A 144,179-nucleotide genomic window follows, 5' to 3' on the forward strand; every position below is an offset into this window, starting at 1 on the left:
CACACGAGCTATTTGAAATACATGAAACATTGCGAATTGTATATGATATGTTAGCAGATTTTCCAAATATGCACTTATCTTCATCCGTCCAAATCTTTTCAATATGAATGTGATCATGTTCCTTACAGTGTAATCGACCAGTTTCATTCTTCCCAGCAGTTGCACATTTACTTTCTGCATAAACAAATATATAATGTGTTAATTGATTTATCCTGATTGATTTTGAAATTTTCAAAATCTTGTTCTAAAGTAAATTTTGATGATACGTATACATACAAGCGTTGAACCATAGGCTGTGACAATATTATTTCTAGCAACATTTAATTAAAGAAACGGATTTAGAAAGTCTAACCATGACCAGAATTGTTCATTGCTTGACATACATTAAACACAAAAGCTCGTTTCTTCTGAGTTGAGTTTCCATTAGTTTGTGTTTTCAACCTTTAAGTATTTTCTTAATCGATAATTCGATTTGAACATCGTGAAATACCCATGTATATGAACTCGAAATTTTTTAGACAATTGTACATGTGTTTTAAGTCATTAATGATTTACGGACCACTCAGAGCATTGACAGCAAAGACACAATGGAATTTAAACCCCTATGACACATTTTCTTGTGAGCATGTTGCGTTTTAACTATGGAATTGCATAGATAACTTATTTGTTTACACTACTGATATTTAAAAATACACGAACAGCGATATGTTGGTCGTACCATCTTTAGCAAGTGTTCTACCTACATTTGAGTAAACATATATTTTTATGCCCCACCTACGATAGTAGAGGGGCATTATGTTTTCTGGTCTGTGCGTCCGTTCGTCCATCCGTTCGTTCGTTTGTCCGTCCAGTTTCAGGTTAAAGTTTTTGGTCGAGGTAGTTTTTGATGAAGTTAAAGTCCAATCAACATGAAACTTAGTATATATGTTCCTTATGATATGATCTTTCTAATTTTAATGTCAAATTAGAGTTCTGACCCCAATTCCACGGTCCACTGAACATACAAATAATAGTGCGAGTGGAGCATCCGTGTACTGGGGACACATTCTTGTTTTGTATTATTTTATTTTTCTTCATACACTTCAAATTAATGTCTATAAAAACGCCGTTTTTTATGTTCTGCATTGATATTAGATTGACATGTCGTTTATTATAATACTTATAAAGTTACTTTGTGGCGTAGAAATTATAACATTTGACATTAAGAATTAGGGATGAATAGTTACAATATAATTATCAAAACATTTATATATTATAATATTTGTGATATCTTTAAGTTTGTCTATGTCTTGTGCGTTTATAATGAACAGTTGTATGCAAATATAGTCTACCTAATGACATCTTAGATTATACTGATATTTGTACTTTGATAATCCATACGTTTATGTGTAAGTGGTTTGTTTAATTTTAATTATTATTATTTGTTATTTTTTTTTATTTTAAAAGCAATAATTTAATAATCTCAACAAGAACCGAATTTCCGTTTTTTTAAAGGATAATTGTTTAATATTCAGTGTTGTGTATGGCGAATTGTTTCCTTTATCTGTCTTCCTGGTCCCGTGCTATCAGTATTATCGTTTCTACTCTGACTTGGCATGTCTTAAATTAGTTTGTCATCATTCATTGCATGAATTTCTTATTTGTTTTTATCGTATATCTCAAGTTTTTATTTACATAGTGTTAAGTTGACTTGCTTATCATTTCGTAATTTTGTGCCATTTTGTTATCAAGTTTGCTTCGACTGATGGAGTTTTAATGTTCCCTTGGTATCTTCAATATCTTGTTTAAATTGACGAACATATGTTAACTTTAGCCTGTTGTTTTTGCTTCTGTTAACAGTTAATGGTATAGTTTTTTCTTCTTGATACTGTAGCCTAATATAATTGTAATGGTATAATCAGAGAAAAGCTTGTTACATACAACTAGATTGGGTGTGATCTTTGAATTGACAGCTGATAACAAGGTTCATATTTACCAAGTGCAAAGCAAATATGGAAGGATTACAGTATGTCTTCAACATGAACTTAAATTTGTGATAAAAGGACATTACACACAATCTTGGTTTTAGATACCAAAGATCTACAATATAACATGAAACCGGATGAATCTTCGTTTCGAGCTTTAAGACCTTAACAAAAGATTTTCAAAAATAATTGAAAAAATATACAAACCATTATAAACATTCGAATATCCATTCAATTCTCCGAATATGAAACAAACTACAGCGATGAGCAAAACTATTTTGTACATTTTTATGACACAAGTCATATATCCTATGTATATATTTTGGGAAATATTCGATAATCCTATAAACGACACTTAGATATAGACAATCTAAAAGTTCAAATAATTTTGCTGCAAATACCAAAAATTCGTTTATTTCTTATCAATAAAGTAACGTTAAAGGAAGTATGAACAGTTAGATACGGAAACTATTAGATTTACTCCCAATGTGTTTTTGTCGACCGGCAAGTTTTATCACAACTTCCCCTTTTAAGGATACAATACCATTTGAAATTAAAGAAATCGTAAGGTATAGGTCGATATCATGCTGACAGCATCATATATTAGTAAGAAATAAAGCGATGCTGGGATGCAGAATACGTCTACTGTTTCAAAGTGGAGGATAAAGTGCAAATCATCACCTTATGTTCATTATGGTATAGCCAGGCTTCGTAAGCAGTTGCATTAAGTCATATCTAAATTATTGTGTACAATACAAACAAAATCAACAGCCCGACATCGCTAGAGTTGATTGTCATAAATTTATCCAAGGTTTCTTTTTTATTTGTGTGTCATTTTGTTGTGGAGTTTCACAGCGGATTCTTATATATAGTTGAAAACCAAATATTTACCCCAATATGTCGCTTTACTTATTTGTGTATTGAATATGTCTAATTAGACGATACTTCCAATTCTGATTTTATTCATATTGTCACATGGTATATATATTAATAAAAGTAAGTAGAAAAACCAGTGCAATGAAAGGAATTATAACAGCTGTTAGAGTTACGAGATTGTATGTGCACAATTAATTATAGTCCAAGCACGAAAATTGTTATGCTTTGTTAAACTCCGTAGACTTCACGGGGTAATAACGATTCTGAATAATTATCAAAGCAAACAATAACTTTAATATGATACATTTGATTATCACATATTTTGTACTGATATGTACGTTTTTGCATGGCCAATAATAGCCGGAAGTCAAGGTTGGTTATCAGCCCTCGGGGCCGATATCGATATCAGCCCTCGAAATCCATATCAAGCCCCCGAGTTAAACTGTCAATCAAAGACTATTTGTAAACAAGTTGAACACAATGAAAAGAAATTTAGAAAGTTACGAATCTGCTGTAGAAGAAAAAAGTAGAAATCAACAGTGAAAATCACAAAAGTTCCCGTAAAATTTTGACGTCATAAAGAATTTATAAAATATATGACGCCACACTGGAATGAGTAGCGATACAGGATTCTTCTTAAGCATTTTTAACATTTGTAATGTAACATTTTAAAGTCGTTTAATATTTGCAATTCTTAGAATTAATATATTTATTGTTAATCATTTCTGAAACTTTTCACAAAACGTTGTTTACCTACTGTGATACGAACTTTTTAAAACTCACAGTGATACATTTTTTATTTTATTTTCGTTAAATATCTTTTTGATTTTTGATGAAATATCAAACATAATTTGGTGTAAGCTATTTGTTTTCTCTTGCTTAAAAATATGTGATAAATAGATTATTACATGTCATTTTTCATATGGTCCCTGGTATCAGCCCACGACCCATATCAAGACCTCGGGCTAAAGCCCTCTGGCTTGATATGGGAGTCTAGGGCTGATACCAGGGCAATATGAAAAATGACATGTAATAATCTATTTATCACATATTTTTAAGCAAGAGAAAACAAATAGCTTACACCAAATTATGTTTGATATTTCATCAAAAATCAAAAAGATATTTAACGAAAATAAAATAAAAAATGTATCACTGTGAGTTTTAAAAAGTTCGTATCACAGTAGGTAAACAACGTTTTGTGAAAAGGCACAACTGCATTATAAATTTTATTATTTTTCATACAATAAACAAACACTCCAAATAAAACTTTTTTTGTAGCGTTTAATAAGTAAATTTATTATATACTTATTGGTAAATACAGATAAATTGTATGTGTAATACACACAATGGCAACCGTGCTGTATCAGCCACCCGTGATGATATCGATATCAGCACGGTTGCAAAAGCTTTATCACACCTTTAATATCTATGACGTCACGTCATCGATTGCAGTCACTGTTGCAAAGGCATTATCAAATCCCTAATCTGTATGACGTCATGTTAAACCTATAATCTGTATGACGTCATTTTAAACCTCCTTATCTGTATGATGTCATGTCACATAAAAAATATCTACTTGAGGTATATGTATATAATAAAGTGTATATGATATGGCTTTTTCAATATCACACACCGTATCAACCCTCAACCAATATAATCCCTCGAGCGGAGCTCTTGGGATTATATTGGTGTATCGGGCTGATACGGATGCGATATTGAAAAAGCCATATGATATTCTCTATATACCCGGTCCCCCAGGAAGTTTTATATACTTGATCGGTATTACTTTTACTGTAATTAAAAGAAAAAAATATAAGTAATATGTATTATTCATTATCATGTTTGTGATCATTTTAATATCATACAGGGACATTCTTTTCTTATGTATGTAATGTATGTCACATCTCACTTATAGAATATTTAGACATTTTGGCGATTTGACATAGCTGATTGGATATTGAAAATGTCAGGTTTGAAAATATTTCCCTATAATAATTGTGATGGTAACAATTTTCTGAAGATTGAATACATGTCTTAGATACAGCTGGAATGCTTAATGATTGGTTCAGTTCAAAGATCTAAATAATTTGGAATAGCAATTTTACCGCTATAATGTTTTATACAAAAATGCTCGTTGATACATATTTTAAGTATGTTGTCAATCTTTAAAGCATTAATTATACATTGAATCTGTATTTTTCACTTGAGATTGATTAAAGTTCCCAGATACATCATAGTCGTCATCAGTCAATATTCCATGAGAAACGTCGTAATCACCTTCACAATTATCTCGGATACCATCACGAAGTGTATGATCATAAATGACGTCCGAAACAGGTACTATGCCTTTCAAATGTGAATATACATCCATTTCCATCGTTTTAGTTTGCTGATTTCTCATGCCTTCTCTGTTTTGTATGTGATCGTAGGTAGAAGAATTCCTTGTATATGTGTAGTTTGTATCCTTTCCATTTGAATAAATTTTCCCTTTATCCTCTTTGTTTTGTAAATAATCATAGTTATCCGTACTATATACAGTTGTATTACATGGCGAAGTGGCTGTATATGTACGTTGACGGTTGATTTCTTGGTCTAATTGTAATTGATTAGAATCGTTCATTTTCTTTTCACTACGAGCGTGAGAGTCTTGGTAGTTTTTGCTTCGGCATCGTCTACAAATAGTAATAAACGAATATATTCTGCATCTATATAAATAATACACATTCGACATATTCTGTGAAGATAAACTTGCGATCATTCAGTTCTGTATTTTTGTTGGATGTTGTGGATTAGTTTCTATATGTTAGATAAAAAAGAATTACTTTTATTGATGACAATTAGGCCTTGAATCAATCAAACGACCTAGTTAAAACAATTGTAAGATATTGTAATTGACTCAATATACTCCGTATGAGAAGGTGAAACAAATTGGGATAAATGTACTGAAGAAGGTTAGTAAAGTTTTGTTGTTTTCACTGATTCAGTGATTGGAGAGATTGGGAGGAGTAGACACACAGTGAGTGTATCACATATATTGTTTATATATGGTTACAAAAAACGCCAATGTCAGTCAAGCTAAAGATATGCTGTTGGATTAAATTGCACAAAGAGAGAACAATTGCGGCAATTAAGTCATTTGTACTCTTCTATCAAAATGTTCATATGTATTTATAGTTAACGTGAATAGTGAAAAAAAATATACATTTTTTATGAAATACCTGATCATATAAACACCAATCAGAAGAAATACAATTGCGATAATTGTTACACCGCCTGCAACAGCACCACCTATAAAATATATTTAAAGTCACATAAAGCATCTGGTTTTCTGTTGTAGAATTCCTGACAATTTACAACGAAAAGTGTTGAATAAAAGCCTTTAAGGTATAAAACCGCTAGTTCATAGCCCCATTGTTCTTTATGATACATTCTTCAATTTGAAGCATTAACGGTAACTTAATGTATTGAGTTAAAATGCAGTTACAGTCATTTCAGGTCAAAACTATATCTTATCCTGACTTTTACTGAAAATTCCACTTATCTTAAATTGCATATTAGAGCTTACTAGTTCCCGGAAGTTTGAAATACAAAAAAAACCAAAAAACAGACACTTCTGATCTGTACAGTAGGGCAAATGCGCCCTCCTTTTGTCTATATTTTATTATTCAAAAGAAATTTTTGACACGGGTTTTAAATTGATTCTTAATCCCCAAGTTTTCATTTGAAACCAAAATTATCCAAATATTTTACCTAGTGACAAAGAAACAGCTATGCGTAGGACACGTTTTAAAAAAATATATATTACTTTCTTGTATGTTCTGATTATGTTTTCACAGTAGATCCAGTTGACAGTGTTTTGATATAAACCTGATGTATATGGCGCATTTTCATTATAAATTTTCAGGTTATAGCCTAGGTAGTTTAGTTAAGACAACACATATGTCATCTTTGGCCTCTGATACATTATCTGTGTGTGGTATGCTCTTAATTGGTTTCAGTTTATAACAATAGTTTGTGTACAAATGTTTTATTCTTATTTGTAACCAAGAACTTCACTTACCAATTACCTGCTTGTTACTGCTCTTTTCCATGTGTTTCGATGAATGACGTTCATCTGAAACAATTACACATAAAACTAACTTTTTTAAAATCAAATGTAAAGCTAGAAACTATATAAAGTGTTAAATAATTTTATCAATGAAATGCCAGTTGATAAAAAACCTATTGAAATAATAAACATGTTTGTATTAATTAACAGTAAATTGTATATTGATTGTGTGTATGTGTCGAATGAGGAAAAAATGAAAACAAAATTACGTTGGAAGAAAACAAGGTTAAAAACTTTGAAAAATTAAACAAGCAAGATTACAGCATGAGCCACAAAATGCAAAGTACTAGTATAACCAAATCCAAACAAACATTCACATATATAGTTTCCCGTACATTCTTCAACAGTTCTCCTATAATACACGTGAAAGGTTTAGCTAGCTACAAACCATGTTTAATCCACCATTATTTTATTACAGAAACTTTCCGTACCAAGTAAAGAATTTGACTGCCGTTTAATTAGGGACTTTTCGTTTTCAATTTTCATCGAAATTCAGTATTTTTATGACTTTAGTTTATTTTTTGTATACTCAGTGTGCCAGACTATTGTCATTTAAGTGCTAAATGTTAACTTACCATTGCAGGAGTAAAGTATATTTAAAACTCCAACGACATGTGATTGAAAATATACACTGCAATTAGAATGTCCACTACAAAGACTAGACAGATCATGGGTCCTAAAAATCACATTTCTAGCGATGAATCTTATGTCATTGCAATCAGATTTGTCAACCCATGCCATGGATATATTAATTCTTTGATCATTGCTGCACGTTATACTATTTTCTGTATCTTTTTGTACTGTCAGACACTTTTCCGCTGTCGAACAAACTGAGCAAGGATTTTTCATTGTCTGGAAAACTAAAAAATAGAACAATATGTTTGACTAAAAAGAACGTGAAGTTGTAAAAATTGCACCAGTTTTATTTTTAATCAAATTGCTATATATACTATTTGACTTTGAAACTGTCCACTTAGTGTCAACACAGTTGACTGGAAAAGAGATGTATTAAAAAAAAATCTGAATTTTATATATTTTATACCGAAACATTTTTGTTAAATTAAAATAACATTCGAATTGGTTGAAAAATGGCACATAAATCCATTCTAACTCTGACGGTTAGTTCTCATTGGCAATCATACCACATCTCCTGATTTTTATATAAATTTAACATGTATGACTGACTTCTACTGCAATACTAAACGTATGACCTTGATTAAAACTTTTGTAATCTAGACTTCACTTGATCGCTGGCTATATTTTGATGTACAATGTATGATTTCGATACGGAGAACAGATGACTGATTTCGAAATCCGCCAACGCTATCACCTTCAGAGGGTTATTTCGGCTGACCAATTTTGGTATGATTTGTGTGACTTTATTTACCACTATTATATTCTGTTGTATGATGTTTATAACGACAATCATTATCTGACGTTTGAATTCATTACTACTATCATTACCTGTTGTATAAGTTCCATTACCACTTTCATGATATGGAGTATAGTTTCGATTACCACTGTCATTTTCTGGAGTATGAGTTTGATTACCCCGATCATTTTTTGAAGTATGAGTTCGATTACCAGTCTCTGTTTCTGAAGTATGAGTTTGATTATCACTATCACGATCTGAAGTATAAAACTAAACTATATTGTAAAAGTACAGAACTCACAGGAAAATTAAAAACGGAAAAACCCTTCTCAAATAGCAAAATCAAAAGTTCAAACACATCAAATGATTGAAAGCAAGTATCTTATTTTTGACTTGATACAGGGATGGTGATGTAGAAAATGATAGATAAAACCAGGTTACTCTTATTAGTATTACAGTCGTATAAAATTCCATTATATTGCTAACAATGTGTGAAAAAAACCAAACGGATATAAATATGTAAAAATTTCAAAATCACTATAAAAACAAACAATTATGTCAACAAAGAAGAACAAAATGGCATATTGACAAAGCACACAAAAGTCAAGAAAACAGAAGAGAACCAACACAATAAGATACTGGCAAGCTTTATAAGTTCAATGCAACGCAAACAGGATACTACTAAAGATAGACTATACAATAAAGATGACTAAATTACAAACGTTAGACATATAAAAGAACACTATACACGTAATTACGACGAAAATCAACGTCAGTACCTAGAATCTTTACTTCAAGACTATCATGTATTATTTGTTGATACGGAACAATTATCTGAGTTTTCTGCTCACATATTGGTGATTTGTCATAAAAATGATAAGAAGATGTGATACGCGTGCCAATTAGACCACTCACCTCTTAAGTCACAATTTATTAAACTTTAACAATTATATGTCCAATTCCAGCCTTCAACAGGGTGACTGGGCTGTACCAAACAGCAAGCTATAAAAAGGCATCAAAATGACTAGTGTAACAACATTCGAACAGGACAACCAACGGTATTATACGGAGAAATGCCTATAAACCACACTAATAAACGACAAACACTGAACAGGATTTAGACTTAGGACAAGTGCATAAAAATGCAGCTGGTTTTTATATGTTTTAACATGTGAAAATCATCACCCAAACATTAAGTAGTATAACATTACAACAACAACAACAACAATGCTCACTCGATAATATCAATATCAATATCAATTGAAATGGCTTAACTCGAACTGTTGTCAGGTTATTGAAAATGGACATTTTGTAATTTATACTGATTCAGTAATAGGGTCTTCGCATTGAAAATAAAGACAATCATTATAAAACTAGTTGTTGGCATGATACGGGTTATGTTCGTCTCGATTATTTTATGATGGCATGATACTAAACCCCTAACGGGAGGGAATGTGGTTGATTTTCATATAATGAAAACATAACTTTTAAATCTGTTTAGTTGAGGTCTGGAGCTGACATGTCAGTAACTGCTAGTATTCTTTTCTTAATTATGTATCATTGTCATTTTACTTTGTTTCGTCTGTTACCTCTTCTGAACTGAGTTTTACTGTGCGTATTGCTGTGTGTTCTATATTGACTAGAGGTATAGGAGTAGGATTAAGACATGTTTAACTCCGCCGCATTTTTGCGCCTGTCCCTAGTCAGAAGTCTCTGACCTTTGCTAGTCTTGTATGTTTTTTTTTTTTTTAAATTTTCGTTCATTTATATGATTTAGAGTGTGATGTCTTATTTTCAATGAAATAGTAAACATTTTAGTTTACGGCCCGCTGAAATTGCCTGGTGATGCCTAATTTTTTTCGCTGCATTGAAGACCAATTGGTGGCCTTTGGCTGGTTACTGTTCTTAGGTCGAATGGTTTTCTCTTTGACACATTGTCCATTTCCATTCTCAATTTCATTTAATTTTAATTTCGTAAGCATGACTGAAACACTTTTAAGTTAGCTATACGCAACAATAAATAATATTGGACACTTTTACACATTATTTTTCAAACAGCAATAAAGACCTTATTTCATCTTTCCAATAATATGTAAATTTGTAATTCAAGTATACACAATGGAACTCTAGCATATAGTTAATACTTACTTTTACAGTGGAAACCTATATTAAGGAAGTTGTATCGTCTGTCGTAAAAGGGCAATGTACATGTAAACCTGTTGATACATGTAATATTGGTGAGAAGGCGAATGTTCTTCAGGTTTAGAAAACCATCTGGTGAACAATTCTTATTTGCTAAACCCATTCGTTTGATGACAATGCTTTTGTCGTCTGGACACTGTAGTTTCCCTGTGGTATTATTTTTAACAGCATGGCACTTTTCCACTGTAAATATAAACATACAAACCATTAATACGTCTACTTCAAAGACCAGACAGGAATCATTTTATTGATTAATTTATAAGGCTGTGTGCATTTTGATATAAGATAAATGGTTGGTACAATAACGCTATATAGGTACATTGCGTACATTCATTGTTCGGGACTTTCAGTTTATCTTAAAAGTAATTCATGATACTAGCTATTGTATGAATATGTGTGGTCTACGAGTTAAGCAAAATAAGAGTCAATGTAACCTTCTGTAACAAATCCCCACTTCCGTTTTAACATGCGTCTGATCATTTGGATTATTCAAATTCATATCGGCAGGCCTTCATCAACAGTATTCACTGCTGAATTTAATGGCAATATACAGTATTTAATTAATTTCAAAATATCTCAATGACTAAGGTTGCTAGCCAATGATATCGAAATATGATCAACTAGCTGCTATTCTCCAATCCGACAGCAAATCACACGTCAACTAAGGCTCAGGGAGGTTCATATTGAACCATGATTGGGACATTAAATCTTATGCGGGGTGTAGAAAGAATTTCATACTCTCTGAACGCAAAAAAGTACCCCATTATGGTAAATGGATTCCCTCATTTATATTTGGCAATTATATGAGCCTGACCTTCATATGGGTCGACCAACGTAGAGATTCTCCTTATCAAACATTTACTTCAAATGCATGACTAGTGCACTAGAAATATGAACCTAAGTTGGATATGAATAATACTAATGTGCACTAAAATAAAATGGGGAAAATGACAATTGTAAGTTGCTAAACATATCAGGAAAAAAAACATTAACACCATATGTGACAGAATATATACCTTTTAAATTACAGTATGAAACACTGGTTTAAAAAAAATAATACTCTTTTTGTAATGGCACCAGCGATAGCACAGGCACCAGCGATAGCACAGGCACCAGCGATAGCACAGACATAACAAAAGCGACCCACATTTTTTTTACATGTTTGGGTTGGTACAAGAAAATAAATATGGATTGTAGTGTCTCCTTCCGCAAAGAAATACTTTACATTGTAAAAATGTTATGTTTTTCAAGGTATTCATTGTCTTAAATATTTTTCTTATGATCCCTATCAAATTTCAGTTGTTACACATCTAATACTTAAATACATTGGGATATTTGAATATTGAAGCAACACCTTTTCGGTATATCACAATGTGAATTATTCAAGGCATTTAGTTTGGTAGTTGTTATTCAATGTACGTTTTTGTAGGTTTTCAACTGATTTGTTTTTAAACATGTTAAAAATAATTATCTTTTTAAGCTCCTTACTTTACTAACTTAGTATTTATAGATAACTAAATAATATCTATCCAGATATATTTTTTTTTATGTCATTAAACAATGTAATATTATTAGTTACATAATGTGCTAGTAAACCCCTATATACCACACTACGTCACTAGAACACTATGTAACGAATTTATTTTCCCGATTACATGTATCTTAACGTGTGAAATTTTGACTAGAGACCTATCAAAATCAGCAAGTCTTCAATACTGTTAGCAGTAAGAAACTACTTCCATTGATTCTACAAAATCAGATGCCAACAATAACAATGTGTTAGTATTGAATGTGTTTTATGAATTTATTTCTATCTTAATCATCAATTTCTTCGTCTGTTGAAACCTTTAAGATTTTTTTCTCAGTACCATTTTGTTTTTATAAAGAGACGTAACACCACTGCTTATAGTATATGAAATAAGCCCCGCTCCATTCTTAACTTACATGGTATATATAAAGGGACGTAACACCGCTACTAACCGTGTATGAAATAATCCCGCCTCCTTTTTAACCTTTATGAAATATACACGGATTCCACGAGGACACTTTTAACCAATCATATTCCTAGAAATGTATAGGAGGTAAGATAAATGCATATGCCTAATACTTACCTTTACATTGGAAACCTATATTAAGGAAGTGAGTTCTCTTATCGCTAAAGGGAAGTGTACATGTAGACATGTTGTTACATGTAATATTGGTGAGAAGGCGAATGTTCTGACTGTTCTGAAAAGCATCTGATGAACAATTATCACTTGCAAAACCAATTCGTTTGATGACAATACTTTTGTTGTCTGGACATTGCAGTTGTCCTATGGTGTTATTTTTTATAGCATGGCACATTTCCTCTGAAAAAATATACACAATATTGAGTAAGTCTGCTTCAAAGGCCATGAAGGAAATTGTTGTATTATTTCTTGTATTTATCCTGGTATTTCCTCATTGTAAAAGACCTGCATACAACGCTATCAATGGTAAAGAGGTTATAAAAAAAATGAATTATACTTCAATTGTATCTCAAGAACTCATTCATGATACTGACGATTGTACGAGTATTATGTACAGCAAGATCATTGTTAAAATCAGAAGAATATGAAGGGTCGTTCGAGTCATAATTAATTTTGACACACGTTCGTTATTGGAACGCGTAACAGATCGGTCACGTTCCCTAGAGTTACAAGTAAAACTGTGTTCACGTACTCTAGTGGTACCCGTAACAGTTTGTTCACGTTCATAGAGATGCGCGCAACAGTTTATTCACGTACCATGGAGGAACACGTAATTGTTTGTTCGTGCAGCTAACCAAAACAGAAAACATGTCAACCCTTTCCTGAATAATGCATTATCTGTCAACATCATTTCAATAGCCCCCAACTGAAACTACTTGCAACTGAAGAATACATATTTTGTTTCAGGAAAAGTATAAGTATTCACCAGCAAAACATCCTGAAAATAATGGAGATATTTATAATTATGACGGAAAGATATTAATCATATTCTATAAGGATGTGTATTAGATAAGGGAGAAAAACTGTAAAAGTTGCTTGAAATTCGGCAACAACTGTCAACTGAACGCAGATTACTGTTTTCGTTGTACACAATCTGTTGCCAAAATAAATGTTCAATATCAATCTGGTTTAAATGAATAATTTTAACCGAGTTTTAAAACTTTAAATCAAGTAAATGTAAAACAGGCTGGATATTTGCATTTTCCCGCAGACGAATTCATGCGTGAACACCAGCTACGTTTATCTCAAGATTAATTTAGCAAACAGTCATGCGTAACTTAATGGTGCGTGAACAAGGTGTTACGTGTACTTGCATGACCTGTTACAAAATGAAATAGGACCCGAATTGCCCTTCATAGAAAAAACCATTAAGCCTTTATACTTTGAAAGAGATGAACACCAGTGGCGAAAGATGAAAAGACAAACAACAGAATAGAAAACACAACATCGAAAACTAAATATCAAACATCACAAACATTACCAAAAAAGGTAATCTCAGTGTTCTGGAAGGGTAAACAGGATTATGGTTACGATGATTTGAACATTTGTTTACATTTGTTATTTCGAGGCCTCTAATAGCTAACTGTGTCCTATTTAACTGTTAATTCTATGTTATTAATTTGGTCTCTTAAGGACAGTTGTCTCATTGGCAATCAACCACCTATTGTTATTTGTATAATTTATATATATATTTGTCGTCATCTGTGAACAAGTATGCCATAACAGTATAACAACTCGTGATGACGTCTGTAAATCGACTTGACCTAAAATATAACTAAAGAAATCTTGTCGTCATGATCATCGCATTAGTTCTTAAGTCTCTATGGTATCTTTAACGGGTATTATTAATACAAATTTTATCTATATAAACCCGTGTTTGACTTCCTTAGTACAAAAGTAAATACTTGAGAAAATATAAATAGGTGGTTTTCTTTATGGTATCCAATTCTATTTCAAAAGAAACTGTCACATTTACGTATATTATACATTTCCTTTTAATCACAGAGCATAACACTAAAACTTCGAATAGTGTCAGAAATGTTGACAACGGTCTGTGAATCTTTCATCAAGGGTTTTATTAGAATTGTTTTGTTAGTTCACAATTTTTGTTTCAATCTTTATTCCTCCAACTCCATTTGGTTTTAAAAAATATAAACCTGTGATTAACTAGCATTTCTTTTTGCAGATACAAATGCATTTGGTTGAGAGTATAAATATTGTCCTCTTTTAAAAAAAACTGTGCTCATTATAATTGGCTAGGAATTAAAAAAAAAATGTTTATGACTTACAATATGCAAAATGTTATGACGCTTTAGTAGTTGTCAAAATTGACAAGACTATGAAATACGCTGCAAGTACTACAAATTATGAAATAATTAAGACACAAACCGTAATCAGGATAATCATTTTGACAAATAACTAATCCAAACAGCATTGAACTCAGAAGGGAAAGTTTACACATTTTGAAAATTCAACACTAAAAGCATAAAGGATTTGTAAACTTATCAAATCGTTCTATCGATTTTTATAAATATGTCAACAAATACTGATAACCTAAAACTGACACCATGATATGAACAAATAAAAATTATCAATCTATTTATACATTGTAACAATCCGGAAATTATTTTAGTATTTGTAAAATTATTTTCCTGTTACAAGTTTTTGAGATAAATCAAGAACCCTGACTTTGATATTATTTAAAATTGTTTATAACACAATTAGTTTAAATATAATGCATTTAGTCAGTTTTTTGAAAGATAATAGGAGTATTCCTCAAGTATTGCATATGATCTGCGATATGTTTTTTGTTGTTGAAATGGTAGTTACATTAATATATTGATACTATTTGTATCTTCTTCCTTTTGTTATGGTTTTACGATTGTAAAACGTCAATGCATGCGAAAGTAAGCGACCGATATTCAATATCCAACCGGCTCCTAATGAAATGGTCAAAAATCAATCTCGTTGAGATGATCAACGATAATCTATAAATATTGCATGTGAAACACTGGTTGGCAAACGGCTACAAACAACAAAAAGTCGTGAAATCAATGAGGATACGTGATGTTCATACAAGGTCATAATATATAGATAACACTTAGCTGAGAGGGCGATCGAGCACATTGTTACCCTCAGAAAATATTGTAAACCGAGGCGAAGATGTGAATTGTATGCCAGTAAGAAATAAATAAAAAAAAAAATCATATAGTTAATGACATTTATCAATTGTTTCGAATGCCGTATTGTTTTTACATAGTTACCCTTCTTAATTCATTGATCCAGATTAAATTTGTCTAGCTATTATCACATATTCATTTGATATATTGAATTATATTTACGGCAGAGTTATGAAAGTTTATGTTTAATTTACATACTAGTGACGGGAAAATGATTGGAATACCCTCCCGACGCACCACAGTTCATACCCGGTTTAAGTTAGATTCTTGATGCTTAGTTTTTAGTTTTCTGTGTAGTGTTTTGTGTACTGTTTGTCATATTTCATTTTTTGTCATGGCATTGTCTGTTTTTTTCGTATTATGCGATTGAATTAATTTTTGTATTTTAAGCCTTTTTTTTAAGATTTTGGATGTAAAGTTGACCATTGTTACAACCATTTTCTTATGTTGAACAATGTATGTTTTTTGCGTCAAAGGGTTGCTGTTCATCCATCTGCCATCTCATTTCCCTTTCTGCAAACCGCAAATAATGTTTTAATATAAATGCAATTACCCTTCAAGTAGACAGTTGTATCTCCTTGTTACCTGAACATCTAAAATTAATTTGATTTGATGTCGCGTCTCCTCTTATTATACATCAAGAAATCTGAGTGAAACCTAAAAAATACTAGGGATCAAAATATCAAAATGAAGACGTAGGATTAAACGTTTCCCTTGAGAATGTAATACTGTAAGTCTGAATGTGAACGTGTAAAGCCAGACCTCTTTCGCAAATAAAATATTCTGTTTAAAGTAAAGTGAATCAAATAAATTAATATGATAAAAAATATAATCGTTTAGAAAATACATGTAATATTTGTCACTGTACAAGCATCACATCAAAGGTTTTTTTTTATCATAAAACTTTTTCGGTTCTTCTATATCCTTGGCTTTCAAATAATCAGCTTTAGGGTACAACCGTTTAACTTAGAAAAAAGGGAGTTGAGTGTAATGTTTTTTTTTGCCTGAGTAAGAAAATGTTATCTCGCAAAGTGCGAACAGCGTTTTTCTATGCTTTCAATCAACTTATTTTTTTTTTTTAAATTTAACATAATAATGTTAGTGGAAATCTGCATTTACAATATATTTTTGTAATCTGCTAGACCACAAATTCTGCTTTCAGGAAATTGAGGGTTAAATATATTTTTGGATTAAGACCAAACAAAAACAACAGCCCCTCCACCCTGAAGGTCAATAGTTGTTCTATAAGTCGTTCCTGATGAAGACAACCAGAAAAGCGTTTGGGACGCATGCGAATTTTAAAGCGTCGTTTTGTTATCAACGAAACTTTCAGTTGGATGTATTCGTTTAAAATCAGTTATCATGCACTTGATGCAGACATTTGAAACAAAGGTGTGTCAATGATTTGGACTTTATCGTTGTATTATCGGTTGTTATCTTATTGTAATGCGTTTATCTATTGTACAGATATGAAAACATAATTGTCTTCACTTCCGGATTTATTAAATTATTAAGGTCAGTATTATATTATATAACGGCTTTGTTTTTTTTCTTTAATTATCTTCATCTGACTTGTTCATAATTTGCGCATTGTTTTGTGAGAACCTTGTTAGAATTTAAAACTAGAACAACTAGTCGCAAATCGTTTTAGTTTTTACAACCCCTTACATTGTCAAACACGATGAGAGTTTCTAATAGAATTACATTTTTATTTGACAAACGTATGTAGTGTATGGTCTTTGTATAATATTGAAATTAAAAGCGCTAACAATCTTTATATTAAAGATATGTGTTCATATTGTTTAATTTCAAATGCTTTAACTACAGCATAGGGGAGACAGAACATTAGCTTGATTATTCCCCTCGGGCGGTGGGGGTGGGATGTACCTCAATATCCTTTCGGGTATAACTGTGCCGACAGCACTTGCCAAATCATACCCTGTTCTAATCAGTAAACATTGAAATAAATACCCTGTTCTAAACAATAGTATAGAAAAACAAACCCTGATGTAACCAAAAATATAGAAAAAACATACCCTGTTCTATACAAGCAAATGTAAACCCTGTTGTAGACCATATGAAAAAGATGCAGTTCTAGGTCTAGATTCTAGACTGTAAAAAAAGTTAAATAAGCGATCCTGTCTTAGACACATACTTTGATTTATAGAAAAGACCATGTTCTCACCAGCAGGGCATGGAAAGGCGACCCTGTTTTAACCAGCATCACATAAAAAAGAGATACTGTTCTTACCAGCAGGGTATGACAAAGTGACCCTATTTTGCGGCACACTCATACCACTAAAAAATATAGGAAGTTACCCCCTAGAGATTACCCCCAATCACATCAAACACATAGCACATTTGGCCTGAAAATTAGTATTGAAAAGTCCGACGATCAACGAAATTTAAGTAAACAGTGCGACTATGTCGCTTATATGATTTAAAATTGTACCAAAATATTATGGTTGTTTTGATCTACTTACATCGCATTCTAGGTTGTGAGATCATACGATTTGTTTGTATTTATGCTATTGAGACTGGTATATATTCAAAAACTTTCTGCAGAAGTTACTAACATTCTTTGAGAATTCAGCACGATCCTTGAATATAATTGTCAAGACAAGGACTACGCTACAATAAAAGGTCCAATGATTAACGTATAATATAGTTTACTACATTTTTTTAAAATGGCAACAATAGTATCTAAATTCAGTTTTTTTTTCATTTTAGAATAAATGAGAGTATACATATTTTTGTAGGACATTCGCAAAACAGAATGACGTTACTCTATTCTCTGTGTTTATTCCTTATATTAAGACTTTGTAACTGTCAAGAAACTGATCCCCATTCAATACGTAAGTAACCTTATAAATACTTGCATGTGCATAATATTATTTTGCTTCATTTAAGTTAAAGACCGAATAAAAAATTGTTTTTTTTATTACATATAAATGCAAAGTATACATAAAAAAGGAAACGACACGTTTAATAATTTCATGCGTTCGAATCACTTTTCTGGATTTATCCTCATCAGGAACGCTCAAAGCCAAACATTTGAAATCCGAAGATATATAAGTACCGAAACCGTTGAAGAGCTTTATGTCAAAAATACCAAAAAAAAAAAAAAAAGCCAAACTCATCTAAAGCCAACTTTGCCTGAGGGAGTTGAAACCTTAGTTTCTTAATGATTTTAAAATTTATAAACGGACAATTTTAATAAAGTTTGTTAAATCATGTCATTACTTAAGTACTGACTACTGAGCTGAAGATACCCTCGGTGACTCGTAGACCACCAGCAAAGGTATCGACCCAGTGATATAAGAATGGAAACAACACGTTAAATAATTTCTTGCGTCCGAAGCGTTTTTCTGGATTTACAAGTGCAATTATAAAATTGAGAATGGAAATAGGGAACGTGAGACGAAAACATCAATTTGTCTACAACACATCGGGAACATCCTGCACCCGAAGGCTTGTTTGAGCTGACCCCTAAACACAAATATATACTAGTTTATTCATTTACACGAAAAAAGTATCGATAAAAACGACGTGATACTGCACCAATTTATTCTAATTTTGGTTGTATATATTAAGTGTTTCGATTAATTAAAATAATAATCTTAATGACGAAATTATATCGTATTTAAACGAGAAGACGTGAACACTCTGTCTTTTTACAATGATTTCTATATCAGTTAGAAAGCAGGTCACGGTTTGACCCCAAGTCTATCAGCAACAATAGTCACGTGACCGTGAAAATTCAGTAAAACTACGGATGAGACAAACCTCATTTTTACCCACTAAATACCACTGTTGTAATAAAAACTTTTTTATCCAAATAATCTTTAATATACATAGTGTTTACTCGTTAAAACTTGCACTTCAAATCAAAGTTCTTTATTCATTATTTTATCTTCAAACTTGGAGTTCGGGTGAAAAAATCTAAATATTTTCGAGTAAATTAAAATTGATGGACTGAATTTAAATTTAATAAAGCATCTCATCAAGACAAACACTTGATATGAATATCTAGCCAATTGAATTTTGGATACGCAAGCGTCAGGTTATTTTCGACATGATTTTGCCGATTTGTTCAAGAAGTTACCTCCCTTTGATATCACCAGTCAAAAATAAAACCCCAGCAAATTCAATAAAAAGGAGTTTACTTTACAAAAAAACGGAGAAAATAAAAATACTTCCCTGCTTTTCAGATAAGGATGAAATTAAAAGACAAAATATGAGTAAAATTAAGAATTGTTAACATATTTTATAACTTTGTTTTAATAGCTTTTTAATATAAATCAGCCCTGGCTAATGACATTTACATATCATTTTTTATAATCATGGTATACATGGGATCACTCCTTGTAGAATTTGTTTTAAAACACTTAAGTGACCTTAGTACATTTCCTTTTATCATATTTATTTCCTTAAGAAATTTTCGTTGCAATACATTTTCTATTGCTATTTTTTTGTGCTTTTGTCCATCCATAGCTAGGCTGCCATTAATTTGTCATATTGGTTTCCAGTAAAATAAAATTTTCGAAGACGTATAGGTTCAAACGCAATAAAGAAGAACTTTGTTTGTTTTTTCACTTTATATGCACATGACCCTGACATATATTTATTTTGTTAGCGTTATATAACGTTATGTTTAAAAAGTAAGCAATGTCACCGTCAATTTATGTAGGGGATCATAAAGGGTTTTAATTGATTAAAAAGGGAGTTATCGTAAAAAATTGTTAAAAACAACAATTTCGAATCACAATTTGATTAATATCTATAATAAAAATGGTATTTAACAGTATTTTGGAATCAGATACAATGATCTACAATGAACAGAAGTCTAACTTTTGCTGTTTGAAGTAGAAACGCAGCCAAAACCAGGTACATATTGCCATGACTGGTGGTCACTAAAATTGATATATAACAGTACAAAATGATAACTTCAAAATTGTGTCGAAACTTGAAATAGGTTTCTCGTTTTTTTTTTAAGTTTAGTACCGTTTTCTTTCGTATTTGGATACGCCAACATCAAGTTATGGGAAAGCGATGTTTTCGGCGAATGCAAGAGATGGCTGATTTATTTTGAACAAACTGGATAACGAAATAGCAATAACAATCTATTTTTGATAATGTTTGTATGTAGTATTGAGACTATATTGGTAGAAAAACCTACACATTTTAAAATTCAATTGCAATAATATCATCTTTTAACTGATTGATTTGGCGGACTTTTGCCGTTACGGACGACTGCTGTGCCACCTAATTAATTCCCCTTGCTATTTTTGCTGATAGAGCTTGAGACAACGGTCGTTTCCAAGGATTAGCTTTCCAACTGTATATGGTTTGATAGAAGAAACAAATTATCCACGTGGGATTTAAACACACAATTACTTGCTTTGGGTATGATATCGGTACAGGATAAATTGGAGTATGGGAATGGAGAATATTTCAAAGAGAGAACAATCCGACTAAAGAACAGAAAACAGCCGAAGGCCACCAATGGGTCTCCAACTTAGCCAGACAATCCGACACCAGAAGGCGGGTTTCAGCAGACTAATACAGAAAATGTGTACTAGTTCAGTGAATATTGACATGCCAATAAAAATAAACAAACTGAAATAAAAAAAATCCAACACAAGACTAACAAAGGCTACAGGCCCTGACTTGGGTCAGACGGTGATTTGCAACATGATCACACATGTTTTGTGGGATTTCATCCCTCCCTATACATGTAGAATAAACAATCAAACAGCATTACACAATAAAACACATTTAAAAGGAATGACTTTAAATGTATTGTCAATGGCAAAAACTACCCAGAACAGAAAAGACCTCAGAAGAATGGATGACAATCCTACAAGTCAAGAACTAAGATCTGTCCGACTAAGAGCAAATTAAAGTGGTTGTATTTGATGTTACTCAAACCCTCACTCAGAAAAGAGAAAGTTACAAATGCAAATGTTAATCATATTATGGACAATTAATAATAAAACAATTTAGAATAGTAACAATGAGTTGAAGGGACAACTTTTTATTCCATTTCACTTCTTTAATTGAAATTTTACCAAGACCGCAGAGTTTATGATCGCTATCTGATTATGCTTATGTTTTAAATTTCCTGTTATACACTACAGATTCTTGTGCGGTACTTATCAATTCCCTAAAAAGTAAATATGGCAACTATAACATTACAATAAGAAGCCCGGATGTGAATGTTACTTGTGTAAACGACACTACACTGGTCGGAAGCAGTAATGTTACGTGTAAAAAAACTGGTATGTGGCAACCAGATTTTCCTCATTGTTTAGTGAATTGTCCACCATTACCAGGAAAACCGACTATTATGACATCGAACACGATTTCTAATGTAGAGGTGAGATCATTACAACTTAAATAGATTTATAAAATCAACAACATGTAAAATGCAAGCAGCTTACACATTTAAGATATTCTCAACGACCCAATATTATAGAATTTAAAAATTGTTAATATTATAAAGTGAACTTATATGCTGTTACAATTCTTTTATGTCTTATAAATAAACATATAGGGAATTTATACGCTGTTACTATTCTTACATGTCTCAAAAATAAACAAAGAGAACTAAAACGCTGTTACTATGCTTTTGTGTATCATAAATATTTATCGTACGTTTCTATGGGATTTTAATTCAAATAACTTCATTAGAATACCGTGACTACGATTTTAATTATCAATAACACAAGTTTTATTACGTCTGCCGATCGAATGGAATAAAGTCTGAACATTTTGCAATTTTATTGAAATTAATGTAAATGGTTCTGACCGTATTTTTTATGCACCAATAATATTTTTTTATTAATCTTTATTGAAATTTATCATATAAAAGGCAGATATAAAAGTTTTACTTTGCATTTGCAAAGGATCAATGTATATGCTCCCGAATGAATAATCAGTGTCTGGACTAGTGAAGTAAGTTGTTAACTAGGTCAAATATATTGTTGAATAAAAACAGAATAATCAGTTTCTGCTCAATAATTGATACCCATCATGTTGCTCACGAAGAAATACCAATTCAGATATGTCATATATATATGAGAATAGAATTGAACAGCTGTACAATTCTCTAAAATGATGCAATGATATTTCAGTCAAAAGACAAAAATAGAGCAGCTGGTACGATGATTTCCCTTTCATGCGTTACTCCAGGGTATATTGTAGACGGCTCTTCTAGAATAACATGTCAATCAGATAGATCTTGGGAACCTAACATTCCAATATGCAGACGTGTGTATTTTATATCATGTTTTTTTTGTGATGTTTGACAATTTGTTCTAAACTTGTCCAGGGATAGTTTATCATATCTTCAACATTGCATTGACGAGCAAATATAGCGAATCTCATTATAGAATCGATCAGCAATAAATTAAAGGAATCTTCTTGAATCAAACTAATACAAATTAAAAAGATGAATTGAGAAAGGGTTACGTTATTTCAGATATATGATTATTTTAGATACCAGACTTTATCCCCATTCAAATATAATTAAGACTTGATGTCAACATATGTATAACACAACTACCTTTCAACTCATAAGTCCACACAGAACTGCGTTTTACGTCTTTATGATATGGTTGAATGGAGCGCTTAAAAATGCTTATAACTATAACTATATGAAATTATCATTCGCCTATACCAAAAAAAATAAAAAAATGCTGAGAATATTTGAAAACGCCAATGGTACATGATGAAACAGCCAAAATAAATCGTTATTGTATATTTTTCATTACTTTGCTGGTAAAGGCCGTAAGTTGAACATGTTTTCTTCTGATAGAACATTTTTTGATATAACATGTATAAATAGACAATAAAACGGGGAAAAATACACATGTAGATCGAGAAAAATATGTTACAATTTCAGATTTACAGAAATCAAGTCTTGAATATCAATAAAGGTACCAATTGCAAATTAACTGATTATCCCTTTTTATTTTCTACAGCTAAACAGTTTCCACCAGAAAGACTTTGGATGACAATACTAGCTATAGCCGGTCCGGCAGCTTTAGTATTGGTGGTATTTGTCATTGTTCTAGGAAAGGTATTGCTCAAACGGAGGTAATCATGATTTTAATCTAAATTGTCAATAGCAAAACGAACAAAACAAGATTTCTATGAATATTTTGCAATACCGGATAAATGAAAATCTGTTTTTGGGGTTTATTTTGCAAGTCACATCATAATACTATAAGTATAAACATTATATTATGGAGATGATTTTAATTATAATTTAAATTAGATGGAATAATCTCCCTTTGTACACAGTATTCCTTAATTAAAAAACACAAGTGTATAGGTTATTCTTGACTACAATAATAATTTGTTTTTAATTGTTATTAGATGTTTGAATTTACACTATGATCTCAAATTTTCTTTCTTTCTGGTTTCTTTTATTTCTATGTTTGTTTTTCATTTTGGCACAGTATTACTTATTGTACACAAATTATGGTGTATTTAGGATACAGCTGGAAGTTAATGCAGACAAGGAAGAGGAGGTGTTTCAACTCCTTTGCAACAAACAAAATAGGGGAAGCAATATTTTTATCAAACACTTTGAATACACGATACATAGGATAAACAAAGATGATCAAGGAAATCTGTTAGGAATTGATATTGAAGCTAAAGGAAATAAAATAACTTCGATAGGCTTATATGGTCCAAATAAAGATTCACCTGAATTTTATTCTAAAGTTAGTGTGATACAATAGAAGACTTGAACAACCACAAAGTTCTAATAAGTGGAGATTATAATTTAGTCCATAACCGAAATCTTGATACTTATATAATTACCAAAATGTTAATAACCCAAAAGCTAAAGAGAAAGTTTTAGATTTATTAGAAAATTATGATTTAACAGATCCCTATAGGCAGTTGTACCCTGAACTAAATAAATTACACGGAGAAAAAATAATCCAATTCAACAAGCAAGAATGGATTTCTTTATAATATCGCAAGGCCTTAATCAACATGTACACGATGTACACATTTTTAACAGTTATAGATCTGAGCACTCCCCAATAATGTTACATTTAAAGATGAATATCTTTATAATTTGGAAATTTAACAATTCACTCTTACATGACATTGAATATGCAGCTGCTGTTAAAGAGACTATAAATAAAGTTAAAGAAAAATATGCATCATAAGTATACAACAGAGAAACATAAGAGAAGATAATGACTTAGCAATTCAATTAACTATAAACGATCAACTCTTAGTCAATGAAAAAAGGTACACTATCAGTGAGATAAAATATTAAAAGAGGCAATCAATTATTACCAAAGGCTATATACTAAAACAGAAAGCTTGCATAATGTTAACCTTAATAATGAAATCCCTTATACTGATATTAAAAAAAACTAGAAAAATACCATAAAAGAATCTTTGGAGGGTGAAATTAACAACAGCTTTGCGAATATAGATTTATTTAGATATATGAAAATTTGTATATCGCTCTATTATTAATGGTTACGAAAAGGGAGAATTATCAGTTACTCAAAGACAAGGTATTATAAAATGTATACCAAAGGGAGATAAACCTAGACTGTTAATGAAAAACTGGCGACCAATAAGTTTACTAAATACCACATATAAATTAGCAGCAAGCTGCATAGCTGAGCGTATAAAATTAGTTCTCCTCAAATTAAAAACAGTGATCAGATTGGTTTTATACCTGGTAAATTTATAGGGGGAAATAATCGTCTTATTAACGATATATTATTTTATGCAGAACTTAATGATTTACCAGGACTGCTCCTTCTCATAGATTTTGGAAAAGCTTTCGATTCTGTATCATGGAATTTCATTGGAAACGTTTAAGACTTTTTCAACTTTGGCCCCTCTATAAAACACTGGGTAAGAACCTTTTACAAAAATATAGGTTCTGCAGTTTCTCAAAATTGTTTTTTTATATGAATTCTTTGAAATTCAAAGAGGTTGTCGAAGAGGTGATCTTTTATCACCTTGATATTTTTTTATGTGTAGAAATACTTGGAATATTAATTAGAAAAAAAAGAAATAGAAGGAATTGAAATAGATGATATTGAACATTTGATCTCTCAATATGCTGATGACCCGTCAATTATTCTTGACACCAGAGTCTCTTGACGCATCTCTTCGCCTATTACATAAATATGCTGAAATGTCTGGTCTCCGTATGAACTTAGACAAAACAAAGGTGGTGTGGATAGGGCAGAACACATATAGTCAAGACACCATGTGTGTAAAGTGGGCATTGGAATGGGGTTCCAGTAGGTTTACACTATTAGTAATAATTTTTTCGGTCCATTTGCAAGAAATGAAATCTTTGCACTTATATCCAAAAATAAAAAAAATGAAAATATCATCAATATTTGGTCTAAACAAACACTTACCCCAGATATCGAAGAATATGTTAAAGGGTTAAAATTAACGTGGGTCCGACGGTTGCTAAAAACAATAAAAAAACTAAAAAAGCTAATAGAAAAATATTAAAATTGAAAATCTAGTAATTCTAGGTCCACCAAACAAATGTAAAAACCTCTTTTTGAAAGAGGTTTTTAAAGCATGGACAGAAATGCAAAATAAACTTATATAGAAAAATGAAGAAGAATTTTTAACAGACTCACTTTATAATAATGGAAATATTAAAATAGGTAACACATCTGTTTTCTATAAAGACTGGGATTTTGTCTTTTGAGCAATGCAAAAGTATTTATGAAATTAAATCTAACTTTCTAGTTTATAATGGAGTTATATCAGCAATACAATCATATCAAATTTTTCTTAAACATGATATCTCTATAGAAAATCTTTATAAAGTTCATGGACCAATTCTTCAAAATGATATCAGAACATTTGTTTTATTAAATAAAGGGTCAAAAGATATGTATAATGTTTTCTTAGAAAAATGAGTACATTGCCTTGTTGTAAAGATAAATGGTCTCTAAAATTAAACAAAAAAAAATTGATTGGAAAAAAGTGCATAATATGTCTTTCTACACCACAACAAGCTCTAAACTTCATTGGTTCCAATGCAGAATAGTGCACAAAATCATAGGCACAAATGAATTGCCATATTTGATTCAAATGTTAGCTTAGGCAAAGGAGTATTTAAATGATTTTGTTTTATGTTCATGCTATTTATTGAAACTAATTACTATTGTTATCAATATTCATGTACTGTGTCTTCCGGATATAGAAACAGGGATTTCTAGTCATCCCGCTTGTCACGCCCTGTGGTCAAAATCTATTGTTGCTTGTAATAAATGATCTATTCAATTGACACTTGTTTCAGAAATAGAAAGTACGAAGTACTGAGGTAGACAACTACATGTTGTTATGGAGTTATGTTCTGCACTCGTCATGGCATACGCGTATTCTATCGATAAAACCATTTCTTAAGGTGAAATTAATCTGTCACTGTTATGATTGTCATTTTGATATACTTCTGAAACTTCGCTCTGTTCAGCACTGACGTCAGGTTCTGCACTATGTATGGCCTAATTAGGAGTATTCACCCGAAAAATCTAGTTCTATGCAAGTCGAATTTGAATTGCTGTTGTTCTGGTTTTCATGTTGAGCAATTGAGTCAGGTTCTGCACACAGTATGGCATAAGAATATTCAGTCGACGAAGCCGAATCATCATTCATCCTCAATTGAATTTTTGCATTACTTGCATATTATTATATGCTTTTATACCTTTTAAAATATCTTCCTGGTTTTTTTTCGATGCCGTTTGCATGGGCAACATTACTTATAAAAGTCCTTGTATATTATAAAAATGGATATATAGATCTTACGAGCAAGCTACCTAATGATATGAAAGGTGTTCCTATTTATCAGCATATTGTGTACAACTTTTATTTCGCTAATCAGGTATTTAAACTAAGGAATACTGTATTTGAATAGATGAAGCATTTTGAAGACCACATAATCAGTTCAACATTTGAAAGTTGCAAAATATTGGTTGATTTTGATTACTAAACCAAGAATTTGATAATCTCAGCAAGAAATGAAATTCCGTTTTTAGCGGTCTTTTTGTTTAATCTCCAGTGTAGTGTATAGTGAACGTTTTCTTATTTGTATTAAGGGACCTTGGACATGATTATTGTCTTCTCTCTACGGGATACTATAGTAACCGTCACTTAAAATTGGCACAATGATTTTTGTCAATTTTTTTTTAAATATCAGCCGCGTTTACTCGAGATTAATGTTTTCCAATTAGTGGAAGAAAAATCCACTCCAAATATCCACTACTGTTCTACCTTTTATTGTGTTTGCACTGTATAATCCTGACCTTCACATTTTTCAAGATTATTTAAACTGTAAGACGGCCATCTTGGTTTCTATGAGGATCCCTTATTTACATAACATTCGTTACTCTTCTGTCAATGATGCTACAATTTCCCGCGCTTTTTGCATAAAGATAAAGAAAAGCTCTGAGAAACACGAGAAAATAGACAGCAGGTGGAACTCAACGGCAGCACTTCCGGTAATAACAATGTCGGATTCCACCATACAAAACAATCTTGGATTATGTGAAGGTCAGGATTATACAGTGCAAACACAATAAAAGGTAGGCCAGTAGTTGATTTTCGGAATGATATATGATTCCGTTAATTGAAAAACGTCATCTTGAATGAATGTGGTTGTTATTTTAAAAATTTCAACACAAAACATGGTACCAATTTTTCGTGACGGCGACAATATGTCTTAAATTTGCTTGTCGTCATTTATGGATGAGATTTTGCGGTTGATTTCGTGTTGTTCGGTCTTTTTTTCTTACTTAGTGTTATGTTGATTTATCTATCTTTTCGTAATTTTTTGCCATGCCATTGTCAGGTTCCCATTGACTTATAAGTTTTGAATGTTTCCTTGGGATCTACAACCTCTAATCTTACAAGACGGTTTTCGTTATCCTTAGAACTACACAAAAATCGACAAGAATATGTTTAACTGTAGTATGTTATAGTGGTTAATTTATTAAATAAATATACTTCATCAGAGACCGCCCATTTAGGGGAGAGCTTTCTGTATAAAACTGAAGTCATGTGCTCTTCTGATTGGTGGATAATATTTGTAATGCATAATTTGTGAATGCTTAATTTACTAATTTTATTTTACTACAGAGGTGAAAGGTAATGGAGGCCAGTAACGGAATCTACAATATTTGTAAACATTGCAATGAGAAGCAAATTTGAAAAAGACGCAGCCTACTGTTACATTAATATCTTTAACGTGACCTAATGTGTATGATAAAGGACATTATCAATACCACAAAATCGACGCTTAAGATAACAAAGAAATATAATCTAGCCTGAAACGGAAATTGAATAGGGGAAATAATATTCAATTCTTACTTTAAGTGTTTGACGATTAAGACAATTAGATAAGCATTTAAACCATTATATACATTGGAAAATCCATTTACACCACTGAATATCAAACATACAACAGTGATTAGCAAAACTACTTTCAATATTCTTATGACTAGTCTTAGTCATATAACATGTATAAGCTGTCATAGATATTTTAGTAAATATTCGATTACCCACATATCAACAATAAGGTAACATATGTCAGATGATCAAAATACTTTGCTGCAAATAATATTGTTTCTTATGTTTAAAGTAATGTAAAAGGAAGCAGGATTAGTTTGACACGGAAATTATAATATTTACTCTAAAAGTGTTTTTATCAAACCTTAAGTTTTATCAAAACTTCCTCCCTAATCATTGCTAATGGATGTAATACTATTTGAAATAAAAGTAAGCAAATGTCGAAGTTGATAACAGCCTGACACCATCATATACATTATTAAGAAATTTAGGGATGCAGAATACGTCTACCACTTCAAAGAGGAGGGTGTCATATATCAGCAAATTGTCATCGCCATAATGTTCATTATGGTATAGTCGTGCTTCGTTAGTGGTTGCATTTAAATTATTGTATACATTACTAGTGTTGATTGTGATAAATTCAACCAAGATTTCTTCTTTATCTGTTGTCGTGTTGTTTTGGAATTCCGCAGCGGATTCTTATATATTGCTGAGTACCATATATTTACCACCAGATATTGTTTTGTTTAATTGTGCATTGAATATGTCTTATAGACGATACTTCCAATTATCAGTCTATTTACATCTTCACAGGGTATTTTTATAAAAGTTAGTAGAACTAGTGCAATGAAAGGAACTATAACAGCTGTTAGAGTTACGAGATTGTATGTGCATAATTAATTATAATTCGACAATTGTTATGTTTTGTTAAACTCCGTAGACTTCACGGCGTAATATATACAAATAGTAAATAATTATCACAGCATACACTAATTTAAGATAAGACATTTGATTATTTAATATGCTGCAAAAAGGTACAACTGCATTATAAATTTGATTATTGTTCATGCAATAAATAAACAACACAAATCAACTGGATTTCTTTTGTACTGTTTCATGAGATTTTGCTCAAACTAAAGTTACCCCATTAAAGATATCAAGAGTTAAGAAAAACATTCTTGGTATTATTTTTAACGAAAAGAAAAAATTCAATTAGTAACTTTAACTTTTATTTCCTGATATATATGTAAGGTGTGTCATATAGCAACTTACAGAGTATTTATAATTCAAAATCTCGTTGGTTGGAGTTAACTTATAAAGCATGAATATTGAAATTGTATACATTTCCGTAAACATGATGTTAGTAACCAACTTTTCTTGAAATTGAAAACCTGTTTAAGATGCAGGAATGCTTAATGGTTGTTTAATTTAAAAGATTTAATAATTTGAATTAGCAATTTTACCGCTATAAAGTTTTATACAAAAATGCTCGTTTATATACAGGAAGATGTGGTATGAGTGCCAATGAGACAACTTTCCATCCACGTAATAATTTATAAAAGTAAACCATTAACGGTAAAAGGACGGCCGTCAACACAGAGCATCGGCTCACACAGAACACCAAGCTATAAATGGCTCCAAATATTACTTGTGTAAAATCATTCAAACGGGATATATATTGTTGTCAATCATTTAAGCATTAGTCATACAACGAATCTGCGTTTTCCACTTCAGACCGAGTTAAGTTCCCGGATACATCATAGTCGTCATCAGTCATTATTCCATGGGAAACGTCGTAATCACCTTCATAAATATCTTGGATACCATCACGTAGTGTATGATCATAAATAGTCCGAAACAGCTACAGTGCCTTTCAAATGTGAATAGATATCTGTATCCGTCGTTTTAGTTTGTTGGTTTCCCATGACTTCTTTGCTTTGTATATGATCGTAGGTAGTAGAACCCCTTTATATGTGAAGTTTGTATCCGTCCCATTTGTATAAATGTTTCCTTTGTCCTCTTTGTTATGTTAATATTCATAGTTATTATCCATAATATATAATGCTGTATTTTGTTGCAAATTTTCTGAATATGTACGTTGATTTTTGATTACTTGCTCTACTTGTTTCATTTCGATCGTACATTGGGGTCGATTTGGTTTTATCCATTTTCTTGTCACTACTAGCGTACGCGTGTGTTTCATGGTAATTTTTACTTCGACATCGTCTACAAATAGAAATTAAAGGATGTCATTTTTTTAAAACATGAAACTTCACATTCGAATGGTTGTGTGAATTTATCATAGATGAACTGATATTCTCCAGTGTTGGGAAATTGGAGGATGTGATTTAGTTTTCTAGATCCTATATTCAACAAATACAGTTGTGAGCGGAATCAATCGAACTACATAGCCAATAGTTATCGAAGGTAACATCGTTACTATAGAATGATTTAATTGACTCGATATAATCATAACTTTATTCAAGTACGTTCGTATAGAGACTCGAAGATACAAAAATTTGAGCCAAATTTTAAACATTTATTTTTTAATTACAAAGCTCCAAATTATATCCCTTTAGCATGATTAGTAAAAAGTGCAATTTTTGTGTATTTTTAATTGAATTACTTTTTAACTCATCGATGACCCATATTCATTATTATTTTTTTCAAATAAGCTGTACATAAACTAAACAATTGTAAAATTTAAGCGATTTCTGTAATTATTTTTTTTTTATTTCGATATTACACCTATTTCACCTATTAGTTCAACAAAACAAAAGTACCTTAAAACAAGAATGTGTCCAATGTACACGGATGGTCCACTCGCACTATCTATTTCTATGTTAAGTGGACCGTGAAATTGGGGTCAAAACACTAATTTCGACTAAATTTCGAAAGATCATATCATAGGGCTCATGTGTACTGAGTTTCAAGTTGATTGGAATTCAACTTCATCAAAAACTACCTTGACCAAAAACTTTAACCTAAAGCGGGACGAACGGACGGACGGACGGAAGGACAGACAGACGGAAGAACGAACGGACGCACAGACCCGAAAACATAATGCCCCTCTACTATCGTAGGTGGAGCATAAAAATGTATGCTTCTTTTAAAGAAGATTGTGAGCTCAAATGAACGGCGACCCAGTTTGTTATTCCATTTTTCTATTAAGTATATGATAAAATAAATTTATAGGGAAAAAAATTAAAGCCTATATGAAAAAAAATAGATTGATACCCTCGAGCCCCCTTAAGTAACAACTTCAAGCACCGGAAGTGGAGGAACATTTATCATAAAAACATTTTTATTCTAAATAATATAAGACAATCTGGAAAGACATTGCAGTAGTCACGCATTTAGAGAAAGGACTCGCTTATGTAAAACTATTTGATTGTTGAATGTTTAACACTTTTATTGTCATTTACTGATATTATTTTGTGACAATTTTGTTGTCAGTTTATTTTCAATCTATGAGTTTGACTCGTTTTTGGTATCTGTCGTCCTATTTTTGTAAGACTGCGCATGTATGATGGACCGGCGTTTGATTTGCTTGAATTCCGGTATATATAACGACAATCAATTTAACGAAATCCCAATCGATTATCGACATCGCTGATCCCGACTTACAGATTTAAGACGTATCACGATCATTGGACTGCAACTAGAATGTATAATTAAGGCAATATGACTGAAAAGGCAAATAACGTTAAGTTGTTTTTATTGATTTGAAAACAGCAGACACAAAGTCAGTATATTGCAGATATAATTTGGTTAGAAATAACTCCAGTGTCAATCAAGATAATGAAATATTGGTTGCTTAGACTTATTGTACAACATGTACAAAGAGAGTTAATTTCGTCAAAAAAGAATAGATGTACGATAAAGGAAAATAAAACCAGAAAATTTGATTAAATAAGATGTCTTTTCCCTCTGTTTTTGATTCTCGAGATAACAAAAGGTATAATGGATTAACAAAACAAAACTTGAGTAAAAGTTAATCTAGTGCATAAATAAATGATATTAAATGATGATAACATTTGAGTTTCTAATATATCCGCATTGCACCACTTAATTAATCCTGAAAAAATACACGGGACCAACATATCTAAAAAAAAAAAAAAGAACACATGCAAGTATATGTACAGTAAAAAAAAATACTACTTGTGCTAACATGAATTTTCATTGATATGGTTATATCTATACATTAACTGTTTTACAAAATTTTGAATTTTTTTGAAATACTAAAGTTTTTCTACCTCAGGCATAGATTACCTTAGCTGTATTTGGCAGAACTTTTAGGAATTTTGGTCCTCAATGCTCTTCAACTTGTAACTTTATTTGGACTTTTTAACTTTTTTAGATTCGAGCGTCACTGATGAGTCTTTTGTGGACGAAATGCGCGTCTGGCGTATATACAAAATTTAGTCTTGTTATCTATCATGTCTATGATGAGTTTACTTAACTCGATTACTCCATTGTAGTATGAAAAGTATCAATCTAAAAGTTGGCGTCGTTTAGTCTTAGATGCATGATTTGTTTTCTTAGTTGTTAGAGGCTTTGAACTAGCTGTCAGTAACTGCCAGTTTTCTCAGATCTGTGACATAAAAGTACTCTGCCACGTCAACTTGCATTTGTAGTATTTGTCGTATTTGTATTTTTTTTAGTGTTGTCAACGGTTAACCGGTTAACCGTCGGAAGGACCGAATACCGAATACAAAAACCGCTACTGGATATTGTTGGTATGTATTACTTAGACCTACATCTGAATGTACAACCTCCATCGTGCAAGGCTTTGTAATACTTAAAACGAAATGCCAACTCATAAATTGGGAAATGCAAATCAGTTTTAGTATAGTTTAAATTAAGTGATAAAAAAATAAACAAAATCAATATTTATATCAATAAACATAAAGATCAAAGATCTTTTTACAGTGTTGAATTAGTAAACTTTTCGAATAAATCCCTAAATTCGATTCCTAAATTGCCCGAATCGTATATAAATTTAAGGACAGGTAAAGAATATCAGCTTGAAATACATTTTCTACAACATTGTACAAGTACAACCAAACTTGTACACCAAATATAATTAAATATGTTGGGTCAGTTGTGTTGCTTCAATTTTTTAATAGCGTTAAAATTAATATACTTAACGTTTTGTTTCACAATATTTAACTCGTTAACATGTGGCAGGATAACATTAGATTGAAGTTACTTTCAAACTTAAGACACCTAATTCAATAGATGTCGTTATCGTGGAATATCTTTATTTTTATTCATTCATCCGATGTCCTTTTCAAATCTACTGACTTTGCAAAAACGCATCTCATTCCAAGCATTTCTTTCATGGTCAGATTTCTTTTGTGGTTGCAAGATAATAAACAAAACTAGCGATATACCCATATTGTTCTATTTTCAGCCATGTCGGACACACTTTTCAAAAAAGATTCCCTAATGATAACTGTTCCAAATTATTAACTCCGTATCTACAAAGAAAATTTGTTTAAAAGACGGACGATAGACGCTAAGTGATAACAAAAGTTCATATGGCCTTCGGGGCAGGATGACAGAACATGAATCATAATAGATAGGCAATATAAATCTTGTAAATAAACAATAAAATGACAAAGAAAACATCCGCAATGAATGCCCATACATGCCATAAAATATGTTAAAGATAATACAAGAGTAGATTTCCTTTTAAAAACCACCTGTGGTAAACACTCACCGAAAAATAAATCTTTTTATAATATATGTGTCGTGACTTTTCAAATTCATTAAGATTAATTGTTTGTTTTATGAATCTTTGTGATTTAAAAAGTAAAAATACGTTAAAAATTCGTATATATTTGTATTCTTATTGCATGCTCAGTTTAATCTGATTGCAGACAGATAAAGTCTATAGTTTTTGAAATGCATGTTTGTCATCAGAAATTAATTGTTTATAAGCGTAACTAAGTTATTCAAATGTCTCTAAAACGATTAGAAGGATACAAATCAATTTAAATGAATCCAAAACGACAACATGCATTTTATATGTGAGTTGATTATGAATCGTCACTTGACATGCATACATCACAAGGCTTGTTAATTACTATTCCGACAAACAATCGCAAAAAGTAGTAAGACACAAAAGAGAATTACAGAACAGACACTTGTTTTCCTAAATATATTTTTTAAACCGCGGAGTTATGTCGCTAGTGTGTTATGCCATAGACAATTAATGTTATCCTGATTTAATTTTTTTGCTTCATAAATGTATTGGAGCAGTTTTTGTGTACGAAGAACAACCGTGTTAAGGTATTGGGGCCTTATAATGTGAACATGTAAGGACAAAAGGGCACTGTACTGATTTTCAACAAATATAAAACAAAAACACAAAAATGTCCTTGAAGGGCTAAACCGACTTTTGATAGTTTGAAATTTGAAATGTATCCAAGTTAGATAAGTAGAATAAATATAATAAATCAACATTAACATAAAAAAGACAAAACGCGAGCAGTAAATAAAAGATGTTAAAGGTAATAACAATTTGGATTACTTTTTTGAGATGACGCATTGTAAACACTTCCTGAATATATTTATTACTTCACAATATATCTGTCGTCATTTGTAAATTTAGAAAGATTTGTTTTGTTTAATGAATCTATATACTTTTGAAAGTAAAAGCAGTTCTATTGACAGACAAATAAAGCATTAGTTGTTTTTTTGTATGATGTACCGCCAGAAATTGATTGTGCATGTATTATAAAAAAGATATTCATATTGTCTATTTTAAAATTGACTAAGAAGATACATGTACTAATGTAAAAGAAATAGAAAAAATATAAAAAATCGCAAGAATGCGTTTCAGACGTGAGTCGATAGGGAAATCGTGAACTTGATATGCAATCATCACAAGTCTCGTAAATCATTACGGACAACAAAATGCATCAGGTTTTAGACGCAATACTGAATTACATATCAGACGACTTTTCCTCTATAACCGAAATAACTTTCAAGACCGTCAATGAGTTAACACAAGAACACATTATAATGTCAACCCAATGTTAGATTTATTTAATGATTTATGTCGTTATGCCTAAAATTATATCCGAGCAGTTTTACTGTATGAAACACACCCTTGTTAAGGTGATGGAATCATTATTGTGTTTACATATGTCGTATTGAATGAGATGATTGATGTAAAAGTTATACGATCGGATTGATTGTATGCTACTGCTTAGAAGTAGAAAGTTCAAAATTGTAATGGGAAAACATTGCGTTTTCATAGACTCTACATCCAAGTCGTCCGAATACTTAACAGACCTAATTGTTTTGGTAGTATACTTAACTTTATTGTTAACCAGATGTATGATATACAACATTACTCGATCTACATTAGTTTACCGTATGTCCAGTAAATGATAACGCAATTAAAAAAAGGCTATTCGACATTAGATTTTTTTTTCGGCCAAACGGGAGATTATCCAGTTAATATGATTTTCCAATTACCCTTCACATTAAAGTGTATGTCTTATAACAGCTAAGATGATTGATGATAAAGTGACATGCATTATAATTGATTGTGTTTGTATGGGGTTTTCTTACCTTTTGTATAAAAACATTGATTTTCGTATTGTCTTTTGTTATAGAAACAGAAGTATATACACTCATCATAGATATTGGTATACCGCTGTTATAACCGAATGTGTACTAACCATAGGCAAAATGACGGTTGTCCCTTTCGGATTGTTACTTGTAAAAACGCTCAATGTTTAAGTGTAGTGTCATCAGGGAATTACACGTCTTGTTTCCCTTAAACCTCTTTTGCCTCATATTTGCCCAATTATCACTGAGATCGACTTTATAATGTAGGTATGTAAATCTCGTGCTTCATTGTTTGCAATTTGCCTACTATGCCTCAATCCATGTCATAATAACACTATATTAGCTCAATTAATCCGGGTGGTAACATTTTGTCGCTTTTTGAAACAAGAGTGAGACGTGAACTAAAGCTGTGTCTTAATTTCGATACCATATCACAAGTACATGTAAACATGTAGAATGTCAATATGTAGTACGATAAAAAGGGACAATCGTAACAACTCCCGATATGAGCTTGTTTTAATTCCGACATTTTGAAATACAAATGCGAAATACGAGTCGATCATACAGATGAGAGCGGGCGTGAACATTTTTGCAGAGAGAATCCTTCAACATCATTGAAATTGTTTTGTCATGGATAAATCCTGACATCGTATATTTTATTATTTGGATTTATTTTTTTGGTTGAGGAAAGTTTCTGCAGATATTTTCAGGTTTGTTTGAGACATGTAGTCAGATGGGATCCATTAGTAGTTTCCATGTGGGAAACTATTAGACCAATTTATTTGATGTCTGAGGGATTTAGCTGTTCCCCTAATTGATCGGTAGTTTCTCTCTGAGATCCTTTATCGTAGGATTTCCGGTTTTCCTCTACAAGAAAAACAGCTGGGCATTTAGCGGTCTCGGTTTGGATTACAAGTATGTCCTCTCCGGTTTCCCGTTCGTTGTCTATGCATTTGTGCGGCATTCGGGGTGACCTTATCACTTATTTTGTATATAATGTGTTTTTATATTTTGCATTTTTAATTTTTTTGAGGATGAGCGAATTAGGTGAATGGGTGTGTTCGTATGTTTGATTACATTGTACTTATTATTTTTTTGGTAGTACGACCCTTCACGGTCAGGTTTGAAACTGGAAAGACAAATGCTCATATTAAATCTGTACCGATACAGTAGGTTAAATGTTTTCCTTTTTACACCATAACCTATGGTGGAGCTCCTATTAAAAGAGGAAGATACAGAACAGAAATACATACATTCGACAGTTTCATAGATATAATAAATGATAGTTCATACAGATACGATGTGCTTAATATCATTACACCATATGTTAATAATATCATACTAGTTATTTAATTTTATGACAAAATCATGAGGATATGAGACATTTAACACACTTGCGTATTTTATTTTCTTGAAGTCAGTTAAATAAATGTCTTCGAAGTTATCGACTTCCGGCAGGAAATTTCATTTTCGAACCAATCTTATTATATATCAAATTACACTTGAATTGAAATATATGAACAAAAATGCAATCCTTTGTTTCTATGCTAGGAATATACTACATTCATTGTATTTTTTTCTTGAACCAATTATATGTCGCGGATGTTTGTCAAAAATAAAATATAAGAACACCATGAATGAGGTTGTCGATATATGCCTTTTTGTGTTTCTTTGTTAAATATTTCGCCATTATGTTATTGTTTATGATATTTTTGTATTCTTCACTTTCATTTTTGCCAATGTGCTTTGTCTATATGCCTTTTTATGTTACTTCGATACATATAGCGTGGCTCTGTACTTATACATCTCGTTTTTGCTATTTGATTAGTTACTTTCCGTTTTGAATTTTCCTCAGAGTTCAGTTTTTTTGTGCTTTTCCTTTTTGATACTTTTTTTTTACTTGCGCTGGATGTCAGGCCGGACGTGTTTATACATTTTGAACTTTTGCTGTGCACATGTATATAACTGTCTTAGTCAATGAAATAAATGTACAGACATTGGAGTCCGTTTCTTTGTTATTTTTTTTTTCTTAAAAAAAAGATTTAAAGAAAAACGAATGATACAATCGAACATGTTTTGTTTAATTTGGTATTGGAATGTATATAACAGTGTAGGTAAAGAATTAGAAGATACAACAGTTGTTTACTTATTTATTCAAATCACATAGTAAAATGCAATAAATGTCAGTACATCGTGTATTAATTTTTTGCTCATAAATTAGTTATATTTATCAAAAAAATAAAATGATACAAGGGTTCTTCAATGCGTGTTATAAAATGTCGTTTGTTCAGTGGTTGGCTGATTTCAGCAGCCAATCAGCTAAACAATTCAAAATTTGATGACTATGTTGAACTCATCTATCCCATCGAACTAGAGATAAAGGATACTACAGATACAGTTAACTCGGTCTCATATCTTGACTTACATCTAGAAATGTGACAATGGGGGTCGGTTGAAATAAAACTTTACGACAAAAGAGATGATTTCAGCTTTCCAATTGTGAACTTGCACCTGCATACGGGGTATATATCTCCCAATTGATACGATATTCCCATGCTTGCATTTCTTATCATGATTTTCTTGATAGAGGGTTGCTGCTCACAAGGAAGCTATTAAACTAATAGTTCCAAATGGTAAAGATGAAATTATCCCTTCGTAAATTTTACCGACGCCATCACGAGTTGGTTGACCGTTATGGAATAACGTTTCACATATGATATCGGATATGTTCCTTACGTCGTAACTACAATCTCCTTCCCTTTCATGAATGTGACCTACCGAATTAGACTATTTACCGGATTTGTTATCACAGAAGCAACACGACGGGTGCCACATGTGGAGCAGGAGCACCTGAGATCACCCCTTGTTTTTTGTTGGGTTCGTGTTGCTTATTCTTGAGTTTTCTATGTCATGTGTACTATTGTTTATCTGTGTGTCTTTGTTTCATTTTTAGCCATGGCGTTGTCAGTTTATTTTTGATTTATGAGTTTGACTGTCCCTCTGGTATCTTTTGTCCCTCTTTTATCATCTAGGATTGGGTAAATTGATCCGCAAAAGCAGAACCCGATTAATTGGTTATGACTGTAAACTCTCGAGACATTAGGTAAGTACTTAATAAATCTAAATATTCAAACTTGCAAATTAAAGGGAGAAGTTTTTATGATAATATAACAAAAGTGCTTAACCCCTGTGCAACAAACCATTAATTCAAAAATCGTTGAGATGACTACACAATTAGACACAGAAAACGTGTGCTACCATAAAATTTAATGACGTTTGCTGATAAACTGTATTGATTTTTTGCTCATAAATTAGTTGTTTCTATTTAAAGAATTATGTAATACAAGTGTTCTTAACTGCGTCTTATAACATTTCGTTTGCTCAGTGGTCGCCTGATTTCAGTAGCCAATCAGCTGTCATCTAGGATTGAGTAAATAGATCACACAAAAGCAGAACCCGATCAATTGATTATGACTGTTACATCTCGAAACTTGGGTAAGTACTAAATAAATCTTAATATTAAGACTTGCATATTAAAGGGCGAAATTTTTATGATAATATAACAAAATGCCGAACCCCTGCACAACAAACCATTCATAAAAAAATCGTTGAGATGAGTACAAAATTAGACGCAGAAAACTCGTGCTACCATAAATTGTAATGATGTTTCGGATAAACTTCTTAAAAAATAAAAATTGATCACTTTCAATGTCGTGTTTTTAGAATATGAGCCAATATATATGTATTATTGATTTAATATGACGTTCGTTGGCAAACGAAATATGTATCTACCATCAAGCTACGATTCCCTGTATTTGAATTCTGTATTTGCCTCTCACTCTTTATAATTATATCCAAGTGAAATCAGAGAGCACGCATGGCAGGTAACAGGAAATGATCTTTTCTTTCTTGATATAACAAAAGATTAACAAATAAGTTTTAAGCCAGGGTTCTTGTATTACAATCTTAACAATATGTAATCCATATTACGTATCTCATAAGATAGATTTTTTGTGTCTTTCACATGATAATTGTTGTTATCGCTATTTTACGAAATATACATTTGATCTTACTGACGGATAGTTTCCTTTTCAGCATAGTCAGTGTTCTCCTTTTTGACTTACGTAAGGTGGGTGTTTTGAAAAAAAAACCATCAATTAGTTGCTTTTTTTCAACATTTTCAACCGTTTATTTTATGTGGGTGGGGGGTCACAAAAAGAAGGATTAGTATCGTATTCACATTAAATGGAATTGAACAGAAACAAATAAGTATTTAAAATAAAAACTGTAAAATATGCTTTTCATTTGACAAATTAGTTTTGTGCATCTCGGATAGCAGATAAATGGCCTATCGATCCAAGTCTGTCTTGCTCCTCGATTTAGTGCTGTTTTGTCTTTCCCAAATAAGCCATTTAAAGTTCTGTTCATAATTATCTTCGCTTGCCAGTTTCTATTGTTTTGATGGTTTTTTTTTCTCTAAATTTGACAATTTCAATTCAACTATCCGTTTAAGTTGACTTATTTTGCCTAGAATTTTCCTTATCACCATTGTCATCTGCCTTAGGACGCACGTGCCGTTGTCAGTGTAAACATCAACGTCGTCGTAGGCAAAATAGCGATAAACAGATTATCATTAGTCATCTCAACTTTATTGCTTTTTTCACTTTTGCCGTACCAGCTGAAGCGAGAAATCAATCTCGTTGAGATGACCAGCGAAAATCTATATATTCCATTTTAAACTCTTTGTTATATCGTTAGTTTAAAAGGACTTATTATTTGTAATGATGTGGTTTTTTTATATATATAAAAGAAACACCTTTAATCCACGCGTTCAAACATCAATCCGAATTCCGATAGCTAAAAATCGTATTTGGAGACTCCGTACTTAAACGAATTACAAAAGATTTAGAAAAGTGTTATCAGCTAACACAAATTATATATGTGCAATATCAAAGTCCTATAAATCAGGCGTAATAAGCTATGGGAAAACTGATTTCAAATCACGTAAAGCAAACTATTAACATGATTAATGTCATATACGTTACTTGACACAGATATTGCGTGAATTTGCACATTTCTGAACACATATGAAATTGGAAAAGTAAACTTTGCAAAAAGGGGCCTTGGTAACAATTCATTTTCCCATAGTTTTTTTTATATTTTACAACCCTGATCGGGATGGCGTTCATTCGTTATAAGTTATATTTCACCGTTGTTTTGATCGTTTAGGCATAATTGAAGTTACTTTTTTTTGGAATACCCTTTGAAACTGCCGAAAACACTATAAAGCATATAATATTCTGTGTGTTAGCAAATGTTCCTAAACATATATTTCAAAAGATATTCGGAATGTTATGGTAATATTTTTAGCAGCTATTTAATTTAATGGTTTTAAATTTTCGAACATCGAAATTAAAAAAAAAAATATTAGAATATTTTTTTTTTTTTATTTGTAATCACACCTTATAAAATTATATAAGAATGCCAGATTTTGATTGGTTGGTAGCCAGTGTATTTTTCGCATGTTCTAAAATTTTCCTCATTTCAAATGAATTTTCCTCTTTTTCACCATTGCTGGTGAATATGCCTCAAATTCGCCTCTTTGTCGTTGTATTTGCGATTTTTGGATATTCCTTTTTTAACCTCGCGAACTTCTTCCCGCAAAAAGGATACGGATATGACGTTACATTAACTATTGCGAATTAGTACATGTATAATTCCAACGGTTCTACTTATCCTCAAAATTATGATTCAACATGTTTATGAATTATGATACCAGCTTCTTAATAAAAAAAAAACCCAACATTTCGTTTCACCTATACAGAGAGTTCATAATGAAATATATTCGGTTAAATTAAACAGATATATCATGTTATTGAGGGGTACTTGCGAAAAGTACCAGTCTTGGGACCAAATATCCCTCGCAATGCAGCTCGGGATATTTCAGTCCATTGATTGGTAATCTTCGAAAATATCCTTCCGTAAAATTATATGTCTGTTCAAAAAAACAAAGACATACAGTAAAGTACAACATGTCGTTCAGCCTTGAAATATTGTGATTATATCTGCATGATTTATAAATTCGGATATGGTCCTTATGTCGTAACTACAGAACCTTTTTCTTTTCACGAATGTGACCTACCGAATTTGACTGTCCCGCTGGTATCTTTCGTCCTTCTTTTATGTAATGTTGTTGCTAGTATTAATAAGAAGGTATTTACATTAGAATACAATGGTATTACAACAAATTACTTCAAACCTTTACTAAATTCTTCTATAGATATAATGATTTTGTTTTGAAGTTTGGTTGTACCTGTAGGAAACTTATTTCAAACGGGATAACACATCCTCATTTTGACGGAAAAAGTGTTACATAAAAAAAGACCGTTAGTTTTCCCGTTTGATATGTTTAACATTGTCATTTCGGCGACTTCTGTGTCATTTTGGTCTCTTGTGGAGAGTTGTCTCATTTGCAATCGTACCACATCTTCTTTTTTTATATTTACCGTAAGCGGAAATTTACAAACGACCCTAGTAAACTTATCGATCCTTTAAATAAATATCTTTTAAAAGGTTACCAATTCAACACTGTAATAATATCATTGAATATTGTTTTCATTGGTATTAACTTTGATTTTGTTATCAGTAAATTAAAGGCAAACTAAATATTATTGTAATATTCATATACATTTTCATGGGTGTACAATCTGTCGATACCTTGCCATTGCACAAGGTAATGGTTTTGTCTGAATGTTTTTGACGTATTAAGACTAAATCCATTTGATGTTGGATGTGTACTGATTGATAATTTAGTCTTTAATGCATAATTTGTTTATTAGATGTTAGTGGTTTTGAACTAGGAACTGTTACTGCGAGTACTCTCAGGTCAGTACTTAGTATCGTTTTGTTGTTGGGATATACCCGGCCACGTCCACTCTGTGTTTTTGTTAGATGTATTTCTATTTGTATCATCTGATGAAGGGGGGGGGGGGGGGTATATCAAAATCCAAAGAATTTTAGCTCACCTGGCCGAAAGGGCCAATTGAGCTTTTCCCATCACTTTGCGTCCGTCGTCGTTAACTTTTACAAAAATATTCTCGTCTGAAATTACTGGGCCAAATTTAACCAAACTTGGCCACAATCATGATTGAGGTATCTAGTTTAAAAAATATGTGCGGTGACCCGGCCAACCAACCAAGATGGCCGACATGGCTAAAATTAGAACATAGGGTAAAATGTAGATTGTGGCTTATTACTCTGAAACCAAAGCATTTAGAGCAAATCTGAAATTGGATAAAATTGTTTATCAGGTCAAGATCTATCTGCCCTAAAATTTTCAGATGATTCGGACAACCGGTTGCTGGGTTGCTGCCCCTGAATTGGTAATTTTAAGGAAATTTTGCCGTTTTTGGTTATTATCTTGAATATTATTATAGATAGAGATAAACTGTAAACAGCAATAATGTTCAGCAAAGTAAGATCTACAAATAAATTAAATGACCAAAATGGTCAGTTGACCCCTTAGGAGTTATTGCCCTTTACAATCAGTTTTTTACCAATTTTTCGTAAATTTTTGTAATATTTTACAAAAATCTTCTCCTCTGAAACTACTGGGCCAAATTTAACCAAACTTAGCCACATTCATTATTTGGGTATCTAGTTTAAAAAAAGTGTGCGGTGACCCAAAACAACCAATCAAGATGGCCACCATAGCTAAAAATATAACATAGGGGTTAAATGTAGATTTTGGCTTATAACTCTGAAACCAAAGCATTTAGAGCAAATCTGGCAAGGGGTTAAACTGTTTATCAAGTCAATATCTCTCTGCCTCTCTTTCAGATGAATAGGACACCTGGTTGTTGGGTTGCTGCCCCCAATTGGTAATTTTTAAAGAAATTTTAAGTTTTTAGTTATTATCTTGAATACTATTATAGATAGAGAAAAACTGTAAACAGCAATAATGTTCAGCAAAGTAAGATCTAATAATAAAAAAACATGACCACAATGGTCAGTTGACTCCTTAGGGAGTTATTGCCCTTTATAGTAAATTTTTAACAATTTTCATTAATTTTGTAAATTTTTGAAATTTTTACAAAATATTTTCTTCTGTATCTAAAGGGCCAAGTCTATATAGATAGAACAAATTGTAAGTAGCAAAAATGTTCAGTAAAGTAAGATCTACAAACGCATCACCATTACCAAAACACAATTTTGTCATGAATCCATCTGTGTTCTTTGTTTAATAAGTACATAGACCAAGGTGAGCGACACAGGCTATTTAGAGCCTCTAGTTTAATGAGCTGTCAAAATGTACTTTAATCATGCTTTATTGTAAAATGTAATATAGAGTATGGGATACCTGTCTTAATTTTATGCTACGGGTTGTGCAAAATTGTCAGATTTTATATAGATCATTCATGGAAAACCCAGCTTTGTTTGATAAAAAGAAAAAGTACACCATTTAATTTAAAGATAAACTTTGAGAAGATAGCTTTTCTTATATTTGTGATATTTTCACATTTCTTTATTGCTTTTATATTCATTTCTACGCACTAGTGAAATATCTGTTCCCGGCAAATGATTAGTCGAAATTTAATAATGACGTTAACTTTTCTTGGTTTCTTCTGAATTTTCCTATTGTTAAGTTATGACAAAAGGCGACCATGGCTGATAACGTCACGTAAAAGAACGAAACTTTTTGCAAATCTTTGAAAAGGAAGGGTATAAATCCTAACAGAAACAGATTTTATTAGTAGAACTCGTATATAACGATTTTTATCCTCTCTCAAAAGTTACATTTTTATTAATCTAAAAGATCGGCAAACCTCGCGTTTAAAATATCAAAATTAAACTGACTCGAGTGCAGAAATATCGGAGCACACTTGTTGTAGTGGTGGAATTTATATGTGTGCTACTATAAAATTTAATGACGTTTGCTGATAAACTGTATTGATTTTCTGCTCATAAACTAGTTGTTTCTATTTAAAGAATTATGTAATACAAGTGTTCTTAACTGCGTCTTATAACATTTCGTTTGTTCAGTGGTCGCCTGATTTCAGTAGCCAATCAGCTATCATCTAGGATTGAGTAAATAGATCACACAAAAGCAGAACCCGATCAATTGATTATGACTGTCACATCTCGAAACTTGGGTAAGTACTAAATAAATCTTAATATTAAGACTTGCATATTAAAGGGCGAAATTTTTATGATAATATAACGAAATGCCGAACCCCTGCACAACAAACCATTCATAAAAAAAATCGTTAAGATGAATACAAATTTGACGCAGAAAACGCGTGCTACCATAAATTGTAATGATGTTTCGGACGATTCCCTGTATTTGAATTCTGTATTTGCCTCTCACTGTTTATAATTATATCCAACTGAAATCAGAGAGCACGCATGGCAGGAAACAGGAAATGATCTTTTCTTTCTTGATATAACAAAAGATTAACAAATAAGTTTTAAGCCAGGGTTCTTGTGTTACAATCTTAACAATATGTAATCCATATTACGTATCTCATAAGATAGATTTTTTGTGTCTTTCACATGATAATTGTTATTATCGCTATTTTACGAAATATATATTTGATCTTACTGACGGATAGTTTCCTTTTCAGCATAGTCAGTGTTCTCCTTTTTGACTTACGTAAGGTGGGTGTTTTGAAAAAAAAACCCAACAATTAGTTGCTTTTTTCAACATTTTCAACCGTTTATTTTATGTGGGTGGGGGGTCACAAAAAGAAGGATTAGTATCGTATTCACATTAAATGGAATTGAACAGAAACAAATAAGTATTTAAAATAAAAACTGTAAAATATGCTTTTCATTTGACAAATTAGTTTTGTGCATCTCGGATAGCAGATAAATGGCCTATCGATCCAAGTCTGTCTTGCTCCTCGATTTAGTGCTGTTTTGTTTTTCCCAAATAAGCCATTTAAAGTTCTGTTCATAATTATCTTCGCTTGCCAGTTTCTATTGTTTTCATGATTTATTTTTCTAAATTTGACAATTTCAATTCAACTATCAGTTTAAGTTGACTTATTTTGCCTAGAATTTTCCTTATCACCATTGTCATCTGCCTTAGGACGCACGTGCCGTTGTCAGTGTAAACATCAACGTCGTCGTAGGCAAAATAGCGATAAACAGATTATCATCTCAAATTTATTGCTTTTTTTTACTTTTGCCGTACCAGCTGAAGCGAGAAATCAATCTCGTTGAGAAGACCAGCGAAAATCTATATATTCAATTTTAAACTCTTTGTTATATCGATAGTTCAAAAAGACTTATTATTTGTAATGATGTGTTTTTTTATATATATATAAAAGAAACACCTTTAATCCACGCGTTCAATCATCAATCCGAATTCCGATAGCAAAAAATCGTATTGGGGAGACTCCGTATTTAAACGAATTAAAAAAGATTACACTATCAGCTAACACAAATTATATATGTGCAATATCAAAGTACTATAAATCCGGCGTAATAAGCTATGGGAAAACTGATTTTAAATCACGTAAAGCAAACTATTAACATGATTAATGTCATATACGTTACTTGACACAGATATTGCGTGATTTTGCACATTTCTGAACATATATGAAATTGGAAAAGTAAACTTTGCAAAAAGGGGCCTTGGTAACAATTCATTTTCCCATAGTTTTTTTATATTTTACAACCCTGATCGGGATGGCGTTCATTCGTCATGTTCGTTATAAGCGAAGTTATATTTCACCGTTATTTTGATCGTTTAGGCATAATCGAAGTTACTTTTTTTGGAATACCCTTTGAAACTGCCGAAAACACTATAAAGCATATAATATTCTGTGTGTTAGCAAATGTTCCCAAATTAAGAACACTAGCAACTGTAAAAATGAGTCGTAAACATATATTTCAAAAGATATTCGGAATGTTATGGTAATATTTATAGCAGCTATTTAATTTAATGGTTTTAAATTTTCGAACATCGAAATTAAAAGAAAATATTAGAATATTGCTTTTTTTTTATTTGTAATCACACCTTATAAAATTATATAAGAATGCCAGATTTTGATTGGTTGGTAGCCAGTGTATTTTTCGCATGTTCTAAAATTTTCCTCATTTCAAATGAATTTTCCTCTTTTTCACCATTGCTGGTGAATATGCCTCAAATTCGCCTCTTTGTCGTTGTATTTGCGATTTTTGGATATTCCTTTTTTAACCTCGCGAACTTCTTCCCGCAAAAGGAATACGGATATGACGTTACATTAACTATTGCGAATTAGTACATGTATAATTCTACCGGTTCTACTTATCCTCAAAATTATGATTCAATATGTTCATGAATTATGATACCAGCTTCTTAATAAAAAAAAACCTCCAACATTTCGTTTCACCTATACAGAGAGTTCATAATGAAATATATTCGGTTAAATTAAACATATATATCATGTTATTGAGGGGTACTTGCGAAAAGTACCAGTCTTGGGACCAAATATCCCTCGCAATGCAGCTCGGGAAATTTCAGTCCATTGATTGGTAATCTTCGAAAATATCCTTCCGTAAAATTATATATCTGTTCAAAAAAACAAAGACATACAGTAAAGTACAACATGTCGTTCAGCCTTGAAATATTGTGATTATATCTGCATGATTTATAAATTCGGATATTGTCCTTATGTCGTAACTACAAAACCTTTTTCTTTTCACGAATGTGACCTACCGAATTTGACTGTCCCGCTGGTATCTTTCGTCCTTCTTTTATGTAATGTTGTTGCTAGTATTAATAAGAAGGTATTTACATCAGAATACAATGGTATTACAACAAATTACTTCAAACCTTTACTAAATTCTTCTATAGATATAATGATTTTGTTTTGAAGTTTGGTTGTACCTGTAGGAAACTTATTTCAAACGGGATAGCACATCCTCATTTTGACGAAAATAGTGTTACATAAAAAAGACCGTTAGTTGTCCCGTTTGATATGTTTAACATTATCCTTTCGGAGACTTCTGTGTCATTTTGGTCTCTTGTGGAGAGTTGTATCATTTGCAATCATACCACATCTTCTTTTTTTTTTATATTTACCGTACCCGGAAATTTACAAACGACCCTAGTAAACTTATCGATCCTTTAAATAAATTTCTTTTAAAAGGTTACCAATTCAACACTGTAATAATATCATTGAATATTGTTTTTATTGGTATTAACTTTGATTTTGTTATCAGTAAATTAAAGGCAAACTAAATATTATTGTAATATTCATATACATTTTCATGGGTGTACAATCTGTCGATACCTTGCCATTGTGTAATAGGTGGTTTTCAATGCCAAGAAATACACCAACAAGAGCTTAGGGTTCTGATGCTTTATTGTACCAGTAGATAAAACAAGTCTGAAATAGCAATACAACATATATAAATAACAAGCTATTTCATATAACATAAATATATATACTTTACGAATATCACAGGTTATATAATATAGAAATATAATAAATAATACCTTTAACTGTTATTAACTAAATAGCAAGTAAAATGTATTGCAAGTAACAATTTAAACTAAATATCCAATATTCAAAGTATGTAATTAAGCTTTAATAATAAATAAGTAATTAAATAGATGATTTTTACAATATATAAAATTATCATAAAAATCAGTCTGCTACATTTGCACAAGGTAATGGTTTTGTCTGAATGTTTTTGACGTATTAAGACTAAATCCATTTGATGTTGGATGTGTACTGATTGATAATTTAGTCTTTAATGCATGATTTGTTTATTAGATGTTAGTGGCTTTGAACTAGCAACTGTTACTGCGAGTACTCTCAGGTCAGTACTTAGTATCGTTTTGTTGTTGGGATATACCCGGCCACGTCCACTCTGTGTTTTTGTTAGATGTATTTCTATTTGTATCATCTGATGACGGGGGGGGGGGGGGGGGCTATATCAAAATCCAAAGAATTTTTAGCTCACCTGGCCCAAAGGGCCAATTGAGCTTTTCTCATATTTTTGCGTCCGTCGTCGTTAACTTTTACAAAAATCATCTCCTCTGAAACTACTGGGCCAAATTTAACCAAACTTGGCCACAATCATGATTGGGGTATCTAGTTTAAAAAATATGTGCGGTGACCCGGCCAACCAACCACGATGGCCGACATGGTCTTGGGGTGAGCTAAAAATTCTTTGGATTTTGATATAGCCCCCCCTTCATCAGATGATACAAATAGAAATACATCTAACAAAAACACAGAGTGGACGTGGCCGGGTATATCCCAACAACAAAACGATACTAAATACTGACCTGAGCGTACTCGCAGTAAAAAATAGAACATAGGGTAAAATGTAGATTTTGGCTTATTACTCTGAAACCAAAGCATTTAGAGCAAATCTGAAATTGGGTAAAATTGTTTATCAGGTCAAGATCTATCTGCCCTAAAATTTTCAGATGATTCGGACAACCGGTTGCTGGGTTGCTGCCCCTGAATTGGTAATTTTAAGGAAATTTTGCCGGTTTTGGTTATTATCTTGAATATTATTATAGATAGAGATAAACTGTAAACAGCAATAATGTTCAGCAAAGTAAGATCTACAGATAAATTAAATGACCAAAATGTTCAGTTGACCCCTTAGGAGTTATTGCCCTTGATAGTAATTTTTTTACCAATTTTTTGTAAATTTTTGTTATCTTTTACAAAAATCTTCTCTTCTGAAACTACTGGGCCAAATTTAACCAAACTTAGCCACATTCATTATTTGGGTATCTAGTTTAAAAAAGTGTGCGGTGACCCAAACAACCAAGCAAGATGGCAACCATGGCTAAAGATAGAACATAAAATGTAGATTTTGGCTTATAACTCTGAAACCAAAGCATTTAGAGCAAATCTGGCAAGGGGTTAAACTGTTTATCAAGTCAATATCTCTCTGCCTCTCTTTCAGATGAATAGGACACCTGGTTGTTGGGTTGCTGCCCCCTAATTTTTTTTTAAAGAAATTTTGCGGTTTTTAGTTATTATCTTGAATACTATTATAGATAGAGAAAAACTGTAAACAGCAATAATGTTCAGCAAAGTAAGATCTAATAATAAAAAAACATGACCACAATGGTCAGTTGACTCCTTAGGGAGTTATTGCCCTTTATAGTAAATTTTTAACAATTTTCATTAATTTTGTAAATTTTTGAAAATTTTTACAAAATATTTTCCTCTGTATCTAAAGGGCCAAGTCTATATAGATAGAACAAATTGTAAGTAGCAAAAATGTTCAGTAAAGTAAGATCTACAAACACATCACCACCACCAAAACACAATTTTGTCATGAATCCATCTATGTCCTTTGTTTAATATGTACATAGACCAAGGTGAGCGACACAGGCTATTTAGAGCCTCTAGTTTAATGAGCTGTCAAAATGTACTTTAATCATGCTTTATTGTAAAATGTAATATAAAGTATGGGATACCTGTCTTAATTTTATGCTACGGGTTGTGCAAATTGTCAGATTTTATATAGATCATTCATGGAAAACCCAGCTTTGTTTGATTAAAAGAAAAACTACACCATTTAATTTAAAGATAAACTTTGAGAAGATAGCTTTTCTTATATTTGTGATATTTGTGATATTTTTACATTTCTTTATTGCTTTTATATTTATTTCTACGCACTAGTGAAATATCTGTTCCCGGCAAATGATTAGTCGAAATTTAATAATGACGTTAACTTTTCTTGGTTTCTTCTGAATTTTCCTATTGTTAAGTTATGACAAAAGGCGACCATGGCTGATAACGTCACGTAAAAGAACGAAACTTTTTGCAAATCTTTGAAAAGGAAGGGTATAAATCCTAACAGAAACAGATTTTATTAGTAGAACTCGTATATAACGATTTTTATCCTCTCTCAAAAGTTACATTTTTATTAATCTAAAAGATCGGCAAACCTCGCGTTTAAAATATCAAAATTAAACTGACTCGAGTGCAGAAATATCGGAGCACATTTGTTGTAGTGGTGGAATTTATATTTAAATAATATGGCTGCTTCCAAATAGACATGATCTACACCGATTGTTATTTGCTTTTTCAATATTCAAGATGGAGGAGGACACCCTAACCACCTTTAAGCCGTTTCGTAAAAGATTGCTTCCATTTTTAATGAAAACAATTAAAAGTCATTTGATTGTTTAGTTTGATTCTCTATGGAAATTTTCAACAAAACTCTTCTCGTGAAACAACACTGTGTAGCATTTATGGCAGTCGTAAAATGAACAAGCTATTCCTTTATTCGTCATGTATGGTAGAGCATGACATACGGACCAATACATTTGATATATGTTGTTTTTTTACACGAACAGGTAGATATTTCCTCTTTGAGGATTGAGCAAGCTGATGTGTCAAAGTAGCATACGATTACTTGGTTATGTTTATAATTTCAAGATATAGGAAGATGTGGTGTGAGTACCTATGAGACAACTCTCCATTCAAATAACAATTTATAAAAGCAAACCATTATAGGTCAATGTACGGCCTTCAATACGGAGCCTTGACTCATGCCGAACAACAAACTATAAAGGGCTCCAAAATTACTAGACTATGTGTTAAACCATTCAAACGGGAAAACCAACGGTCTAATCTATATAAAAAACGAGAAACGAGAAACACGTATAAGTTACATAAACAAACGACAACTATTGTACATCAGATTCCTGACTTAGGACAGGTGCAAACATATGCAGCTGAATTAAACGTTTTAATGGTACCATACCTTCTCCCTTTTCTGAAACAATAGCATAACATCACAACATAGAAAAACACACACATTTCGTAAGTACAAAATGTACTTGATGAATTTACATATTGAAGCTTGCACATGAAAGGTAGGATGTTGATAAAAAGATAACAAAATACTGAACCATAGACAAACAAATAATGAAGACGATTATCGATGAGAAAGAGAGAGTACCTATGGGCAATTGCATAGTCTTTATTTACAGAAATCGTAAACTGGGCGTTGTCCTGTTAGACATGTTAAATTGTTTCACTACATAAGCGTGGACATGTTTGATCTATCCAAATATACATATGACGGTGTCGATGCAATTAATAAGATATGGCAAACAATTATTAATAAATGCACGATGCATTTTGTAAAATGTTTGTGTTATGTTTAAACTTTGTGTATTTGTTTGATATAAACCAGGAAGACATTTAAAAACCCGGAATTTATTAAGATTTAAAAAAAAAAATCAATATATCACTCAAAACATACATTTCGTTTGACATTTTGATGAATACTTGTACAAAAATCGCTTGAATGGTTTTGGGATGAAAGCAATATGAAGATAAATGCAACTTTTATAACACAATACAATAAAGGGCTGATGATATTCTTTTAATACAAATCACCAATTACAAAAATGTACTTTGTATGATCTTGTATATAAGTTTGACCATATTACTGTAAGAAAATCTTTTTATATTTACATTTTATATGATTAAAATTTGGTAGACAATACGCTAGTGTCGTGTCAGAAAAAGGCATTTATTAGTTTAAATAATGCATAGTTCTAATATATGGGCTAACATTGTGCTTTTAGACTAAAAAAAACCAGTTATATTTGTCTGGAAGGATGAGTACCACTGTGGAGAAAGCCATTCCGATCAAGTATGTAAAACAATATGTGAAATAATGTACGAAATAACAAAACATCAATGCGACATATTAATGAACAGGATAAGCATCTTAAAATTGAACTATTGTCAGATTTTGGAATTTAAAAATCTATATAATAGATTATATAAGAAAATTTGGTATAATTGCTAATGAGACAACTCTTCACAATACAAATTTAAAAGGGCATATTTACTATAGTGGAGTGACCATGTAAACATTTTTACAACTTTAATGGACAACTGTAGGCTAAATTATGATTTTTTGTTTAGAGAAATATTTAACCTGGTCACAAAACCGTAAAATGATGCAAATTTGTAACATTTGGTGAAAAATATAATCCAATACATTTCCATAATAAGGTCGGTGGCATGTTCAATGAAAACTTTCAATCTAAAAAATGCTTCAAATAATGGAGACATGAGTGCATCATAGAGCATATTTCTGGAACACTACGATTAAGAATACGCCTTCTGTATTTCGAGCATAAACCCCAGTGTCATCACATAAGTCATCGAGCCCAGCTGAAGTTAATTACTTACTAGAATTACTATAAAAGAAAGTAACTTAACTCCCATGATATTAAGTTATTATTATGATGTGGAACAAGGTTTCCCTATGTCAGTTTTCTATTTTTCTACCTTTTTCACCAACACAGTACATTTTTCGCCACTTTTAATCTTTATTACCACCAATCAACTAACATACACATATATGTCCCTTCTTTCTAACGACAAAAATCAGTTTTCCCCATTCATGCCATTGGTGTCTATGATAATTTAATATTTTTATTTAATCTTCATTGTTATGAATGAACGCTGAACAAATACTTTTCAAAACATACTGTTAAATTGAAATATAGATAATGAGTTTGTGACTTCAGGGTACATGGTAGTCCACATTTTCCCATCTAGTTGAAGGATAAAGACTAAAGTCAAAGATTTGTCTTACAATTGAATTTATTTTTTCGTAGCAACAGTTTTTTTTTCTTCTGGATCATCGTATTATGTATTAAACGATAATATGCGAGAACAAATAATTTCAAGTTTAACGACACTTGCAAATTGCAACACTATTAACTTCATACACTTAAAAAAAAATACAATAAACAAATAAGATAAAAAAAAAAGATAGAAAAAAGAAATAAAAAAGGAAGACAAAAAAGATCAATGAAAACAAAAATAAAAACGAATCAAAACGGAAAAAAATAAGGAATGGTTAGATATACATTTTGCTAGAATTTAATCTGTTTTCCTTTATTTTAGGAGTGGCGCTTTCGATATCAATCTAACAAGTCCCGACATTTACAAAGTAAGTCGGGGTAAAAGAGGTTATGCAGTTCTCATCAATAATTTCAAGTTTGTTGACAAAAAACACAATCTAGTTGGTGGTGACAGAGACAGTCGCAGACTCACAGACACGTTCAGAGGCTTAGGTTTTAAAGTTGATTTGAATGAAAATCTCTCTGGTAGCGAGATACAATCTCTGTTGATAAATTGTAAGTTTAATCTTTATTTCATAGTTTCATCAACATTTTATAGCATAGTTCGTTCGTATAAAACACCTGCTGTGTATAACGATATATTTATATACGGTAGTTAACTTTGGATATAATCAAAGTTCAAAACATTATTAAGATGAATGGTTTCAATGCCTTGGTTTACGGAATATAAAATGATTGTAAGTAGTTCCTTATTGTACAGAACATTTCTCATAGTATGTCCAATACTAGCCCAAATTGTGTTCTGACATGGACCAATTTAAAAAGAAATGCTAGGAAAATATATCTTATTACGAGTATAAAATAGACTCCACAGTCAGTCATGTTGGAAAAATACTACGATGAATACCTAGACAAGCAACTACGGTCCAATATGATCTATAACATAAAGTTGTCAATATTTATACTGAATCACAGTTATTTATGCTTATAGCTGTTATAAATTATGACAAACTGGATCAAAACTGATAATACAATACAAATTGTGCATACATTGGAGTCACACCTTCTTATTTAAAATGTGATGTGCCAAACAGAAAAAAACGAAAAACAAAAACGAACACGTATGTATTGAACATTGCATATCAATAATTTCGAATAGTAAGGTCAACTATGACTTATACCAGTTTTTCAAAGAATAGAACAAACCGCAATATTTCGAATAACTTAACAATAATCTAAACTATAAATTTCGATACAAACATTTAACAGATCGGTACCAGCATACGTTTTACGACTGTGGGAATATGCATAAAAATATCCGTTTGATTGATGCATTACTAGTTTACCGATGTTCAAATATCGTGCATATATTTAGATAAATGAATCAAGATAAAAACAAAAACTCAAAGATACATATTTGTAACATAAATGAAGCACAGGTAGATACGATCATGTGTAACATGCAGATACGTGGTTTGTTACTTACGATTGTCCTTCCCAAACAGTTTAAATTGTACATAACTATTGCTCTCAATTCGCCCCTCTAGTGAACATAATATTGCTGAAATAGTCAAACACAATATGTTCATTAAACAAGGACTGACTATTGCACTAGAGTTAAAAATATGCTCTTAACAACTAATTAAATTAAAATACTAGAGATAATGAATTTAAGCAATATATTGGTTTGGTGCTTTAAGCATGTTTGTCCTAAAATTATCACTGTATTCATGGTAATCAAGAATTATTTAAGTAATTCAATGTATTTTAGACAGTCACAAAGATCATTCAGACTATGGCTGTTTTGTTTGTGTAATTTCCAGTCACGGGGCATATGACAGGATATTTGGTTCAGACGAAGAAGAAGTTCATCTCCCAAACGTTATTCAGCACATATTCAACTGCAAGTCCCTTAAAGGAAAACCAAAACTTTTTTTCATTGATGTAAGTGATAGAAACATTTCTATGTTATTTTATATGTTTTTATATGAAAAAAGTGGACCCAGAAAGATTATGTTAAACATATAAACATAACATAATAACAGACAACAATTACAAATCCTTTCACAGGAAACTAAAGATACAATCACGCTATTTCCATATTTAACCGTTGATAGCTGCATGTGCTTCGGAGACACACAGTATCAGCTGCACTAGGGAAACCAGTAGTTTATGTGTCGCTTATTCAAATTGCACAAAATATATATAAATTAAGATAGGAAGGTCCTGAACTAGACGATTGGCAGGATATATTGAAATTGAACTTGATAATGAGGATTTGATGGATAGAAATATATATATTTGATATTGCACCAGCTACGCACGAGCTCAGCAGAAAGTATTTGCAGGGATTTTCAACGTACAGTGAGAGTCACATTTCAAAAGAAGGCATCGATTAAACCTCATAATTATTACGGTACATGGTTCCGAATTTGTACATTATCAAAGTCAAACGAACGCTTAACTATAGCAAGGGTTATAACACCGAGGAAGACAAAGAATTCAATGGAGATGGTTACCCTTCTTAATTACCAAAAACAAAAACATGTAAACACACGAAAAGAATTATAAAATTTTGCTTTAGATAGGCTATAACGATTTTGTTTCTCGAATGCTTATCCACCTCTGTGTAAAAGGAATCTTCATGTTGAGTTATAACAGATATTATACATTACATTTTCATATACTAAGTATTTCACGTACTTTGAACTGTTTGCTTTATTTACCAGTTTTAGTGATGATATTAACAAATATAAGTTGGTGGTATCTTGGGAACACCCATATTTCTCTCTCTTTCAATCATCTGTATATTTATACCATTGATTGATATGTAACTCAAATTTTACATTTGTGGTGAACTAACTATGGCTTGTTTTGTTGTACCTTTAAAATGGTCGAAACATATATATATATATATATATTACTGTGTTATTTTGACAATATCCTGAAATGAAATATCAATGTTTGTTAAAATTTTAATATCTCATTAACGATTTATTTTTTCCATGCACTAACTTCTTTCCTAAACGATGCTCAGTTACGTAACATAAAACGTTTTTTAAGGAAACAAACATGATTTGGGTTGGAATTTGAGAAGGTTTATTATCATCGTTTATGTTCCCTATCGTAAGTTGATGCTCTTGTGCATTGTTTTGTCATTTATGTACCTATTGATAAATTCCCTAACAGATATAAGTTTCGTGACATAGTTAACGATTGCAGTTAGTCAGAGGATGTGCATATACCTATGCAATGAATAAATGGTAACCAAATATTAACCCGGAAATTACTACTCTTTCGTTGCACATGTGAAAACCAAAGTATTTTTGTTGGATTTTATATTCCAACCTTTAGATGTTAAATTAAACATGCTAAATGGTTGTTGACTGTCATTTTTGTGTAATCATGTTTGATTGACTGTTTAAAAATCAGTTTATGCTTTTTGATTGCAAAATTTGAGTTAATCTTAAATTAAAAAAATGGAACACCATAATGATTTCATGAAATGTCCTAAGCATATAGTTAAACACAAAAATGTTAATATAAAAACGAAGATGTGGTATGATTGCCAATGAGACAATTGTCCACAAGAGTCCAAAAAAAAAATGACACGTACAAACATTTACAAATATAGGTCACCGTACGGCCTTCAACAATGAGCAAAGCCCATACCGCATAGTCAGCTATAAAAGGCCCAATAAGACAATGTAAAACAATTCAAACGAGAAAACTTACGGCCTTATTTATATAAATAAAATAAACGAAAAAAAATATGTAACACATAAACAACCGACAACTACTGAATTACAGGCTTCTGACTTGGGACAGGCACATACATAAATAATGTGGCGGGGTTAAACGTGTTAGCGGGATCCCAACCCTCCCCCTGACCTAGGACAGTGGTATAACAGTACAACATAAGAACGAACTATAAAAATCAGTTGAAAAAGGCTTAACTCATCAGATGGACAAAAATACCAGTGGACGTGGCCGGGTACTTGTACATCCCGACACAAAAAGACACAATGAACAGATCTGAGAGTACTCGCAGTTATCTGACAGCTAGTTCAAAGCCACTAACAACTCATACAAAAAATCATGCATCTATGACTAAACTATCACTTCGTACACATCCAACATTCAATGGTGTTAGTGTAAAAACGTCATAAACAACCAGAGAAAAACATGACCTTGTGCAATGCCAAGTTACAGGTATCGACAGATTGTAGATCCATGAATGTGTATATATATATATATAACATACTAGTAAGATTTGTTTTTATTAACACATTCTTTATTACACTAGTTATCCCTGTATGTGAAGGCTTATAGTGTAAACTGTAAGAACTCGTTATTTTCCTTAATATTTATTCCCGTGTAACATAAAGACAATATAAGCGCACACCTTTTTTAAATTGTAAAATTCATTATTTGCCATGCGTTCAACATGAACACTGAAACATAAAACTTATCATCATAAAGATAATTAATAAATACACGGTGCCTTCGAACTACAGTATCTTCATTTTATAGTTTTTTATGATTTGCCACCGTTTGTGTTACTTTTTCCTACGAGAAGGTAACACCTCCCGAAAGGAAAGCTTGTTACATATAAGCCATAGTTAGAGGAGGGGATACGGTGTCCGTGCAATGCTAGTGTATGTTGTCGTATACGTTAGAAACAAAACGTACAGGTTCCAGTACCGCTCGGTGAGGAAGTTACGAATCAGATCTACTCTAACATCGTTAGGGTTATTTTCTAGGCACTTATAAATTTAAAGACGAATTGACTTTTTCAGGCTTGCAGAAAAATGGGTGAAATTTTCAGTCTGAAAATACCATACACTTATCCAGATTATATGATTTGCTATTCGGCTCTTCCTGGTAATTAACATAAGAAATAAACGAATGGATACAATCACGTTAAGCGAGAGAGTATATGTGTGATATATCCTATTTGCGATTAAATTGAACGATTCGAGTTCTTTAGTACATTGATTTAAATTTTGATTAAAAATTTAAATTATATTGCTTTTTTTCACTGCCGATATAGTAGAGTAGGATTTTGGTTTAAATCAGTAGTTAATACTCAAGTATTGTATAACATTAAATTAAGCCATCAACACTGAACAAGGCCATTTTTGAAACTGAGTAACTCAATAATTGCCGTACATTTTTTGTACAAACAAAGTGTAAGTGTGTGTGTGTGTGTGTGAGTTTGCAGTTATGAGGTATTTCGAAAATGTCGTCAGTTGATACGAAAAAAGAAGTGTAGTTGGAGTATTGTCTCTTAAAAATATAATTTCCAATTCTCTTTTATTGTTAATAAAATAAAACCCAACACATTTCTATCATACGGTCGGTGGCATGTTCAATGAAAACTTTGAAAAGTATTGAGCTTATTTGAAAGATGCTTTTAATATTTCACTTCTGTGTTATCTCTTTAGAAGAGATCAAATGTAAATTATAGCAATTTAAATTACTGTGACTTCTTATTACTATGCTTTTAGGAACAGCAGCATATATGATGGGTTGTGAAGAACAATTGAAAGGATCTAGATTCATTAAATCGATGTGTGATGTATTTCGACAATATGGAGAAGACGAGCAACTGGACCAGTTGCTGACTAGGCTGAAAAAGGCAGTGAATGGCGGAAGCAAAAAATCACAAAACGTAGAAATAACAGAAAGTCTTACAAAAATGTTCTTTTTTAAACGCGGCAAGTAAGTATATACAGTTATATGTGTAAGGCTTTTTCCAATACTGCAGTAATTGTAATAGGAATTGTTTCCTTCACTTTGGACAGTTGAGTGTTCAAAATCGAAACATGAGACTTGCTATATTTTGGAACTATAATTCATAACAAAATATTCTGAAGTGGAATATGCATCTCTCACAACTTTAAAACAATACATTGTGTATGTTCGCAAACTTTATTTGTTTCTTTCAATGATACGCAAAAGGAAGTTTTTGCTATGTGGCATCAATCACTCTTCCTGGTGGTACAGTTACCAATTTAGTAAAAGGAAGAATATTGGATGACATATTCGAATTTTGACCTAAAATAACAGAGATAAAACGTACTACATGTTGATTATAAAAAAAGCAGATTAGGAGCAAAGTGTTAAATGACTTGTTATAATAGAAAGATAATTAACATGACACCGGTTATATACATTGCAAGACTAGTACACCCTCACTTATGCAGAATGATATCCTATTCGATAAGAAAGTTAAACATTCAATTAACCGAAAAATCGAATAGTAACTTAAGAAACAGATGTTAAGATATATTTTTAAATTACTTATTTACTGGCAAATTTCGACCATGGGCTAATACGGTTTTTGTCCGTATTGAACTGTGCTGCACGATGTTTTATCCCTAGCATTGCATATTAAATTATATTATATCAATAAATGAATTATATGTAAATTCATTTTCTCAAAGGACAATTAAGAATTTCGTTCATTTAATGCAAGCCAAACATAATGTGTGTTGTCTTGCAAATTCCGAAAGTGTTTACCGTTCAAATACTTAATATGCATGCACAAAACTAATGGTTTCTATTAATTCAAATATTTAAAAGAAGACAATATACGAAAGGTAAAAGTATTAAATCAATTTATGGTTGAACGTTGTATAAACATGTTATCATATATTCTCAGTACCATTCCAAAAAAATTATATGATTTAAAATCAGTCCGAAGTTATTACATTTTTTTAAAGATTCAACAAACCTATCATAATTTCATTATGTCCATTTCTGGAAAGAACATTTTTATTAATTGTTCAAATAAACTCATCATAGATACCAGGACTAAATTTTGTATATACGCCAGACGCGCGTTTCGTCTACAAAAGACTCATCAGTGACGCTCGAATCCAAAAAAGTTAAAAAGGCCAAATAAAGTACGAAGTTGAAGAGCAATGAGGACCACAATTCCTAAAAGTTTTGCCAAATCCGCAGCATAGCGCATGTACACTTACATCTAAAACGTATTTTAAAATGTTACAGTGTAATATAGATAATCAGTTAAAGGCAACGGTACGGCCTGCAACAATGAGAATACCAATGAAATCCCGACATGACAATCATGTATTCAATTCAGAAAACAAATATATGAACTATCGACAACCACTAAACTACAGCCTATGACTAGGAAGAGGGCCATATTTGACTTGGAAAGTCTGAATGAAAGCGCCATCACTCCCCTAACCGGGGACTGTAGTGTTACATTAAAAAATAATCATAAACTGCATCAATCAGAAGAGGTTAACTCATTAGATCGATGAGAAACAGTAAAACATCCAACAAATACACAGAACGGACGAGGCAGTGTATTTTAACATCCATCACTCACAACAAATAGCACAAACAGTACAAATCGGAGAGTACCCGTAGTTACTGACAGCTACTAGTAGTTCAAAGTCAAATGTCCATTCAGAGATAAATAAGAGGACAAACTACATTCGTATGTAGGGAAAACATATAACAACAATAAAGAAATCTTAGTTGAATTCAAAAAGTCCAAAAAGATAACAACATAAAAAAAATGATAAAATATTACAGCAGACAACACTAGGACATAAAAGTACCCTTTTTCTTATTTTCAAAGCTCTACCTAAACATGTGTACGGAGAATTTATTTCATAAAAGGGACTTCCTCATAACCTTAGATGTGGGCAATTAATTGTATGTCTTAATTCCTTAATTATGTACCTCTTTTTTACAGGTTACCATCTTAAATATTATGTATACGTTATATAGTGTTTATGTTTGTCTAACATATTATAAAACTGATTGAAAAGTTTTTAAATTACCACCATATGAAGACTACACACAGTTCTTCGACCTTAAATAGATGAGAGAATTTATCACAGGACATGGACTGTTCAAAATCCATTTCTCAGTCATATGTTTTATGTATGAAAAACTATCTAACTCCTAAATTCAGCATTTTTCCTGCCTTGGTTATTTAAATGCAACTTCTGTTATTGCATGTTCTTTTTATCACAGATGGATTTGTGAAGCTTGTGATACATGGAATGACTCAGTTATTTGTATAAAATGTACACATAAAGCCACCACTCCACCCTCTGAAGGTAAGAGATAGAGATTAACAATACAATGCCATTGTTTGACCACAACAATCTATCTAAACGTATCGCGGTCTATTATATTTAAGCAAGAGGGTGAGTGGCATAGACCATTTGAATTGTGTGCTTGTTTAAAATGCATCCTCTGTTAAAAAGATAAACAAAGAAAAAAGAAACTCGATCTACAATTCAAATCCTTATATATTTTGTTTTTGTTAATTCTTAGTTTTGTTGACGGGAGTAATTAATCATTTTACCAGTTATCAAAAAGTAAAATCACATGCACGAGCAGTAATTGTTTAATTCACTAAAACTACTTAATCGAATTTAAGTTTGAAAAATAAAAATATTGAAATCTTCAGCGATATGATATGTTTTTATTTTCAAGTTAAAAACAGGAGTCCCAAAAGAAGAAGACTTATTTTAACCATTGTTCTATAATTTAGCTCAATGATGCTTTTGTCAGACTGCGTATACAAAATGTACATCTGTCTGATATTACACTATCATCTTTCCGTAGAAATGTATTAAAATGGAATACAAGAAGATGCTTCTTTAAGAATAAATCAAAATTTTACATTTACCTTATAATCAGTTTTTTTTTGTTTTTTTTTATATATAAATGGTATATATGAAGAGTTTGTATGTATCATTCGCGTGTTTATAATATGAACTCATCATTCAGTTTGAAATTGTGTACCCTAGACGCGTATTTTGTCTGCAAAAGATTCATAAGTGACAATCGAATCAAAAAGGTAAATTAGCAAAATTCAGTACTAAACTGAAGAGCATTGAGAACCCAAATATCTTTAAAGTTTTGCTAAAAACAGCTTATGGAAATCTATTCATTGGATAAAAAAAATCCCCAGTTATTAATAACTATGACCATAACAATGATAATTATTGTCAACATAGAAGTGCTGACTATCGGGCTGGTGATACCCCTTGGAGAAAAACTTCACAAGCAGTTGCATCGTCCGAGCGATTGTAAATTATCTCACTTTAGATACCAGGATTTAAATTTTGTAAATACGTCAAACACGCGTGTTGAATAATAAGGATTCTTCAGTGACGATCGAAAAAAAAGTTATTACTTTCTATTCTTAATGGCAAAACAAAGTCCGCAGTTGAAGACACCGATAAGGAATTTCCTTTTTTTTAAATAGAAATCTGAAGGATTCATAGCCGCCTCTGTGGTGTTGTTTTGGCGTTCTCACGTCGAGTTTTGGAGATTTATGGCCGTTTTGAATAAAATATTGGCTGCCTTTCTGCTAATCACACGTTATATATAAATGTCTAAAAAGGTTTTAATCTCCTACGGTTGTAAAACAATTTCTTTTGAACGGTAGTTTTGGTATGCAGTTTCAACTTCTATCAAGAGACAACCTCTGAAAAAGGCTGCTTTCGAATTTCTGAATTTGTCACCAGTTAGTTCTTCTGAAAATATTTTCTAACCAAACAATTTAAATAAAAAGATCAAAAGATAAACATGATGACGGAAAAAAGAAAGACAGAAAGAAAAAATTTCGAATATCGAATAGGTATCTAAAATAAAGAAATGAGGCGCAATTCAAAAAGCATAAGTTCTGTTATTGTCATGAGATACAATGTAAGTAATAAGCAAAATCCATAAATTGTCAATAAATTAGTATACGTAAATTCTTCGGGTTTCGTATTTTTGCACGTTTTTGGAAAACTCTTAGTGTTGATAAGATACAGTCTTATCAAACATTATAGCACATTTAGCTTAAATCTATAAAAGTACCCTAGTATATCTGATTACAACACGACCAAAAGATGACTACATTAACACAAATAACGGTGTAACATTCAAGAAAACAAAACGAACAAAAGATGACTACATTAACATAAATAACGGTGTAACATTCAAGAAAACAAAACGAACAAAAGATGACTACATTAACACAAATAACGGTGTAACATTCAAGAACATATATAATAAAATAACAAAAAAAACACATAATCCAAGGAAAATCTAAAAGCCCCTTATCAAACGGTAAACACAAAATCCTGCTGGTAGTTGTCATTTATGTAAAAAAATTAAGCCAGAAAATTGAATAATCATTTATTTATTTTTATGTTCAGTATCAATAAATCTAGACTCTTCATTCAACTCGTCTGAGGACTTTGAAGAACAGCAACTTGACAATGAAAGAGGTAATATTGGCTTTTGCTGGTTAAATAGAAATCAAGTACACACATGTTTTACACCGAGTATGGATTGTATTAAAGACGTTACCGACCCAACATTATAAATATATTAAACTTTAATAAAATGAAGTGTAACATGTAAAACTTAAACAAGTCTCTTTGAATAACTACGAACCCTATTTGTAATGTAATTTATGCAATAGGGTTCGTATTGCTAATTCTTCAGTTTTACATGTTATGTCGTGAGTTCTATTGTTTGTCTGTTTGTCCTATTTCATTTTTATAGCCAGGAATTGTCCGTTTATTTTCGATTATGAGTTTGACTGTCCCTCTGGTATCTTTCGTCCCTCTTTTTGTTACAGTAGTTTTGACCTACGTGTACTGTATCTTAATTGTAGTCAATGGTCGTTGTGAAAAAAAAAACTAAAAACAATAGTTTGACTATTAAGAAAATCATAATATTAAAAGTTAAAGGTTTGACAAGTTATAACTAGGCTTAACAAGTTATAACGTGACTTGGCACGTGTATTTTTTTTAATTTAAAAACGTTAACATCGTTTAAATAAAAAAAATACACGTGCCAAGTCATCAAGATTATTTAAAAAAGATGTTGTATGATTGCCAATAACACAACGCTCACGACAAATGTTTTTGGTCCGTTAGATGTACATGTTAAATGAACTACCTTTTTTTCAATTGACATTGGAGATCGGTATTTTTGTAAATTCACAAAATATGAAGCATTCGGAACATCAAGTCATTATCGTCTACTGTGCAATTAAAAAAGACACCTGCAGGTTTTTTGTTAAGCCATAACTTCAACATATGACATTGATATAAAACTTTCTTCCAATTGTCATCAACATCTGTAGTGTAACATTTAATGGAAAATACATTTGATTTGTAAATAGATTGCATTAAATAAATTATTAAACACAGGTGTGGATTACGGGAAGTTTTGACTCACTACAAAGCAAGCCTCTATCAATCGATTTTACTAAAACAAAATCAAATGTGAGACAACAAATTGAAGCAGGTAGACTTCATGCATAGTCTGATGCAGACCAAGCATTACATTTAGACACGCGGGGTCTAAATAGGCATATATAAGACAAATTGTTCACCTGATATTTCAGCAGTATTAAATGTATTTTGTCATTACATATAAGTGCGATACTTGAACAGTATTTGATGTACCTCGATTATTACGTGTGTATTTTTTTGTAAAGATAGAACACTTTTTGTTTAAACAGGACATATGTCATCGCAAGATAACACACCACAGAAACCAAGTACAAACAATGAAATGTCTGATGTCAAAGAGTACACAAAAGAAATAGGTAAACAATTTAATGATAGTATTATATTCACAGAAAGAGAAAAGGAAAACATGATATTATCAAAGACTAAATAACTGAAGATAAATATATGAAAAGTTCTATTAGTACTTTCTTTTTTTATGAATGTACTTATTTCTACCCCTCTCAATTGGTAATGTATTTCTGGTGTATATTATATAATATGCTTCTTCATTATAAAAAATAAGGCTGTCTATGGCATTAGATTAAATTAAGTAAGTGAATGTATCCATAGTAACAGAAACATTCTTTAGGATTTTTTAAAGCCCCAATATGATATACGGACTGAAAATGAACGACTCCCAGCAAGTAGCAAGTTAATATTACCATTATGGAACATCTTCCTGGTATCGTTTCAATTTGAATTTGTCTTACCAAATGACCAATTCATGATAGGAAAGTTTTAAAAAAAAAGTGTATTAACACACTTTTGGATAATAACTCTATCATGTTGCTAATGAAAAAAAAAAGATTATGGGGAAATTCAGTTGTCACCGTTTTATAAAGAATAGTCGATTTTGAAATAGGAAACCACTACAGCAAACAAAATACAAATACTTAGCTTTATTGTTCGAATTAATATTTTGAAGCGAGAAAAATATCATTTAAACTTATCCTATGTGTAGGTTAGGTTTGGAACCATAATGCGATGACTAAGGTGAACACAACAATTGTATAATTCCCAGCTTATAACGACATTTAAAGTTTCCTTCAAGTTGTCATGCATTAGACACCTGAACGTCTTTCTGAATTGTATCATTGCATTGTTGGACAATTTTGAAATTAGCAAAATACCATTTGAGTTTTATGCTGATAAAACAATTAACATGTTGAAAAATTGACTTAGTATGCTCAAATTAGCTACAATATATAGCATGTCGATTTCATGGTTGAATGTGTAATTTTTTGATTGGCATATCAATGATGCTTAACATAAATTCAAAACCATATTCCTTTGATTAGTTTGATGATTTCCAACTTAAAGAAAAAAAAAACATCAATTAAATCACTTAATACAAATTGTCGATAGAGAATTCTCATTGTTCTAAGATTACTCGATTATTACTATCTTTTGTATTCTTTATGATTTTTTCCTCATTAGGTAACTATTGTAGCAATCGTTATTTAATCACAACTTTACCAGATATCTTACGATAAGAGCAACACTGATTATATGAAATTGATGATTTCAATAAATATTGTAATATTATCTTATGAATGACTATTTTCTTATTTTTATTTTATTCTAGATAAAGTTGTGCCAGCAGATAAATGTACGATGTTTTTTAAATTATACCTTTGGCAACCTCTTCTTTTCATACTCGATCAATTCCTTACATTGACCCCAACAGATATCGATAGTTTATGTGAGAATGGAGCAACATTCCAGATAATACCAGCAAAGTACCCATTATACATGGTCTTCATGTCGGAATTGGAAAGAAAGTGGATTCGAATTAGTGAGCTTGTAGAGAGACGCACAAAATTTCGGTTCAAACGAGCAAAAAATTCGGAAAATGGAAGGGAGTATTTGCATATTGAATCAGTTGATCGTCCCACATATTATCTGACGATGGGATTTTGCGGATGGTGGGTTAGAGCCAAGCAACACCACCATGAAATAACAGATGACGCTGCATTTTGGGATATCAGATGTTTGAAGACAACTGACGGTCAAGGGAACATTTTGTCAAAGTACATGTTATCATCCAAAAATTCAAATGATTTTGTTTGTGTGGATCGTACAAATAGACTTAAAGGTTGCGATGATAATCTCGATGTATCAAAAATGTTCATGTTCAAAAGGGTTTAGCGACAATGATAGCTTTTGAAAAATTCCAAGATTCAAATGCAACCGAACCAAACAATCATGACACGCGTTTCAATACATGTACTTAAAACAATTACTATGACCAAATTGTTATATCTTATAAGACAACACATTTAACCTAAAAGACTATCGTTATATTTTACCAGCGACACTTAATCATCTTGCTTCAAATATATGCTGAATAGAACATTATAATTACAGACAGTTATTTTCATTCAAAAAAGATACACAAATCTCTTTTTTTTTTAAAGAAAACTAGAGGTTCTCAAGAGCCTGTATAGCTCACCTGACTCTACCTAGGTTTTTGAAATCATATAAAAAAGATAAAATTTGGCTACAAAGTAACAACACTTTACCAGCACCTCATTAGGAAAGAAACATGTATGCTATGTTTGTATTTCCCATTGGGTCCTATGTTAAACTAAGCCAACCGCTGGAGGCCATCCTGGATAATTGATCAGCTACAAAGTAACAACACTTAGTCAGCATCTCATCATGAACATTCATGCTATGTTTGATTTAATTCCATTCAGTGGTTCTCTAAAAGAAGAAATTTGTATGTATTTCCCATAGGGTCCTATGTTAAACCAAGTCCCCCGCTGGCGATCATGTTGGATGATGGATCGGCTACAAAGTAACATCACTTGGTCAGCACCTCATAAGGAACATTCATGCCATGTAAGGTTTAATTTCATTCAGTGGTTCTCTAAAAGAAGTCATTTCTATGCATTTCCCATAGGGTCCTATGTTAAACTAAGGCCCCCGCTGGCTGCCATCTTGGATAATGGATCGGCTACAAAGTAACAACACTTGGTCAGCTCCTCATAAGGAACATTCATGCCAAGTTTGGTTTCATTCCATTCAGTGTTTCTCAAGAAGAAGTTCAAAATGAAAAAAAGTTAATGACGACGACGCACGACGACGGACGACGGACGCTAAGTGATGAGAAAAGCTCACTTGGCCCTTCGGGCCAGGTGAGCTAAAAATTATCTGTAATTAAAGTTTTAAACTTCGCTTTAACAGCTATACGAATAATATGTTATAGAACATGTAAATGTGTTCTATCATACTTGTCTACAATTATTCTATTGTGTGGTTTTCAGAATCTCTTCTTATTTAAAAATTGCGCCGAAATGTTATAAAGTAGAACAGTAGATATCTGTTAAAGTGTGGGTCAATTAAAACCTTTCCTATCGTGAAAATTTCAAAAGTTTTTAAAATTAAATTTAGAGTAAGGCATGCAATTTAAAAAGATGACTATATACAAGATTCTTTACACTACCGAATACTGTCTTCACTGATTACGAAGCTGACAGAGTATTATTTCCAGGAATCAATATTTAGGATATTTATAATCCTGGTACCTTTGATAACTAATTTTACCATATTTCTATGTATTTGGGATAAAATGATGTTAACAGTACTTGTCGCCAACTTTAAAGGAGAACCATACATACATGACTTATACATTAGGCAATTGTTTTGCCGCTGGAACTACATTTAAATATTTCTTATTTCCATGAACGTAAAGACCTTGTTAATTCATTTTATTTCATGCTACTATTTCATATCGACAATAATTACTGATTTGAAAGCAATATGACAAAAAAATAAAATAAATAATCTGTCTGATTTATAATGAGTTAGGAAGCTATCGTGGCATGCATGATGGTCTATTTTTATGTAATAAATTCCGCTTGACCACAACCCTTTTCACAGTAGTTGTATTATGATTTTATTTTTGTTTTCAATACTTCGTGTTTTCATGATCATTGCGAACAAAATGTAATTATAAGTCTTGAATGCTTCTTTTTGTAACTTCATAAGGTTGTAAAAGCGTTGACCGTGCGCACATATTTAGAATGAAGCGCTTCCGCGCTTAATACACAATGTACTTCGGTCAACGCTTTTACACCCCCAATGAAGTTACAAAAAGAAGCATTCAATTCTTAGATGTTACCAATTGTACGACTAGCTAGTGTGAACAATATGTTTCACCATTAATGTACGTATGTCGTTAAGTATGATAAATTATATTCAAACATTTTTTAAGATATGTGAATGTGCTCGTTATAGTTAATTCTTATTCCATCATGTTCATACTATTCCTTTGTAATGCGTATTAATTTTGTGATTGAAGAAATGATTTATAGAACTTGAAAAAAAGCAATACCCATGCCTTTACGTTTATTTTGTTTGATAAATAAATACAGTTATTATTAAATAATTACATTAGATGTATATTCCATTATTATACGTTATTCTGATTGGCTAACTGCACATTTCGCGTTATTCCTTAAGCAATTGCATTACACAATAAAACTTATCATTCATGATGACACGAGGTCTCACAATAAAGTGCACAGGCGAATTAAATAAAAACTTGATAAAAATGGTGTTTTCATGATCCTAGCTATAAAATGTAATTATAATTATTGAATGCTTCTTTTTGTAACTTCATATGGGTGTAAAAGCGTTGACCGTGCGCACATTTTTAGAATGAAGCGCTTTCGCGCTTCATACAAAATGTACTTCGGTCAACGCTTTAACACCCAAGGAAGTTACAAAAAGAAGCATTCAATTCTTAAAAAAAAGAAGATAATTTTGCACCAATTATTTGATCACTTATCCATGTGATTAATTATTTGTGATGCAAAATATTAAGAATTCTTATGTTTTTCTGAATCATTATGTAGTATTATTTCAAATGCAGATGAACTGATGAAATACTAGACTAACGGAAATTTATAAGATGACTAATGGAAAATTAACAATAAATGTTAGCACACTTTTTTTCTTTTTTTTTTTAATTATTAAAAGTACATGTAGTATAGGATGTTAGATACAGTAAGTAAGTAAGTAAGTAAGTAAGTAAGTAAGTAAGTAAGTAAGTAAATTTTGTATTAGAGTGACATGTGTTATAACAGTTCAACACAGAACAAATATGTTACAAAACAATTTAATTCACCAGACTCATTGGGTCTATAGGTCACTTTCAAATCATAAAACGTATTTCTTTTATCACGGATTTCATGCGAAATAGTGAAAAGAGATTAAGCTGAATTCAAAATAATTAATTCATATTGAAAAATTCAAAAGTAAATTAAAATGAAATTATTAAAAGATCGACTTAGTAAATGTCCAGTTGAATGCATAATAAATTAATATTTATAATTAAGAAACGGAAATATTTAGATTGACCGTGAACTAACCTTTTTACATTTTAATATTACTTAAATACACTCATTACTGACAACTACATGATTAAAATTAAAATTGCAATATGCTGTTTATCAATCTTTTCATGTTTATAACACGGCACGTTTATACTGGAACGTTTTCTTCACTGTTAACTTAGCCAGCTTTCTAGGATCATAGTTTGTCATCAAAAAGATAATCTTTTCATCGTTTGTCATATTTATTAGTCATTGCCAGAAAAGATATCATTAAAAGTACTTTCTCTCAATTCATTATATAAGGAGCAGTTAAGAAAAAAGTGACACTCATCCTCCGTGGAGTTGCTGTTACAAAACTTACATAAGCGTTAATTTGGTTGCTCGCCGTTATAACTACCCGTCTCTAGCCTCAAAGGAAGAATTCCACATCTCAGGCATCGAATTTAACGTCCCCAATCTGACCGGATGTGACTGCGTACTTGTACATCCCGCACAGACAAATGAATACCCCGCTTTGATAATCTTTCAATGAGAATTGTTACATTCGCTACAAGGTGATATATACTATAGTATTCTCTTTTCACAAATATGACCTATATTAGACTATATATCATAACATGAGCAATACAACGGGTGCCACATGTTGTATTCTGTTATATGTCTGTAGCCGTTTTATCTTTTAGCCATTGCGTTATCGGTTATTTATCGATCTTCGGGTTTGAATGTCTCATTGGTATCTTTCGTGTCATTTTTATGCTCGATTATTTTAAAAGGATTAAACATACAGTTTTCTTAAAAATAAGCTGCATTGTTAAACATTGATGGAATTTGTAGTCCAAATTGCAAATGAAAGACTTGTCGTTAAACTAGATTTAGTACAAACTTCAATATTCGGGCAATCGTACACTGTTTTCTTTACAGGTAACTTTATAGACAATATTCAATTTTTTCTATATATTCGCACTAAATTTTAACCTGTAAAAACTAAACCAATTTTAACCCCGCCACATTCTGTATGTATGTGCCTGTCCCAAGTCAGGAGCATGTAATTCAGTGGTTGTCGTTTGTTTATGTGTAAAATATTTGTTTTTTTCGTTCTTTTTATGGCCCCGCAACGAAGTTGTCGGTGCCATATAGTTTTACCCTTGTCCGAAATTCCGTAATTCCGTAATTCCAAAATTCCGTAATTCCAAAATTCCGTAATTTCGAAATTCCGTAATTTCGAAATTCCGTAATTCTGTCATTCCGTCAAACCATTATACAGAGTTTTTTTGGCATGTAAGTTAACCATGATGAGTTACAGATCAAGTTTAAGTTTCGTTCCGCTCCACTATTTTTTGCCAAAATAACGGGCTTTGGACTGAGAAATTGTTGAAAACCACAGTTATACGGACTTTTTTTGTAAACGCCTTCAGATATTGGGCTGATTTTTGATATGTGAGACTACCATCATGTTTGTGTCCACATGTGTTTATATTGAAATTGCAGATTTTTCAACTTTTTGGGACGGGGCCATTCGTGTCGCTTTGACACATCTAGTTTTTATATATATAAAGAAGGCCGTTAGTTTTCTCGTTTGAATTGTTTAACCTTGTCATTTCGTGGCCTTAGATAGCTGACTATGAGGTATGGGCTTTTCTCAATATTGAAGGCCGTACGGTGACCTATAGTTGTTAATTTCTGTGTCATTTTGGTCTCTTGTGGAGAGTTGTCTCCTTGGCAATCATACCACATCTTATTTTTTTTTATAAATTACACCTCCAACAACTATTGCCTAAACTATCACTGAATACAAAGAACGCTCAATAAATCAAAAATGCTAAAAAAATATACTTTTCTGTTAAACAAGTCCTTATATTTTTTAAACTACTAGAATTTACTTCTTTTATTTGCTCTTCCTTGACCGAGTACTAGATCTTCAATTTCTCTTTTGGACACTGGATGAAGTATTGTTGATACTTTGATGCGATAATTTTCTTATGTTGACTACTGCATTATATATTTGAGTCAGAGAGTGGCTGTTCATTCAATTAACATACCTACGTCATCTCGTGTCATTTGACTTAAGTTTTAATATTAAATACATCCTATAAGTAGTTAATGTAGTTGCATTTTGTTGATACAAAAACCTTAGATTTTGATGAAAATTGATGCTGCGACTCCGCTCAAAACACACACACAAAGCATGGGTAAAACAACACAAGACATCTCGTTTTCATTACACTGTAACAATAACAGTTAGCATGAGTGTGTATATATAATTTAAAGGTAGACTTTTTTTAATATGGTCTGGTATATTATAATAAGTTACTATGATAAAAACATGTAATCGTCCTAAAAATATATGTACTATTTGCCACTGAACAAGCATCACATCATAGGCATTGTTTTATATAGCCTGTTCGGTTCTTTTATATCCTCGTCTTTCAAATATTCCGCTTAAGGAAGAAACCTTTAAACTTCAAAAGAGAGGGTGTGTTGTTTTTTGGCTAGAGTCAGAAAATTGTATCTCGTAAAGCGCAAACAGCGTTTTTCGACACCTTTTATCAACTTATTTTTTTCAAAATTCCACATTATAAGGTATGGGGAATATTGTATTTAGAATATTTTATTTGTCATCTGCTAGACCACAGATATATGTTTTCATATAATTGAGGATCAAAATATTTGTTTAAGGAAAAAGCACAAAACAGCCCTCCCTTGAAGTTAAATGGTTGAACTCTTAGACGATTCTGATGCAAATAAATCCCGAAAAACGCTTGGGACACATGCAAATTATAAAGCGTTGTATTTTTTTTTTATCAACGACACGTACAAATGAATGTATTCGGTAAAATCAGTTTATCAGACTTTTAAAACAAAGGTGTGTCAATGATTGAGTCTTTATCATTGTATTATTGGTTGTTATCTTATTGTAATGCGTTTATCTTGTGTACAGATATCAATACACAATTGTTTCACTTCCGGAATGTTAAGGTCAGTATGCTCTGAGTTGTATTATATTATGAATTTGTTATGGCTTTATTTATGTTGATCTGACTTTTTTTGCAAATTGCAAACAGACAAATAAAAATAGTATCAACTAGTTTCAATTGTAAGAAAGTGTTTAACACTGCAGCCACTTTATATTTTTACTAAAGTCCTCGGTAACAATTATGATGGGAGATTCCGATAAGATGAAGTTTATCGATTCGAAGCTTTTGTTGACAAATGTATATATATATATACATGTAGTTAAAAGTCTTCACATTGGTAGCGCTAAACATCTCTATTTTCCAGGTATCTTTACATATTGATTTCTCTCGAATCAAACAAAGTGCATATGAGGTTTGCAATTAATACTTTTAAATGTTAAAAGAAATTTAGGTTTTTACTGGCCCTTTATCGGTAATTACGTAGTCTATGCTCATTCCGATATATTACAGTTGTTGCGATCTAAACACATCTAAAAAAAAAAGTAAAATCACAATTTTAAGTTTGTTACTCATATATTTTGTCCATGCAAGTACTTAATCTGTTGGACTGATCAAGATTAAGAAACTATATATATTACCAGTAAAAGGAGTATGCATTATTTAGGCGAAGTTTAAGACAGGGATAGGGACTTCACCGAAAACATTGAAAATGAAACATTTCATGCGTCCAAATTGCTGTATTGGATTTACCGTCACCAGGATCGCTTAAAGCCGAATTTTGAAAACAAAGGGTGTATAAGAACCTAGAAAGTCAAAGAACTATACTACCAAAAAAAGAAAAAAAATGAAAGCAAAATCCATCTAAGGTTAAATATGCCTGGAAAAATTCAAACCTTAGTTTCTAAATATTTTTTTACAGTGACAACGAATTCCGCATATAACTTTGTTGTTGTTTTATTTGTTTGTTTAAGTTTTCCAAGCGTTTTTTTACTAGTAAGTTAGGTTGACCATTGCGAGAACAAGACCCCAGTGTGCTTTTACGTATGGCAATCACCGATCGAACACCACATTGTCATTATCTTATGCGTGAGACAACTGCGGAATCCAACGATATATTGCTTATGATGAGTATATTCCATAAGGACGACAAAAGTATTTAGATACAATTTATTTCGTTTCATTGAATAATCGGAGGACTTTTTTTTGTAGAACAAACACACTACAGAATGACGATATTTTATTCTCTGTTTTTATTTCTAATATTGAGACTTTGTGACTGTCGAGATACAGACCCCCATAAAATATGTAAGTAGACTTTTGACGAACTGCATTTTAATATTGTTATTCAGTTAGACTACAGACCTTATATAGCATTTTTTGTTATTAGTTGTGATTGGATTTTAACTATCTAAATGCGAGTACTCACATATTTGTACTATATGTCTTTTTTGTTGTTTGGGATTTATAAATACCCTGCCATGTACGGTCTGTGTGTTTCTGCTTTGTATCGATTTGATGAGTTAATCACTTTCAACTGTTTTTTTAAAGTTTGTTCTTATATTGTGCTGCAACACCACTGTCCCATGTTAGGAGAGTACATTTTTATCTCTGTAATACCGTATAGTCGGCTATGGAAGGTCCCGACATAAACAATATGAAACAATTGAGGAATCTAACGGTCTAATAACTACAAAACAATTTACGAAAAAAAAAGACAGACACACACAGACACAACGAAAACCACGAAGTACAGGTTCCTGACTGGGGACATGCACGTCAGGAATGTGGCGGGGTTGAACATGTTTGTGAGCTCTCAACCCTCCTCGACCTGGGACAATGTTGCAATAGCACAACACAAGAACAATCTATGAAAATAAGTTTAAAATACCTCGTTTACTCCTCAGGTCCATACAAAGAAGAAAAACATCAAACATTAACACATACCAGACGTGACAGGGTATTTTCATCTTTAATCCCGTATAACAAAAAACGACACTAAGTGGAGATCTAGAAGTTCTCGCAGTTACAGTTAGTTCAAAGCCTATAACAACTAATGAAAAAAATACCATGTATCTAAGACTAATTATCAAGATGCCCAATATATAACAGACTTGTTCCTGTATTGTTATGAATCACAATGTATGACCAAAGTCAGAGTAACTATTGTAAGACTTTTGGAAAAAAGGCCGATAATAATATGAATTATAGGCAACCAACTTATAATATGAATTAGCAAAAACGATGTCAAGTCTTGGAATTTATAACAACTTTTGGTTGAAGGAACCGCGCGCATATACTTATAATGCAGAGATTTCGGGAGCCCAAGATATTAATCTACTGAATTATTCATATCATGAGTATCCATTAGTAATGTTCATATTAATTCCAGAGTGTAATTATAAATTATCAGTGTATGTTTTTCAGTTTCTTTCATCACTGATTGTAATTTTGAATTCTAAGAGTGTGTTTTTCATTTTTTGTAAATCTCAGTGTGCTAGTTAAGAATTTTAAATCGCGAGTGTGTTTTCTTCAATACTGGCATGTCGACTATTCAAAAAGCTAACCCGTTCGACAAAAACAACATTTTAGAATGATTTATGTAGTAGGTGAGCATTGACAATGAGTTAACACTGTTTTCTTTTTCAGTTGAAACTCGAAAAAGATAGCATAATTTATTAGTTATTTGATTCCGCATAAATTTAGAATTTTCTACTTATCCACTACAGCTTGTACAGTGCTTACTACAACCTCAAGGAAACTATGGTAACTACAACATTACAATACGAAGACCGGATGTTCATGTAACTTGTGTAAACGACACTACAATTGCCGGAAGTAGTAATGTCACATGCAAAAATGATGGGTGGATCCCAAAATTTCCTCATTGTTTAGTGAATTGTCCACCAATACCAGAAAGGCCAGACATTACAACAATAGATACGATATATTATGTAGAGGTAAGATCATCCCATCTTATATATGTTTATAATATCAACAACAGGTCAAATTGGAGCAGCTTATGCATTTTGGAAAGCCCCTCCCCATGCACCTTATCGTTATTTTCTGCCATTACTGGACATCACACAGGTTCCTGTAAAATTTTGACGTAATTATACAAAATATTTGACGCCGCAATGGAAAACAGATTGTTGTATGACGCCGATAGTTCAAACAGGATAAATTATAGGGTCAATCGGGAATAGGGATAAGGTGCATGCCCATTATAACCGAAAAAAGTGTTTACATCAAAAGGATGAGGTGTCTTTGAAAAGGTGAACAGTAAACCGTTCATGTGTTAAAATTTGAAAATTATATTTAATTTGAAAATAACTTTTTTGATTTGCTATAGAAGACCATTATTATTCTGTACGATTAAAGTTTACATGTATTCGTAAAATAATCCCAAGCCAGCTTTACAGAAAATTAGCTAATGCTCAACTCAAGTTAATGAATTGGTACCCATCATGTTGCTCATGAAATATACTGATTCAGATATGTCATAGATAAATAAAAATGGAATTGAACAGTTATAAATTTCTCTAAAAATGATGCAAATATTTCGATATTTCAGACAAAGGACAAAAATCGTGCAGCCGGTACAACGATTTCCCTTTCTTGCGTGGAACCAGGATATATTGTAGACGGTTCATCTAGAATTACATGTCAATCAGATAGATCTTGGAAACCTAACATTCCAAAATGCAGACGTTAGTATTTGATGTTATGTTTTTGTGATGTTTAATCATTTGTTCTAAACTTGTCCAGCGGTAGTTGTCTTGTTGCCATATCTCCTAACGAGCAAATATGAGTTATTGCATTATGGAATCGATCATCGATAACATCAAGGAATCTTCCTGAATTAAATACTTACTTATTTTTCAAGAGGGTATTGTAAGGATGACGTTATTTCAGATAAATGTTTTTTTTAATAACCAAACTATATCATCATACTCATACAAATAAATCTTGAGGTCGACAGGGGTCAAACACAATCACCCTTTAAACTCATATAATTATGAATAGCTGCGTTTTGACGCCCTTCTTATATCCCCGAATGGAACGTTTTAAAATCTTACTAACTATAATAATGCTGAAGTTTATCCTTCCCCTATAGAAAAAAAGTTGAGAACGCCAATGAAAAAACAAAAACAAAGAAGAAAACTCTTTATTATGTATTTTTCATTTGAAAGCTGTTCAAGACCATTAGACATGTTGCTTCTAAAACAACATTTTCTGATATAGATATAAGATAAAACTATGAATGATACACATGTAGATTGAAGAAAATATGTTATAAACTCGGAATTACACAACTAACAAGCCCTTAAGATCGATAATAGTACAAATTGAAAATCAACTTATGGTCCCTTTTATTTTGCTACAGCTAGAAAGTCCCCCCCCCAGATAGACGGTGGATGACGATTTTAGCTATAGCCGGTCCGACAGCCTTAGTTTTGGTAGTTTGTGTGATTGTTGTAGGAAAATTATTGCTCAAACAAAGGTAATCATTATATTAATTTAAATTGTCAATAGGAAAACGAACAAAACAAGACAAGACTGGCATGTTTATATAAATAATTTGCGATATTGGTTCATTGATAATCCGGATTTTGATGGGTTTATGTTGCTCAGTCCTTTATTTTAAATGTTGTGTGATATCTATCGTTCTTTGATGTTTGATCTTTTTTGTTAATAGCCATAGCGTTGTCAGCTTTTTTCGAACTTGATAATGTTGGTATCTTATGCCTCTGGTTTTTTTTTTAATAGGATGGAGAAGTTATGTAGAAATTTATTATGATGTGGCTATAAACTAACTTTTAGTAGTAGCAAGTATTCTTAAAAAATTAGATACGTACTGTTTGTATTTTGTTTGTATGTCAGTTGTTTTTGTGCTTCGTGATAATTCTATGACAAACACCATAACAGTTTTAGAGTTAACTTTATTTTTGCACCACTGTCAAAAAATAGGGGATGGGTTACACGTATGAGGTCACTAACATGTTAAATCCTATAGCTACTACATTCGATATATATCAATACCAAGTCAGGAGACTTATTAAGTGGTTGCTGCTTGTTGATATCTGTCATTTTTATTTATTGTTACATACTGCACTCTGTGTTTGAAGTTCATGCATTTTCTGCGTATTTTTTCATGATTTGTATATAATAAGTTCACTAACGCCATCTGAATATTACTCTTTTCATTAATTTATTCATTATTCATAATTTTTTTTATAAATTTGAACTACATTATAAAATTGTGATTACAACTGTTTCGTATAGTTCACCGACTACACTTGACCTATGTTGGATTGTTGATTGATTAGCATTTCTTTTAAATAACGATTTATTTTATTTACCTTAGACTGAAGAAATTAGAAATACAGGACGCTATACATCTATCACAGAAAAATGAAACAACGCCGTTTGTATTTTACATTTTGTATACTAATATGCTTGCGTTATACACATGTTATGAAGTTAATATTAATAAAAACGTTTACGAAGGAAAGTTTGTTCCTCAAATTAAAAACGTTTTCAGCTAAGACATTTCAAGATTTGAATAACTACAACTTTATCTTTATTCAGGTACCACTATTGTAACAGGGTCTGCTACACGATCCTGGAGAGCCTGAAATCACTTCTAGCCTTTGGGTTTGGTTCAAATTTTATAAAAAATATATTGCATTATATAGATCCTACAGACTTACAACAAATATGGTTAAAAATACATTTATCTCACACAAATATGTTATTTCTGTTTTGTATTTCTTTGTATTTTTTTCTTAACCAACTTAAACACATGTTGTTAATACAGAGATGCTTTTCTGTAACTGTTTTATTTTGTTCCGATTTCAACTGATGCGCTCGCATGTTTCATATTTAGTTTTTGAAACTTGTTTTCCCTCGAATACCATTACAAAGGTTTCTTTAGTTCGTGGTGATATTTGATCATCAGTTTACAGTACATCTTTGGTTAATAAGAGTTTAATTTCAAATGTTTAGCACCGTTTGCTATAATCATTATTGCAGGAACTGTTTACCCTTCATGAACTTAAGGTTTATCACTTGGTTTATCCATTGAATATATAATGAAGAAATTTTCTACATATCGCGACGACGTAGTCAAACATGTTTTATGTGAACAGAGTAAACAATTGATAAGTTCTAATTCTATATTAAAAAAAGTTATCATTACAGGTTTTATAAAGTTTGGACAATACGAAGGACACAAAAGAAAATAATTGAAGCTGTAGATCTTTCTTCATTGAAGAATAAAGGTATATAAAACGAATGTATATGATCACAGTTTAGGTTTAGTTTATTGATAGTTTTGCCGTGTTTCATAGCTTAATTCTCCATTACGACGAGTGCCACATGTGGAACACGCCTTAGCTTGCTTACACTACTAGAGCTCCGAAAATCAATATAGGTTTTGTTGGGGTTGATTGCGTATAAACTCGGCTTTGAGCGTTTTGGGACGCATACAATAAAGTGTTGTTTTTATTGTTTGCATACCAATCACAAATGAAAAATGATAAATAGAAAGTATTTTCCTGGTCCCTTATCTTACAAGATTAAATACTATCGAATCCAAACACGTTCTGGCATTGTACGTTACTCAAAGTGAAACCATCGTTTTTAAATTAATACTATATACATTTTAGTAGTACCACTACACAATATATGGAGGTGGTTGTACATGCTACATAACAATAACGTCATTTAAAGGTATGTGTCCATTTGGCAGCGGGCACACTATTCACACATCACTAAGTAATTGAAAAATGGATGGAAGATACCACATAATTTTAAACAATTGAATATATGTTTTAAAAACATACATTTTTTTAATGTTCGGGCCTTTAATAGCTGACTATACGATTTTTTTTCATTTCTGAAGGACGTATCGTGACCTTTCATAGACTACATTTACTTCGAACCTGGCTAGATAGTTGAGTCACACGAAATCATACCACATATCCTTATTCTTATATTATATTTCAAACATTTACACATACAAAGAAAAGGTTTTAAGTATTTTTTAAATGTAAAATATGGGATGATGACTAATTTTCATGAATGTTTCAGCAAGTAAAATGTTTAATATTCCGCAAGATAAATACTTGAAACTAGTATTAGAAGAAGATGGATCAGAGATTCAAACAACGCCCTCTATGGTTCTATGTCAAAAGAAAGTTTTAATGGTTATAGATAGGAACGACAAATGGAAACCCGTTTCATCGGATGAGAGTGAGAAAATAAGGTACACATATTTCATTACTATTATAATCTGTTCTTTCCATGCACATACGATCGCAATAATTCGGTATGGTTCGTTTTGTACAGTCTTTGTATGACGTGTTTTTGACATAATGTGAAAATCGTTCATAACAATAATACCACTAACAAGTATAAACAAAACGCACATAAAAAATGAAAAAGCAAATATACCATCACTTACAATTAAATCAAAAGCAGCACAGACCCCTTATTTACAAAACTAGATACAAGCAGGAGTTTGTAATCAGTATTTGCTAAAAAATAAAAAAAACCCACTCAATCTAGAAGTCGACAATAAACTGTATCTGTCTCCTTTCCGTTATCTAAAAATCAAGATCGATTGAAATTAAATCCTTCACCAAAAACACCACATTTTGGATTAATCAGTGATTGGACGCCCAATATATAGCAGGCAAAGAGGATATGCAAGTACCATTTCAATCTCTTTTTGAAGCTCCTGTATAATACGGTATGCATTAAGAAATATGTCGGCATGAAAAGGAGCATAGTGTGCTTCAATGGCTATGCTATGTTTAGAAGAAGACACAGGATGATAAGGATAAATCAATTAATGAAATAATTAGACAATTGTGGTTTTATTATATGAATCTATTTCACTCGACAGTTGTAACTGTGACGTATTTAAATTTTATCATGAAACATACACTGATCCCGTTGTCAAAACAATAATCTTTCAGATTAACCTACGATGTGTGTTCATTTGATCGAAAGCAAAGAAAGTTATTTTTAGCAAACAGTTTAAAAGATCTGATAGACCAAGGTAAATAATAAATGTTAAATGATACTACAACAGATCTTCATTACGACACAGAATGTGTTTTCTGCAATGCAAGAGGCAAACAAGTTAAGCATCAACTACAAAGCATTTAGATAACCGAACAGAGTATGACAAGACAATGGCAATACATATTGGTCAACCAATACATGTAATGCATCATACATGTAATGTTGTGTTATTGTGTAAACTTAACTTCAATAATTGAAAAAAGGTTAAAATATTTGTCACTTTTCTATATCAAAGTCATAAGAATTCAAACTAAAATTATACGTTAGTAAATCACAGTGTTAATTGACATGAAATAACAACAGGAACTACGATATCAATATCTTCACGTTCATATGAGTAAATCTTTTCCAAGGTAAAAATAAACTATTCCGTATTCTAAGATGAATTTGTGTATCTTTTAAAATACTAGTAGTTTATTTGTTGTTCATTTTCGAAACAGAAGTAACATACTTTTACTCAGGCAGAGTCATGAGAAGACCTAAGGTCTTGTTTTTATACATGGACATTGTTTTCATCTGTGAATTTGATTTGTGTATTAAATTGCATTGATATGCATTTGTAGTACAACATATCTTTGAACAGGAAGATAATTATTTGTGTCTTGAGATAGACGGTACGGTAATTGATGATGATATTTCGCTGACTGCTGTTACTGGGCAACAATTGATGTCAATGAATGAAACCACCGGGTGGCTACCAGTGACTTCTGGAGAGATAACAGAGAGTTTGTCTGAATTGAAAACTGATGAGCATTCCAATGACAAAAAGTGAGTACATTTAAAGCCATTAATTTTAAAGGTACATGTTAAAGTCGGATAATTAATAGATGTAGCTACATTGAAATACGTGTGTCAACTTTTGCCTGAATATTTCATGCAGACGATGGTAATTGCATTTATTTGTACCGTAGTCCTGTCAAATAATTATGTTATTTAACTGTTATATTCAACATTGCCATAAAAGCGCGAGGTTTGACTAGCCACACCATTCGTTTCTGTGTGTGTTGCATTGACTTTTGTTTTTTTGTTGCACTTTGTTTTTTTTGTTATGTCGTTGTTTTCCTCTTATAGTTGATGTGTTTCCCATGGTTTTAGTTTGCAACCCGGATTTGTTTTCTCTCAATCGATTTATGACATTAGAACAGCGGTATACTACTGTTGCCTTTAAATATTGTTTGTCTGAGACATATAAAAACGTATTAGGAAATTTGAGACATATTATATCGTAAAAGGAAATATGAGACATATACTATTATATAATGAAATTTGAAATATATTAAATCGTATGAAGAAATGTGAAACATATTGTATTCATATAATTTAAGGAAATGGTGAGAGCTGAACGTCATGATCACATCGATAATCAATAGATGTATCTGCATTAAAACATTGCTTGCGTCAACTTTTGCCTGAATATTTCATGCAGACGATGGCGCTCGATTAGTAAAAAAAATCAAAGAGATTGACTGGGGCTAAGACATATATTCATCTGTCTGTTTCTGTCATTTTCTAACGAGTTTCTTAGAGACGCATCTGTATGCCTTTGGTTTTAAGGGTTTCAATAAAACAAATCTTATTCCGTTTGCAATTATGAAGTTAAATAAATTACAGTCAGTCATTTAGCCAAGCATAATTACTTGAATTAGTTTTTCAAACAAATACTATCTTCAAATTCTTGTTGACGCTTTCAATTTCAATCTGGGTATCTATGATGAGTTTATTTTCATATTTTTGTTTAATTTTACAGAGATTGTTACAAAGTATGGTCGAAAGACCTTCGTTATTAGAAAATAATATTTGCCAGTGATTTAGTTGATTTACATATAAAAGGTATTTACTATTTATGTATAAATTCTACCAATTAGATAATAACATTTAAATGACAGATTTAAATACCATGGCAGATGGGGAATACCTTGTCTACAAATAACCCAATGAATTATTTCTAATCTAATAGGACAAATGTATGGTCATTCTTAATATACGATTCAAATGAAAAATTTAGGATAAAAAACATCGTTATTGAATTTGGAGTAAATGACGTCAAAATTCCGTGAACCTGTACTTTAAATGACGTCATAAATAAAACTCAAAGAAAACACATTGTCAACCGGTCATACACATAAAACTGGAATCCACTTGTAATAGGCTTCACTCAAACTGATGAAAAAAAGTGAAGTAGTCAGCCGAGAACCAGCTTATCATAAACAGGGATATATATATATACGGTCAGTGACTGTACATAAAAAATTATCAGAAATGATTTCACGGCCGATGCAATTTGACTGCACAAATAGCACAGCTGCAGTATATACAAAAATTATACATTCAAGTCAGTGGCGTAGCTAGGTAATTTTTACGTGTACGCCCGAACCTCGGTTGGGGGTTCTGAGGGTTCCATTCGGGTCCAATTTCATGCACCTGCTGGTACTGGGTTCCGTTGGGGAAGTTCCGTTTTGGGGGCAGTTATCGATAATGAGATACTATTGCTATCATTTAAGACCCAGAAATAGCAACATCATTAAGAATTTCAAAAGTTTCTTTTTTATTTAATTCATTTATTGTGTTTATTTTGAATTACTTAAAATAAGTTAATTAAAAGTTCATCAGTTAAAAATCAAAGCAATTAATCGACAAAAACACATTTGCATGTGCACATTTGTTATTTAATAAACATGACATAGTTAAATTTTCAGAAATGTTAAGATGCATTATAGTCTACTATAATTCGTAAAGGGTTCGCGTGTGGGATAACTTTCCGCCAAAGCTGAATCCGGCCACTCTCAGTCCATTAGAAAAAAAATATTTCGATATTTATCATTGAACTGGTCAAGTTTCATGACAATCTAGGAAGATTTATAATATAACAAAATTCCAGACAGTCTTAAAAATATTTTTACTTAAAAAAATTTTGGTTTTTAAAAGACAATAATCGTTAAAAAGCTGTCCAAACTTTCATAAACTTCGATGAGGGTTTGACAAAGTAATTGATGTATTACAAACTAACCCCACACTGTATCCATACACTTATTAACTGCAAAATGAAATTCCTGTTATCCGTGAAATACGGGGTAAATACATATTATTTCACCATTATGCTATGGATTCTCTTTTGATCATTAACAGTTTCGGTTCAACTTTAATAAAATTATATAAAGAATATCACAGCCTTGCCAAAAAAAACCCCAAACAAACAAACAAAAAACAACCACATATCGAATTTCAGCAGATAATATTAAAAAACAGCAAAGTGATAAGAATTCACATATTTCAGACTTTGACAGAAAATGGTTCGAACACATATATAATTGATATCATTTGGTTGAAAAAGGGAAATTTCGTTAATTTTAGTAGATATCACAAGCCGTTGAAGAAAGAATTGCATTATTTACTAGTTCTTTTTATTTTATTTAGATTAAAATATCTTTTTGTCAAAATTCAAGTGTACGCCCGGGCGTTTTGACGTAAAGGTAGCTACGCGCATGCAAGTAGAAACTCCATATGATACCTGATTTTATTAAACTTTCTGAGGTCAAGATGGATACATAGAACATTCAGTGGAATTTAACAATGATATCATGATTACAAGGGGTATTTGCCAAAAATACCAGTTTCGAGGTAATCAAATTTCCCTCGCCTAACGGCTCTGGAAATTTGTACCTCTCAACCGGTATTTTTGGCAAATACCCCTTGTAAGCATGATATGTTTTTATAAAATTCTACTTTTTAAACAAATTTTTAACCCAAATATGCAAATTTGAATTAACCATGCAGTGCCGCGAACAGGAAAAGAAGTATAGACTCATGAAAAATTAACATTTTGTGAAAATCTTTTCACCAAAAGTTCATTTTATACATATTTTAACTTAATGTCAACAATTGAGCCATAAAATATTAACCATAAAGAAAAATATTACTTTTGTATGTAGCTGCCTTTTCAATTTTCAATAAAACTGTGCAACTAGAATTTTCATCACAAGAAGAAGATTTCATTGAAAAAAAAATCTTTCTATGTTCTTTTTAATAGAAAATCATGTATATAATATCATCAAAATCTCAATTTACATCAAACTGTTGTGCTTTATATCCAATAATACTTTTGAATGGTGTTTAGTATAAAAAAGCATAATTATTACATAATTTCCTTTTTTTCAGTGTCACTTGAAACCGCATGATTTATTTCTCGATATCAAAAAGTCCTTAAATCATGATGTTTTATCATTCTGGGCACACAACAGTCCACATGAGCTACTTCCTTGCAGTGAACATATGAAAAAATTTCCCTATGCGGGTTGCAGTTTTTTAATTTACTGCTCCTAGGCTTACATGCAAAACAGCTGATCTTTGAAAATAAAAAACGCTACATAGAAAAAAAAATTCATGTTCATATCATAAAACATAAAATGGGGAATGTGTCAAAGCGACAACAACCCGACCATAGAGCAGACAACGGCCGAAGGCCACCACTGGGTCTTCAATGTAGCGAGAATTCCCGCACTCGTAGGTGTCCTTCAGCTGGCCCCTAAAAATATGTATGTACTAATGGGAAATTGTGATTTAATAAAAAAAAAAGGGTCATGCCACGAAAAATAAAAGGTTACGTAATCCTGACGTCAAAACTTTTTTTTTCTACATTATGTTTGCTGTTTGTTCTAGGCTGCACCACTTTCAGTAAACATGATATAATTCCACTTTCCTGGATTGATCCCCCAAAAGATGCAAGATTTTTTTTAAGTCTATATATATATGTTTGAATTTAGCATAAACCAATAATCAAACCGAAAAAAATTAGTGCAGAAAAAAATTCTGAAAAAAATGCACTATTTTTGTTTCCCACCATGTTTTGACATGCACCAGAAACTGGAGTTGTAATACAAGACTGGTACATTAAACGTTTCTTTTTACAAATTTTTAAATATAACTGCGCAAAATATTGACTAGCACAGGTTAACTCAAATATGTTAAAAAATAATGTTTTTATCTGTATACCTTTGTCTTGATCGTTTATCACAAATCTTGTAATACACCTGTGTATTTTTATAGTAAAAATAAAGGAACAAAAAAATGTCTCTGCAACTTGAAGAAGATTGATATGTAAATTTACTGTTGGTACAAAGTTTTAAAATTACAAGGCTCCATGGAAATTTAAAAAAGCTGCCTACGTTAACATCTTTATCTTAAAGAGGATTTGAAGTCTTATGATAATCGGATACTCTTCGCGATTGATTTGTTAGATTACAAGAAATTAAAATATACTCACAACCGAAAACGAACCTAAAAAATAAATCTTTATTATAACAATAAACGTTTTTAAAAGATTTGAAAAGACAATCAAAAAAGTATACGAACCATTATATGCACTCGAATATCCATTTAAACCACATAATATCCCACAGACTTTAAGTACGAAAAACAATATGTTGTGCATATTGTTTATTTAACACAAGCATACGCAATGTACAAATTTGTTTATATGTTGGGTAAATATTCGACAACTTAGGACAAGACACTTAGATATACATACTCCCCATATCAATTACGTTCAAAATACTATGATTTAAAAAATCAAATTGTGTTAGTTTCTTTTCATCATCGTTATTGAAAAGGAAGTAGTAACTGTTTAAACGGAAAGAATATTTATTCTATTTTTGTTTTTGTTGACTTGCAAAATTTATTTTAGGCTCTCGTCTTAATTTCATAGAAATAAAACTATGTTAGATGAAAAAAACTAATTCCCATGTGTGCGTCTAGAATGACGTTTTATTATTCAATGATTGTAAATTTCGTATATCTAGTTAATTACTAAAGTTGGAGAATTTATTACAACGTATTTCTTTTACCAGTCGGAAACCCGGTTGAAATAGAACAAAACAATCGAACCTCTTTGTTAGAGAAGGCGACAAATGCTTACAAATTTTAAAAGTTAATAGAAACAAATAAGATGACAATTCTCTTCTCAACTACGAAGTGTTTAATTTTAAAAACACCATTTGCATAAGTTTTCAATTTATATAGTACATAGTTAAGCAGAATAATTAGATACTAAGTCGACGACATGGGTATCTTTAAAGTTGGATGTAGAAAATGCATAACCTCCGATTTAAAAAAAAAATATTACCACGGACGGAAAACATATCAATCTATTAGTTCAATAATTTTCGTGTCTGCCCTTCCAATATGTGACTAAAAAAAAATTGGTAACAATTGTATCGAAAAGAGAAAGTCGAGTACACCTTTTTATGTTAGGGCGGGTTTGAGTTGAATATTTTGTCTTGATATCGCAAAAAAAATGCATACATCGTCTCGTTTCAGATTCTATCCTTTTTATATATCAAAGCTACAGGTTGACTTTATAGCATAAAAACATCACAGTACTAAAGGATGAAATATATGGGTCATGTTAATTACCTATCTAATGAATTACAAAAACAGATTAGGTGTGTTCGAATAGCTATTTCTTTTACTTAAAGTACTTGACGACAGTCTTTCAAGTTGGATGATGAAAATGCATATCTTCAAAAAATTATATTTTTGTGTGTGTGATAACTAGGGTTTATAGTCTTCAACCACTAAAACAATCTAGTCTGCTCTTCCACGAAATATTTAAATAGAATTTTTTTAAATGTTTATGAATTGTCGAAAATTGCAACCGATCATGGTGCAATGTGGATAAATTTATCGGTTTCCAAGAGCAAAATTGGCATCGCGTCATCCCTACAATGGCTTCCATTTTTACGATTGTGAAATGAACTGGAGTAATGGGGAGATAATTTTGACAAAGTAGAATCCTGACTGTTTACTAGATCTTTCAAACAAGAATCCACATGCCTAAATGACTAGCCTGCGGTAAAATTGAAACACTGAGGAATACGAAACAAGATTAGCAGTATCCCGAAGTGTATAAATAACTTACATCGATATTAAACCATACATTTGTTTACATTGCATATGAAATGCAAAAGAACGAATACAATTTGTTTTGACATTATCACTAAATATTTTTGTTTAAGATAAAACCCCACTAATAACCTTACTTTTACGTATTCATTGACATTTTGACATGTGAGTAGATTTTCCATATGTAAAAAAAACGCATCATAGATACCAGGACTAATTACTTTTGTATATACGCCAGACGAGCGTTTCGTCTACAAAAGACTCATCAGTGACGTTCGAATCCAAAGGTCAAATAAAGTACGAAGTTGAAGAGCATTGAGAGCCAAAATTCTTTAAAGTTTTGCCAAATACAGCTAAAAGATGTCGTTTTGCAATGTTTTGCATATTCTAACTATATACATCCGTTAAATGCATCTTCCCGAAACCACAGTGCCTGACTATTTATAACAACAGTAATTGATTTCTTTGAATAGCATGAACAGAAAAGATTGTCAATAGTGCATAAAAACTGATTCAATGCCAGAATACGCGTGAAAATTATAAAAATAGCCAATTTTGAATAACGGAATGGACTGCTGCGATCCTTCAGCCCGGATATACATATTATCTCATTTTAAAGCTTATTAATATAAAACAAAAGACATATAGTCATTATGTTCCGCAATACCTATTACAGAAGTTACACAGATCCTGTGGCACCTTTATACACTACTTGAAAGCTTATAGAAAGATGGACAAAATGGTATATAAATAAGCTTACGAATGAGGTATAAAGAATATTTAGATTAAGGGGCTTAAGGGTCGCAACAGTCTATTCCGTTATTCAAAATTTACTATTTCTTAATTTTCACGCGTATTTTGGCATTTAAGTCCTCCGTTATCACTCTGTTGGTCATTGCGGCACAATCGATATGTTATATCTATAAATACGGGATGAAGAACAGCAATGGTAACGTGAAAATTAAAAAACAGATAACGTAAAGTATTTTAAAATTTATATATATATTTTGGTATTCAGGTCGTCCGTACATTGAACCAACGAATTTCTGTTAAAATAGTTAGGTAAATCCACTAGTTAATTTTTCGAAACTGAATAAATGAATTAATTAGTTTAGAAATTATAAAGAGTGCTTAGATTTTTTTTCTGATCTTTATTTGAATATTTGTAAGATAACATCAAAATGACGAATTAGGAAATACAGTTTCGTTTTGTCGAGATAACGATATCTTTTTATCGAGATCTTGATATATTTACCCGAGATAACGATTAAATAATCTGATAATATCGTTTAAATAAATCGAGATAACCACATAATTTTTTTTTCAACTTTAATTATGATCTTATTTCACTACTGGTTGTGATCAATGTCCCTTAGCGCTACAACAATGACGCTAAGGTTCCTCCCTGTGTTGTTAATTGCTGATAAAACCAGGGGGTATGTTCAGCAAAATATATCTTATGTTTATATCTTGTGTAAGTTGCATTTTAAAAGTATTCATGCAAGCACACAATACATATATACTATTCAGTGATCCACGCTTAAATAGATTGAATGTTGATTGTTGCTATTTTTAGACATTATTATATTGTATTCAGTGATCCTATATATAAACAATCATATAAGAAAGAAATAAGAAAAAAAAACCAAAAACGGATTTTTGTCCGTCATTTGTTTTGATATAATAAAACTAGTTTAATCCGAAAGTAGAATAATAAAGAATGATCATTAAGGTGGCACGGTATATTTTCATTCCAGAATTTAGGTTGCTCTTTTTTGTACCCTACCTAAGTCAATGTATCTGAACAGTGTGATTGGACTAAAAGTACAGCATAAACGGAAAAACATTTTTCATGAATGTGACCTACCGAATTAGACTATTTACCGGATTTGTTATAACATAAGCAACACGACGGGTGCCACATATGGAGCAGGACCTGCTTACCCTTCCGGAGCACATGAGATTACCCGTAGTTTTTGGTGGCGTTCGTGTTGATTATTCTTTAGTTTTCTATGTTGTGTCATGTGTACTATTGTTTGCCTGTTTGTCTTTTTCATTTTAAGCCATGTGGTTGCCAGTTTATTTTAGATTTATGAGTTTTACTGTCCCTTTAGTATCTTTCGTCCCTCTTTTACGTAAAATACACGTTTCTGCTATCCAATTGTGTTTCCTTTTTAGTTTATCTAAGATTATTTGAGAAATTTCTCCTTTATCTTCGATTATTCGTTAATAAAAAATATATCTTCTTCTAATGTTTAACATACAAACTTTTGATTTCCCCATATAACTTATTTCCTGATATATTTTATAATCCAGCATTTAAAGATTTCTAGGTAAAAAGTAGGCAGGTTTTTTTTATGTTTTCTAATGATTTGTTAGAACCCAGATTCATTTTAAATATTAGGTTTTTACCCCCAAATTCACTGACAAAGTAGGTTGGAATAATTTTCCAGCTTGCCCAAGTTTCATCTGTAAGTCTTTTCACCTAATTTATTTTCATTGCTTCAATGGGAGAATCTGGATCTGTCATTTTTAACCGCCCTTCTAAATAGTCTTTTCTTAGCACTGAGCGTTTAACTTCTTCACTACCGCCCTCCCATAAAACATTATACATCATCTTCTTAAACTTTTTTTTGATGATAGTGATTTAACCAATCATGCTTATTTTTTCCTTTTTTTCCAATCGTTAATAATTTTTTCCTGATTTTTCCAACTGTTTTCTGTATTAGGTTTTTGACATTCTTTCTTGCCAGAGCCAAAATAAATACCAAGACTTTTTACGTTATATATCCAGTTAATGTTTTCAAATTTGTCCTTGCAGTGTTTAAGTTTACCTAGCCATATACCTTCTGTTTTGTTTCTATTGAGTTTGAGTCCAGAGAGCGATCAAAAGATTTCAATTATATTAAGTGCATGCTTTATTTCATTTTTAGATTAAAAAAAGGGTTGTGTCATCTGCTCATTGTGAAAATTGTAGACTATGAGTTTTATATCAATTTTGATTTGTATTCTTTTTTATCATTAGAGTCTCTTATTCTGCAAGTAAGTAATTCAACTGATAAAACAAACAATAAAGCGCTTAAAGGATATTCTTGTCGAATTCCGCGCTGAATGTTAAAGGTTTCTGAAATCCAACCGTTATTTAAGATACACCCTTTTATGTCATAACATAGGGTTTTAACCTTGGTCTAAAATGATTCATTAAACCCAAATTTTTCTAATGATTCCAACATAAAATCCCAGTGAATCAAATGCTTCAGAAAAGTCAATAAATAATGTAGCTCCTTCAATATTACAATTTTCAGAATAATCTATAATTTCTTGAATTTGACGCACATTAAATCCTATATAGCGATTTTTTATGCATCCATTTTTGGTCTCTATGGATTATTAATGGTAGGATTTTATTAAGTCTTTGTTCTAAAATATATGTTATTAATTTCACATCTATATTTAATCAAGTTTTTGGACGGTAATTATCCAGGGACAAAGGGTCAATTTTTTTTTATAAATTAATGATATAATCCTAATCGTTTGGGTATTAGATAAAAATTCTTTATCATAACAAGTATTAGAGACTTTAAAAACTATGTTTTTCAGTTTTGTCCAAAATTGTCTGTAAAACTCAACGGTTAAACCGTCTTTCCCAGGTGTTTTATCTAGTTTTATTTAAAAAATGGAGGATGTTAACTATTCTAGTGTTAATATACCATCTACCTGTTTACTTTCAGAAGATGTCAACCAATGATTTATCTTTGTACCTTCAATATATGATTTTAAGATTTCAGTATCAGATTAAGAGCTTTTGTATAGGACTTTGTAATATTCTTTACTCATATTAGGAATTTCACTTTGATCTACAGTTACCTCCCCATTTTGGGACAATAATGTATTAATACATTTTTTTATTGCCTGTGTTTTTCTAAAGATAAAAAGGATTTTGTATTGTTTTCACCTTCCTCAACCCATTTTATTTTTGACCTAATTTGGGCCCCTTTTGCCTTTAATAAATATATATGGTCTAGTTCTTTTTCTTATTGTTTTATTTCATTAGAAGGATAATTATTTGTGTCCGTAGGTAATGTATCTAACCTTTCGTTGAAAGTTTTAATTTCGTTTTCCAAAACCTTTATTTTTTTTTCTTTAGCTTTAGATTTACAGTATTTAATTGTAGTGTCTCTGGTATCAATTTTGAACAAGTCCCACTGAGTAAGAATATTTTCATTATTAAATTTATTTTTATACTTATCGATCAATTTATTATTGCTTGATATTGAAAGTCAGCTAATATACTATAATATTCATTTTAAAGTAACCCTTTGCTCGATTGCTTGAATAAATATCTAATTTTAAAGAAATAGCTTGTTGGTCTGTACTTGAAATTTGAGCTGATCTGATGTCAGCTGATACCGTCAGGATGCGTACACATGAACTTATTATAAAAAAAGTCAATTCTACTCGCCTCATTTGTACATTTATTTTCTTTTCAAAGTGTATTGTTTTTTAGTTTTATTTAATAGCCTCCAAATGTCTATCCGTTTATTTGTTTTTATTACCTGTTTAAGATTATTTACTTTTTTTTGAAAACTTTTTATGATGATTTTTATTTTTTGTATCTATACTAGAGAGAAGGTCATTCATATCTCCTCCTACAATTAATGCACAAAGACTGTGCTCTTCAATGAAACCATGTACTTTTTAAAGAATGTGTTCCTTGTGTGAACTTCATTTGATGCATACCCAGTTTAACAACGTAAATATCTTATCTTGAATTTTCCAATTAACTAAAATCATTCTTCCTTCACTGTCACCAAATTTATCTTTTAGTTTAAAATCAAGTGTTTTGCTTATAAAGAAAGAAACACCTCTCGAAATTGTTTTCTCCTAGACTGTGGCGGTGTCTTCCATGAAATTCAATATTAATATCTTTTAAGAAATGGGTTTCTTGTGCCATTAAAATGTCACAGTTTTGTTGTTGAAACCATGTATATAGTCTAACGCGTTTTTCTTTCCTTGCTAACCCTTGACAATTTAATGATCAAATATGAAGATTTTTAATGTTCATAGTAGTTAGTTGTTTTTATATTATAGGAAACAGTTATAAAAACCCATTTAAATGCCAACAGAAGTTTTGCTTTACGAGCTTGGTCGTGACCAAGATCTAAACCAGGTTATTTATAGATCTATATATAACTATGTGAAAGTTTAAATCTATTTTTAGTTTCAATACTGATTTTCCGAAAATCTCTCTTAATAGGTATTTAAATGTACCGGATTTATATTATCATTTTGTGAAATTGATATTTCAACTGGTGTTAACCATTTATGTAAATTTATAAGTTGACAATACTAGATAAATGGACCTTGACAGTATATTAATCCCAAACTTGGAACTATAAAATTGAATTAGTTTACTGCTTAACTGAGTTCCATATGAGTGAATTATATTGGACATATCAACAAAATCTTTTGAAAAGTATATATTGATGCTTTTACAGTTCTTGAATGCAGTACCAGTTTCAAATGACTTATTAACAGTATATATAAAGAAAGAAGATGTTTTATGATTGCCAATGAGACAACTGTCCACAAGAGACCAAAATGACACAGACATTAACAACTATAGGTCACCGTACGGCCTTCAACAATGAGCAAAGTCCATACCGCATATTCAGCTATAAAAGGCCCCGATAAGACAATCTAAAACAATTCAAACGAGAAAACTAACGGCCCTATTTATATAACAAAATGAACGAAAAACAAATATACAACAATAAACAACCGACAACCACTGAATTACAGGCTCCTGACTTGTTTGTTTCTGATAGAGTTTTTGAATCGTTATTCAAAAGTAAAATCACAAAAATACTGAACATAGAGGAAAATCAATTCGAAAAGTCCATTGCCACATTGCCAAATCAAATAACAATACGCATCAAAAACGAATGGACAAGAACTGTCATATTCCTGACTTGGTACAGGCATTTTCAAATGTAGAAAATGATGGATTACACCTGGTTTTATAGCGCTAACTTTCCCACTTCGATGATAGTCTTAAGATTGTTTTTACATTCTAAACAGTCTTCATATAGACTTTAGCTATATTTGAAATATTAACTATATTTTCAAATAACTCTTAACATGTACATGTATTCAAATGTTTCTTCTTTGAATGTATTCTATCTGTTATAATGACATCAAATTATGTTTATGTTAACATTATAGACAAAGTCTACAGTTATAAGAAAAAGTAAATAAAAATATATATACAATTTGAATAAAATAAAAAACAAATAATTTTATAGTAATTGTTTTTTGTTTTTTTATTTTCCATATATTTTTTAGAGGAATTTAAGATTTAGTTTTTTTTACAGGTTCCTCTCTTGCATGCAGCTCATCAGTAGGGATGGTTGATTTTGTTAATTGCGTGTTATTGTCTCATCGTTGGGTTTTTGAGAAAGTGTTCTAAAAGCTTCCTTTAAGAAGTGATCCATACTTTGCAGATCGCTAGAAGAACGGTGTAGGTTGTCTTTTTTCGTTTTTGTCTTTAAGCTTTTTTTTTCACGCACACAATATACATATCTAAAAATGAATGTCGCTACTAGTTGACTCAGGATTACCAATATTCAAATAACTATGTCTGCAATAACACCACCTATAAAAACACATGTTTTCAATCAGATCTTTCACATGAAGCTTATGGTTTGTTTTTTTTAAAGAAATATACTAGAACTTTAACCCTGAATAATTTCAAATGTTCTACTTTGAAAACAAATGAAGCCTCAAGAATTTTATAGATTTTTTTGGACACAGTTTTTTTTTATCTCGAGCGGACGAATAATAACAAATTTCCAAAGTGTTATAATATTATAATTATGAAATTGTGAATGTTTTTTTTTCTCACTGTACCATTCTTCTTGGCTGGTGCCAATTACAAATGTGATGAATTTTCTGATATATCTTTACAAATTTATATAAAAAAAATAAAACAAAAATATTACAATTATGACCTTTGGATGCACATTTGACACATTTGAAATGGGAATCAAACAATTCTATGACATACATAGCTTGACCTGATGTATCATTTTCCAAGTCTGGTGATTCTTCTCCGGCTGAAACTTTATATTTCATCTTTTCCACGAAATAACACTGTGGTACTTTAATATATCACCAGGTTTGGTTTTTAAGTAACACGATCAATGCGACGGGTGTTACGTGCAGATCAAATTATGATTACCCACCAAGTTACACCTTTTCGAAAATGACATGTATGATTCGTAAGAACGATTTGTTAGGCTACCATATCGCCGCACGTGACACCACTATTTTTTGAAAATCGTTATTTATTGTATCATCTAGTTTTGTATGATCTCTTTAATTTTCTGTAAGAAGACAAGTCACTTCAATATTTTGTACCTTTTTGATAAAAAAATATTGTAACAATCATTTTTTTAATTTTTTATTTCCATTTCGTCATTTTTAAGTTCCATGTTGACAATTTTCTCAGTTCTGAATAGACATGATTCTACTTCAAATTGTCTTTGTAGTCGACATAACTGAATTTCGACTTTAAATTACCTTAGATAAAGTGTTATGTTGCGATTCCTTTTAAGCACAAAGGTTTCCTACGTTTCGTTGCATTACGTATTCATGGTGTACAAATGTTTATGTTTGAATGTTCCGCAAGCAGGTAAATCTGGAGAAGCCTTTGAAACGCAACTCAATATCAAATTGTTATCTTACTTTGATTCTCTCTCTCTCTCTCTCTCTCTCTCTCTCTCTCTCTCTCTCTCTCTCTTTCTCTCTCTTTCCATGCACCCATCCATTAAACAATAGCTCTCTCTCTCGTTCTATCTTGCTCTCTCACTTTTTAGAAGTAGACAACACTAATTTGAGTTAGCACACTAGAGAAAGTTCAAATTTATTTCCGAACTTATAAAAGTTGATGTTTTTTTTTTGTAAACAAAACAGCTTTTATTTTGTCATGAACATGATGAATGACATATTGTATCACAATTGCATATTGAAATATTTTAAGGGAAATTTTGACATCGTTTCTAAAAACAGAATAATCTTGTGTCCTTTATATAACGGGAGAAGGAAACACTGCACTATCATAAAACTAGATTTAAATGTTTGAAACGATGAAAAGATAGAATTCACGTAAACATTCTGAGTCAAAACTAAAATTATTCTTTTGACGACCATTTAAATAATGGTATAGTATAAAATATTCATCAAATTATTATAATGCCAAAATTTCAAGTATTAATTATGTATTATATATCTATCAAACTAATATAAAATAAACCTGTACAGCCTTTAAAGTAAACAATTCATATATATAGAAGAATATAGATAACTAAAGGAAAACTACATAAGCTTTATTTCTTTTTGCATTCATCATTTCGGGGAACAGAATAACCAACAGAATACATGAGGGATTTTATGGAATTGCTTAATAATGTCACACATTTGTCCATATTTATAAAGTCTGATAAAATGAGTTACATTGAATATTAATAACCTTAATCACATGACTAATAATCGCGCATGCTCGTACCTGGATAAAAACACTTGGATGAAAGTTTTCCGTTGGCAAAATTATCATAAAGCAAATGGTATGTACATAATTAACTTAATTTATCTAAAATGACTTATAAACCATTAACTGTTGTTGTAATGCATAAAAATCCGTCCATTGTGAGTAAACCTTAGAGAATGAATATGAACAGATAGTAGTACATGTACCAGAAATAATTGCTATTATTCCTACCATTTCTATTTTCTACTACTTTTTACATAACAGAATTGAATGTTTTACATGTATTTTTTATAAAACCGTAAACGTTTTCTGTTTGATATTGTTTATTTAATCATGAACACACATCAGGTAACAGTATATTTATTCAAGTGTGTTTCTATAGAATTTATCAGTGTGACGCACAACTAAAGGAGTAGGTCCAACAAGCCCCCTTTTTGGCCCCAAAATATAGCAGTTTTACAAAATTGTTAAAATGTAAACTTTTAGTTCTTTATTGGACAGTGGGATGCTTCTGCTACATAAATATGGGCTGTTTTTGACAATACAATGCACATATATCGGGTACTAGCACCATAAAGTCATGCTAAATTACTGAAATCTTCACAATTCTAGCATTTTAGTTAAATTTTAGACGGTTTTCGTGTAAAACGAAAGTGATTCGTGTTCATCCTTAATATTGTAATGTAAGTTGTATTTTATTATAATACATAACATTTATAAAGATTGAGGATGAACACGAATGCGGCCACGTTCATTTTTGACAAAAACTAACTGAAAAGTGACATTTTTCGGCATATTTAATAGATTTTTCGTATTTGAACTTGAATCGGATCGTTTTTAATGACTAAATCAGTTAAAATCTTTCACATAAACTGATTGATTCAAATGAAATAGACACTTCAGTGTTTAAAAAATGGTCAAAATCTTTCGTCAGATGAACCTGAAATTTGAGGCCAAAATCGGTCCTTACCGGACCTACTCCTTTGTAGGGTAAAGTATGTGTATAGTCTTGATTTAGAAAAGGATTTTGAAAATGAATTATAACTCATATTATCTGATCTTAAATAGATGGATTTTTATAGTATCGATTATAAATATCAATATATTTCACATCGATTAAAAGATTAAGATATAAAATCTTTGATAAAACTACAAACAAAGAACAGAGAGTTGCATAAAGTTCTGATATTTCTTGAAGTGTTGTCTTAAAAGAGGGATGAAAGATACCAGTTTCCATAATAGGGTTTATTATTATGTCATCAGTATAGCTAAAATATCAAAGTTCGCGAAAGTTTCCTGAGTTAATATTAAAGAATTATCCGTTCGTGTTCGACTAATGAATTTGAATGTTCCTTTTGGTATTGTTCTCCTATCTGTTGACATAACACGCTAAATGTATTACCTTTTATTATCATTGTAAATATTTTGTATTTGTTGCCAGGCAATTAGTCGATACAAATTTAAATGATCAACCTGAGAACGACCGTTTAAATTATTTCTTTTTTCAAAAGAAATAATTACATTTCAAATATACCGGCGTCGTTGAAGTTATTAAACCTATGAATACTTTTTTATGAATACTTTTTCAGCTGAACATTCAAATCTAATCTTGATAATTAGTTAACTTAGTTTTATAATGCATGTTTATTGTTTTCAAGTACAAAAACAATGGAAATAATTTCATAATATTCATTTTGAGAAAACAAGTGATGTTTGATTAACCATAAATCCCTTAAAGTAATGTTGCCTTACAAAATACATGTTCCAACTGTTATACAGTCCATGTATAGTGGTAAGAGGGGCAAAAGATTCCAGAGGAACAGTCAAAATGATAGATTGAAAATAAACTAACAACGCCATGGCTTCAAATGAAAAAGACAAACAGAAAAAAAAAATAGCACACATGACACAACATAGAAAACTAAAGACTATGCAACACGAACTCCACCAAAAAATGGGGGACATCTCTACCCACTTACACCATACACTATTCACTATACACCTTTACACCATACACTATTCACTATACACCTTTACACCATACACTATTCACTATACACCTTTACACCATACACCCTGTGCCATTACTCGATACACGTTATACCTTTGCACAGTACACTATCACCTCTAGTTTTTGATGGAGTTCGTGTTGCTTATACTTTAGTTTTTTATGTTGTGTCATGTGTTCTATTTTTTGTCTGTTTGTCTTTTTTCATTTTTAATCAGCCGTGGTCAGTTTATTTTCGATTTATGAGTTTGACTGTTCCTCTGGTATCTTTCGTCCCTCTATTACACATTATATCTACACTATCAGTAATTATCCATAATGCAATTTAATTGCAGAGAAAGCGTGCGACTACACAATTATTTATTGAAAAAAAAGTATTTTGATCACAATATTGTAAATTAATGTATAAAATTAAAAATCAGTTCTTATCAATATTATGTATAGTCTCTAACTTTAATAATCCCACTTAATATGACATGTTACACAATACCACAATTCGTCATACATTCCCCTTACACCATACACCATAGGATGTTTACACCATATTATTTTGATTTCATTTATACGTTTTAGGGCTAAAAACAGTTAAGATTGTAACGTACACAAATAACTTTAAAAAATTGCATGCGAAAGACAGTTTTGCAATAGGTGAATAAAAATGTCTCGAAACATGTAGTTGTCATAGAAACACCCATGTTGAATAACGTTTGAATATTATTGTCTTTTTATGTAAATCATATTACTACAAGTGTCTTGTAATAAATAAATAAATAAATGAACACTTTGGTATAACCACATACAAAGACATATCATTTGGCAAGAATTAGATTTTGGCGAATCATAAGTCCTTCATGGCTTCAAAAGATATTACATAGAACAACAAATCGGAGGACTTAGCTTGTTTGTATTGGATGCCAAAGCTTTACAAAATTCCGTACAAACAACGGTACATTGCAGGCTCATCTGCATGATTCACTAAGAAATTGTTCATTAGATTGACAAAAACTCTCTCCGCCGTGAATGAGGGTCTCCAGAAATACTGTGAATCTGTTTACTCGCGTAGTGGTATTACTCATATGTTGATTCTTAACAATATAAACGAACTTCCAGATATTAATATTTTTAAATCGCGGGCTTTTTCTGAAATTAGTTCTATCAACATTTGATTTTTAACCCTGTAGACCACCATTCCGAAAGTGAAAATTGAAAAAATCGCCAACAAAAGTCAATTAACAATGCCTTTTAACATAACAAATTGTAGCATACGCTATATATGTATTACTTTGGGATACCATAAGGCATATTTTGTTAATAGTCAACAAAAGCGTAAAACATGCTAAACAAATGAACAGTTTGCTGGAGTTTCTAATCGACAACATATTGTCGGCATTTCTACGGAAACGAACTATGCGCCTCTCCTTGTCGATCTTTTCCTTTTCATTTAAATCGGAGTTAATTCAGACAATTATCAAAACAGGAAGATCAAAGAAGACAGGTTATGTAATTTTATTTTCAGATATATTGATAAATTTCTTTCCATTAACAATCCCAACTTTTCTGATTGTGTTCCATTTAAATATCCCCCGAACTAGAAATTAAAGAAAAAAAAAACACGGCTTCCCCCACCTCACTTTTAGACTTTGACATACACAGTCATCTAAGTACCAGAATCTTTGACAAACATGATGATTTTAATTTTAAAATTATCAATCCCCCCTTTTGGAAGCAATTTACCAACTTCACCTACTAATGGGGTATACATTACCCAATTTGTACGTTTTCAAGATTTTGCAGCCCTACTTAGACTTTTTTAAACGTCACCAGTGTCTGAACAGAAAGTTAATGAACCAGGGTAATGAACCATGAGTATGTCTCGTCCTTTTTCTAAAAAAGTTCATCGGAAGGTACCAAGACCTTGTTGATAAATATTCCGTGTCAATTTCACAAATAATACACGATGGTCTTGAAGTATAGATTATGCGTATTGACCTTAGCTATTATCTTAACACTTGTTATAATGTTGTTTTATTTTGGAAATCTGGTCATACCGCAAAATACTGCAATTCAGACCCTGTTTCTTCTAGTGAAGATAGCCAATCAGAATCAGAGTCAGATTTAGACATTTCCACCCAACCAGAAAGCTATCAAAATGATATGTCAAAAACAAACCAATTAGATGATGCAAATCATAACACACCTAGCTTCACCTTCAACAAGCAGGCAAGTAATGATACCGACAAACATGACACGAACAATCTTGATGATCATTCAAACCTTAGTGAGAAAAAGGCAAAACGACGTACAAAAAAGCTAAACGAGCAAAAAATAACAAGAACACACATAAGGTCAGTTAAGATCAGCCGAGCATGGAGCGTTTCCTAGCAGAGGCGTTTATAACTCCATCATATAAAACCAATCAAAAGCAAAAAACATGTACTAAACGAACAGCATGTACTCCTACTGATAAGCTTCACAAGAGAGAAGAACCTGTGAAAAAAACTAAATCCTAAGCTCATCTAAGTTATAACTATCAATTACAAATCTTCATGTTTTTTTATATTGTATATTGTATAAACATCTTTGTTTATTTTGTATTATAAACATAGACTGTGTTTATCAAGTGAACAAACTTGTATTTTGTGAAGGTGATGTCTATAGTGTAGACACCATACATTTTAAAGAAAATTATAAGAATATTTGTTTATTAAAAATGTAGTAAAATATATAGCATATATGAAATTATTTGTAAATGAATTTTTTTTTATAGATTATGATTTTAAAGTTGATAAAACAGCTTGGATACAAAAATGTGTTCCGAGCACATCTAAAACAAATGAAATTTGCTTCATTGGTTTGAGCACTAAATTAACAAAATGTAGGATCACCATGGAAAAAAAATCAATTTAACTTCGCATATATAGTCATCTAGAATTTGTTCATAGCCCCACATTAATCCTTTCCCAAAAGATATTCTTGAAATCAAGTAAAAACAGCAGTCTCCTTTACACGACTATCCTTAGATGTTCTTTTCTATAGTATTTAAACATATATTCACACAGTCATTTATGTTTCATGTTTAACATCAGGAAAACAGCCAAAAACATCCTCCTATTCCTGAACTTAAATATGCCACCCTTGTTTGTTGTACATCATTGTACATATATTTTATGAATTTAACACTCATTTGGTTAATAACATTCTGTGGTACGATTTACTCCATATATTTAAAAATAAAATAAAATTTGTATATACAAAAGAACCACTTACACTATTAAAAATACAGTATGTGACAATTTTAATGTTTACAAACTACAAGAGGTTTTCGGAAAGTCAGTATTGAATCTAAAAATTAACTTTACCTATGCTATTTATAGGTCTAAAAATAACTTTGTGTCTATCTGTGTCACGATACATAGAACATGTTTTTACATTTTGATAGATTTTAATTTTAAATAGATCGTTTATAAGATTAACAATTGAAAATCTTTAATATTATAATGAAAACAAAAAGCCTCCACATTTACTCACTAAATTGTCAAGGTTTAGCGAGAAAGAAAAAACGCTTTAGGTTATTCTCTTGGTTTCAACAACAGAAATGCGACATTTTAGTGGCACAAGAAACTCATTTCACAACAGATATGATAAAGCAAATTAATAATGAATTCCATGGCCAACATCTTCATAGCTTAGGCACAACTAATTCGAGGGGAGTGTCTTTCTTTATTTACAAATCACGTTGTTTTTAAATAATTAATGAATTTTGTGATAAAGAAGGAAGAATTATCATAAGCCGAGAAGGATCATTCATAATTCAGAATTCAAAACTCGCAAATCAAGAAAGATAATCCTGTTTTATTACAGTTGCAATCCAAACACAATAAATTTTATCTTAATCTGATCAATTGATCTGATAAAATATACCGTAGATTAATAATATAATAGTGCACAGACAAACATTATAACCCTTTTCAAAGGATATGTGCCGACATTATGTCAGACAAGTGAAACATTTCTTGTTATCTCTTTTACTCCGGGAGAGAGAGAGACATCGAGTGTCACTTCAATCCTTATTCGATTTTTGTTCTTCTTCTTTTCATGACTTGTGAATCTTTCATAATATAAAAATAAGAAGATGTGGTATGATTCCCAATGAGACAACTCTCCACAAGAGACTAAAATGACTCAGAAATTAACAACTATAAGTCAACGTACGTCCTTCATCAATGAGTAAAACCAATATCACATAGTCAGCTGTAAGAGGCCCCGAAATGACAAATGTAAAACAATTCAAACGAAAAAACAAATTTGATATACAACAAAAAACGACAACCACCGAATTACAGGCTCCTGACTTGGGACAGGCACATACAGAATGTGCACCATCCTCATTTATATAACACAAACAATATGTCGTCCACTTTTCGGTGTAGTGAATGAGAATTATTGTCAGGTGTGAAATTAGAGAATAGGCAGGCGAAGAATGGAGATCGTAGCGTTGTTTTTTGTTATCCACACAGGAAACACATTGAGAGTTTTATGCTGTAAGAAATTAATCATTGTGTCCGAAAAGACAAATTTTCTTTCATTGTAGAGGATGCTTACATAGTTTTGACATACTATATTTGATTGTTATATAAAATTTCAACTGTTTTTTTTTAAATGATTGTTTATTAATTTATTTCTGTTATTTCTTTAACCCGAAACCGCCTTTGAAAATGGTGAAAATGTTTTGCAATGTTCCTGGATATCAATTTTACCAAGGGTTTTCGGATTTTTTCATTGCTGTCATTAGGAAATCTAGTGTCAAAATATTACCTTCTAAGTAAACACTGAAAATCTTTCAATGTTGGTTCTGTTTTAGCAAAGACACTATAAGTTAAAAATTCACAAGAACACTTTCTGGTAGTAACAATAAAAAACAATAAAAAACCTGATAATTATAGAGATATAAGAAAGCAAGTTATATTGGGAAACTAATATATAAAAACATAGGGCAACAGTTTATATTATAGTCATTGGGTAGAGGAAAACATAATTTTTGTTAATGATGAAATTTATGATAAAGGAGAAATCTCTTATAACATATTAAATAACTCGAAAAGAACAAAATGGAATTGCTAAACTGTGTACTCGAAAAGCTTTACCCAAATGTTGGATCCAAAACTTAAAGAGTAATATATCGAACATACTAAAATCAACATAACACAAGACATTATAATTTATTTCTCATTTTATACACATGCAAGTAGACAGCTATTACTCTGTAAATTGTAACTAACACGTAATTGTACTATGTAGATTCACTACAAGTTTTACCAATAACATCCCCTAGTTTTATTGGTAATTAACAATACAGGGAATAACCTTAGTGCCGTTGTTGTAACAGTATACGTATACAGTTTAACAGTAAGGGGCTTTGTTAACAACTATTAGTGAAATAAAGTATCTGAAGTTGAAAACAAAAGTGTTTTTTTATTTGTCCTTATTGATATTACTTTTACTGTTTTGGCTGTGTTTGGTGATATACTTTTGACGTGGTTCTGTACTTATTCACCCCGTCATTGTGTGTTTGTATTATGTTTTCATTTCTGCTTTGTCTGACGTGTGTGATTTTTTTTGTGTTTCTCTGAAACATATAACGTTGCTCTGTACTTAACATCCCGCTATTGTGTTATTGTTCTATTATAATTTTTTACTATGGTCTTTCATATTTGCTAATGCTATGTTTATATGCCCTTTTGTGTTTTTTTTATACATAATGACGTGGCTCTCTCTTTTTTTTTATATCAGAAATACACAATAGGTAAAAAAAACAAGCGGCAAGATGGAAAAATTACCTTCTAATTTACATTCTACAGAAAGTGTGCATAAAAGAACTATGGACTTTATCCGCTCATACTTATAACGACATAATTACTTTATATCCCTAGCTACCTGTGTAACGTTCACATTCTGACGTCAAACGCGAAATTCTACGCCAGAGAGAATGTTAAATATTTGTTCATTTATATAAATTTCTTGTTTACAAAACTTTGAATTTTTCGAAAAACCAATGATTTTCTTATCCCAGAAATAAATGACCTTAGCTGTATTTGGCACACCTTCCTGGAATTTAGGATTGTCAATGCTCTTCAACTTTATACTTGATAATTTATATTTGTTTTGATATGAGCGTCACTGATAAGTCTTATGTAGACGAACCGCGCGTCACGCGTACTAAATTATTATCCTGGTACCTTTGATAACTTCATGTAATCAAAACAATTAATGAAGTTGTTAAATGTGATATAAGCCTTTTTGCGCTTATTTGTTTAAAATTTGTTCGTTTTACTTGTGATTATGATACATACTGTACTTGTACATCCTGTCATTATGTTATTTTTATGATATTCTCGTTTTTTTGTCATTTTTGCTAACGTGCTTTGTCTATATGACGTTTGGTGTAACTTCGATACAAATAACGTGTCTCTGTTCTTATACATCCTGTTATTGCACTATCGTAAAACATGTTTGTATACTTGTTGATCATTTTTGTTTTGTGATTTGTCTCTATGCCTTTTTATAATTCTCTTATGTGACTCTGTACTTTAACTCACTGTGTTTTTGTTGTATAGTAAATTTGTATATTCTTGTCTTTAATTTTTGCCTATATGACTGGTCTTTTTGCCATGTATTGCTTCTTTGTTACATTTTTGTGATTCTTTGTTACATATTTGTTTGTTTATTTAAATGATTAAGATCATAACACAATGTTGACTGCTGAACCCCTGATTTTGACGTTTTCACCTCTTGTTTGTTTGTTTTGTTCACACATCGTTGTCAATATAATGGAATTTGATCCGACTGTCATTTGTTACCAAATTTGTTATCACTTCAATCAAAACATACCAACAGGTTCCAGGAGAAGGCTTCAAGGCACGGAATTAATCTTTGTCGTAATCGAATTTTACACAATAGTTCGGTTGTAAATGACGATGGTGTATATGAAGATGTAGTTACCAATATTAACTTTGCCATGATTGTTAGAAATGTTTTTTTTTTTCGTAAAAAGACAATTTGATTCCATGTGTTAAATGAATATTACTTCTATCCATAAATATATATTCAAAGTCAGATAAGAATATGATTACTGCATTTATCAATTGCTCCACTAAAAAAAGTTTAAAAAGAGGGACGAAATATTTCAGAGGGACTTTCAAACTCATTAATTGAAAATAAACTGACAACGTCATGGCTAAAAATGAAAAAAGACAAACAAACAAACAAAAGTACACATGACACAACATATTAAACTAAACAATAAGCAACAATAACCCCTAGAAAACTAAGCGTGATCTCAGGTGCTCCGGAAGGGTAAGCAGATCCTGCTCCACACGTGGTACCCGTCGTGTTGCTCATGTTATAAAAAATCCGGTAAATAGTGTAATCCGGAAGGTCACATTCATAAAAAGAAAAGGGATTGTAGTTACGACGTAAGGAACATGTCTGATATCTTATGTGAAACTGTTATTCTGAAACGGTCAACCAACTCGTGATGGCGACTGTAAAATTTACGAAGGGATGCTTTCAACTTCACCGTTTGGAACTCTTTGTTTAATAGCTTCCTTGTGAACAGCAACCCTCTATCAAGAAAATCGTGATAGTATAGTATAAAGATATTAAGTCAGATAAGAGACGAGACCACAAGTATAGTATAAAGATAGTAAGGCAGATAAGAGACGAGACCACAATACGAACTGCGACTAGGAAATTAGTTTTACATCCCATTAAATTCTAGTTGCATAGACAGGGCAATTGTCTCCTGCTAAGAATGCATCGCCATGTGCGATTTCACTCCCAGTTAAAATGTCACAATCATGAAAACAACACAAGGATAAATAAAACATGCGATGAATTTACAGATATCAAGAGATCTAAGACCACAAACACTTGTCGGAAGTAAGTTAAGACATATTCACATCGTATCGGTCAATCATTCGTTATGTTGACCGTAAAACCTATGTAGTAGAGATATATGTATTTCGATCTCAGAAATTTGTTATGCCAGTTTTCATGTAAGTAGCACACTCCTATTGATCAAGTCTGTATTGCGTGAACATGGAAGAAAATAATATTTTAATTAAGACATAACGTTATAATCGTGCAGAAGATATACTGCTGATAAGATCATCACATTTGTCATATATTCTACCTTGCAATCATTCATGTGTGTCAATAATATCAAGACGTTAATAAAATCATTTTAATTTTGGTCAACAAAAATTCTTTTAAAAAATAATTGCTCCTGCAGAATATTTAAAAAAGTTAAGTTTTTCATTTGAAAAGTCTTGATAAATTTACTTTATAATTTACTGGAAAAACACAGGAACTATTCAATGAAGAACATTGATAAAATCTTTTGGATGGTTTGCTTGATTGAAATATGCTACTGTAGATTTGAAAGTTTAAATATTGATAAAGTGAATACATTGTGATATAATTTGTGCAAACATTATGTTTTAGGTTTAACAACACAAATACAGCACAAATACCGGACACCGACATGGAGAAATCCATCCCGATAAGGTTTGCAATGATATGTAAATGAATGTGAAAATTAAAAAAAATATATGATTAGATTAAATACACAGAAGGTCAGTTAAAATTATATTATCGACAGTGCTCAATTACCTATAATGGTTTATTTTTACAAATTGTGACTTGGATGGGGAGTTGTCCACATCATGAATCTCTTTATACTTAAATCGTAGTATGCAGTAAAGGATCGATCCCTTTTCTGTGAATAATGTATACTAAGAAAATCATGGACTAAATGATGTATGTATGTCATGTGATATTCAATCAATAAAAAAACAAAATTATGAATTCTTTCATCAATAATAATTATAAACAAACACCAAGCTTAACTTGAACCTTTAAATGTATTACTAGTTTACTTTACCAGACACAGTAAACGATCTTTCTTCATCGCAAGAAGTTGCTTCTTGAAGCAGAAATCAGTCCATAAATACGTTTACGTCTACAAAGTTAAAAATATAAGTTCAGCTCTTGACCCAGCATTTCCTATACTTGTCAGAAAAAAACACCTTTAATCATAATAATCAGATATATTGCAGTTCAAGAGTCAGTTTGATTTTTTAAACGATTTTCTACATTCGTATGAAATGTAAAGACTTATCATTAAGCGAACAAACATTACAAGTTTACCTCTTCGACACAAAATACACGCCCGTATCCGCTTACCCACTGCTAAAAGTACACCCAAATGTGCCTTAAAAATTACTCTTAATACCCTCTATTCCTTCTCCTTCCCTCCAAAAAATAACAAAAAGAGTTGTTAAATTTGGCCTCTTGAAATTTGTTGTCTCATTGGCAATTGTACCATCTCTTTCTTTTTATATTAACCAGATTTTTTTCCTTTTTTTAGTAGTGGTGCTGACAAAATGAATTTACAACTTCCTGAAATTTACGCAGTTTCTGCAGGTAAAAGAGGTTTTGCATTAATAATCAACAATTTCGAATTTGATGACATAACAAAAAATTTACCAGGTGGTAAACAGGATAGTGTCAGACTCAAGGAAACATTTGAAGGTTTACAGTTTATAGTTGAACTGAAGGAAAATCTTTCTGGAACGGAGATAGAAAGTCGTATAATAGCTTGTAAGTTTTAATCTATATGTCTATACATGTTGACATTCTACTGTGCGTAAAATTTTTCTATATGATATACTGAGACTTTTAGAAATTTAGAAATGTGACATTAGTAGAATTTTGTCAACTAACTTAATTTCCATAAAAAATTTTCATATGTCCCATGTAGGGCAACATAGAAGGTAGTATGTAGTAAATTATTACTTTTCTCAATTATATGGATACTTTAGTTATTGCACACATTTATAAGCTGATTGGAATGTAGTTATAACGCCAAGAGATTAAGAACAACAGGACTAAACAAGAACAAACGTTCAGTCCATGATGCATGAATTGGTATTAATTTCAAACAGTTGCAAATTTATAATTTATTATCCAGGCTACACGTAGATGTATTATCTAGTATTTATTTTATAGTTTGTTATATCTAACATGTAAACTTATACGTCTAAAAGGGTACTCAACAAAATCAAATTGAAAAAAAAATCATGAAGTAATATACATATTTTGGTATACTAATATCCTTCATTAGTATGATGAAAATTGAATCTGATCCAAACTAAAAACTGTTCCATGCTTGAAATTGCAAAGTTCACACAACTTCATTGTTCAAAACAAAAATAGTATACATTTATATATGTATCCCAAAATGAAATGACGCTTAAATGTATTGGTTGACACTGCGCGATTTTAATTGCACATTTGTATTGACCCACTTTGGAACCAACATTTTTTTTACCCAATCAGATAAGTTTTTAGTAGTCTCATTGGCACTCATACCACATCTTCCTATATCTAAGTAATAGTACATAAGACACAACATAGAAAACTAAAGACTAAGCAACATGAACCCCACAAAAAATGGTGATCATCTCAGGTGCTCCGTAAGGGTAAACAGATTCTGCTACACATATGGTAACCGTTGTGTTGCTTATTTTATTGCAAACCCGGTAAATAGGTCACATTCTTAAAGAGTGAAGGGGATTGTAGTTACGACATCAGGAACATATCTGATATCATCTGTGAAACTGTTATTCTGAAACGGACAACCAACTTGTGATTGCGACTGTAAAATTTACGAAGGAATGACTTAAACTTCACCATTTAGAACTTATATAGAATTCACTTCTTTTCTTTTGTCAGTAAGTTTTGTAACTAATAAAATTATTGAAATAAAGATAAAGAAAAAGTTGGTCTGTGCTTGTGAGTTCGTTTTGTTATTTTTATTGTATTGAGGTTTGCCTTTAAACAAGGATAAAAAACCGTATTGTATGTGTTCACATCTTGAGAAAGAAAAACCACCTGCAGACAAAACTATGACCAGATTAACAAACATACTTTAGACAATTATTTGTCTTTTAAGGCCTTTTTGATAAAAATCCGACCTTAAATGCTTTTTTGAAAACATGTGTTTTTAAATGAAATATAGAGCAAAAATATGTAGGCAATGAATTCTTTGGCCAGGTACTGTATTTCAAATAATTCAAAACTCTATCAATGGAAAATTTGGATACATACGTATAATGGTTAGACAAAACCCTACAATAGTTATATTCAAATAAATACTACATGTAGTACTGATTTTTGCACATACGACGAGTACTATAATATATAATATTTCATTCAAACTCTCTGCTGAAGTGATATATTTTTTTTATTCCACTCACTTAGACGAATACACTCTATTTGATGAGATTATATTTGAATGCTTTCCAATGTCTGATTATAAAAAGTATTATACACTAGGTTGGATTTATATAGGTAAAGCTAAAATACGAAACACCAATTTAAATTTCCATACAATAATAACACTGTAATACCAAAGAAAGGAGTTATGAACAATAATTTGGCATATCTTTTTGAACGCTTTGTTTAGAATTTAGAAATTATTAGAAGCATATGTTTGATAATTATTTCAATGTATTTTAGATAGTCAGTATGAGACCCTTTCGAGGTATAACTGTTTTGTTTGTGTTTTATCAAGTCACGGGGCGTATGACAAGTTGATTGGCAGAGATGGCGCTCAAGTACATCTCCCAACAGTTCTTGGAACCATATTGAATTGCAAATATCTTATTGGACAACCAAAACTCTTTTTTATAGATGTAGGTTACAAAAATATTTGATTTATTATGCTTATTTGTCTGTTATATTTGTCCATATATATAATACCCATGTATACCCAAAAGAGGCGCAAGACACCAAAGAAACATTCAAACTCATTAGTGGAAGATGTACTGTCAGCACCAGTACAAAAAAAAGAACAACAGAAAACCAACAAAACGGTACACAAAACATAGCTTATAACACTACAAACTTAGCAACTCAAGAAGGATTATCAGACTATGCTCTACATGTGGCATACGTTAAGGTGATACGATACAGTTACAGGGCAGGGTACCGTTTCACAAAGCCTTCGTAAGTCTACGTGTTATCGTAAGTCCATCGTAAATAAATCGTAGGTTTTACAGCCGTTTCACAAAGCCGTCGTAAGTTAAGATGATCGTAAATAATGCGTAGATACTGGCGTAATTTACTACAGCTATACCCAGTCGTAACTCCATCGTAGTTTTTCTACGAAAATGAATCAATTCATCTAACATGGCTGCAGCGTTCTTTATTCTTGGTCAAGATGCCTCAAATGTTATAAGACGAAGAAGAATCTTCAATATTATAGAACTACACTTAAAGTCTTTCTTCGTTTGTTTATTTGTATATGCAAGCAACTTACTTAATGCAAATCTAAGGTATTAATCATTGTTTACTTATCTTATTTCCTACCGGCGTACGTCTTAACAATTTAATAAATAGGCTTTCTATCACGCCCGCGTTCTGAAATCTATTTATAATTATATCACTACAGGCACAGCGGTAATCGATAAAACGTTTAAGGAAGGATGTTTTATTCCCATTTTTAAAGTTGTGTACATTATAAATCTGAAATCAGTGTTTCACAGTCAAACCAGATAATATTTTTTTTTTGTTTTTTGTAATTTCGACCAAAAAAGAAATGTATTTTTTAAAATTAGAATATCGAAATAAATATCTGACTGTAATTAGTTTTGTGGTTAATGGAATTTATTGCAACTATTTAGATATGTACATGTATGCCTTTCTAGTTACTATTTTTGGATCGAATTTAATGTACATTGTATTATACCAAAACTAATAAGGGGGGGGGGGTAAGCTGCAGATCAATAAGACTTTGAGTATATGCGACATGTCTTCAAAAATTAATACAGTAGAAAAAAAAATTGAAAGAGGGAGGGGAAGTTAAAGATTGAAAAGTGATGCATTTTTTTCTGTTTACTTTATTTATTTTTTTTATTTAGGGACATCGCCACATGCACCTGTTTCTATCAATGGGAATGTCGACTATTAATATGTAATATACGAATAGTCGACCTTCCCATTGATAGATCGAAACAAGTGCATGTGCACATCTCTCCTAAGGACATCTTCTTTTAGGCATATTTTTTAGGGAAAGAAAGAAATTCTTCTATACACAATAGCCGAGTTAGCTATACAAAACTGTTGGAAATGTAGGTTATACGTTAATAAGACAGCAATCAAATGACAAATACAAACTAAGGACATCCAGAAGGCAACATAGTATAGTATAGTTTTCAACAATATAGATAGATGTCTATGTTCCAGACCATATGAGTATTTGTGCCGTACGCGTACGGTCCACACCGTATGGTTACTTTTTTCAAAATACGCATACGTCGTCGGACTGTTCGCATACGGTCTGCCAGATTTTAAGAAGTTGGTCAAGTTTTAATACAAATAAATATATTACAGATCAACATGACATAAATCTCGAATTGATATAAAAAGTTCAATTGTATTTGGAATAAAAACTTATTGTTTTGACTATTTTAATAGGTCGCGTCAATTTAATCTGGTAAGCTCCTGTATTTAGCATGAAATTCTATATTGCTCACTGAATTGAAGACAAAATGTGGAAATTTTTTTTTTTAGAATATTTAGGAACTTTTCTAGAAAAACGTCAAAACAGCTGTTTCCTTGTGAAACAACAGGTCAATTTCTAGTTTTATAAAAATTATATTTGATAGAAACGATACAAAAAAATAACATTAAATCGCAATTCTCCAAATAATGTAACAATTTAGGAAAAAAGGACAAAGCCTAAATGTAAAAAAAGTTAATGATTTAAAATTACCAATTTTTAACTACATAAACGCATATTTCCCGCTTTTCGTTACACTGCAAAAAACTTTCCTAGGAGCCGTGGATTTCGGATATCAACTGTATATTTCCAAAATATTCACGTAAATTGATGGCGTCGTGTGTTTAAACAGTTATTGGCTAATCAAATCGGTATATATTATTTAATATTCACGGTTGGGAACCCCTTTAACCTGAACTCCTGCGTTCTAAAAATTACATGCTTTGCATATTCTTTAGCTTTTATATACTTAGTAGGCAACCCTTTTTGTTGGTTGGTTGTAGCATAATATTTTCATGCACTGACTTTTAAAAGAGACCACCAAAAACTCTCCGTGGTTACTCAAAATAACTAAACTCTGCGTTTTCTGCATACCAAATTAAATATTGATATACGTATATGACCTCGTATATCATTTGGAATGAAAGGTTGAACTGGTCCTTATCAGAACTGGTTCAATGATTTTAGCCATGCAAATTATGTTCATTAATAAGCATCGGTATTTTCGTCCACTATTGCAGACTTAGTTAACCTTACATCCTCCTCCTACATTGTGTCAATAATTATTACAACAATGCAATTTCGTGAACGAGCTCCGACAAAAATAACCATTGACAACAAAAAGCTCTGCACAGCTGAAAAAAAACATACAAAACTAGTCATACAATCAAAGAGCTATAATTCTCGATTTTTGGAACGAAGCATGCACAAAGAACAGAAACAATTGAAGAGCTATCAGACCAAATAGTACATAATAAATAGCCAAATCATACAGACGAACTAATGGAGTTGAAACCTTAATTTCTTTATAATTTCAAAATTTATGGATAATTTTAAGGGAGTTGCAGAATCCAAACTTCTCTTTCGTCGGAATGATTCCTACGTCTTCAGTTTTATATATGAGAGATCCATAATTTATTCCCATTAAAAAAAAACAACAAACAAAAAAAAAAACAAAAAAAAAACCCAATATATTTTATAGATCTGGAAGACGAATGCTCGAAGACGGATGACATTGTTTTTGATTTTTTGGCGGTTTGGGAAAACCTATTTGTCTTTCACTACGAATAAAAGTTAAATACATTTTAAAATCCTCCAAAACGACTTTATTGATAAGCATTCTATATTGAGCTATCAATAATAAAATCTAGCCTGTTCTGGTGATAAAATTTTTACTCTGTCAGAATCCAGATTACTCTTAATGTCGGATAACTAATGCTGCTGTATATGTTATAAAACTTTATGCTCAGCGCTAGCTTCTCGGTACTATTTCCTCATATATCACAAACTAGATAAGATTACAAATAAGCTAAATTATAATATTTATATTTTTGTGTGTTTCGTTTCAATCAGACATTTAACAAAATTGATAAATGGTTTCATTTGTGTAGTGCAAATTCTAAAGGGGAACATAATATAAAGTATAAGCATATTTGTTAATGGAGAAAAGATAAGAATGGCTAAAGAATTACAGAACAAAGAAATGCACCCCCCCTCTTTGCCACTAATCTAGACCCTCACTGTGTCGGATAGTTTCGTTTAATATATTGGACTATTTTTGTCTCCAAAAAGAATATTGGTACAAAGTGTTGTTAAGAAATATATGTATTTTAAATTACTGACGAGGTGAACACAAAGAAAAATATTGCTTGACAAAGTTTGCTATTTTTTCTAACCAAATTAAAATCGTAAAAAAATGCATTTGTGTTTAACCCATTAAATAATGAAAAAGAACCTCACTAAAAATATGACCAAATAAACAATTGAACTTCAGACATTTCTGCATCTTATGGTAACTATTTTATAAAAATCACTCATAGACTTACTTGGTAATATTTTTTTTGAAAAATACCGATTTTAGTTGAAATGATAGGACATTTGTGAGTGGGAACTCACTTTTGTCCTATGACTGTACGCGTCATATATCTTGAATTAATATTGAAAACGAACTAAAATTCTTTAGTTGTATTAATGTTGATATAAAAATATCGCCATAATTCGCCATCCATAATAATTATCTTTAAGAATGCTTATTTGGTATGCCATACTCGATAAAAGTGGGGACGTGAAAGAAAGCACTCTTCTTGGTTTACGATACACACGTAACGGGAACGTAGAACCACACGTAAACGGATCGTAAACTGATACGATGATCGTAAGTTAAGAAGGCTTTGTGAAACGGTGGCAAAGTAATGACGTCGTATTTCGCAACGTCAAACTGTGACTTATCGAGAAAAGATAAAGTTTTCAACTGATTTTTATCTGTTTAAACTAATAAAACTTGAAAACGAGTTAATTGACCCCTCTATTTTAAAATGACATTTGGTTTGATGACGTATGAAGATTATGTGTACCAATGTGTATGAAAAAGTCAATAATACAATTCTTTTAAATTTGATAAATATACAGCAAACAATGACGTGTTTTTGTTCTACATTCATGAATATTTAATGAAAATGAGTTATTTGTAAAAATAAAATTGACAAACATTTATTTCAAACACAAATTACAAATAAATTACCAAACAACAGCTTGTGTTTATCTTTAAAAAAAAGAATCGAACCAGGAACCTTTGTTTTAGTAGTCTGATGGACTAACCAATACACCACGGTTCTCATATGAATTGTCCTTAATGTTAAGTGCAATGAATATATGTTAAAAGTTAAGACTGTGCTAATAAATCGTAAGGTTTTGGCATACAAAATTCCCATGTAGATCTAATCAATAGAAAATATAACTGTTAAAAAAACCCGCTAGATTTTGCAAAATGTTAACTACGCACCTAAAATGATCGGTTTTACATCAAATATATGACTAAACATGTGTTACTTATTATAGATCAACAAAATATAGACAGCTTTTTCATGCTCAATTATCTTTACCTTTTTGTATTTTTCTGATTTGCTTTCATAATTATATTGGTATGAAATTTTACAGGCCTGCAGAAATTTGGATCCACATTTCAATCTAGAAATACCACTACCTTATCCAGATTATATGATTTGCTACTCGGCTCTTCCTGGTAATTTTAAGTTTAACTAAGAATATGAGAGAGGTTGAGAGAGAGGGAGATAGAGATAGAGATTCTGTATTTCTGTCATGTCCGAGATAGGTGGCCTCTAAGATGTTTAAAAATGTATTGACTATCTGTTGTTTAAAAGGCTGGATGAATATCCAGTAATGAACTAGCACAATGCTTATGTCAATTTTTTGGTAAAGTGATTGTAGAAGATCAGAAACTTGAGTAACCAAATAATCGTTACGTACAAATTTAAATCCAGCTGCTAATTTTGTAGTTTTCTTGTCTCTTATCCAACTCACTAGCATATTATGGACTTCATCGTTGAATCAATTCACACTGCCTACTAATCAGTAATTACCCAATTTGTGATCAGTTGACCATAATAAGTTAGTAAATAGGTGTAACATTTCAATTAAAATTGAGTGATTTCTTTCACGATTTACTGGTATTTACATGGAGCAATAAAAATTACATGAAATTAGATAAATTTTACCTATTTACTGTAACACATTTTTGTTGAAGAAATTCTGTGACAAAACTAAGGACAGAAAAAGATATCTAGATATAAATAGCAACACACATTATGTTTTTAGTTTGTATATTAACGTTTTCGGCTTTTCACTCGACTCCTCATATAGTAACTGAACATGTGTTTGCAGCAACTCATTGTTTTGTAATCACAATAAGTCCAAGGACTATAAAAAATTAACAAGGTGAATGACTAAACTAGATCTAACAACAGAATCTATTACATACATAAAAAAGCTGTTATTATAATTACCACTGGGTTCACATCTAAGGTAGAAATATCAACTTTACCTCAATGAGGAGACATTCGATGTGGAACATGACATTTACATATTTGAGGGGGAAGGGGGGAAGGGGGGTATTATATTAAACATTTGGAATAGTTTTTAAAGTGAACGCACAAATAAAGTGGTAATTCTGAAACAAACTTAATTTATTTTGATACTTGTTTAATCGGGTAAGAAAACTACAGTGCACACATCGGAGGTACATCATCTAGCCGTAAAAGAGTTTCAAATCGATGTATGTCAGTAAGCAACACGTCATGCAGTAAACATTGTCTTGTGCAGAAATGAGTATTTTCGTATCTTTCCGTCTTTTGAAATATTCATTGACAATAAGCTTAAGGATCGTTGTACTACAAAGGTAGAACACTTTACATGTAAGTATAAACTTACTATCAACCGGAATGTAAAGAAGATCCTTCCGTTTAGTTACTGTCAGAGGAGAAACGGGAACGGACAATGTCAGTCGTACGTTTTGTTGTGTTTTTATGTTTGAAAATAATAATATATTAGGTATATTTTGAATATTTTTTTGAAGTAATACATGTATGTGATATTTAGGATATTTAGGTTAAGATACATTAAACTAAACTTCTGCTTACTTTTAAATGACTTTATTGTTTTCACTCTGACGTTAGGAACATCAGCCTATATGATGAACGGTACCACAGATAGATTCGAAGGATCTAGATTTATTAAGTCGATGTGTGATGTTCTTTGCGAGTACGGGGAAGATGAACAACTGGCGCATTTGCTGATCAGGATAAAAAAAGCAGTAAATGACAAGAATGGCCATGTCGAATATGAACAGAACGTACAAAGTAGAGACAGTCTAACAAAAAGATGTTTTTTTAAACCTGGCAAGTAAGTACAGTTTAACATCGAAAGCAGAATCTAATATTAATTCACACATATGAAGGCGAATTTATCTAGAAAAGGGTTATTTGGTATCTTTTGTCCCTCTTTTATGCAATTATATTAACTTATATCATATACAAAATATTTACAGACATCCCCTTAAGGAAGTTCAGAAGTATAGAAAAAAATGACAGAATTTTCCTATACTTTGCAAAAATGAAAAGTTTACTACGCTTTTTAATTTTTTTTTATTAAAAAGTATGGGTCATCGCGCTATTTTTTAGGGTACAAGTCGTTCAAAATTGTCAACATTTGCAGAGATTGATCATGAAAAAACCCAATTCCACATGTGCAAAAAAAAAACTATGAGACAGAATTTCGAAATAAAATATGCTGAAGATAGATTGTTTAATATATTTTAAATGAAAAAGAAAAAAATGTTGTCCCCGAACCTTTTTTCTTGCTACACAAAATTAAAATATGTCCAGTATAAATTTTGTACTAAAAGAGATACTCCTCTGAAATCGCTTATTTGGAAAATAAATTCTTTGAGCATAAATATTTGGTATTTGTTAAAATATTTTCGATAATGTAATGTGAATAAGTAAGTTTTATTCATATAATTAAACAGTTTATCAATAAACTGCAAATCGGTCTTCAAATTTGCAGATTTGTGCATTAAACTTCACCGATTTTTTTCTGTGATTGTACAATTCAAGATGGCGGGATGAACCTGCACTACCTTAATAATGCTTCAAATGGTTACAAAAACAAATTGTATTTTTATCAAAATTTATTAAGTTGCTTTATATACTATCTTCTACCCCTTTTTTTTTTTTATAAAAAAACAAATGTTCACCGTATTAACACCCAGTCTCCCATAAAACCATGCAAAACAGTCCACAAGGGGGGTCAACATATTTGATTGAAACTTTGTGTGCTTAATCATCATTATGAAAGAAGTTCATATTAAAAATATTTCATCTGGTTCCCATGTCTTTCAGCTTGGAGATGCTGTAATGTACCGGGAACCAGTTTTCCCATGTTTGAGGCAGTATTTTTCTATGAAATTGACCAATTTCAACACCCTGAAACTTATAAATGCGAAAAATAACTAGATAGAGAATGATGATTTATTGAATAATCAAGTGTTAAAGCTTTAGAAACTCGTCAGTACATACATTTTTCAAGAAACAGTTTGTGGATTATAATAAGGGAGATAATCCAGTAAAAAATATTTTCAGAAAATCATAAGAAGTACATATTTTAAAAGCTATCCAGCCTTTGTTCCATTAAAATATTAAGATAACTCACTTTGTTTTATCAATTGGAATACTTAATTATGCATTTTAGCTAATACACTTGCTGGGGTCTCTGTCAAGTACATTGTAGAATTCTTCTCAAAAAATGCCTAAATTTACATTTTCTCACTATAAATCAAAGAATTTAAACTAGTATTTTGTGGATAATTTTGGGAATGTAAGTGTTTCCATTTCGAAAGCAGTACAATAATTGACAAATTAATTCAAAGTAACAATGACCATAGTTCAATTACAATTTATGGTGCCATATATATTGAATTTATATGGTACAAAGGGAGATAATCTAGTAAAATGATTTAAAAAAAACTAAGAATAACTTTTTTCAAACTTACCAATTCTCGGTACTTTAAACATAAAAGTATATATCTATTTGGTTATATTAAGAGACATAGTTATTAACGCATTTAAGATGGCTGGGCTCTTGTTTTAGTACTTTCAAAAATCTCCTTGAATACATGTAATATTCAAATTTGCCTTTCTCTGAAATTAATGAAATTAATATATCAATCCGTAGACAATTTTGTGAATGTATTTTTTTCTTTTTTCTAAACCATTATTATACCTAACAATGTTAAACTAACAATGAAGGCAATACAATCAGCATAAATCATGCCATAAATATTGATTATCTATGATACAAAGGGAGGTAATTCTGAGAAAAAATGCATTTTCAAAAATCTGAAGAAAAAAAAAGAAGATTTTTCTTCAAATTTAGTGTTCTGCTCTTGATAAATCTTAAGCCTTTCAAAACTTCCTTTCTTTTCATAAAGATAAATATAAAACAAAGCCTACAAAGGTGTATAAAGAGAATGTTTAGACGAAAACAATCAGGATTTCTTGTACTATTCTGTTGAAAAATGTAAAAATTTGCAGTTGTTAATTGATAACAAACATTTATAGAATAACAATCTGTACATGTATATCCATATAGTTTCAAAGAATATTTTTAAAAGAAAAGAGAAATAGTTTAACAAGGTGTAAATACCTAAAAAAAAAATACAGTCAAATTAGCATTGATTTTTATATTACCAAGTGATTAATGCAAAGAAATCCTAAACTATAAAAACAGACTTCTAAACTAATGTGTGCTGTCATATTTTACTAGAGTTAACTCATCATTATAAAACAATCTAATGTATTTAAATGTTTCTTTTAATCAAATAATTATAAAACATGCTTTCTTGCTTTTTAAAGTTGACATCTTTAGATTGAAGTGTTCAAGATACTAGGCGAAATTTAAAAAAAAAGAGGTTAACAATCGTGATTATAAGGCTATAAGTCGTCTGACAATTTGAGCCATGCAGACCTTTTTGTAGTACTTTGTTTTTTGCCCCTAAAGTTTCTATTCACCTATATATTAAACTATTACAGTTTATCCCATTTCAAAATAATACGGCAAGCACGCAAATAAATGTTTATAATCGCCATTAAAGGTTAATAACACCAAAAGGAAGTAAACTGGCAAGTTTAGCCATTGAATTGTTTTTACATCTTGTCATGCTGATAATTTATATCGATACTGCACTATTTATGTTGCAAAAGTAAGATATAGCGATCCTATATGTTTTCTTTGGCTGCAGTGGCGTCAACATTTAGTTCTTTTTAGCTCACCTGACCTGAAAGGTCAAGTGAGCTTTTCTCATCACTTGGCGTCCGTCGTCCTGCGTCCGTCGTCCGTCGTCCTGCGTCCGTCGTCCGTCGTCCTGCGTCCGTAAACTTTTACAAAAATCTTCTCCTCTGAAACTACTGGGCCAAATTCTACCAAACTTGGCCACAATCATCCTTGGGATATCTAGTTTAAAAAATGTGTGGCGTGACTCGTCAAACCAACCAAGATGGCCGCCATGGCTAAAAATAGAACATAGGGGTAAAAAATTTAGAGCAAATCTGACATGGGGTAAATTTGTTTATCAGGCGAAGATCTATCTGCCCTGAAATTTTCAGACGAATCGGATAACCTGTTGTTGGGTTGCTGCCCCTGAAATGGTTATTTTAAGGAAATTTTGCAGTTTTTGGTTATTATCTAGAATATTATTACAGATAGAGATAAACTGTAAACAGCAATAATGTTTAGCAGAGTAAGACCTACAAATAAGACAACATGACCAAAATTGCCAGTCGACCCCTTAAGGAGTTATTGCCCTTTATAGTCAATTTTTAACAACTTTTCATCATTTTTTGTAACTTTTCTAAAAATCTTCTTCTCTAAAACTACTTTGCCAAATTTAATCAAACTTGGCGACAATTATCATTGTGGTTTATAGTTTAAAAAATGTGTCCGATGACCCAGCCTACCAAACAAAATGGCCGACATGGCTAAAATTAGAACATAGTGGTAAAATGCAGTTTTTGCTTTTGAATCTTTGAAACCAAGACATTTAGGGCAAATCTTTCAAGATTTTAATGTCCATCAGAATAAGATATATCCCCTCACAAATTTTCAGTTGAATCGGACAACCTGTTGTTGGGTTGCTGCCCTTAAATTGGTTATTTTAAGAAAATTTTGCAGTTTTTGGTTATTATCTTGAATACTATTATAGATAGAGATAAACTGTAAACAGCAATAATGTTCAGCAAAGTAAGATCTACAAATAAGTCAGCATGATCAAAATTGTTAGAGGACCCCCTAAGGAGTTATTGCCCTTTAGAGTCAATATTAAACAACTTTTCCTCATTTTTGTAACTTGTATAAAAATCTTTTCTAAAACTACTTGGCCAAATTTAACCAAACTTGGCCACACTCATAATACTAGGGTATCTATTTTTAAAAAGAGTGTCTAATGACCCCGCCTACCAACAAAGATGGCCGACATCAGTAAACACATTAACAGGTGAGCGACACAGGCTCTTGAGAGCCTCTAGTTTTTAACAGCAACAACTTTATCAAAACTTAGATTTTATAAAATTTGGACAGAGCTTATTAATGTTAAGTTTTTTTATTGTTAAGATATATCATAATGTCTGAAGCAAACTTTACAAAATACTTTAGATATTTTTTATGTCAAAATTACACTTTAACACTGACACGAACAATCACAGCCTTCATAACAAGGTCTTTTTCAGTTTTTTTCATCTTGCTTATATAAAATGCTTCGCTGAGCGCAGCCTGATACGACCGGAGATGTCGAACATTGAACACTTGGGGCATTTTGGACACAATACTCATGCTTGATACTGTCTGAATTTGGATTGAAATCAAATTTTTGACATAATATATATAATTCTGACACAAAATAAATGTGGTCAAAGATCTAACAATTCTATTGTGCAATACTGTGCAATTGAATTCGAAATTTGGAAAATTTTGGAAAAAAAGCATTTGAATCCCTTTAATGAATTGAAAAAAAAAACTTTACCTTTTTGAAACCCCCTTAGAAAATTTTCTATACGCCTCCAGATTGTTGAGCTGATTTTTGATATGTGAGACTACCATCATGTTTGTGTCCACATGTGTTTATATTGAAATTGCAGATTTTTAACTTTTTGGGACGGGGACATTTGTGTCGTTTGAAACATCTAGTTTTAAAATTATAGAGATCCATTCACTTAAACCAAATGTGTTTTTTTTTTTTTGCAGTCGTATAAAAAGCATACAATATAAAAGTAAGAAGATGTGGTAGAATGTATTATAATAGGTTCTTTTTAAAAAAATTTGAAGAAATTTTACATTTTTCTTGGGCCTTTCAAACAACAGCCATTATTTATCAAATCTTCATTGTTTTCTTAGTTATTATATGGGAAATCTAACAAACTGACTAAAAAGACCTTCTATAAACTCAAAAATAATTGCAATATGAATAAAACAACCGATGTTCAATGTTCCCCCAACTTCTAATTGTTTGAACTGGGTTTATCTTCAGCCTTGACCATTTATCTTTAGAAAGCAATGGCATCAATTTAGATTAGATAACGATTAATTATACTAGATACTTTACATTACGAACCGATGCTCGAATAGAAGAACGAACAGCATTTATATATCCCCAGCTGCAATGTGATGCTGAGAGGGACAACAAGAATAGATATTGGGTATATGTCAAGGATAGAACATTTCATCTCAGAAGTTAACCAGCCAAAACATTGTACACCCATTGGTCGCTACACGATCTGCAACAAACTGGGAAACCTGACACTCTATATGGCATAGGCTGTTATACAACCAAAGTTGCATTTTCATTTTTATACGACCGCAAAATTTGAAAAAAATTTCGTCGTATATTGCTATCACGTTGGCGTCATCGTCTGCGTCGTCGTCGTCGTCGTCGTCGTCGTCGTCGTCGTCGTCGTCGTCGTCCGAATACTTTTAGTTTTCGCACTTTAACTTTAGTAAAAGTGAATGGAAATCTATGAAATTTTAACACAAGGTTTATGACCACAAAAGGAAGGTTGGTATTGATTTTGGGAGTTTTGGTCCCAACATTTTAGGAATTAGGGGCCAAAAAGGGCCCAAATAAGCATTTTCTTGGTTTTCGCACTATAACTTTAGTTTATTGAAACCCCCTTAGAAAATTTTCTATACGCCTCCAGATTGTTGAGCTGATTTTTGATATGTGAGACTACCATCATGTTTGTGTCCACATGTGTTTATATTGAAATTGCAGATTTTTAACTTTTTGGGACGGGGACATTTGTGTCGTTTGAAACATCTAGTTTTAAAATTATAGAGATCCATTCACTTAAACCAAATGTGGGTTTTTTTTTGCAGTCGTATAAAAAGCATACAATATAAAAGTAAGAAGATGTGGTAGAATGTATTATAATAGGTTCTTTTTAAAAAATTTTGAAGAAATTTTACATTTTTCTTGGGCCTTTCAAACAACAGCCATTATTTATCAAATCTTCATTGTTTTCTTAGTTATTATATGGGAAATCTAACAAACTGACTAAAAAGACCTTCTATAAACTCAAAAATAATTGCAATATGAATAAAACAACCGATGTTCAATGTTCCCCCAACTTCTAATTGTTTGAACTGGGTTTATCTTCAGCCTTGACCATTTATCTTTAGAAAGCAATGGCATAAATTTAGATTAGATAACGATTAATTATACTAGATACTTTACATTACGAACCGATGCTCGAATAGAAGAACGAACAGCATTTATATATCCCCAGCTGCAATGTGATGCTGAGAGGGACAACAAGAATAGATATTGGGTATATGTCAAGGATAGAACATTTCATCTCAGAAGTTAACCAGCCAAAACATTGTACACCCATTGGTCGCTACACGATCTGCAACAAACTGGGAAACCTGACACTCTATATGGCATAGGCTGTTATACAACCAAAGTTGCATTTTCATTTTTATACGACCGCAAAATTTGAAAAAAATTTCGTCGTATATTGCTATCACGTTGGCGTCGTCGTCTGCGTCGTCGTCGTCGTCGTCGTCGTCGTCGTCGTCCGAATACTTTTAGTTTTCGCACTTTAACTTTAGTAAAAGTGAATGGAAATCTATGAAATTTTAACACAAGGTTTATGACCACAAAAGAATGGTTGGTATTGATTTTGGGAGTTTTGGTCCCAACATTTTAGGAATTAGGGGCCAAAAAGGGCCCAAATAAGCATTTTCTTGGTTTTCGCACTATAACTTTAGTTTATTGAAACCCCTTTAGAAAATTTTCTATACGCCTCCAGATTGTTGAGCTGATTTTTGATATGTGAGACTACCATCATGTTTGTGTCCACATGTGTTTATATTGAAATTGCAGATTTTTAACTTTTTGGGACGGGGACATTTGTGTCGTTTGAAACATCTAGTTTTAAAATTATAGAGATCCATTCACTTAAACCAAATGTGGGTTTTTTTTTTGCAGTCGTATAAAAAGCATACAATATAAAAGTAAGAAGATGTGGTAGAATGTATTATAATAGGTTCTTTTTAAAAAATTTTGAAGAAATTTTACATTTTTCTTTGGCCTTTCAAACAACAGCCATTATTTATCAAATCTTCGTTGTTTTCTTAGTTATTATATGGGAAATCTAACAAACTGACTAAAAAGACCTTCTATAAACTCAAAAATAATTGCAATATGAATAAAACAACCGATGTTCAATGTTTCCCCAACTTCTAATTGTTTGAACTGGGTTTATCTTCAGCCTTGACCATTTATCTTTAGAAAGCAATGGCATAAATTTAGATTAGATAACGATTAATTATACTAGATACTTTACATTACGAACCGATGCTCGAATAGAAGAACGAACAGCATTTATATATCCCCAGCTGCAATGTGATGCTGAGAGGGACAACAAGAATAGATATTGGGTATATGTCAAGGATAGAACATTTCATCTCAGAAGTTAACCAGCCAAAACATTGTACACCCATTGGTCGCTACACGATCTGCAACAAACTGGAAAACCTGACACTCTATATGGCATAGGCTGTTATACAACCAAAGTTGCATTTTCATTTTTATACGACCGCAAAATTTGAAAAAAATTTCGTCGTATATTGCTATCACGTTGGCGTCGTCGTCTGCGTCGTCGTCGTCGTCGTCGTCGTCGTCGTCGTCCGAATACTTTTAGTTTTCGCACTTTAACTTTAGTAAAAGTGAATGGAAATCTATGAAATTTTAACACAAGGTTTATGACCACAAAAGGAAGGTTGGTATTGATTTTGGGAGTTTTGGTCCCAACATTTTAGGAATTAGGGGCCAAAAAGGGCCCAAATAAGCATTTTCTTGGTTTTCGCACTATAACTTTAGTTTATTGAAACCCCCTTAGAAAATTTTCTATACGCCTCCAGATTGTTGAGCTGATTTTTGATATGTGAGACTACCATCATGTTTGTGTCCACATGTGTTTATATTGAAATTGCAGATTTTTAACTTTTTGGGACGGGGACATTTGTGTCGTTTGAAACATCTAGTTTTAAAATTATAGAGATCCATTCACTTAAACCAAATGTGGGGTTTTTTTTTTGCAGTCGTATAAAAAGCATACAATATAAAAGTAAGAAGATGTGGTAGAATGTATTATAATAGGTTCTTTTTAAAAAATTTTGAAGAAATTTTACATTTTTCTTGGGCCTTTCAAACAACAGCCATTATTTATCAAATCTTCATTGTTTTCTTAGTTATTATATGGGAAATCTAACAAACTGACTCATAGACCTTCTATAAACTCAAAAATAATTGCAATATGAATAAAACAACCGATGTTCAATGGGACAACTTTAGTTTAAGTTAATAGAAATCTATGAAATTTTGACACAAGGTTTATGACCACAAAAGAACGGTTGGGATTGATTTTGGGAGTTTTGGTTTCAACAGTTTAGGAATTAGGGGCCAAAAAAGGGTCCAAATAAGCATTATTCTTGGTTTTCCCACAATAACTTTAGTTTAAGTAAATAGAAATCAATGAAATTTAAACACAATGTTAATGACTACAAAAGGAAGGTTGGTATTGATTTTGGGAGTTTAGGTCCCAACAGTTTAGGAATTAGGGGCCAAAAAGGGACCCAAATAAGCATTTTTCTTGGTTTTCGCATCATAACGTTAGTATAAGTGAATAGAAATCTATGAAATTTAAACACAAGGTTTATGACCATAAAAGGAAGGTTGGTATTGATTTTGGGAGTTTTGGTCCCAACAGAATAAGGGGCCCAAAGGGTTCAAAATTAAACTTTGTTTGATTTCATCAAAATTGAATAATTGGGGTTCTTTGATATGCCGAATCTAACTGTCATGACTGTGTATGTAGATTCTTAACTTTTGTTCCCGTTTTCAAATTGGTCTACATTAAGGTCCAAAGGGTCCAAAATTAAACTTAGTTTGATTTTGACAAAAAATGAATCAGTTAGGTTCTTTGATATGCTGAATCTAAAAATGTACTTAGATTCTTGATTATTGGCCCAGTTTTCAAGTTGATTCAAATCGGGGTCCAAAATTAAACTTTGTTTGATTTCATCAAAAATTGAATAAATGGGGTTCTTTGATATACCAAATCTAACTGTGTATGTAGATTCTTCATTTTTGGTCCTGTTTTCAAATTGGTCTACACTAAAGTCCAAAGGGTCCAAAATTAAACTTAGTCTGATTTTAACAAAAATTGAAATCTTGGGGTTCTTTGATATGCTGAATCCAAAAATGTACTTAGATTTTTTATTATGGGCCCAGTTTTCAAGTTGGTCCAAATCAGGATCTAAAATTATTATATTAAGTATTGTGCAATAGCAAGTCTTTTCAATTGCACAGTATTGCGCAATGGCAAGAAATATCTAATTGCACAATTTTGTGAAATAGCAAATTTTTTTTTAATTAGAGTTATCTTTCTTTGTCAAGAATAGTAAGCAAGAAATATCTTATTGCAAAATATTGTGCAATATCAAGATTTTTTTTTAATTGAAGTTATCTTTCTTTGTCCAGAATCAACTTAAATCTTTGTTATATACAATATACAATGTATATTCACTTTTTACTACCAACTGATAAATTAAAATAATCTTTACCATTCAGTGATAACAAGCAGTTTTTTCACATCTTAATATTTTATGATGTATTTAAATGAGTAGTTAATGTTGCAAACTCCCTTAGAAATTTTAATTGAGATTAGTTTTGGAATAAAGGAAAGGGGGATGTGATTAAAAAAATTGGGTTCAATTTTTCTCATTTGAAATTTCATAAATAAAAAGAAAATTTCTTCAAACATTTTTTTGAGAGGATTAATATTCAACAGCATAGTGAATTGCTCTAAGAGAAAACAAAAATTTTAAGTTCATTAGAACACATTCATTCTGTGTCAGAAACCTATGCTGTGTCAACTATTTAATCACAATCCAAATTTAGAGCTGAATCCAGCTTGAATGTTGTGTCCATACTTGCCCCAACCGTTCAGGGTTCAACCTCTGCGGTCGTATAAAGCTACGCCCTGCAGAGCATCTGGTTGTAACATATTCTGTTACAGTGTAATTTAAATTTGCTTCGATTAATCTCAAATTTTGACGGTCACCATGAATAAGCAATTATAATATTATTACAAACGTTAATTTCTGAATTTGCAGTATTTTAAGTTTTTGCATTAAGCTAAAATTCTACGATTTTTTTGAAAATTTAACTATTACTCGTTAGAACTGTTTTAGTGAATCAAAACTAATGTCTTCCCTGTAGAATCGAGGGGTTAGGACATGAGTAACATAATATAATTATGGTACACTTAATGCGCTAGTCATGATATAAAATTATTAAAGTATATAGTTTATAGGTGGGTATCTGAACAGTGTTTATAAGGGGAGCGAACTCCAGCAAAAACATCATTGGTGTACTCAAAGGTCTGATTGAAAAAATAAATATGATTTAAGGTAGGAATATGAACATATTTCAAGCTATTTAACCATCAATTGTATGTATGGGGCAGGGCATGACCCCCATGATGAACTAGAAAGGTAATTAAGATAAAATATGGGTTACGGATTGGGTTCTGAACTTTTTAAAAAGTTTTTAAGATAAGTCTAAACAGTAACATCATGATATGAGGGAGCAGAACATGACCACTGGGAAAAACCCTTAGCTGTACTGCAAAGGTCTTGCCCATTCTGTGGCCTATAAAATAAAATTGCTTACTAGCAATCCATTTTAATTATGTTGTCTCATAAGCAATCAGTACACTTCTCTTTCATATTGACATGTCAAGACAAAATGTTGTGTTTTAGGCAGATATATAGAATTACCTATTTGACCTTGACCTTTTTTGGTCATTATCCATGGTACACAACACATCATATTTAGGTGCTGACATTGTGTGTCAAGTATTAAAAAAATCTGCAAGGAGGAGAAAAATGTGTGCTCTAGAAAAAAAAACTGGGGGAATCAAATATTTTGACCTTGAGGTCAAAGGTCAAGGTCAACTGGCAGTTTTCATTTTATGAGACATACTGTCTTATTGTAATACACCTTCATGCCAAATATCATGAGATGATGTCAAAAGATAAATAAGTTTTCAGGATTAAATACACAGATTATTGTTGAAAATATATGAAAATAACCCATTTTTATTTCGTTGCCATGGTAACGGTGTAAGAGACCCCAGCTCAAAAATCATAAAACTTGTAGTACACATGTAAACCTTTATAGAAATATTTAAAACATTTAAAAATTCAAAGTACTTTATGAGATTTCATGTCCTTTTGATGATCTTTTTACCAAGTATCCAAAATATACCCAAAATGCCCTTTTTGGACCGGTCAGCCTAAAAATTTAGCAATACTCAAGCTTTAACATTTTGTCAAGTTTCCAAGGACGAATGATGCTTGTTATAAAAATCAATTCAAATACCAGTTAAAAATAACCTTATCTAGCATATTCAGAGCAACAAAATTGTGATATTTTTGTAGATTATTTTGGAAATTCAGGCATTTCCAGTAGATGGCGCTGTAAAATCTAAAAATAACTTACAATAAAATTTTCAAGTTAGATTTTTTTTTCTCTTGACTATCATAACATGTGTGCAAAATTTCATTTCATTTGGTTGACATGTCATGTGGACCCACTTATAGGCATTTTGCATGGTTCTATCAAAGACTGGGTGTTAAAAACTCACTCAAATGACAACATAAATCTATACTAGGCTTAAGTTAATGGTGAAAATAACCATAAAACATATTCGAAACATTCCAAAATTAGAATTACATTGAAAATATAAGCCAGTTTTGAGATTAATGGATAACCTTGTTTAAATTAAATTTTTAAGGTGATATACATTTAAGTGTTGAGGAATCTGGTGTTGAAGTTATATTAATTTTATTGTAAAGTTTTGGTTTCAATGCTATACTGAATACATGTTTAATTTCAATTTTTGTTCAAATTTTTAGCCTGGAATAATAGCTGTTTTTAAACATTTCCTAAATTGATAAATACAATAGATAGATTCATGAAATAGGTCTAGGCTGGTTAAGACTTGGTCGAGTATGGTTCCAGATAGGTCGAGTATGGTTCAGACTAGGTCGAGCATGGTTCATACTTGGTCGAGAATGGTTAAGACTATGACAAATATGGTTCAGACTCGTATCAAATGCTCAATGTCTGGTCGAGTAAAGGTCGAATACAAGTTCAGGCTGTCAAGTTTGGTTAAGAATACTGTCGCGTTTTATCAAGTAAATTTCAGACCAGGTCGATTGAAAATCAGTACTGTCGAGTCTAGTATAGGCCATTTAGACTTTAACTGGTTTGTAATGTTATTTGAAAGGCAATTCAAAATTTTGTTTATAAAAGACAAACAAAAGCTTTTTTGTTATCAAGTTGCAAATAATTAAAATGGTCACTGGTAGAATATCTAAATGTTTGTCTCGTACCGATTTGATATTATTTATTTTAAAATTTAAAAGATAGATACTATATAAAAAAGTGTTGGATAGGAAAACGTTATCATGTCATCAAATATTGTATGGTCGATTATTAAATGATAATGTAATGTTTGTTTGTTATTTAATGTTCACTTATTCGTCTAGATATCAGCTTTGATATTACTATAAATTTAAACTTTTTCGTTTTATGAACAACAAAACTATTTATATATGTGTTTTTTTTATTGTAGATGGCGGCTTTTTGTTCAAAGTTATTGTAATTTGTTCGTTCAGTGTATGGACACTTGTGTTAATATACCTGTTGAGACAGTTAGGCCAATTCAATTGATATTTTAAAGTGTGTATTTCTATGTTGTGATTTTACACGTTTGTGTCAGAAAAGGGTGAACGTTGGTACTGTTCTTGTTTGCACCGGTTCTAATTCAGGAATCTGACATTCAGTTGTTTTCGTTTGTTGATGTGGTTCATAAGTGTTACTCGTTTCTCGTATAATATTTTAGATTAGACCGTTGGTTTTCCCGTTTGAATGATTTTACACTAGTCAATTTATGTGCTCTTTATAGCTTCCTGATAGATGTGAGCCGTGGCTCCATTTTGAAGACCGTACTTTGATCTATACGGGTTTAATCGTACATATTGTGACTTGGATTAAGAGTTGTCTCATTGCCACTCATACCTCATCTGCTTATATCTAATTAGTGGTTATTACATTTTTATAAATACACACACATATACATATTTTATCAATGGCTTTAAATGAAAGAAAGTTCATATCTATTGTTAAGAGAAGGTGTTCAAGAACTTAACTTACATATATTAAAAGTGAAGAAAACAGGTGAACTTGTATTTCAATATTTCAAAGTTTACACTACAAACAAGATATTAAGTGCTAGTAAAGAATATGTCAAACCATTACTTGTCTTTCATCGCCTGACTTATCTTCCTTGTCGTTGCTACAATCAATCCTTTTTTGACAGAATTTTGTGTTGTCATAAAAAATTCTACAAATGATTTTACATGTGGACAGTTTCAAGAAAGAAATTTGAATGAATATTATAGACCAAAAGGTCATTTTATAATTCAAATAGGTAATCAGTCAAACATTGTATTATCAACAGACGGTAAAAAAGAAAGAATAATATGACTGGTTGAACAATACAATATAAGTACAAACAATGACCCCATTTTATGTTGTCGGAGCTTTAACTTACAGATTTGTGAGGACATATTTTGAATCATGGATATTGTATTGCCATGACTTTGCTCAACATGTCCCGTTTTAATATAGGTAATTACTGATATTTTATAGATTTGTCATTGAAGTTAATTGCAAATATTCGTATCTTTTTCGATCTAAAGTTGAATCATCAATTTAAATACCATCAGCACCCTCCTGAATAAAAAGAACCAAACCATATACAGTAATTTTCATAGGATAGGATTTTAAAGTAAATATATACGTATTTCATTTAGTATATTTTTAAAAAATCAAAATATTGAAAAGTTTTTTAATATTCAACTTGTAACGACTCCGCATATTCATGTGTTCTAAATAGAAAAGTTTGCTAAAGGCGGCATAGTTTCAAAAGAAACGGACTGTATGAATTTGTAAAAACATAAATAAATACAATACAAATGAGAAGATGTGGTATGCAACTCTCCTTTTTAAGACCAAGCCTTTCTCACATCGACCAATTAGCTATAAATTGCCCAAAAATGACTTGAAATCAAGACAAGGTTTAGTCATAGTTTTTATGTAAATGATGTATGAGTAGCAAATAACTCATAAATTCATAAAACTAACTTTTCTTTTTTTTTGCTTTATTTTTAGATGGATATGTGAAGTTTGTTATTCATGTATTGACACGGATGTATGTCTACAATGTAAACCCACTTCAAATACTGAAGGTATGAACAGTAGAACAACAACCTCGTAGTAGTAATAAACAAAATTAAATTTAACACTACAAACCAAACAATAGAATTTAAATGTTAGTTTTCGATCATAAAGTAATAGAATTTTGTTTTGAAAATTAAATGATTTGCCCCTCTTATATTCAATGTCGTTTCCTCATTCAATAAGTCTGACGAGTGTGAACATGACAATCAAACACATAGCATTTACTTTTGCTGCACATATATTTTGAGTTTTACAGTTTTTCAAGAATGCACAGTGAGAAGTACTCCACGTAAAAATACGTATACTATTTGTTTATTCCAAAATTTTACTAAAATTTAAGCTAACAATTTAGTAGAAAGATGTTTATGTGATTACTGCTAATAGGTCATAGGTCAATACCTCTACATTTGTTATGTAATTGTTTTTTCCAAAGCCCTTTACAAGTTCGATAACCATTTACAGTTCATAGTACATGGATGTTGTTCAACTTTAATTGCTCTAACAATTATAAAATTTCAAAATTATCTAAATAAATAAATGAGTGTCCCTTTTACATATTTGAATAATTGACATAGTGTGGATTTACTTTTGTCAGAAATATAACACTGGTTATATAGCAATTTTACAAACACTGGTTTTGATCATTGAGAAGCTTAATATTCCCTTAACAATACAACTTAGTTAAAACATTTAGCTGATTTTACAGAGTTATCTCCCTGTAGTGTTATGTACCACCTTCAAGAGCTACATTATATAATTTTGATCCAATGACAGGTTGAATAAGGGTTTGATTGTTTTTGTCAATATTACTTGCAGAAATTTAGAAAACATACTTAGTGATATGATTCATAATTTAAAATATATATCAATAGGTATAGAAAGATATAGTTTGAAATAAGACAATTATCCATCCAAGTAACAATTTATAAAAGTAAACCCTTATAGGTCAAGATACGGCCTTCAACCAGGAGCCTTGGCACACACCAAACAGCAAGCTATAAAGGGCTCCAAAAAATTTACTAGTTGAAAACCATTCAAACGGAAAAAAACAACGGTCTAATCTTTATAAAAAAGAGAAAACGAGAAACGCGAATGAACTACATAAACATACGACATCTTCTGTACATCAGATTCAACCCTATTTTTGAATAGACTTTATCACATATTGCCTCTAGAAATAATGAAATTAATGAGCATACTTTAGAATTTAACTATAATTTGTTGTCATGTCTTTTCTGCAATTTTGTCTTTCATCGGTAACAATAACAAAAATCGTTATATAGAGATAAAATTATAGACAAGACGATACAAGAAGTGAACAGACAATGAAAATCAAACTGTCTTGAGTGTGTTGTAGGTTTAAAATGATGATTTCATTTAATTTTTGATATTATCTAATTCATTACTATTAACCCTTATTTTGTTTTAATATTTAGATATATTAGTGCCAGCTGGAAACTGTACAATGTTTTATAAACTATACTGCACTCATCCACTGCTTTTCCTACATGATCAATTCCTTTCACTGACCCAAACTGATATCGATAGTTTGTGTGAAAACGGAGCACAATATAAGATCATACCAGCAAAGTATCCGTTGTCTGAGGTCTTCATGTCTCAACTAGATAACAAGTGGATAAGATTTAGTGAAGACAAACAAAGGTACAACAAATTTATGTTTGAACGAGCAGGCAGCTCGGTTGGAAAAACGCAGTATTTGCACATTAAACCAGTCCACTATTCGAACTATTATCTGACCATGGGATTTAATGGATGGTGGGTTAGAGCTAAGTATCACTTTTGCTTTGTCACAGAAGATGACGCTTTTTGGGACATTCGATGTCTCAAAACAAACAACGGGGAAGGAAACATTTTGTCAAAGTATATGCTAGTACCCAAGAATTCAAACAAATTTGTTTGTGTGGATCGTACCAATAGGCTTAAGGGGTGCTATGACAATCTCGATGTATCAAAAATGTTTATATTTAAAAGGGTTTAGAGAGGCTATAACAATCAAAGGATCTGACGTATTCAAGATTATTAGGGTAGTAATCATGACTTGTTTGTTTAAACCGAGTTAATTTTGTTGAAAGATTCAGTTATAATCTGATGGTTAGAACTTTCAAAATATTTCTTTATCAACTGGTTTATAGCATTTGTTCTAGATTAGTTTTAAAGTAGGATATTCAGAACATGTGTTTGAGTAGAACCGTCTAAAACTGATTTAATGTAGAACTGTCAAGCTTTGTTTTTTGTCTTAATTTTTTTTTTACCAAGAGAAGATCTTAGAGTTGCACTTAAGTGCATGCTTCTCTTTTTGTGATTGAGAGCCATTCTTCGTGAACAAATATTTGAGAGCTACATGGGTTGTTCTTGTGGTTGGTTTTTAAAAAGAACGAATGAGAAAACCTATTTTTTTGTTGCTAAGTTTTAAATATGCCTTTTCAGACTTCAAAGTTTGATGTGATTGTTTGATTGCAACTGCTTTTAAAAGATAATGCTTCATGTTAAAAGGTTCAGCAAGTTCTGAGAATGAGTAAAATTTAATGTTTTCTTAGATCCTCTGATAATGTTATTTTATATATACTGAGCCAAAAAATGTGAAATTTTATTTTATTACAAAATCTCAAAATAACATATAATTTAATAATAACAAATGGAATTTTAACATGTCAGAAGCAACATGAATGTTTATCACTCACATTCATTAGAATTTTCTTTGTATGGAGCGAAGGAGGGTCAAAATGTGAAAATGAGTATATTGTTATTCAAAATCAATTTCTCAGCCATGTCCTAAGTGCACCAATGAAGGACTGGAAGGCACACAAGCAGCTGCCCTTAGTCAATGCACTACTATTGTGGCCGGACAAAACTTGTAACGTGTTGCGAATGTAGCGCTCCTCCTTTGACGATAGGTTTTCTTGTCTCCGAGATATCAATCTATCCTGTGTAGTTGCAATTTGTCGATACCTGTTTGTTGTCTCTAAACTGTTGCCTTATGCACATTAAATCGATCCACGATGTCAGCAACACTCATTCTGGCATCAACCATTCCAAGAGCTTTCTGACGGTCATTTTCTGGATGACTGGTTGACACTCCCATGCAACTTTTTCAAAGGTGAATGTGGTTTTTCTTACCAATGGTGTTTCTGAAAGTTATTGAAAAAGAAATTTTTAATATCTTTTTAAAAGTATAGCTACAGAAGGTAAAACATCATTTAGACGTACACAGCTGATATGCCGCGAAATTAATCACCAGGAAAAACATACGACTGTTTTAAATTACAGGTAACACTAAGGATTATATCAATGATGTTTAAATAAAAAAAATTCCGGAAACAAAAAAAAAAAAAAAAAAAAAAACGTAAAGAAAAATATGTTGCTAAACTTTTTTGGCTCAGTATATATTGAGTGATTTAAAAAAACAACAATTGTAAATGTCACTAATTGTTAGACCAGCTGAATGAATGTACAACTCACCTACGAAGCTCAAGGAATCATTTATATTCTAAGACTAATATTTTTTTAACAAGGGAGATAGTTGATATTTTTCTTCTATTGATACTGGTGTATAGGTACCTTATCGTTAAAACATCAATTAAAGGAAACACAAAAAATGCCAAAGCTTTTATGTCAATTCTTTATGTTAATGCAATGAATATTAAAAGGCATAGAAGATCCTTTTTCATCGAGTATCGGATTAATTATTTACACAATTAAATGTTAGTAATAATATATCTGTTTATTTGTTTAGATTTTCTTGTGTTTTTATTAAAACATTGTATATAAATGTATTCTCTCGCAAATCAATTGATGACTTGCTAGTGTAACCAAGTTAAACATAAATGTAACCATATTTTTAGTTAAGCCTCTATGACATTTTCTATGTTTAGCCAACATTTCAAATGCAGTTTATTTATTTTTTTTATCTAAAAGTAATAATCAATTTAAATGAAAAGACCAAATGTAAATCAAAGTATCATAAATAATAAATACGCAGCTTTGATTTAGTAAACAGATTCAAATTAAGTGAGAAAACGGTTTGTCATCTATGCTTTTTTTAATTTTCAAAACGGGAGAAAAACAAACAATCAGAAATGTATCTCTATATTCTGAATATTGAATCATTTAGTTTTCGAGGTAATACACCATGATACATTTTTGTATTAACAATTTTATTTGTTTTATGCTAAAATATATGTTGTTTTGTACCATATCTAATTCGATAATAACATTTGATATACAACATGTGTTCCTAAATGGTAGAAACATCATCTTATTAACGATGTAGCAATGGTTATTATAAATTAGATATGTTACCATTAAAATTGCGCAACTGTAGTTATTTATATTTTGCGCAAATGAAATATAATCTTGATCCGTAAATGATTGATTCGATGTTGTCCAAATTGCTGCAAATGCAAGAGAGGCGAAATATTCAAGAAGGACTTTGAACTCATAGATCAAACATAAACTTTAAAAAAAAAAGACAAACATACAACAATGGTACACCACATAGAAAACTAAAGACTACGCAAAACGAACTCCATCAAAAACTGGGGGTTAATTCAAGTGTTCCGGAATGTTTCACATATTCTGATCTACATGTGGCCCCGTCGTGTTGCTCATATTATTACTAACCCGGTAAATAGTCTAATTTGTTAGATCACACGCAATACCCCAATTTGAAGCAATATACAAGAAGTGTTCTAAAGTCATTTTTATGGAACGCTGTAACTGCCTCACGGTACTGTCTTCTTTATCATGATGAGTTTCTTTTTTATCAAGATGATGTTGTTCTCTATTATGATGTGTTTTCTCCTACTATGATGATGATTCATTTCATCAATATTTCATGTGAATTTTACATTTAACTCACGTGAATCTCAAATGAAATACTGATATATGTGAAATTCACGTGAATTGAACTTTCAATCGAGCTTTTTTTTTTAAATGAAATTAAAGTGAATTCTTAACAAACATACAAATTTCACAGGATATGAGCTTATTTATGTAAATCAATTCTTATCTAATACAAAGTCTGTATTGATATGTGTAAGAAATGACCATATTTTGATACTTCCATTCTATTTTACTTTCTATCTATCTAAATGTTTTGGTCTTAAACAAAGAAGGCAAGAAAATGCATCAAAGGTGAATACTAGCCATGGCACCTAAGTTCACTCCTATATGATTTTTGGTTATGTTCGAGTCTCAATTCTTTTTTGGAAATGATTTATGGACATTTATAGAAGATGTTTGTACTGATGAATATTTTATTTGAGTTGATTTATATTATGTATATACAAGTCATATTGTGTTGTCTTCAGTTTTGACCCACACCAATCACATTTTGAAAAAATACCTACTTGCAAAAGATGCCAATTCTTTTTAAATAATGTTTTGATGAAAAAAAAATGTTTGACCTCACCTCATATTGATGTACCGTTTAAAGCCAGAAACCTTTTCAGCGGTTGTTAACAATTTCATCTCAATTAAAAAAAATATTCAAACAGTTTGGTGTTGGTGGCTATTCTTGATTCGTATTGTAATTGTTTATAGCCTCTGGTCAATTAAATATATCATGATATATCTTTTATAAAACTATCTTTTGTTAAGGACTGCATGTTAGCACCTCAATGCCTTTCAGGTGTTTTTGTTGTTGAGTTGCTGTCTGATTGATGTATACCTAATATCGTATTGTACTAATTATATAAAATAGAAATTTCTGTGAAATATAGATGATATAAAAATGTACCAAATTGCAAATGTCTCTGTATTTATTATTTATAACTGTTGATGTAAATGTCCTTTGGTTTTGTCAGTCTTTGTTTACTCCTTTGTTCTGATTGGTATTGTCCTACAACCATTTACTTCTTGTTTAAAATATTCCCCCCCCCCCCTATTTTAACACTAATCTGAAGATTTAGCGGAAATGTTAACAAAACAACAGGCATATATCATTAAAGAAAGGGTCTCAATGTTTGGCTGCACATTAAGCTGGAAATTCTTGTTACTTTTTTTTTAGATAAATTTCATTTTAACACATTTTCATTTTTAACTGTAATTTGTATGTTGACACAATAATTTGAATTTGAATAGTATTATATTCAGAAAGTACTTGTGGTTTAAAAAATATACACTCTATTTAATTTCAGGTGGTTTACACTTCTTGAATACACCACTACTATGACTTCATGTCTGTTAATAATGTTTATCATTGGAGCATCTTCTGCATATAATTGCTATTTGTACCCAAGGATTCCTTCTTAAATTTGAAAGTATCCTCCCTAGATGTTGCTCCAATGATAAAATCATGTAATGCATACTTAGTAATCAGACTCTTGGAATACTTCCTACAGATCCTGTTATATAATCAAGTTTGTTTCTGTAGTTAGGCAAATAATAAACATCCATTTAATCATTGATTACCAAACGTATAATTAGGATATAACTGTATTGTATTTTTAAGCTCTAACATGATTAATTGGTGATTTACCCAGTAAAACCCAGTAACACTTCGGTTTTTCCATATTTTCCACTGGGCTTGGCAATACTCATAAAACCTAGGTTTTTCCCAACCCTGTTTCAGGACATTTTAAAGCTCGCTATGCTGTATCAGTTTTCTCATTGTTGAAAGCTATAGTTGGCATTATTCAGTCATTTGAACTCTGGTGGATAGTTATGTCAATGGCAATCGTTCCACGTCACATTTTTATAATAAATAACTCATGAAAACAAACGCAATTCATGTATGTGTACTACACATAACCTGTATATATATTAAGTATACTTAGTGCATATAAAAACACCACTCATCACCTTGAAGCCTTTTTCTTACATGTCTTAGTCCTATTTGAAATACAATACCAACATAGTATGTTTATGGCTCTATGTATTCTAGAACATCTGGTTACCTGATACTGTCCAGTCAAGAAATTAGTAATAGGCGTCCATTAGGGTATAAATCAAATCTCCAAATGCACTAAAAATTAATAATCTAGCAGTCTCATTGGCACTCACACCACATCTTCCTATATCTATGTACATCTTTTTAATAACCTCATAAACAGAGATGTGGAGGTTCATTATGGTTGCAATTTGCCATGTTAACATTACAAATTATTAAAGTTGTACATCCAAAACTGACGAATGAGAAACCTGACAAGCAAAGTATTCCTATCCGGACGGAAAGGTGTAAATTAATATTATCCTCCCCTGCCCTTCGAATGTTGCTAGGGTATAATTACATGTACTGTAGTATGCGTAGGAGACCAGAATTGTGTTTTTGTTGGCACTCAGTATAAATGTTTTTAAAATAGATATAACAAGAAACAAGTAAACCCGCTGACATGTCTTGCCTGCTTTACTGTTCATGATACATTTTATGTTGCTTGTCCTTTATATGCTAAATTAAGATATAATTTAATATAAGTATCAAATAAACTTAACATAGACAATGATCCATGAACAAAAAACTGTCGGCCAAATAATGTTAAGGTCATAGAAACCAAGCCAGACAGACATGTGCACCAAACAATCATTGCTTACAGCAAACATAGCTGATCTCCTAATTGGTTATAGCGTGTATAGTATACAAAAAAAAAAGACCAAAACTTAATATTGCAAGACCATTGAACCATCATGATGAATATCAGGTCATGGTAAGATGAACCCTGCCCAGACAGACATGTCATACAATCAGTTGCAGACAAAACAAAAATGACCTACTTCATGATACAAGTAATTGTTAGATATTTGTCAAGCTATTTTGATGATTTTCCTCAAGCGTAACACATGGGAATACTAATATGAATCTTAGGAAATCAAGAATATAAAATTCTACGCCTATAAATTTACATGGACTGAAAATTACAGGGGTGAATAATGTAACTAAATGCATATTCCATATTAATTGAATCAATATTCTCAGTTTAATAAGGGTAATACAGTTGAGCTTATTTTACAGAAGAGCTCAATGACGTTTAGTTGTTTTCACTGATTTGAAAGAAGCAGACACAAAATCAGTATATTGAATATATTTTTCGGTTATATAAAACTCTAACATCAACCAAAGCAGAGAAACACGAGTTAATTATATTGATTGTATAAGGGGATAGTTCATTTGCGCCACTTCTGTTACACGTATGTATTGTGCCTAACTGATCAAATAAAAGTTGAAAGTTGAAAGTTGAAAGTTGTTATTCGTGCAAAGTAGACTTATATAGTTAGCTGATAGTGAACCTTCCAGCACTATACACACATACATTTAGTTATAGATAATGCATAGTTTATGGTGTTTCTTGTACAAAACATCGATGCTTTTCAGTATTGATCAAATGAAAGAGCAACCTTAGGGAGGTCTTTACTTGGACAATCTGGACACCCCGAGGTGTGTTCTTCGCCCGTTATCGGGTGGAAACAACAGAACACTAGTTAAACACAAATGTATTCTTTCCACCCGATAACGGTGTATGAACAATACTAGTCACTTTGTAAATATGTTATTGTACAGCTTAGTTTTTTGAAGGGGGCGCTACTTTTTTTCTATTTGGTTAATCTTATCAAACGAGGTAAATTTTGAAGTAAATTATAGTTTGCCTTTTAACAGAGGACTATAATGACTTCATACAAGTAATTTTCTTTGCATTAAAGCATATGTCATTGAAACATTGTATCGTCCGGGTGTATTCTGCGAAGGAATGATCTAACATTCTGAAAGAATATACCTCAATGTTGATATTTTATAGATAAACCTTATTTTGTAAATTACGGTACCTGAACATGAAAATGCAAATCAGAAGAAATGCAATTAAGATGCCTGTTACACTTCCTGTAATAGCACCTATAAAATATTCATATCAGATCTAAAAAGTCACCAAAAGCATACCATATACTTTTCTGCTGTGATATTCCTAGCAAAGATATATGATTCACACTTTCAAAATTAATTTGATTCTTGTAAAAACAAAAGGTACATTGGATAATTAACAGAAATTAAAAAATAAAACGTGAGCATCGATAATGGTAATTTAATGTATAAATGAATACTATTAAATAATGATAAGATACAAAATACCAGTGAACCGGTTTCATAGCGTCACGATCGCGAGTTTACACAAGGATGCAATCACGAACGGAAAAATGAAATCTGGTCTTGATAGTTTGCAACATCAGTAAATGAATTCACTGATCAAATATTTGGAAACAAAAGCACCTGCCACCGTTATTTTTTGTAAAAAAAATTTTGTAGAAACATTCATATTCATCGAAAGCAAAAAAAAAATCTAAATTATATTCAATCAGGGTTCTACAAAGCCAATTCCCATTGCAGGTGATAGCAGCAAATATTTTTATCTATGTTTTATTCCTATGTGTCTCACAGAGCTTCACTGACCAATAATTTGTTCGTTACTGCTTTTATTCAGTTGATCCGATGAAATACGTATATCTAAAACAAAATAATCATAAACTACATCTTTTAAAATCAGCCACGAGCCACATAAAGCAGAAAAGAGAATACTAATTAGACCACCTACTGATTTAAACGTTTTCATTGCTACAATGTAACGCAGTACTTCCGTTTACAGATTGATAAAACGTGATGTTGGTTACATATAAATAAGGAAACAAACAAATGCATTAACAAAATCCAAATATATAGTTCTCCATACATTCTTCAACAATAAGCATTTGCTTCCTCATTGGGTCAGAAGATGATTGACATTTAAGTGCAAAATTTTAACTTACCATTGCAAAAGTAAAGTATATTTAAAGCTCCAACGACAGATGAATGATATGATATACTGCAAATAAACTGTCCACTACAAAGACCAGACACAATATAAGTCCTATTAATCACATTTTTAGCGATGAATCGTATAACATTGCAATCTGATTTACCAACCCATGCCATTGAAATATTAATTCTTTGATCATTATTGCACGTTATATTATTTTCTGTATCTTTTTGTACTATCAGACACTTTTCATCTGTCGAACAAACTAAGCACGGCTTTTTCATTGTCTGGAAAACTAAAAAAAGAGAACACTGTGTTTGAGTAAGAATATCGTTCAGTTTTGAAATTTACACCAATTCGATTTTAATTAATGTTATATAGTATATGCTATTTGATTTAACACTTCTAATGAGTGTCCACTCAGTTGGCATGGTGAAAGGTTTATTAAAAAAAAATCTGTATCTTATATATATCATGCCGAAAACATTGTTAGTTTAATTATCATATCATTCTAATGGGTAAGCTTATTTCTTTAATTCTGTATTCATTGTAAAAATTCATCCTTTTGTCTGTCATTGACATCTTGACTAGTTTAAAATATCGATGAACGCTTTATTGCCTTGTGTAGGGGTTTATTTAGATATTATTTTTCTTTACCAGATTTAACAAGGAAATATGTTTAACACTCCACATTCTTAAATTGTCTGTCCTAGGGCGGGCAGCTGTAGATATGTAGTTGTCTTTCGTTTATATCTGTCATATCATTTATGAATTAGGCTGTTAGTTTTCTTTTTTTCTTGTTTTACATTTTTTTATCGGGACATTTCAACTACACGGTACGTTTTTTTTTATTGTCAAATGCGGTAAGATGTCCAAATTGTTGACGGGATACCAGAGGGACAGTCAAACTCATAAATCGAAAATAAACTGACAACGCACATGGCTGAAAATGAAAAAAAGACAAACAGACACACAATAGTACACATGACACAACATGAAAAAAAAAAAAAAATAAACAACACGAACCCCGTTGGAATGATATCGTAACCTTGGTGGATAGTTGTCTTATTTGCATTCATATCACATCCTCTGATGGTTGTATGAATTTAACATGTATGACTGACTACCACTACAACGACAAAGCGTATGAATTTGATTTTAACTTTTAAAATCTAGAATATAACTTGGCTAAATAATATCATGATCAAATGAAGGAATATCCTTATATCTGATATGATCATTATCGGTATGTGTTGTGTGACATTACTACCACTATCATGTTGTGTCGTATATGATGTTTATAACGACTTTTATGAGTTGACGTTTGATTTTTAGCATTATTTTGCATAACTGTTGTATATATCCGATTACCATTATCATGTTCTGTTGTATGAGTTCGATTACCATTATCGTGATCTGGAGTAGGAGTTTGATTATCACGATAATGAGCAGTAGTATGAGTTCGATTACCACTATAATGATTAGTAGTATGAGTTCGATTAGCATTATAATGATCAGTAGCATGAGTTCGATAACTACTATCATGACCTTGATGATGAGTTGGAATGCTTCTCACATGACCTGGAGTATGAGTCCGATAACTACTATCATGATATGTAGTACGAGTTGGAATGTTATTCACATGATCTGCAATATGAGTTCGAATACTACTAACATGATCTGTAGTATGAGCCAGATTACCACCAGTATGGTCTGGAGTACGAGTTTGACTGCTATTTACATTAACCAATGTCTTATTTTGAATATCAGCATCATGATCTGACGTATGATTTCTGTTTTCAAGGTTCGATGTGTATTTGCTATTATCATGGTCATGACCAGATTCATTAAATCTTCTATCGGTATCATTGTCGGCTGAAACATGAATGGTAAGGCAAACCAATCATCTCAAGCCACGCTTCTTTTTGAAAAAGTTTAGAATATTCATAGAAAATTAATTTTGTTTACATTCTGGTTCCCAGTTATGATCTCTGTGTTCCATCTCATAGAGACATAACTTGGGAATGTTACCAGTA

General features: G+C 31.4%; 5 protein-coding genes and 2 long non-coding RNA genes across 9 annotated transcripts in view; 5 read left to right on the forward strand and 2 right to left on the reverse strand.

Moving 5' to 3' along the window:
- Positions 1-4,060: 4,060 nt before the first annotated feature.
- Positions 4,061-15,031, reverse strand: LOC139496234 (uncharacterized). 2 transcript variants are annotated; one of them, XM_071284729.1, is made up of 8 exons: positions 14,920-15,031; positions 12,634-12,870; positions 10,469-10,705; positions 8,413-8,577; positions 7,524-7,808; positions 6,901-6,954; positions 6,059-6,128; positions 4,061-5,512 (listed from the first exon to the last, which is right to left on the reverse strand). In XM_071284729.1, exons 1-8 carry the CDS (start codon positions 14,990-14,992, stop codon positions 5,014-5,016), a joined length of 1,620 nt encoding a protein of 539 aa, XP_071140830.1. In that variant the 5' UTR covers positions 14,993-15,031; the 3' UTR covers positions 4,061-5,013. The 2 variants fall into 2 exon arrangements, with proteins under 2 accessions (XP_071140830.1, XP_071140831.1); XM_071284730.1 differs by lacking the exon at positions 7,524-7,808.
- A 7,813-nt stretch (positions 15,032-22,844) lies between these two features.
- On the forward strand, positions 22,845-30,104 carry LOC139496236 (uncharacterized). The gene is made up of 3 exons (XR_011657569.1): positions 22,845-22,982; positions 23,696-23,810; positions 28,863-30,104. It is a non-coding gene; the product is annotated as an uncharacterized lncRNA (long non-coding RNA).
- A 9,945-nt stretch (positions 30,105-40,049) lies between these two features.
- Positions 40,050-70,492, forward strand: LOC139496235 (uncharacterized). 2 transcript variants are annotated; one of them, XM_071284732.1, is made up of 10 exons: positions 40,050-40,154; positions 53,227-53,294; positions 54,566-54,798; positions 56,015-56,187; positions 59,043-59,127; positions 59,754-59,967; positions 62,263-62,348; positions 64,449-64,520; positions 65,768-65,854; positions 67,123-70,492. In XM_071284732.1, exons 2-10 carry the CDS (start codon positions 53,260-53,262, stop codon positions 67,683-67,685), a joined length of 1,548 nt encoding a protein of 515 aa, XP_071140833.1. In that variant the 5' UTR covers positions 40,050-40,154; positions 53,227-53,259; the 3' UTR covers positions 67,686-70,492. The 2 variants fall into 2 exon arrangements, with proteins under 2 accessions (XP_071140833.1, XP_071140832.1); XM_071284731.1 differs by lacking the exon at positions 40,050-40,154 and adding an exon at positions 45,701-45,811.
- A 4,509-nt stretch (positions 70,493-75,001) lies between these two features.
- On the forward strand, positions 75,002-77,501 carry LOC139496238 (uncharacterized). The gene is made up of 3 exons (XR_011657570.1): positions 75,002-75,099; positions 76,521-76,751; positions 77,366-77,501. It is a non-coding gene; the product is annotated as an uncharacterized lncRNA (long non-coding RNA).
- A 695-nt stretch (positions 77,502-78,196) lies between these two features.
- Positions 78,197-81,888, forward strand: LOC139496240 (lipid transferase CIDEC-like). The gene is made up of 5 exons (XM_071284734.1): positions 78,197-78,295; positions 79,160-79,219; positions 79,996-80,075; positions 80,887-81,061; positions 81,777-81,888. The coding sequence occupies exons 1-5, from the start codon at positions 78,210-78,212 to the stop codon at positions 81,865-81,867; spliced, it is 492 nt and encodes a 163-aa protein (XP_071140835.1). The 5' UTR covers positions 78,197-78,209; the 3' UTR covers positions 81,868-81,888.
- Positions 81,889-97,334: 15,446 nt separating this feature from the next.
- Positions 97,335-132,440, forward strand: LOC139494567 (caspase-3-like). Its single transcript, XM_071282728.1, has 7 exons — positions 97,335-97,406; positions 107,841-107,903; positions 108,766-108,998; positions 110,919-111,094; positions 116,119-116,203; positions 117,654-117,879; positions 132,335-132,440. Exons 2-7 carry the CDS (start codon positions 107,881-107,883, stop codon positions 132,438-132,440), a joined length of 849 nt encoding a protein of 282 aa, XP_071138829.1. The 5' UTR covers positions 97,335-97,406; positions 107,841-107,880.
- Positions 132,441-143,383: 10,943 nt separating this feature from the next.
- The window catches only part of LOC139494569 (serum factor response D-like), a 3,939-nt gene continuing 3,143 nt past the window's right edge, over positions 143,384-144,179 (reverse strand). Inside the window, exon 2 of the mRNA XM_071282729.1 lies at positions 143,384-144,018. Coding sequence (XP_071138830.1) covers positions 143,384-144,018 — 635 coding nt within the window. The remainder of the gene's footprint in view (positions 144,019-144,179) is intronic.

The sequence above is a fragment of the Mytilus edulis genome, chromosome 11 (genome assembly GCF_963676685.1).
Source record: "Mytilus edulis chromosome 11, xbMytEdul2.2, whole genome shotgun sequence".
NCBI lineage: Eukaryota > Metazoa > Mollusca > Bivalvia > Mytilida > Mytilidae > Mytilus > Mytilus edulis.

Bases quoted from the DNA above. Each gene is read 5' to 3' on its own strand.
- LOC139496234 (XM_071284729.1), bottom strand. From the start codon at position 14,992: ATGTGTAAACTTTCCCTTCTGAGTTCAATGCTGTTTGGATTAGTTATT. The intron at 7,809-8,412 runs GTAATGATAGTA...TCTATTTTTTAG, and splicing joins TAATGGAACTTATACAACAG to TTTTCCAGACAATGAAAAAT. The intron at 5,513-6,058 runs GTATTTCATAAA...TACTATTTGTAG, and splicing joins ATTGGTGTTTATATGATCAG to ACGATGCCGAAGCAAAAACT.
- LOC139496240 (XM_071284734.1), top strand. From the start codon at position 78,210: ATGACGATTTTAGCTATAGCCGGTCCGACAGCCTTAGTTTTGGTAGTT. The intron at 78,296-79,159 runs GTAATCATTATA...TATTTACCTTAG, and splicing joins AAATTATTGCTCAAACAAAG to ACTGAAGAAATTAGAAATAC. The intron at 79,220-79,995 runs GTTTGTATTTTA...TTATCATTACAG, and splicing joins CAGAAAAATGAAACAACGCC to GTTTTATAAAGTTTGGACAA.
- LOC139496235 (XM_071284732.1), top strand. From the start codon at position 53,260: ATGAGTACCACTGTGGAGAAAGCCATTCCGATCAA. The intron at 56,188-59,042 runs GTAAGTGATAGA...TGACTTTTTCAG, and splicing joins CAAAACTTTTTTTCATTGAT to GCTTGCAGAAAAATGGGTGA. The intron at 59,128-59,753 runs GTAATTAACATA...CTATGCTTTTAG, and splicing joins TTGCTATTCGGCTCTTCCTG to GAACAGCAGCATATATGATG.
- LOC139494567 (XM_071282728.1), top strand. From the start codon at position 107,881: ATGGAGAAATCCATCCCGATAAG. The intron at 108,999-110,918 runs GTAAGTTTTAAT...AATGTATTTTAG, and splicing joins AGAAAGTCGTATAATAGCTT to ATAGTCAGTATGAGACCCTT. The intron at 111,095-116,118 runs GTAGGTTACAAA...GAAATTTTACAG, and splicing joins CAAAACTCTTTTTTATAGAT to GCCTGCAGAAATTTGGATCC.